Below are 133,702 nucleotides of genomic sequence, written 5' to 3'. Positions count from 1 at the left end.
ATAGATAAATAGATGGATGGATAGATAGATAGATATATAAGTGTGGGTTGGTACAACCTTAAGACCCAAAAGGGGGTGGGGTGCATTCTCTGTACACTAATGCTGTGACAGTGCGTTGTTTTACAGAGCATATAGAGTGTCTCACTTAACACAAGCAAATATCTTTAATAAACTAATAAAAACAGCAACAAAAAAAAAACTACAATAAAACTTCCTAAAAACATGTTTCCTGTCTTTATTGTTTCTGTGGATCAAAACACTTTCTGTTTGTGTCTGTATGTGTCAGTAGCAGTACAGCAGCCAGTTGCCAGAGACATTTTAAGCATTACACAGTCACTTTTCAAATAAAAAATTTCACCTAAACGTACCATTTCCTCCACTGTGTCTGTTCACTGTTGAGCAGTTCGTGTACAGAGCTGCTTTATTTCAACAGTCTCCACAATAAAATAAAATAAATAAATAAAAAAATAAAAACTCAACAATACATCTTTTAATGCGTTACTCTACTTCTCACATGTTAAAAGACAGTCATTAAACTGAAATATACAATATTAATAACACACATTAACAGCTCATCTTGCTGCGGACAGTTTAAAAGTTCATACACACATAAAAATCAGGAGTGAGCTGAAAACAGTGAAGCTCAGAAGTATAGAAACTAGCTGCAGTTGCTCCAATCAGCCACTGAGTGTCGCTGTCCGGCCACTCTGTTGGAGGCATTCAGGGACGCTGCTGAAGTGCCGGAGACCAGAGGTTCTTATTTCGTTTATTCATTTATTATTATATAAAGTAGAATATATAGACAAGGACACATACCAAAATAGAAATAACAGTAAAATAACCAACAAAATATGAATCATTCAATGATCAAATCAAAGCCAAAACACATTCAAATAAACAAGTCAAAAAGACACACTGTATCAAATCATTTAAAACAACCCTTGGATATTATTAATAGTTTTGAAGTAAAACCAGATCCTTAAACTTTAGTGTTTTTACTTTAGTGCCATAATTCCTTATGGCTCCACTTTTGTTTTTTTACAGGGTGAAGATGTTGGATCTGTGTTTGTTTTCTATGTGTTCCTCCACACTTCTACATAGTAGCTCACATATGGGACAATGAAGCAAAAGTAGTGTAGTGATGGTTGATTTGGAAGATCTTTGACTCAATTAATATGAAAAGATTACGAGAAATTAGAAATGAAAAGCATCCATCTACTGAAACAGCACACAGAACCCTTACATCTATCTATCTATTTATCTATCACCTCCACCATTTTAGAATCAATTAAAATCACAGCATTTTCTTTAAGCAATGCAAAATCACACTGAGCTCCATTACTACAGTAAACATGTCAACGATGTTCTCAGGTCAAAGGTCCTCTTTACTTTGAAAGGCACCTGGCAGACCTTCACACACACACACACACACACACACACACACACACACACACACACACACACAAAGACACACACAAACATAAATGTGTCTCTATCTATCTATCTATCTATCTATCTATCTATCTATGTATCAATCTATCTATCTATCTATCTATCTATCTATCTATCTATCTATCTATCTATCTATCTATCTATCTATCTGTCACAGTACTGTAGTGATGGTTGATTTGGAAGACCTTTGACTCAATTAATATGAAGAAATGACTATAAATTAGAAATGAAAAGCCTTACATATGTATATTATTATGTTCTCAGGTCAAAGGTCATTATGTGAGTGATGGCACCCAGGTTAATTTTATAAGACTAAATGATTACTAATTCTTAAATCTGTACTTTGAAAGTCACATGGCAGACCTTCAAACACACACAGACACAACACAAATGTGTGTCTACCTATCTATCTATCTATCTATCTATCTATCTATCTATCTTAATTTTATTAGACTAAATGATTATTAATTCTCAAATCTTTACTTTGAAAGGCACCTGGCAGACCTTCACACACACACACACACACACACACACACACACACACACACACACAAACATAAATGTGTGTCTATCTATCTATCTATCTATCTATCTATCTATGTATCTTCATTTCATTAGGCTAAATGATTATTAATTATCAAATCTTTACTTTGAAAGGCACCTGGCAGACCTTCACACACAAACACAGACACACACAAACATAAATGTGTGTCTATCTAGATAGATAGATCTATCTATCTATCTATCTATCTATCTATCACATTACTGTAGTGATGGTTGATTTAGAAGATCTTTGAGTCAATTAATATGAAAAAATGACTAGAAATTACTGTTGAACACATGTCTCCATTTCACTGAAACCTTTGTGCTCAATACACTGACGATTTCACATGTTCACATCACACCTGTGTTTATTGCATAATGGACCACCACTCAGTACTAACTAATTTGTGATATCACAAATCTGAAATTGAGATTTAAGGTGAGTACAGACAAACTTTCACCCTTCAGCAAATTAATGTGAAAACAGCCATCTAATTCATACATCATTCTGCACATGAAGTAGCTGGTAGCCATGTGGCTAACGTTATCAATAAGCATTATAAAATAGTAACACAGGAAGGAATAGTAATGCTAACGACTAGTGCTGTGTGTTATCACATTGTATGCCCGCATATTCTATAGCACAAAGGAAAAGAAGTGGGTATGAAAATATGTATGGCTTGCTTGTGTAATGTTAGTTGGCCAAACACAGTAATGCTGTCAGGACAGTACACATAATAGCTCCTGCTAGTGCTCCTGCTAACCATGCTTTATTCCTTGCTATTTCAGAAACTTTTGATTAAATGTATGATATTTAGCTATTGGACTGGTGAGGAAATACTCTGACTGTTACTTTGATACATTTTGGTCTTAGCAACTACTGGTGTTTTCTATAACTAAAGAAGTTTATTGTTATTGACAGTTTAGCAATTCTGAAATGTTTAATGTGTGAGTTATTGGTCATGTTGGGTTTGTTTAGATTAAAGATCTGAAATATTTTATACACAGGTTACATTTTTTGTCTTGCATTCCTCAGGTCATTATGCCCAATAATGCTGTTACTCCACCATGGCAGACTGGCAGATGCTGCGTGATGGAAGGAATAACAGCAGGAGCTACTCTTCAGACTCTTCATCACGTCCTCATCCGTGGCTTTGAGTACAGCAGGCCACAAAAGCAGACAAACCATACTGAATATTACACTTGGCATGCTGCCACTTTGTCACTACGGATCATATACCTTACATGGTGTCATTATTCTCATTGTTTCTGAATTTGATTTACTTTTGATCTATTGTTTGTTCTTAAACTGAAGGGGCAGTAACAGAACTGTAATACATTAATGTCAGTGGAGTTTTGTTTTCATTCCAACTGCCAAGTGTAGATTGTACAGATTAACAATTGATCTTTTTTGACAAGATGGTTAGAGCAAGAAGAGAAAGGGAATATAAGTGATTCAGTGATTAGTTGCATAACCTTGCTGAAAATAGACGAATTAAGCCATAAAAAGTTAGTTGTAATCCATTCTCTTAGCAGAACCCATATAAAGGTTGATTTCTGAACACAATTAGTTCAATGTGATGAATTCTGAAATATCTGGGTGTTTTAGTGTATGTCCAAAGAGAATATAAGTGATTCAGTGATTAGTTGCATGAACTTGCTGAGAATAGACGAATTAAGCCATAAAAAGTTAGTTGTAATCCATTATATTAGCACAACAAATAAAAAGGTTGATTTCTAAACACAATTAGTTCAATGTGATGAATTCTGAACTGTCTGCGTGTTTTAGTGTATGTCCAATGAGAATAAGTGATTCAGTGATTAGTTGCATGAACTTGCTGAGAATAGACGAATTAAGCCATAAAAAGTTAGTTTCAGTAGACGGATGCTTTTCATTTCTAATTTCTAATCATTTATTCATATTAATTGAGTCAAAGATCTGCTAAATCATCCATCACTACAGTACTGTGATAGATAGATAGATAGATAGATAGATAGATAGAGAGATAGATAGATAGATAGATAGATAGATAGATAGATAGATAGATAGATAGATAGATAGATAGATAGATAGATAGATAGACACACATTTATGTTTGTGTGTGTCTGTGTGTGTGTGTGTGTGTGAAGGTCTGCCAGGTGCCTTTCAAAGTAAAGATTTGAGAATTAATAATCATTTAGTCTTATAAACTTAATATAGATGGATGGATAGATAGATAGATAGATAGATAGATAGATAGATAGATAGATAGATAGATAGATATACACACATTTATGTTTGTGTGTGTCTGTGTGAAGGTCTGCCAGGTACCTTTCAAAGTAAAGAGGACCTTTGACCTGAGAACATCGTTGACATGCTCTTACTGTAGAAAAATGATGTGATTTTAAATGATTCTAAAATGGTGGAGGTGATAGATAAATAGATACATAGATGTAAGGGTTCTGTGTGTGCTGTTTCAGTAGACGGATGCTTTTCATTTCTAATTTCTCGTAATCTTTTCATATTAATTGAGTCAAAGATCTTCCAAATCAACCATCACTACAGTACTGTTGCTTCATTGTCCCATATGTGAGCTACTATGTAGAAGTGTGGAGGAACACAGAAAACAAACATAGATCTTCACCCTGTAAAAAAAAAGTGGAGCCATGAGAATTATGGCACTAAAGTAAAAGCACTAAAGTTTAAGGATCTGGTTTTACTTCAAAACTTTTAATAATATCCAAGGGTTGTTTTAAATGATTTGATACAGTGTGTCTTTTTGACTTGTTTATTTGAATGTGTTTTGGCTTTGATTTGATCATTGAATGATTCGTATTTTGTTGGTTATTTTACTGTTATTTCTATTTTGGTATGTGTCCTTGTCTATATATTCTACTTTATATAATAATAAATGAATAAACGAAATAAGAACCTCTGGTCTCCGGCGCTTCAGCAGCGTCCCTGAATGCCTCCAACAGAGTGGCCGGACAGCGACACTCAGTGGCTGATTGGAGCAAATGCAGCTAGTTTCTATACTTCTGAGCTTCACTGTTTTCAGCTCACTCCTGATTTTTAGGAACTTTTAAACTGTCCACAGTAAGATGAGCTGTTAATGTGTGTTATTAATATTGTATATTTCAGTTTAATGACTGTCTTTTAACATGTGAGAAGTAGAGTAACACATTAAAAGATGTATTGTTGAGTTTTTATTTGACATCTGTGGAGACTGTTGAAATAAAGCAGCTCTGTACACAAACTGCTCAACAGTGAACAGACACAATGGAGGAAATGGTAAGTTTAGGTGAATTTTTTTATTTGAAAAGTGACTGTGTAATGCTTGAAATGTCTCCAACTGGCTGCTGTACTGCTACTGACACATATATACACAAACAGAAAGTGTTTTATTTTATTTTTTTTGTTGCTGTTTTTATTAGTTTATTAAAGATATTTGCTTGTGTTAAGTGAGACACTCTATATGCTCTGTAAAGCAACGCTACCGCCACTGAGCTTCACTGTTTCCCCGGTTTGTAATTTGTAACCTCATACGTTTTTGTAAATAAGTGAGAAAAAAGTCAGAAAATGAGGAACGCTTCACGAATTTGCGTGTCATCCTTGCACCTCCATCGTGTACGTCTTCTCTGTCCCAATTCCTCACACTTTTGACCAATATCTATCTGCTGTCCGTGATCATGTCGAGCTCAGCCAATCAAGTTGCTGTATCTGCAAATCTGAAACTGAGATTTAAGGTGAGTACAGACAAACTTTCATCCTTCAGCAAATTAATGTGAAAACAGCCATCTAACTCATACATCATTCTGCACATGAAGTTCAAACAGTCATCATATGGAACAATGTGCAAGGAAATTGTAATCCTTTAGATTTCAGTCCTGGTTAATTTGGCAAGTGCAATTTAATAATACAGCAAACACTTATCAGGCAGCTAAAACAGGCAACTATTATCTATTAGTACTAGTATCTATTTGCAGAACAACCAACAAAACTGACTGCATTTTAAGGAAACCACCCCTGTACCTTTCCCTGAGATAATGTAACACCCATGGATTTTAGGGCTACAAAACCCATATATGTGATTTAAAGGATGTAATTACATGTTGTTCCATCAAGGGGGCTACGTGCTTTCTTCCTTTTTTCACTGCAGCAGCTCACCCAACACAAGCAGATGTGTGAGCACACACAGCACTAGTCGTAAGCATTACTTCCTGTGTTACTATTTTATAATGTTTATTGATACCGTTAGCCACATGGCTACCAGCTACTTCATGTGCAGAATGATGTATGAGTTAGATGGCTGTTTTCACATTAATTTGCTGAAGGGTGAAAGTTTGTCTGTACTCACCTTAAATCTCAGTTTCACATGTGTGATACCACAAATTAGTTAGTACTGAGTGGTGGTCCATTATGCAATAAACACAGGTGTGATGTGAAAATGTGAAGTCGTCAGTGCATTGAGCACAAAGTTTTCAGTGAAATGGGGACATGTGTTCAACAGTTAAACTTGTGAAATTAATAATACTTGCATATTTTTCGTTAAAATAATAATAATAATAATAATAATAATAATAATCCTAGTTTAACAGCATTGTCATGTTTCTTTTCAGATATGTGCAACATCTAGCAAAACAGCCTGACCACACTTCATGCAAATTAAATAAAGTGAGCTCATTTAAATCTTGAGTTGTGAAAACTGAATCAAAAAATTGGATCAGATTGAATCAGATTAAATGAATATCTGCGACATTACAGTTAAAGTAGTGATTCTTCTTGGGTTACATACAGAAAGGTCACAGTAAGGTCCAAAAGGCAGTGAGGAGGTATCTGGGTCATCATACAGCTTCAAGAAGTTGTTGTGACAATCTCCAGGGTCATCCTCACTGATTTGGGTAAACGACACCATAGTCATAATGGTTAAGGTGGAATAATCATTTTATCGACTTTGCTCTGAAAGAGAAATCTTTATCCTATCTTCTGCTGACATTCTGACCATGTATTTATCTAATGATTGCGCTCTTATTACTTCTTGATTTTATAGAATTGCAAATGAAATTGAGGTTAGTGTAAGTGAACAACAACACAAACAAACTTAAACCAAACTTAAATCAAAACTTGAAACTGCAAACTTAAATCCAAAACCATAAGCATGAAAAACTGTTCCATAATGGAAAACTAGACAGAGATTTTTTCAGGACTTTCATTCTGAAAAGGAACTGCTTTTTAGAATTGCTAATACTATCTCTTGAAGAATTGGCCTGTTAAATGTTGTGTAATTGGTTTTTATGATATGCTCTACTATTCGTACTTATCTATTGTTCTTTATTCTTTTTTGTAACACTGCAAATTTCCCCATTGTGGGACTGATAAAGAAATATCTTATCTTATTTTGACCCAGGAACATCTATGACATGCTCTTATTGAGTGAGTTTGCATTGCTGAATAAAACTGCTGTGGTTTTAAATTGATTCTAAAATGACTGATCGAACATGTTACTGTCAACAGAACTCGCGTGCACAATACAGACAGGAACATAGTCATAATCCTGCTTCATCAGGTGGCAGTCAATGATATGGATGGATGGATGGATGGATAGATGGATAGATAGAAATATAGATGTAAGGGTTCTGTCTTTTGTGGTCATGTGCGCGTGTGTGTGTGTGTGTGTGTGTGTGAAGGTCTGCCACACACAGACACACATCTATGTTTGTGTGTGACAGCACTGTGGAACGTACAGCGGATTTAGATTACACACAGCCTGTGAGACGGTGATCCAGGATTTCGGGGAAATTTATCCCTACTGGGCAATGCTGGGAAAGGTCACAATCCCTGCTTCCAGTGTGCCTGCAGAGCGTGGGTTCTCACTCCAGAACAGAATCAAAACCACTCTGGAAAGCTGCCTCACCGAAGTAAAGGTGACAAGGTTAATGCGTCTTGCAAGCTGTGCCAGGGGATTAGACAGAACTTCTATTCAGCAAAACCGTGCCACAAATTAATATATAATAAATAATAATTGATAAAATCTCCCTCGCCACTGTTCAGGTGTAAATGTTAATGAATGTTCTTATTCACATGCAACCAGTTCTGACACAGTCTGGCTTCATACAGTTCAGGTGCTTCTTCATTTAGCATACTTTCAGTTGGTATTATTTTATTATTATAATTATTCAATTTGACTGGTATAACATGTAAAGAGACATACATTTAATGTGATTAATTAACAACAGCAAGGCTATTTGTTTTGTATTTATAGCCATAGTCATCTGTTTTATTCATATAGCCTACTCAATGAAAAGTTTGTGAATTATTATTAGTATTATTATTTCTGCAACTTTTTTAAAAATATATTTGTTGAATCATAGCATTTGTGCCTGTGAGTTATATTGCTATGGAAATTTCGCATTTATATGTCTATTAAAACATATGTCCAGTAGTTGTTCTATGTGGCCAGAATTGTGGAATATTAACGGCCATATTAGCTGGCACAAAAGAAATCGAGCAGAAACTCTGCTCCCCACAACAACAACAAAAGAAAACAACAAAACAAACAAGCCCAATTTGGCCAAATATGAGTTCTTTTTAAAATCCATTTAATGTTATCATATCATTTTATGCATCTTGCACATGTAATGAGTTATATAGTGATGACAACATTTTTTGTCAATATAAATAATGTGATTAGGTGTGTCACCCAGTGATTCAACATAAATGAATGTAGCAATTAGAATAAATCAATATCAATATTTACAGTACAAGTGTACATTTTTAAAATTACTGATGTAGTGATTTTAAATGGATTTATTTCTCAACTGTGATTTTATTTCATATTTGAAAGTCTGTTTGTTGTATGCCAGAGGTCCATCGGGTTTTCAAGGTTTCACCTTCCTCAAGAGCAGCAAGCATCTAAGAAAAATTCATGCTATGGTTGTGTGTACATTTTGATTCATTTCCTTCCAGGTTTCCTAAGATATGTTTGTCCTAAATCCTTCTTTGCATTTAAATTTTGCCCTTTTCAGCTCCGCCTTTTCATTTTTACCCGCATTCTCCATTTCGTAATCCTCGCTTTGTTTTTCATGTGCTGCTGTGTTGTTGTTTCTCTCACTCTCTCTCTCTCTCATCATGACTGCTGGTCATTAAAGGTGAACGAGGAGGGGGGGATGTCTAGAACATGAGTGGGTGGGTTAGGTGTGTGTGTGTGTGTGTGTACTTCCACCAGCTGTGGAACGGCTCCGTCATGGTTGCGGAACGGCTTCGGCAGTCCGGAAGCCTCCGCATGACATGAGCTTCTATTCTTGCCGGATGCCGGACCACGGCACAGCAATTCAGCACAGAGCAGATTGTGCAGGACAGGAAGTCAAGCGCAAATACAAAATAAAAACGTCCAGTTTTCAAAATAAAATACACCGTGTTCACGGCGGATATTTTCCAGCACTATACCTTGAAAAAGACAAGGCAGATCAACAGGTTCCTGAGTATGAATTATCATATGCAGTATGTAATATGCAAGCACTGTAAAAGCTCCCCCACAGATAGACAGACAGACAGAAATAATACCAAAATTATATATAATCATAATAATCACAAATACTAAAAATGTATGTATGAGGAATAGAAACAATTCTAGTATATTCTAAATAAATAATCAAATTATCACAAACTATAACAAATTGCTAACATTATTTAAAAAAACAAATAAATAAGTAAATTGTACAACTCATATCACTTGACTTATTTTATTTTACTTTTTGCATCAGTAGGCTACCATGCAACATTAGGTGCACTAGATTCTCCTGCTTGTGAGGAGACCTGAGGTAAACCTGCCCCTACCCATCTCCTACTGCTGACTTTGATGTCTTCTCAGCAGGCAGTTCTCAAATCAGAACGAGGGCGCTCACTGCAACAAGGTTAACTGACTCACACAGTGACATTATAAAAAGAAAATGTGACTGCAAATGAGCGATAGACAATCAATCGTTTTTGGTGATGAGATCTTGTTTTTTGTTTTTTGGTATATGCATCCCCGGCAAGATGCCCATATCTAAATCTGCCACTGATGCTGGCTGCAGCTGGATACTACTCTGTGAGACAGCTTTTCACCTCAACGAGAAATATAACATTTTAACATTGCAAGATCTCATCACACCTCTAGTCACAATGCATCTGGCAGAATGTCTTTTGGACAGATGAGACAAAACTGGAGCCTTTTGGTAAATTGCATTAGCTGTATAATCACAGACAAAAAAATGGAGCTTTCAAAGAAAAGAACACAATGCATAGCGTGAAACATGGAGGAGGCTCAGTTAAGTTTTGGGGCTGCTTCTGTCAAGGGGTGCCTTGAATCAGTGCAGGTACAATGACATCCCAAGACTATCAAGGCATTTTGGAAAGAAATGAACTGCCCAGTGTAAGCAAGGTCCATTTTAGCCACAGATTATGGGTCCTCCAACAGGATAATGACGCAAAACACACAGCTAAAAGCACCCAAGAATGGCTAAGAAGAAAACATTGGACTATTCTGAAGTGGTCACCTATGAGCCCCGATCTCAATCCTATTGAACATCTATGGAAAGAGCTGAAACAAGCAGTCTGGAGAAGGCGCCCATTAAAATTTGAGATGGCCGGTCAAACTACCTACCAATTACTGTAGTCAGTGTCAAGTTTTTGAGAGAAAATTGTGGGTTCTGGGTTGTGGAAGGATATTTGTCCACATCTGTACGTCATTAACTTCCTCAGTGTTTTTCTGCTTTCTTGTCTCTCATCCTGTGGATTGGCGCTATGGACCCGCTAGTTCAGGGGTCTGCAACCTTTGCTATCAAAAGAGCCATTTTCTCATGAAATACAATTTGTCTGCAGCCACAATACATATTTGACCCTTACAAAGAGTGAGAAGTATATGACCTGCAGCAAAGGTCCCTGGCCGAATGAATTAAGGAACGCTGCGATTATGTGGCATGCACTCTGAGCACTCGACCTCCGGTGTGCTCCGTCAGCTTGACACTTTTAAGCAAATGCAATAACTGACACAAATCACAGAAGACACTGGCTCTGATGTGGGGCAAGGGGCACCGGGAAAAAGTTAGGACAATTCCAAAGGCCCATGACTGACAGGGGCCCCAAAAAATAGGTAAAAACTAATATAAATTTATTTAACCATCATCATTCAGTATATATATTTCAAATATAATAATAAAACTAATGATCCCTTTGTTTTTACTTGTTTTTGGCAGTAAAAGTGATTGACCAAAAAGTAAACTTCCATATTCACTGACCACCCCCCTGTATCTGCATGAAATGGTTTGGTCCTGCCTGAGCGCACTTATTCAACTACTAACATATCTAGTACGTAATTGTGGTGTGTTCGGGGAATGTCGGGAATTCAGAAACTCAGTCGAAACAGCGCAAAATGACTGTCGTATTCATGTTGTTATTCCCTCTACTACATAAACATTTACTACACAAACGCTTAAAGATAAATAGACATGTTGAATTACTTGAGATGATTATTGATGTGAGGACACATTATTCCACCATGGCAACAATGTAAAGTCTACTATTTGACAGAAGGCTGATTTAAAAAAATTCGATGAAAATGAAAACTGTTTTCAATAGACTAACGAACTTGCAAAACCTTTCCTCAAAAAGTTCCGCCATTGTTATTTCTTCTTTGTGTCTCACTAGAGCTACGTATTGAGTAGTGACAGCAAAACTGCCCCCATGGTTTCCGGTGGTACTGCTCCGTCCGTATCCGTATTTAATGTTGAGCATAAATGAAACAAATAAAACAAGGCCGTAACCATAGACTGTATATAAGAAATGGACGTAACATGACGTCAACCATTGGTTTGTGGACTGCTGCTTGGAACCCAATAGTTTCGGATCTAGGCAGCGCCATCTTGAAAATTTCAGGTGCATGCCGGGGAAAAAAAGAACACAGATTCTACTTATATGGGCATGAGGCGGAGTCATGGGCGGGACAATGGGCGGGACGGGGGAGGTTGCGAGCCTATGGTTGCGAGGGCTGGATCTCTATACAGTCTCTGATCTCGAGTATATTGTTCACTCAGCACGCTTGCCTACCCACCGCAACCCACACACCGGCAACCTGACAGAAAAAGGAGGGAAAACCCATAGACATAATATATGTATATAATAAGTATATAATATAATGTATATAAGAAGTACATCCAAAAGCCAAACAGGCCATTTTTAGGCAACTGAAATGTTCTCTGAACTCAGAAAAACTGTAGATGTGAGACAAGTTCAGAGCGATCTGATTTCCGTACAGTCTATGTCTATTGCCTATCTGTCTGCCCTCCTGAACCTGTCAATCAACCTGTCAATCACAACGTAGCCACGCCCCCAATGCATACCCTGCTTTATCGTCAAATATAAAATCAGGGAGGCCAAAATTTCACAAATGAACATCATACTGCATTGAAGAAGGCTTTAAACTAGAGACCACAAACACATTTTGAAAACGTTTACTGAGGTTAGAAATCAAGTGAGAAATTGGTGAATTCTCCATTGACTTGTATAGAGACGGAAGTCTTTTTGAACACAAAACGGTCCCCTCCCCTCGTGGCCTTTTGATAGAATGCACCCCTAAGTTACTTCCGCGTTGGCTTCATTTCAGAGGACCGGAACTCCCCGCCTGGCCGTAACACAGAATTGTGTGATCATTTTATACTTCATGCTTTATAAACAGTCCAACAAGACCCAGATAATAGGCTACAGAGACCCAGGAGTCCCACCCACTCATGTTCTAGACCCCCTCCCTCGTTCACCTTTAATGACAAGCAGTCATGATGAGAGAAACTGAGAGAAACAACAACACACCAGCACATGAAAAACAAGGCGAGGATTACAAAATGGAAAATGCGGGTAAAAATAAAAAGGCAGAGCTGAAAAACAGAGAAATGCTGCTAAAACAAAAAACTGTCAGAAATGTTTGCTGCGGGGGCCAGCGTGGCCAGACTTAGCAGCAGTGGTTCCTCTCAGCAGCAGGTGTGTCAGAGTGAGGCTCCCGCTGCCATGGTGGTGCAGCAGCAGGTTGAGGAAGACTCTCCACCATGTGGAAGTGGTGATACAGTCTTCAGCAGGTGTGATCCTGCCAGCATGGTGTGTATAAACACTCACATTAAATGTTCAGAACGGTTACTTAACTGTCTTTGAACTTTACTTGACATAATAAATAGCAAACTCTGCATAGTGTGGCGTGTTACAAGTAGGCCTAAATCTAGTTATCTAAAGTATTGGAAAACAATAACCATATTCATATACTATCCTGATGAATTGATTAGTTGCTTTTATTAACCACTTAACCACCATTTTCATCAAAGGATGCCACATAATTGCAAATCTGCAAGTTTACAACTCACATGTTGCAATGTGATGTGGTTTGAGCATATAGATCTGCTATTTTCACAATTTTTGATAATTTCTACCTATAATGACTTCCCCCAAATCAGGTCACCAGAGTTTAAGTGTTTTAAATGTCAACATTCACCTTTCTTCGTGCCCACAGTCCAATTTGTTCATGAAGGACATTGATCTAACAACATAACACATACAGTATGTAGCCATGCTTTACATATTTTTTTCAGTCAGAGTTTATGGTTTATGGCTCGTTCAACAGGTTCACGTTATACAGTTAAAACTAATTCAAGCCTATTCAAGTCTCCAGAATATAAGGGATATTGTTCAGTATACTACTGTTATTAAGGGCTTGTGTGTTTAAATGTACATCAATGCGAGTTGGCAAAGTATCTGCGCACGGATTGTAGTGGGCCGGTCTGGACCAAAAAGTCCAGGGCCGAAGTTTTGTCCCAGTCCAGGCCTGGTGGTGGTTAATGATATAGGTTGCTATAATTAAACAGATTACATGGCAAGTCTAATAGATTTGAACCAGACTATTGAGTTCACTATTCAACTGTTACTGGTTAACTGTTGTGAGAATAAAGATGGAGCCATTTCAGACATGTACTATTATTTAGTTAGTTAGTTAGACTCTCAGTGAGTTAAACTAAACTAACTTGTTACTTTAAATAAAGAACAGCAAGGGGCGATAATATTCCATCATGGAGATAAATCTTTGAAGAACAGCAACTTAGTCACTTCTAGGTCAATTATCTCAGTTAGACTATTTGACTGCACCTCATATGTTGAAGTTTCCTTGGGCAAGATCCTGAACCCCAAATTGCTCTCAAGGGCTCTGTTATTGGTTTGTGTGTGTCAATGATTAGCAGGTACCTTGCATGGCAGCCATTGCTATCAGTGTATGAAAGTGTGTTAATGGGTGAATGTGACTTGTAGTGTAAAATCGCTTTTAGTGTTCGTAAGACTGCACCGATGGTATCCAAATTTACCATAGCTTGAATTTGCAGATTGAATACATATTAATTAATATTAAGAAAACTTTGTATTACTTTGTATAACACAGTAAATTAGGTTAAAGTATAAAACCCCATAGAAGTCTTTAGAAAGATAACGCCAAAGAGTAAACTTACTTGCAATCATTCAATAATCTTACATAACTTACTAAGAGTGAACTAAGTCAATCTTAGTCAACAGGACTGAGTGATTACAGGCCCATCACCCTGATGTCTGTGGTCATGAAGTCCTTTGAGACACTAGTGTTGACCTATCTGAAAGACATCGCAAGCCCTCTGCTGGACCTACAATTTGTATACAAGGAAAACAGGTCAGTGGATGATACAACACCGGACTGCAACATCTCAACTCCCCAGAGTTGTATTCATGGACTTACATTTGTGGACGTTATTCCTTCATATCAAGTTAGGCTGGGGAAAAAGGTTTCTGGAATCTACAAGCTCCAAGGAACTGAAGTGGGTTTATTTGTACCCATTCAATATTTATTCCAGTACATTTGCACTATATGTACTGTGTTTACAATTTAACCTGTGTATATTTTGCATCCACTTCTTGTTTCTATCTATCTGTCTATCTGTCTGTTCAGCATGTTGTCCTTGTGTACATTTCTGCAGATTGTTTTTTTGTAAATATACTATAACTGAAGTCAAATTCTTTGAATACTTTTTTGTGTTTATTTAACAAAAATTGTGGAGACAGGAAATGTAGGGAAAGAGAAGAGTGTACGACTTGTGACACAGGTTCCCCGTCGAACCATTCAACGAACCATGTTGGTGGAATGTGTGATAAATTGTGTGATTGACTCTCATTTCTGAAACTTAGACTGGCAAAACAAAAATTCACTTCTCTCTCTTACCATGCTTTCTCATTGGCAAAGCAAAGAGCTCAAAGAGCTGTTGCAACCATTTTACCATGTAAACTGAGGAAAGCATTGGTAGTTATAGTTCCTAATAACTTATTCAACTACTGTCAAAGCTGCCACATGACCACGACAACAACAGAAATCCAACTGAGGGAAAAATAATAGGAGCTAATGTTAAAGGTATCTGAGAACTGAATTTATACACTTATAATTCAATGATCATGGATCAACATCAGCTTCAAAGTAAAGTCAGGAAACATAGCAATAAGCCACCACAAGCAGTAAAGAAGACTGGTTCCAAGTTAACATGAATATAAAATAAACAATGCTGGCATCAAACTTTTACCCGAATGTCTTTGCAAATGTTTTATGAGGAAATGCATTCAACATTTTTTTAGTCAGGGATACACAGTTCACAGTGAGTAGCACTGTGAATGACTAAATGTAAAGATAAATGTAACATTTTTCGAAAGCCTTGAACCTTTACACACAAAGAGGCATATAAACACACAAATCAAACAAATAAAACCATTAAGGTGAGAAAATTGCAGCTAGATTTATTACACAAGCGACCAGACAATGTGTGGTATAAATTATTCAACTGAGGTGACAGTGTTATGTACCAAAAAACATTTTCAACACAATAATGACAAAATTATTGCAATGACAGTTCAATATAATCAACTTAAAAAGATGAATGCTGATTCCAAAATGTAACAAAAAACAAAACATTGTCAAGCCGTATTGTTGATCTCAACTGACTTGATTTAAATCCGGTGTACTCTCTACACTTACACATATTATCCACAGGAGATTTTACTGTCCTGGCCAGGAGGCTCTGAGGTTGAGGAGAATCAACACGTCGCAGGGTGCCAAGCAGTAAACCCCCAACTCATTCAATGCATATTCTGGTGGAGGATCACCCCCTCCTGCCCAATCTCTCATCTCTTCTTCTGACTCTTTAAGGAAATTCCTTAGTAGAATCGCGGAGCCCACATTAAGACATAAGATGATACACGCCTCCTTAACACTGTGGAGAAAGAGAGAGCAGATGGTGGCAAATATAATCATAGTTTTGGTAGAAATATAGTTATCATGTTCACTTGGGCTACTAATATTTAATTATCAGTGTTATACTCTTCAATTTTAGGTATTTTGTTAGTAATTTCCACTTTGCTCTTTTTCATGATTACTATGATAATTTCTACCTAAACTGTCATGACAACAGCAAAAACTGTTACACGTGCAGAAGATGGTTCTCTTGACAAACACACTACAGCTGTAGCAGTGGTGCCACTGATCTAGTAACAGAGGTAACATTAGGGATTAAAGCAAAAAAAATCTTCTGACATGAAATTCTTTTTCCAACGAAGTCATAAGCTGTTCCCCTTGTCATAGAAACCCTTTTACGGTCACTTTCTAGGATTTAAGGTAAAACAAGGTGAGAAAATGGCAAATTTTTTCCTGCTGAACAATATTATATTTCACCCACTAACCATTGTTGCTCTTTTCTAAATGAAATGGAAAAATTTACAGGAAATATTAAGGCTGCAGTCTGTATAACCATAGTGGGAGTATAAATGTTCAGAAATCGTGAAATTGTGTTTTATTTTAGCACCTTATGGGCTTCAGAAAATAGTTATTAACATTATAAAAACTAAAACGGTCCATCAGACCGTTGCTGCGACAGGGAGATGATTTTTATTTTTTATTTATATTTATTGCACTCTTGCCTTGATGACGACATCCAGTCTCAGAATATGAGAAAACAAACATTTTTTTGTTGGTTTTCCAGTGATTTTATCTTTTATTATTCTAAATATGAAAAGAAAATCAAACCATTTTTAAATTTCTGCTCATCCCTATTTGACAAGGAATAAAACAAACAGCTTGTATTTCAATTTAACATTTTGTATTTTAAAACAAAAATAAAATATCCACTTTAAAAATTCAAAATTAAATTACTCTTCTTGTATTTTTACTCTGGTAGATTTTATTGCACTTACAGTAACATAAGTGTAATTGTCACCTCCAGTTTTCACCTGGTTGACTGTCTCTGTGTGAGCAACACACACTGAGGGCTCAGCTCCACCAGGAAGGTGGAGCTGAGAAAATATTCACTTTTATTTAAATTAAGCTTATAACCTGAAATAAGATGGTTAGTGAGGACAGAGGCCATGGGTGACACATATAAAAGCCTGATCCGCGAGATGAAATTCGGTCCAAAACCAAATCTCTCTAAAGCGAAGAAAAGGTAGTCCCATTCGACGCGGTCAAAAGCCTTTTCTGAGTCCCACGAAATGACGGCTTCAAAACTAGAATGCTTGTAAGGTGTGTGTAGGATGTTAAGTAGTCGTCGCACATGGTGAATGACTGTCTACCACGGATGAAGCCAGTTTGATCGTCAGAGATGATGGAAGGGAGGATCAATTCCAAACAAAGAACTAGCACTTTAGCGAGAATTTTTAAATCCTTTTGTGCTCAACCATTTGGTTGAGCGGGCAGTTAAAGGATTAAGAAGACTTATGGAAGAGCAGCACTGGGGATCTTTGTCCTTTTTCAACAGGAGTGAAATGGTGGCATGGTACAATGTTGGAGGAAGAGATTTTGTCTGAAAAGACTCAGTATACATTGCATGCAAAAGAGGAACAAACAGCCTTCCCACTCTGCAATGAGATAATAGTATCCTCAAGTGATTGAGGAACATTTAAATTATTAAAGAAATCAACAAATAGGTTTGGGTTTTTATACCAGGAATGGTACGAGAGGCCGCCTTTTGGCGAAGCTGATGAGCTAAAAGCCTGGTAGGCTTGTTGCCGTCCTTGTAAAGTTTCTGTTGAGATTTAAGAAGTTATTCCGGTGCACGCTGATTCGTTAAAAGATCAAAATCACTTTGTAAGGCAGTCCTATCCCTGAGGAACTCAGGAGTAGGATTTACTACATATTGTTGACAAGGATGCTCTTTCCTCAGCCAAGACCACATACTACTGATCCTTAATCAGGACAGCTGATGGGAACACTAGAGCCCTATTCTCAACTCTCAACAATATTCTGAAACCACCTGATGCTCTACCACCTCACTTATTAATAGTTACACAGTGTGATACCTTCATGACCTTCTTCAATGCCACAATTGAAACTATCCACCAGACACTGACTGCTACAAATAACTCTTCATCCTCTCTGCACTCTTGACCTACATCTTCCTTCAGCTCTCCACTCACCAGCTTCATACTGCCAAATGTCTCTGAAATAACTGGTCTCATTCATAAATCCAAGTCATCTATCTGCGAGTTAGACCCCCTGGTGTCGTTCCATCATCACTAAAGACTGCTGCAATAACACCAACACTCAAGAAACCTAGCGCTTCCGTCCCATCTCAAACTTGCCATTTCTCTCCAAAATACTAGAAAGAACTGTTGCAGCTCAAGTCCACACCCATCTGTCTGACAACAATCTCTATGAAACAGCCCTGGTGAAAATCACAAATAATCTCCTGATGGCATCTGATTCTGGACTTCTCTCCATTCTGTCCTCGACCTGAGCGCAGCTTTCAACACTGTTTCTCATGACATCCTCTTGGACAGATTAGCCTACATTGGAATCACTGACATCCCTCTGGCTTAGTTCAGATCATATCTCTCTGGCCGCACACAGTTCAACTCAAGAACCTGAGATCTGGCTCCTCTCCAGTCTCTAGTGTTCCCCAGGGCTCTGTCCTTGCCCCCCTCCTGTTCATTATTTATCTTCTGCCTCTTGGTCACATTCTCAGGAAATTTGACATACAATTCCACTGTTACGCTGATGATACCCAGCTCTATCTTTCCACTAAGCCTGGAAAGAATGTCTTCATCTGGCTTCAACCACCTGACTTCTTTATAATATAATAACATCATCTTGATTTTCAATGTCAATTTCTTCAACAAACAATGGTGTTTGACTGCAACTGCAACCCCCCGCCCCCCCTACTCTACTACACTGCCTGCCTGAACATGGTCAGGCAGTGTATCAGATTTTTATGAGAAAATACTGGTTGCAACCCAGTGCCCAGTTGATATAACCAGTATTTAAAACATTTTTTAAGAGATTTTCTGTTGGGACAGAGATTGGCTGAGGAGTTTTTTGAACTGTGAATCATGCAAAGCTACTCTAGTGGAATCCCTAAATAAAAATATAGAGCTGGAAATGAACATAAAAGATTCCCAATAAAAACTATACTTATATTTTTAGTTTAAAGATTTTAGTATTGATGCAAGATACCTTATATAACAGTGAAATGTATATTGTCAGTTTATGTGTGCTGGTTTTCCATATCATAATCATTAAGTTGCATATTAGACTAAAATTGGCCCCAGACTAGTTGTGATGCCACAAAATCCTGCACATACGGACTGTATGCCCTACACTCTAATTTAAGAAAATCATTCTGACACTTTCTCCATTTAGCAGATGAATGTGAAAACAGCACAAATCTCAAATCTCAGCACAAAGCAAATAAGTCATTGTAGCTCTAACCTCTGAGCTCAGTAAAATCAACAAAATGCAGTTCTGTAGGGGGACTTTAAACAAGCCTTTTGTAGAAGCAAGGAATACCACAATGGGGTAGTCCACACCATGGCGTCCTATTGATATGTGTGTGTGTGTGTGTGACTGTGAACAGGATACACAAACCAACAGTCGCTACGCAAGCCTATAATATTATACTGAGAAAGAAATCATGAACTGTTGTGTTTATGTATCAGTGTATTTTTAATGTTTAATGTAACTAGGCTGTTTTCCCAGTACAGCTATGGTGCTGTATTCAAAATCTTTGAAATAGAGATTTGATATTAATAAATAAACACCTTGTGCGGGAAACAGACCAACAAAGCGATGAGAAATATTCAGTCACATGGGCACATGCGTGCATTTTATGTTCAAAGAATGTGCATGTGTTACATTGATGAAAAAAGCTAGAGGCAGACAAGCACACATGCACGACCACACATGTACACATATGTGGTATTTCAATGACTTTTCTCATCCTCCATACAAACAAACATGAAAAACTTACTGTTTAAAGAAATTTTCAGGTCTTTTGCAGTAGTGACCAAACAGAGGAAATAGGTTTCTGGTCATGTCAAACTGAAGCTGAGTCGCCCCGCCATCACTAAAATGATTAGACAGGATCACCTGAAAGAGAGAGACATGAATATATTAAGCCTACTTCATTGTAACTGTGCTGCTGCAAACTAGTTTCTAGAAAACATGCTTAGCTGAACAATATTATTAAACAATTAACAATATTATTTCATAGCAGTTTCAAGATATAAATGCAAGTTTTGCATTCATTTTAAAGCTCATAATAAAGAAGAATAAGACATTGATGGAGAAACTACCAAATTTACAGTAAGATTCCTGAAACATACAATTATTTTTGACTAACAATGACAAATTTTGCACTTATCATCAACATCAATTGTTGCAGTTCTCACCAGTTGAAATTGCCAGCTTTTTTCTAATTCTGTTAGAAATAAAGGACTGGCAGTGTTCCAAAAATGAAGCGCCACTATTATAATTATACATATGCAGTGCTACAATGGAGAACTTGGCAGACACAACCCATAACTAGGGGATATGGCTTAGAAAATAGTTAGTTGCCCCACTCACTCACTAAATCAATATCTGTAAATAAAATATCATAAAATACTCCTCTTATAATACTGTATGTTCCAGATATTATCTAAATGTCAATGTTGTTATTCTTCATCCTTTAGTCTAGTTGTATCACCTGCCATAAGTTTGGATTGACTGTCAATAAATGGCATACTACAGAAGTGTTTGACCCTTTATTGCTACTTTTTTCGCCATTCATATAGCAAGGCACTCCCCAAAACTCGACCAGGATGATGTCTTTTTTACACCAGTTGCAATATTTCAGAATTCAAAATTTAGAGACAGAATCTAGATTGAAATGTGAATGTTGCCTTTCTGCTATAGTATATACTTATGTATGTCACTGTATAATTTTGAAGATATTTAACCTACATCTAAACAGGTGATAAACATGAAACAAAAACAGCGTAATTAATCAAGCAGATATTTATCTCTTACATCCTGGTAGAGAAAATTGTCAAGTCTCTCGGCAAAGGCCTGCCAAGCCTGCTGGAACAGAGAAAGACTTAGGATCTGATGAAGGTTCAACAATCTGTCCCTCACACAAAGCATCATGGGACATGCTGAACTAGACAAGGACATGGCAGTCTGGTCCTGTAGGGATGGTAGAGAAAACCACCTAAAAAAGAGAGCAAGCAAGAAAGAGAAGAAATCCATAATTAAAGCTGCAAGAAGTGATAAACGGGCCCTCACTCCCCACACGCCGTGCTGTGGCGCTGTCGATGGGCGCGCACATGTAGACGTCTTAATATGCATGCTATTATTGGATGTTGCATGAAATAACACTTCCTATGTGGAGCTACAAAACAGCCACAAAGTAACACACACACAGCCGCTAATCATAAGGGAATGCACACCAGTCATGAATATGATGTGATAAAGGTGTTTAGTTTAACAATGAGGAAGATGCAGGGTATTTATGCATGGATTTAGCTATTTCAAAGTGTGTTTTGAGCTCCGGTCCTCTGAAATGAGGCCAACATGGAAGTAACTTAGAACTGCATTCTAGCAAAAGGCCACCAGGGGGCGACAGCTTTGGTGTCAAAAGGACTTCCGCCTCAATACAAGTCAATGGAGAATTCACCAACTTCTAACTTGATTTCTAACCTCAGTAAACGTTTTCAAAATGTGTTTATGGTCTCAAACGCTAGTTTAAAGCCTTCTTCAATGTAGAATGATGTTCATTTGTGAAATTTTGGCCTCCCTGATTTAATATTTGACGATAAACGTCAAATATTAGCGTGGCTACGTCATGATTGACATATGTGATTAAGGGTCATGAGCTGCAGAATGTAGCATCACCAAGGTTTTATGTCTTAGATGTGTCAATCCTGTCACCATTAGGTGGTACTATGACTGTCACTAAATATGACCCTGTACATGTCTTTAGTGTTTTTTATTAGAGTACATTGAAATACAGTTACACTTGTACAGCATACACACATCAGTGCGCGTAGAGTACAGGTCATAGTGCACTTGTTTTTTTTAATAAATGAAAAACAGCAGATATAAAATGTGAAATGCAAAATACAAAGAAAGAAAAATAAATTAATAATAATAATAATAATAATAATAATAATAATAATAATAATAATAATAATAATAATAATAATAATAATAATAAAATAAATTAAAATAAACAAAAAAAATCAAATCAAATAAATAAATAAAAATAAAGATACACAGACAGCCATAGCCATCCCCCCCACCCTACCCAGTCTTACTCTTCCGTCTGTTTACTACTTTGTTGATGTGAAGGGGAAATATTAATTTCTGATAGGAGGTGTGAGATAATGTGTGAGAGGAGACCACATTTTTATGTATGTATGTAGTATGTGAGTTTATCCATGAGAGTATATCTTATTCTTTCTAAGTGGAGTGTGTTAGCAAGGTCACTGAGCCACATCTTTGTGGTGGGTAACTTTTTTGCAATAATAAGACTATAGGAGAGGAAACATTTTTGGAAGTTGCTTAACTTTATAACATCATCATGTCCCTAAAATAATAATGAATGGTTCAGTCTCTAGCTGTATGTGAAGTATTTTGGATATTAACCGGAAGATATTAAACCAGTAAGTCTTAACCTTGGGACATAGAACAAAGCTGTGAAGCAACGTGTTGTCTGCTGATAGGCATCTGACACATATCAGAGAAATGTCAGGGTATATTCTATGTAACCTCTCCTTAGAATAATGAAGAAGGTGAATGATAAACTGGATTAGACAGTGCCTAGTGTTATTAGAGCACTTATGGATGTGTTCTAAACTCTCTTCCCATAGAGTATCTGGGATCTCAGTGCCCATTTCTTCCTCCCATTTAGTTAGAGTGGAATTCACTCTCCTATTTTATGGATGCCTGCCTTTTTCCAGACATTAAAAGTATTATCCAGATTGGATGGTGGAAGGTAGGGGTTCCCAGTGACCGGTAGTGCATAAAATATGGATTTCAACTTAAAGTGTATCTTAATTTGTTTTCAAATGCGCACGGTACTGTGAATCATCACATTGGAATTGTATAAAGATTTTTCAATAGTGTAAGGTGCCAAAAGAATGGCGCCTATAGAATAGGGCTGGCATGCCTCCTGCTCCAATTCAAGCCAATTTGGTGGAGTTACCATGTCATCCAGGCATATGCCATAATCCTAATTTGTGAAGCCCAATAATATGACAAAAAGTTTGGGAGTGCCAAGTCCCCCTCCATCTTAGATTTGCAAAGGTGTTTCTTGCCAATTCTATGCTTTTTGTATTCCCACAAGAAAGGGAGTACAATCGAGTCTATTTTTTTAAAGAAGGATTTGGCCAAAAACACTGGGATATTCTGAAATAAATATAATAACTGGGGCAAAAAAAAGCATTTTAATGGCATTGACTCTGCCAAGTAATGATATTGGCAAGGTCTTCCAAAACTGTATATTCGACTGTAATTTAGACAATAGTGGTGGGAAGTTGTCCTTAAATAGAGAGGAGTGACCTTGTAATTTGAATTCCTAAATATGTACATTTCTCTGGAGATATGCTAAAAGGCAGGGTCTGTAACCAAGCACTATTTTGTACATGTATAGGTATCAAGACCATCAGGGCCTGGGGTTTTATTGCTTTTGAATAAAGAGACAGCCTTTTTAACTTCTTCAACAGAAATTTCAGAGTTCAGCTGAGCTGAATCATTTTCATCTAATTGGGGGAGTTTGCATTTATTAAGAATGCCTGCATAGCAATATAATCTGTGTCGTTTTTGGAAGTGTACAAGTTTTTATAGAATTGGAGAAATCGATCATTAATATCTTTGGGTTTTAACCCTAACCCAAAACCTCACCTTTATCAGATTTAATTTTATGTATTGTGCGATCATTTTCCTGTTTTCTGAGGTGCCATGCTAAAAGTCTGTGTGGTTTGTCATTAAATTCAAAATATTTCTGTTTAGTATATAAAAATGCCTTGCTAATCCTTGCTGAGAGTATCTTGTTATATTCATATTTTAGGGCTGATATTTTTTTATGTAGTTCAATGGAAGGAGTCTGGGCATTCTCTCTGTCCAGAAGTTTAATTTGTTTGTCTAATTCAAATAATCTGGCCTTGCTCTTTTTTCTTCTAGCCTCAAATTAAATGATGGTGCCTCTAAGAAATGCTTTGAATGCCTCCCAAAGTATAGAAGTATAGAAGGAGTGGTCTCTGAATTATCATTAGTATCAAAATAGAGGGATATCTGAGCTTTTAAATAATCACAGAACTCTTTTTCGGCTAATAACAGCAAATTTAGCCTCCAGTTCATCTGTGGTTTCACCATGTTCTGAATATTCAGGGTGCATGTGAGAGGGCTGTGATCGGAGATTAATGAGATATTTTGCATTTACGGCATATGGCATCAGTTTAGCATCAATAAGAAAGTAATCTATCCTACTGTATGTGTTGTGTGTTGCCAGTAAAATGAGTACCCTAAACCAGTATGCATACCTGTAAACGCGGCTCACCTGTTTAACTTCAACACATTAAATATATAATGTCAGTCAGAGAAGTGGGTTACAGTTTTTTGGAGGATAAACAAGAGAGGGGCTGACCAGTCCGAGTCCCCTCATTGTCTTTCATGCTGAGATGTGGGAGTGAGCGTGTAGCTCCTTATCCACCCAGCTGGTCAGCCCAGTATGTCCGTGTCGCTGTTATTGTCTATTATCACTGTCCCAAGTGTTTTTCAGCATCATCCTGAGCTTCCTTTGGGTCAGTGAATGACATTTTCATACCTCGTGCGTCACCATCAGCCTGGCCGAATAAATCAGTCCATATCTGACGTCTGGTTTTCCTCGTAGCATTTCTCTTACTTTAGTGAATGCTGCTCTCTGTTTAACCACAGAAGGGGGAGAGTCTGGAAATATGTGTATTTTTTGCCCAAGGTATTCCAAGTTATTCTTTTCCATGGCCTTCCATAGTATTTCCTCACAAACATGATAGTAGTGCAATCTCAAAATGAAAGGTCACGGACGGTCCTCTAGTTTGGGTCTCTGGCGATTTACTCTGTGTGCCCGGTCTATCAGAGGTTTCTACGGCAGAGATAGCGCTTCGTTTAGGAGTTGGGAGATGAAATCTCTGGGCAGCAGCCCTTCTTTTCCCTCCGGTATTCATATAATCCTAATGTTATTTCTTCTTGAGCGAGCCTTGAGATCTTCACATTTCTCATCCAGTTGTTTAACTTTTGTTGTCAGGTGGTCCACAGGGTTTTTGTTTTGGGGTTCTGGGGTGGTAGATCCTACAGATTTGCTTTTAATTCTATTTTTGTCTATGTGTTTTTAACACTACGTCCTTCTACAAGGCAGTGTTTTTTCCTACCATATACTTACAAGTTTGATTATGGCTAATACTATAAAAAAAGGGGTATCTTGTCTGAGATTTGTCTCTTGGAATGTTAAAGGGATCAGTAAAAAGGGGTAGAGTATTTTCCCACTTAAAACATCTTAAAACAGAAATTGCTTTCTTACAGGAGACGCATTTGATCGCTAAGGATCACCATAGGTTAAAGGCTTCATGGGTTGGCCAAAGTTTCCACTCCAATTTTAGTAGCAAAGCAAGAGTTACAGCGATTTTGATACATAAAAAAATACAGTTTTGCCCAACAAACGTTATAGCTGACCACCAAGGCCGATTAGTTATAGTCTCAGGCTCCCTTATTAATGTACCTGTTGTTCTTGTTAATCTCTATGCACCCAATTGGGATGATGAGGCATTTATTAGGAAAGTAACCTCACTTTTACCAGACTTAACTTCCCACCACTTAATCTTAGGGGGCGACCTTAATTGTACAATAAACCCTTTGTTAGACAAATCCTGCCCACGGCAGGTCTTTCCTTCTAAAATTGTCAAAGCAATTTCATTGTTTATGGATCAAATAGGAGGTGTGGATCCATGGCGCTTTCTCTATCCTGATAAAAAACAATTTTCTTTTTACTCTCAGGTCCATAAAACATTATCAAGAATTGATTACTTTTACATTGATAATTGTTTTCTCTCTGCTGTCGATAACAGAATATTCAACGATAGTGGTATCTGACCATCCTCCTTTGCTACTCGACCTTTCGCTTACACTTTTACAAAAGGATGATGACTTTTGCCAAACAATCTCCAAAGTAATTGACGATTTTCTTATTACCAACAAGTCTAATCTCATATCCCCATCTCTACTGTAGGAGACATTAAAGGTGGTAGTCCGAGGAGAGATTATATCTTATTCTGTGGGACTAAATAAACTCAAAAAACAAAAACAGGAACAACTCACGGAAAGCATAACAGAACTGGACAGAAAATTATCAACATCTCCATCCCCTGAATTGGACAGGGAGAGACAAAACCTTCAAATGGACTATAACTTGCTGTCAACACAAGAAACTGAAAAATTACTCTTACGATCACGTGGATTTCTTTATGTCACACCAAATTAAAAGCCAATCAGTATCCCAGCAAATTAAACTGATTAGAACCCCTTCAGGTGAACTTACAGTAATGCCATCTGTCATAAATGAAACCTTTCAAACATTTTACTCTGAACGATATACAGTTGTGTTCAAAATAATAGCAGTCCCAAATCACTAGCAAGATAAATCACTGTTTTTGTTAGAATTTCAACTTCTACACCGCAAGTAAGTTTCTAGAAGGTTTAGTAAAGGTATAGAAAACCAACAGACCCAACAGGCATGACGTGCATGCTGCGGATTCTGTGAAACTGAATCATTTACTGAAAGGGGTGTGTTCAAAAAAATAGCAGTGCTGAGTTCAATTAGTGAGGTCATTGATTATGTGAAAAAAAAGGTGGCCCTTATTTAAGGATCAAGGCAACTGACGCTGCATATGCTGGCTGTGCATTTGTCCTTGAAAAATAGAGTAAAATGGGTCGTTCAAGACACTGTTCAGAAGAAGAGTGTTCTTTGATTAAGAAATTAATAAAAGAGGAGAAAACCTATAAAAAAGTGCAGAAAATGATAGACTGTTCAGCTAAAATGATATCAAACGCTTTAAAATGGCAGCCAAAACCAGAAAGGCTAGGAAGAACAAGAAAAACGACTATTCGAATGGATCGGAGAATAACCAAAATGGCAAAGGCTCAGCCAATGATCAGCTCCAGGAGGATCAAATAAGATCTAAGATTGCCTGTGAGTACTATAACAATCAGACGACGTCTATGTGAAGCCTAGCTACCAGCAAGAAGCCCCCGCAAAGTCCCATTGTTAAAATAAAGACGTGCTGAAGCGATTACAATTTGCCAAAGAACACAATGACTGGCCTAAAAAGTGGACTGATGAGAGTAAGATTGTTCTTTTTGGGTCTAAGGGCCACAGACAGTTTGTCAGACGTCCTGCAAACACTGAATTCAAGCCACAGTACACAGTGAAGACAGTGAAGCATGATGGTGCAAGCATCATGATATGGGGATGTTTCTCGTACTATGGTGTTAGTCCTATTTATCGCATACCAGGGATCATGGATCAGTTTGAGTACATCAGAATACTGGAAGAAGTCATGTTGCCATATGCTGAAGAGGAAATGCCCTTGAAATGGGTGTTTCAACAAGACAATGACCCCAAACACACCAGCAAGCGAGCAAAATCATGGTTCCAGACAAACAGAATTCAAGTAATGGAGTGGCCAGCACAATCCCCGGACCTTAATCCCATTGAAAACTTGTGGGCTGACATAAAAAATGCTGTTCATGAGGCAAAACCAAGAAATGCAGAGGAATTGTGGAACGTAGTACAATTGTCCTGGGCTGCAATACCTGTTGACCGGTGCCAGAAGTTAGTCGACTCCATGTGCCACAGATGTGAAGCAGTTATCAGAAAACGTGGTTATGCAACTAAATATTAGTTTATGATTCTCAGGAAAGTTGAATCTTCAAGCCTTTCTTAGTTTATACAGTACATTTTTGAGTTTTGTAAAGAAAGATGTCAACACTGCTATTTTTTTGTTTTATATTTCTTGACTTTCTGTAAAATATTATCAAATTTAATTACTTTTTTTCAATTTTCTGGCTTTGAAATAGAATGTGCAGTGTCCCCAATGCATTTGTGTTTATTAAAATACAATTTATTTGAAGAATTTTGAGGTTTACTCACCTTTTTAAACACACTGCTATTATTATGAACATAACTGTCCTTCACAATCCCCAACCGACAAAACAAACATGATGAGTTTCCTGGATAACCTAAATTTCCCGCCCATATCTTCTACTCAGAAGAGCAAAATGGATCGACCCTTAGAATTTTGTGAAATAGCAAACTCAATTAAACTAATGCAAAGTGGCAGGGCCCCTAGCCCAGACGGTTACCCTATATAGTTTTAAAAAAAATTAGCTGATAAATGAATCCCTCTCCTTTTAGACATGTTCAATGACTCTCTGGACCGGGGAGCCCTGCCTCAAACTCTTACCGAGGCATCTTATTACTAAAGCCGGGTAAAGAAGATTCTGAGTGTAGTTCTTACTGTCCCATCTCCCTTTTAAATGCTGATTACAAGATTTTAGCTAGAGCACTGGCATTACGACTTGAATTGATTATGCCAAGCATAATTTCACCTGACCAAACCGGGTTCATGAAAAACCGACACTCTTTCTCCAACGTCCGCCGTCTTCTTGACATACTTTTTTCTCCAGCATCCAGGGAGACACCAGAAGTGGTTTTTGATAGGGTGGAGTGGAGTTACCTGTTAGAGGTCTTAAAAAGGTTGTGCATTTGGGTCTAAGTATATATATCTTGGATCTCATTTTTATATTCTTCCCCTAAAGCGTCTGTAAGCACTAATGGGATGAAATCCCAATATTTCACACTTAACAGAGGAACCCGCCAAGGGTGCCCTCTGAGCCCACTGTTGTTTGCTGTGGCAATCAAACCTTTATCTATCGCACTTAAATTGGCCAGTTTAATAAAGGAATCCACAGATATGGTCCGGAACATACACTTTCCTTGAATGCGGATGATTTATTATTGTTTATTTCTGATCCAGTAACCAACATCCCTAAGATAATTGAATTAATAAACAGCTTTGGAGTATTTTCCGGTTATAAATTGAACTTCTCAAAGAGCGAATGCTTTCCTGTAAATAACCTAGCCCTTGGGATCCCCATTTAAAGTGTCTAAACACAGCTTTAAATATTTAGGTGTGCATATCTGCCGTAAGATATCAGATCTCTACAAGAACAACTTTCCACCCCTAATCGACAAGCGTTGTAATTTGCATATAACTATAGCAGGCAGGGTAAATTGCATCAAAATGAACGAGCTTCCACGTTTTCTGTACCTTTTCCAATGCTTGCCGATCTTTTTACCCAATTCCCTTTTCTATAAATAAGCTAATTTCATCTTTTATATGGAAAGGCAAGACCGCCAGGATAAGGAGAGAGTTTTTACAAAGGCATAAGTCCGTTGGTGGTTTGTCACTCCCTGACTTAAGACTCTACTATTGGGCAGCTAACATAAACAAAATGACTCTCTGGATTCGCGAACCTGAACTAAACTGGTGTAAACTGGAAGCTAAATCCTGTTCTACTTCACTCTTAGCTCTACTTACATCAAAATTGCCCTTTCAATCATTCCAATATACATGTAACCCAATTGTCGTCTCCACCCTTAAAATTTGGTTCCAATTTAGATGTACTTTTGGACTCAAAGGATTGTCTAATCACAGCCCCATACATAACAATCATCTCTTCCTCCCTCCCAGCATTGATAATGCCTTTTCTCTATTGCAGAGCCCAGGCCTTGTCAGATTAAGTGATCTCTATACTAATAATGTCTTCACTAGCTTCAGCGACTTATGTGAAAAATTTAACCTTCCAAAGTCTAACCTATTCCGATACTTTCAGGTCCGTAACTTTGTTAAATCAAATAACACCTGTTTCCCCAATATCCCACCTAACTCAATAATTGACTCAATTTTGGATATTCCCACAAATCAGAAAGGCCTCATCTCAAAAATTTACACCTTAAATAAAAGTACATCTTGCTCCAGGCTTAATCTGATTCAATTTAAGGTTGTCCATCATATCCATTTTACCAATTCCAAACTTTCCAAAATGTATTCCAATATCGCAGTCACATGCAATAGGTGTCACATGTCACCAGCAAACATGACCCACATGTTTTGGTCTTGTCCCCGTCTGCAAGTTTACTGGACGGCTGTTTTTAAACATCTTGAAGAAACACTAAATACGAAATTGATGCCTTGTGCAGAATTTTTTCATTTTTTTATTTTTTTATCAGACCGTCAAATAATTAGGAAAAAGGTTAAGGGTAGTGTTGCCTTTGCTTCTTTATTAGCACGTAGAAGAATTTTGTTGGAAAGGAAGTCACCAGTTGCCCCCAAAGCTTCTCTGTGGCTTAAGGACCTCATGATGTACTTAGACCTGGAGAAAATTAAAAACAATCTGAGGGGGACACCTGGAAAATTTGATTTGGTTTGGGGCTGCATGATTAGTTAGCTAAATTAAAGACACTACAGGACAAATGAAATGTTCACCTCTGACAATTGACTTTTGACTATATTTCTTTTTCATCCCTGCCTCATCTCAATCCATTGAAAATACTACTTTTCTGTTTTGTTTTGTTGTGTCCAATTTTTTCTTTTTTTTTCTTTATTTATTTATTTATGTTTAAAAAGGACTGCATACAAGAGAAAAGATGGTTGAGTCTTTAGCAGACATGAAAGGAAGGGGCCAAAAGTTGTTTACCTATACTTTTAATCATTTTATTTTCCCTTATAACTTGCGTGCCTTAAAATTTCTTGTGTATTACCATCAATGCTTCACAACAGACATTATTAGGCTACACTTTTGTTATCATGACCATTCCAATCACCAGGCAACCATTTAATATGGTATTGGTATTCTATAACATTCTCTCACCTGTCTTGGCGATATGGTTTGGCTTTTTCTGTGACTTCTCTCATAATCCCATCCAGAAGTCTTCCAATCATGTCTCCTTTCAGTCGCTCCAGTAACGCCAAAAGACCTTCAAATAGCGAACCCTCCAGAGAAGCTAGACGGCCCACCTCCGTCACACCCAGGCCTCCTAGTACCACTTCCTCACCAAGTGAAACTGCTGCCTGCTGCAGTTGTAAGAAAAACTGAAGAATATAAAGAATAAAGGGTTAATAGGGATGAATGAAGGGACAGATAAACACAGGTTTTAGGTTCTACATGAAGGTTTTAGGTTTTCTGGCACAGAAGCTTCACTAAAACACTCTTGCCTCTGACAGCGTAGTAATATGTGTTAAATACAGTGGGGAGAATAAGTATTTGATACACCGCCAATTTTGCAGGTTTTCCCACTTACAAAGCATGTAGAGGTCTGTTTTATCATAGGTACTCTTCAACTGTGAGAGACGGAATCTAAAACAAAAATCCAGAAAATCACATTGTATGATTTTTAAATAATTAATTTGCATTTTATTGCACAACATAAGTGTTTGATTACCTACCAACCAATAAGAATTCCGGCTCTCACAGACCTGTTAGTTTTTCTTTAAGAAGCCCTCCTGTTCTCCACTCATTGCCTGTATTAACTGAACATGTTACCTTACACTTGTCCACACACTCAATCAAACAGACTTCAACCTCTCCACAATGGCCAAGACCAGAGAGCTGTGTAAAGACATAAGGGATAAAATGGTAGACCTGCACAAGGCTGGGATGGGCTACAGGACAATAGGCAAGCAGCTTGGTGAGAAGGCAACAACTGTAATTATTAGAAAATGGAAGAAGTTCAAGATGACGGTCAATCTCCCTCGGTCTGGGTCTCCATGCAAGATCTCACCTCGTGGGGCATCAATGATCACGAGGAAGGTGAGGGATCAGCCCAGAACTACACGGAAGGACCTGGTCAATGACCTGAAGAGAGCTGGGACAACAGTCTCAAAAGAAACCATTAGTAACACACTACGCCGTCATGGATTAAAATCCTGCAGCGCATGCCCAGGCCCGTCTGAAGTTTGCCAATGACCATCTGGATGATCCAGAGGAGGAATGGAAGAAGGTCATGTGGTCTGATGAGACAAAAATAGAGCTTTTTGGTCTAAACTCCACTCGCCGTGTTTGAAGGAAGAAGAAGGATGAGTACAACCCCAAGAACACCATCCCAACCATGAAGCATGGAGGTGGAAACATCATTCTTTGGGGATGCTTTTCTACAAAGGGGACAGGACGACTGCACCGTATTGAGGGGAGGATGGTTGGGGCCATGTATCGCGAGATCTTGGCCAACAACCTCCTTCCCTCAGTAAGAGCATTGAAGATGGGTCGTGGCTGGGTATTCCAGCATGACAACGACCTGAAACACACAGCCAGGGCAACTAAGGAGTGACGCCGTAAGAAGCATCTCAAAGTCCTGGAGTGGCCGAGCCAGTCTCCAGACCTGAACCCAATAGAAAATCTTTGGAGGGAGCTGATAGTCCTTATTGCCCAGCGACAGCCCCGAAGCCTGAAGGATCTTGAGAAGATCTGTATGGAGGAGTGGGCCAAAATCCCTGCTGCAGTGTGTGCAAAACTGGTCAAGAACTACAGGAAACGTCTGATCTAATAATTGCAATTAAAGGTTTCTGTACCAAATATTAAGTTCTGTTTTTCTGAAGTATCAAATACTTATGTCATACAATAAAATGCAAATTAACTACTTAAAAATCATGCAATGTGATTTTCTGGACTTTTGTTTTAGATTACGTCACTCACAGTTGAAGAGTACCTATGATAAAAACTACAGACTTCTACATGCTTTGTAAGAGTAAAACCTGCAAAATCAGCAGTGTATCAAATACTAGTTCTCCCCATTGTGTGTATATATATATATATATATATATATATATATATATATATATATTTTTTTTTTTTAATTATTATTATTATTAACGTGTCATGCACCAGAAGTGCCAGCCCAAGTGGGCTTACAAGACGCCAAACAAAAAAAGGAACAAATAAATAATAAATGAAAACCAGATAACAGGCAATTAAACATATAAACCATACTGACGCTTTTTCCAGGCTTCAGATACATATTTAACAAACTTAAAGACATTAAAGTTAAACGACCAGTCCATTCTATCATCATCAGAGCACCTCTCCTCTAGACGAGGGTTTGGGAATATTGCGATAAACTGGAAGCTAATGGAGTAGCCAGTTTCAGCTAGACAGAGTTCAAAAATAAATCACAGGTGTTAGATTTAGGTTGGTTTGTATCTTTTAAAATGGAGGTATTTGTAGAAAAATTTCAGCTGTCTCACCTACTTTCCTTGTGACCAAAAGATTTTCTTTTTTAAAGAAATTCATTTTCATTTGAAAACAAGGACCCAAATGAAAACTCCACCCATGGCCATATCCAGCTGGTGTAGTGGTAAAAATGCCAAAACTATCAAACAAATAAATTTATCCACACACCACATTGTCTCCCCAGTCTCCCAGGATGGTGGAAATGTAGTTGACAGCATTAAGGATGGCACAATAACGAGCACCAAGTGGGCAACGAGACTCCTCTTTCATCACCTGAAAAAAAAAAAAAAAACATAAATAAATCATACAATCATACAAGTTTTATTTCATGCATGATGTGTTTATCCTGCCACCCTGGGCCAATATGCAACACAGAGAGAGAGAGCTTGTGCACAAGCTGGTGCACAAGCTACTTCTTTTTTATGCATAACCCCTCATATTGACAGGATCTGGTTGTGCTGTATTCTGGCTCACCCTGGTCTCCCCATTGCTGTCTCAATGCCGGCTGGAAATGTTTGCTAGAAAAGCTTGTTTAGGTGGTAACAATGCCTTATGGCTGAATATGATAACCCTTTGTTCCTCCAATTGTTCCTGTGATCGCCGGTCTCTTAGCTTCTCTTGTTTTTTCCTCTCTGTCAAACTTAGCTGTAAAGCCAATATGTATCAGCAAAAAAGTCAGCAACTAGACAAATGAAATGCATAGCTGTCATTTAATACAGGCATTTATAATCAATTACAAGTGATTTTAATGTCTCAGAGATGATCAGGATAATGAACGCTAATCAGATAGCTGTCTGTGAAACACTTTTATTATGTGATATATAGTTATTATATAGCCAACAAATTTGAGATTTTTCCTGAAAGTATGCACTTTTGCAATTTAATATTGATATCACATATATTAAGATTTTTTATATCCATAATTTTATCCTTTATATTATTGGTTTAACACAAAAAATGCTGTTAATGTTGAGAACCAGTGCTCAGTGAAAAAGGAGAGGAGCAACCTTTTTACAAACAGATCTGCCTGGTCCCTGTCATGGACCAGCAGGAAATTTTAGATTTTAGATGACTACTACAACATAGTACACTCCAGTCCCATCTGAAGCATTGAGCAACACTCCAAAAAGAGATGTCAAAAAACAAACACTATGAAACAGGACAGAAACAAAGACAACAAATGACGAGTGAGCCACGATCCAATGGAATGTGGATCTGTGGTTAAAGCATGACAGTGCCCTTTCACATCAAGTTCACAAAATGTTAGTTTAGATGGAGCGAACAACAAAGGATGACTGACCTCCTGCAGGAATGCGACAACTCCTGCCTATTACATGCTTACTCTTTATTGGACCTTTCTATGTCTGGACTATTCCCCAATAAATATGGACTACAGTAGTAGCCACTTCAAAGTTCCCATTCAAGCTGAAAACCAGCTGAATGGCAGCCGACTCCCAGCTGAGTTCTAGCTGAGTTCCAGGAGCTGGAGCCTCCTTCTCCTGGGCGTGTCTATCTTTTCCTGTAAACCCGCCTATTCATTGTAATACAGGGTATGACCAGGAGATGGTGCTTCTGTCACAAAATAGCCCACATTCTGATGGTCTATGAGTTTTTAATGACCGGTCATCTGAAATTCATCGAATCAAATCAAAAACTGACTGATTATGTTATTTGTTTTGAATCTAACACAAAAAATGAAAAAGGCTTTTCATACTTCAATTTTAGGCTCAGATCAATAATATGAAATGGAAAAAATGGGCCACAGGACTGTATTTGATTTTAGGCAAGGCAAGGCAAGGCAGCTTCATCTATACAGTGCATTTCATACCCAGGGGTAACTCAATGTGCTTTACATGAAAATAAACATTTGACAAAAAATGTAAAATGTAAAAACATAGAATTTAAAGGGTAATTAACCTTTCATTTGATGCTGGTTTGAATATTCTCACATAAATTATGCCAGAGTGCTAAAGCTGAGAATGAGGGGTGGGTAGTTCAGTGGACTTTGGTATGGAAGACTGTATGTTGCTTTGGATAAAAGTGTCTGCTAAATTGGTAATTGTAGAATTGTTAAAAAGTGTGCCAGCCAACCCCGGTCCATTCAGTGCATGCTTTAAGCCAGGGAAGCCCATCCACCATATTAGCAGTCTCATTGCTCAAGTTTTTTTTTGGGCTTAATGGGATATTTGGTTCTATTGTTACACAAATCACGCGTTTCAGAATCAGAATAGTGCTCATGGACTTCCAAACTATTTTCTGAGCAGGGGGTGCGGGATTTTTGTTGGGAGGGGCGGGGGAAGAATGCACACTTGATGATTAAGGATTTGATTGAAGTTATTTTATAATAGCATGCAGTTATAAGAGAACTAGCATGGATGAACACGGCATCTTTATTGTTCAGAAAATGAAACTTTGATAACTAAATCAAGCCATTTAAGGAACATAACAGCATTATTTGTAACATAAGCGTAAGTCCTCTCAGACTGTGATCGGATTGCTGATCGTCACATGACGACTACAGCAGGTAAACTAGTACAAAGGTTGCTCAGTTATGTCCCATTGTTACATGCCATGGATATTGGTGCAGTGTCTCTCACGGTGAGTAGTGGTGTCTGAGTGTCATCAGCCTGCGGTGGCATGGAGCATGCCTTCCCCAGTCAAGTCAGGTGAGTGCCCAGCTGGGCTGAGTAATCGGCCTTTCCAACGGGCGTTCTTTTGTTGTTTTGTCTTTTTTATTTTCGAGGTTAACTCCAGGCAGGGATTTTTACTCTCCAACAGGGGACTGGCTTGTCAGGGTTTCGGCTGCTGATGTTTATGCCTGTAAGACGCCTCGAGCCCGGCACGCACCAGAAGATAGATAGGTAAGTTTGTGTTAGGTAGGTTTGTTTCGTCTATGGCACCATTGCTATTTGGTCTCTGACATCACATTTGCCGTGTTTGTCTCTGGTGGTGGGTTTTTTCTTGCTTAAGTGGCAGCCGTGTTGCTGTGTGGGTTTCTGTGTGTGTGTTGCTCTTCCCAAGGTGTGGGGGGGGGGGCATGGCAACGTTTGACATTGGTGTGTTTGCATCCAACCCATCTCTGACTGTGTTGGACTTTGCCTAGAACTAAGGCTGGTAATCAGTTCTTGCTTACGATAATGTGCGTCTCCACCTGTTTTCCAGAGGCTAGCCCTTTGCGAAAAATCACAGCACCAGCGGTCGCTAGGGCTTTACTGAAGTTTTTTGCCACTTTAGGTCTTCCAAAAGTTGTGCAAACTGGCCTGGGTACCTCTTTCCTCTCCAGGGTCTTTAACCAGACCTTACAGTCATTAAACATTTCCCATTCAGTGGCCAGTGCTTATCACCCAGAATCCTAGGGAGCTCTTAAACGTTGGCATCAGACTCTGAAGTCTATGTTGAGCAAGTATTGCCATGATAGTGGTCAGGATTGGGATGAGGGTGTGCCATTTGTGGTGCTTGCCATACGGGACGCTAAACAATAGTCTTTGGGTTTCAGCCCGGCAGAACTTGTGTTTGGCTACAATGCGCGTGGCCCCTTATCATCTCTGAAGGAACAATTGGTGTGTAGCTCTCCACCTAAACGGAACATTTTGGATTTTGTTTCCCAGTGTAGGGAGCGTCTGCACAGTGCCTCCCTGCTGTTGAAGGAGGCCCTCTCCGCTTCACAGGAGAGCATGAAACTGAGGTTTGACAGGAGGGCGGTTGAGCGGCAGGCGATCAAGTGTTTTATTACCTACGCCCGGTTCTGCTCTCACTGCCGATTTCTCAGGTCCCTACGCAGTGGCAAGTAAGATTCTGACACAGATTATGTCATCTGTACCCCTGATCGCAGAAGAAAGACCCGTTTGTGCCATATAAACATGCTCGAGAGGTTAAACAGGAACCAGTTGAGAGCCCCCCAGAGAAGGTTGTCAGGATTACCCCTTGACTTGTGTGTGTACAATCTGAGGCAGACGATGTGATGTTACCCTTTGATGGGCAGCAGTGTGGCAGGCTTTCTAATTTTTGAGTTTTTGTCTAGTGCTGAACACCATCTGTCTTACCTCTGCCTGGCTCATAGACAGGATGTGCTTAACCTGCTTGAGGCTTTTCCCACCTTGTTTGGTAATGTGTTGTCCCGCACAAATGTATTAGAGCAGGGGTCGTCAACGTTTTCCAGGCCAAGGACCCCCAAACTGATGGAGAGATGGAGTGGGGACCCCATACTTATATATATTGTATAAAATTGTGTTTTATATTAAACTGGTCCTGTAGTGCCATGTATAAATGTACCTTGTTATTGTGCATTCAATACTAAGATATTCAAATAATACCAGACATTCCAACCTGCAAAAAGTCATTTCAGGGAGGTCCGTTCCGGGGGTGTGGGGTGGGGTTCCTGTTACACTTGGGGTCGGTCCGGGTTGGGGGGGGGTTGTGATTGGTGCTGGTCCGGGTGGGGTGGGGGTGGGGGTGCGATCGGTCTAATAAGCAGCAACACAGAGCTATAAGGACGCTTTGCTCTCACAGGCGCTGCATTTATAGTCACACAAACACATGTGCTGCATTTATAGTCACACAAAGACATATGTGTGCAGTCACTCTTTAGTTGGCGCTCTTGCTCGCTCCAGATTCCAGGAGATTGGATCTCATTTGCGGGTGTCAGGGAGCTGCTATCAATATGCAGGAGACTCCCGGAACTTCCAGGAGATTTGGGATGTCTGTAAAACACAAGTTCATATATTCATGTTTTTATTTTAAACATGTGCAAGGTATGGCCTCATGATTGGCACAGCATCGCTGCTAAGGGCGGATGCTCCTCGTTGGCGGGACAGGTGTTGTGAATGAACCAATGCCCAGCTTGAAAGAGCTCCTGTGTGTCGCTGAATGTGTGCATTGCTGACCGAAAGACGTCTTCTGCCTCCCTTTATCTGTTCACTACAGTGTGTTGGATTCATGTTCATGTGTATTCAAAGACATTTCAATTTGTGGAAAAATGTCTAATCAACCAAAACTTTTGGGACCCCCCTGCAGTACCTCTGCGGACCCCCTGTTGAAGACCTCTATATTAGAGCATGATATTGATGTGGGTGGTGCTATTCCTATCAAGCAGCATGCCTACTGCTGTCCTTTAGAAAAGAGGGAGGTGATGAAAAAGGGAGGTTGCTTATCTAGTTGAACATGGTCTTGCCCAGCCTAGCTGCCTACAATGGGGGAAATAAGTATTGGACACGTCAACTTTTTTCTCATTATATTTATTTCCAAAGATGCCATTCATGTGACATTTCTTCCAGACACTGGTATTAACTCAAATAATCCACACATGAAAAGAAATCACAAGATTCAAGTCCATAAATAATGATTATGTGGAATTAAGTGCAATAACACAGGAAAAAAATATTGAACACTCTATCTGAGACTCGTTTAATACTTTGTGGAGAAGCCTTTGTTTGCAATGACTGCTTCCAGACGCTTCTTGTATGTATGAACTAATCGCCCACACTGCTCAGGTGTGATTTTTGCCCATTCCTCCGCACAGATTGTCTTCAAATCTGGAATATTCTTTGGTGCCCTCTGGTGAACCCTTATCTTTAGTTCTTTCCACAAATGTTCAATCGGATTTAAGTCAGGTGATTGACTGGGCCATTCTAACACATTGATTTTCTTTTTTTTAAACCACCATCGTTGTCCGGATCGTTGTCCTGTTGAAAGGTCCAGCCACGTCTCATCTTCATCATCCTGGTGGATGGCAGCAGGTTCATCTCAAGAATTTGCCGATAGATGTTTCCATTCATTGCTCCTTCAATTATATGAAGTCTGCCAGTACCATGAGATGAGAAACAACCCCATGCCATGATGTTTCCACCACCAAACTTCACTGTTGGCATAGTGTTATTTGGGTGATGTGCAGTGCCATTTCTCCTCCAAACATGGTGTGTAGTATGACAGCCAAAAAGTTCAATTTTGGTCTCATCTGACCAGACAACATTCTCCCAGTACTCCACAGGCTTATCCAGATGCTGTTTAGCAAACTTTAAACGAGCTTCAACATGCCTTTTTTTGAGGAATGGAGTCTTGCGGGCTGTGCGTCCATAGAGGCCATGGTGGTGGAGTGCATTGCCTATCGTTTTCTCTGTAACACTTGTACCTGCTGCCTCCATGTCTTTCTGGAGCGCTTTCCGGGTGGTCCTTGGCTCTTTGAGAACTCTTCTGACCATCTTTCTGACTCCCTGGTCAGAAATCTTGCAAGGAGCTCCTGTGCGCGGCCTGTTGATGATAAGGTGATGCTTCTTCCACTTGCGGATAATGGCCCCAACGGTGCTCACTGGAATACTCAGATTCTTTGAGATGAGTCTATAACCAGTTCCATTCTGATGCTGAGCAACAATCAGGCTGCGAAGGTCTTGAGAGAGCTCCTTGCTTTTACCCATCATGAGATGTGTCTTGTTTGACTACTTGGTGAAAAAACAACCTGTTTATAGGGCCATCAATTAGCACTAACCCAGCTGATGTTGGTTTGCACTTATAGGAAGTACAAAGACTAATTACTTTCAGGTTTGAGATGGTATGGTGCCTTTCCTTGCCAAACTATACAGCTTTCCCATGGTGTGTTCAATACTTTTTTCCTGTGTTATTGCACTTAATTCCACATAATCACTATTTATGGATTTGAATGTTGTGATTTCTTTTCATGTGTGGATTATTTGAGTTAATACCAGTGTCTGGAAGAAATGTCACATGAATTGCATCTTTGGAAATAAATGTAATGACAAAACAGTTAATGCGTTCAATACTTATTTCCCCCATTGTAAGTCTGATGGAACCCCTCAGTTCTGTACAGATTTTCGTAAGGTGAACGTTGTTACAGTACCTGACTTGTTCCCTTTGCCCCCTCATGGATGACTGTATTGACAGTGTTGGCCCGGCTGCCTGCATCACCAAACTGGATCTGCTTAAGGGATACTGGCAGGTTTCCTTAACTCCACAAGCATCAGATATCTCTGCATTCGTCACCCCTGATGCTTTCATGCAGTACATTAGAACGGCCTTTGGTATGAGAAATGCCACTGCCACTTTCCAGCGCCTGATGCAGCGTGTGCAAAACTGTTGTGTGTACTTGGACGATGTTGTAATCTGTTCAGATGAGTGGGGGAGTCACATTTCCAGCCTAAGGGATGTGTTTCAGCAGCTTGCTGATGCGTGGCTACAGTGGCGGTTTTTGCTATGGGCAATGTGGGCAACCGCCCAGGGCGCAATCTACTTGGGGGCGCACGAGCGCTCTCAAAAAAAAAAGGCATTTCTTAGGAATTGCAGGATGCTATCGGTGTTTCTGTAGGAACCTCTCTGTGGTGATGGTGCCCCTGAGTAAGCTTTGTAATCCTGCTGTTCCCTTTGTCTGGAATGATGATTGTTACAATACCTTTGCTGCTGCCAAGTCTCTTCTCTGCAGTGCTCCAGTGCTGGCTGTGCCCAACTACTCCATGCCTTTCAAACTGAAAGTGGATGCTAGTACCCTTGGTGCTGGAGCGGTTCTACCTCAAGATGGTGACGATACTGTGTGTCATCCTGTGTGCTATTTCTCTGTGAAGTTCAAGAAACATCAGCTGAACTACTCAATCATTGAGAAAGAAACACTAGCCATGCTTCTCGCTCTGCAGCACTTTGAGGTCTATGTTGGCTTGACCTCTATTCCTGTAACAGTCTATACTGGACTTTTTAGGGACCAGCTAAGGAGCCATCAAGGAAACAGGGGAACTTTGAAGTGGCTTCATCTGTATTTCAATGCCATACATCCCTAGAGTCCCTGTCAAATCACATATGATCCAAAAGGACCAGTATTAGGGCTAGGCGATAAACCGAAAATTTATCGATACCGAAATTTACAACGATAACCGACGTCATTTTGCCCATGTCGGTATATTTGGTTTTTAACCTATTAACGCACGCCGTTCCGTCTACGGGACGGGACGGATGTTAGGAGGTAGCCACACGTTCTTCTGAATGTTTTAAACACCAACCCTTAAACATATATATTCATGCCGTACATTGTTGGAAAGCTTAGATTGCCCTGATTCATTCAAGACCACTCACGACTTATATGGTTGCTCACAGCCGTAATAGTATTAGCGATTAGCTCGGCTAGCCACTCAGCTAAGTGAGAGAAGTTATGATGCCTACATACCTTCAAAGTCTTCCCTTTATCCACAACGATCATCTCATGACACAGGACTTTCTGTACAGCTCGCCAAGTATCCATTCTTGTGAAATATGAAATCCATTTCCATAAAACCGAAATACTTTCCTCAATATGTCCATGTATTTAGTCCAACACGTAACGTAATAACACAAATAACAAACCATATAAGTTCTGTTTACGTCATTTCCTGACCTGCACATCCATCTCAGAGTACACGTGACTAGATGTTTACGACCGTGAGCCTCTCCTGCTTGGACACCACACACAAGCCAATCAGTGCTTAGGATTAGGCAGTACATGTCTCCAAAGCCAATGAGGACATGTGACCGACAACAACGTGGGTTTGATTGACAGCTGTTCCAGCCAATGGAAGTATTTGGTGAAATGAAGTTGATAACCTTTTAGCCAATAGTCTGAGGTTTCCAACGGTGTATGACACTAAGCTATCAAGTTTGGCTGTCCATAAACAAACTCCAAGTGTAACCGGCGTGCGCCCAGTGCGTAAAAGAGTTGAACCATATCATTACGCACTCAGCATTTGGTACACGGTTGGTTCTTCTTCGACTTGACATATGGCTTATAGCAAAATAAACAGATAGATAGATGGATAGATGGATAGATGCCGGTGGTGGAGGTACACCTGGTGGAGGAGGAGGAGGAAGAGCAGTAGCTTGTTCCCAAAAAAAAATGCTTTTAGGCCATATTGCCCAGCCCTAACCAGTATATAGTTTTTTTACTGTACTAACCCATGAAATGACCATGCTTATCAGAGATTAAGGAAACAGTTGAAATACTGGCTTCTTCAACTATAATACTACAGCCAGTGTGTTCTTTGAAATTTCCATTCCGGTGTGGAATGTGTTTTTGTTTTGGTCTGTGTGATTCTGTTCAGTGCCCATGCAATGTGATTGTGGTGCTGGCATTTTAACACATCACATGCCACCAAAATGTAATGCAGTGTAAAGAGATTGTAGTTATTTCTGTGAGATCAGTTTGACATTCATTTTGACACCCTGGGTTGCCAGATATGGGGCTCTGGGAAGGAGGGGATGGGGGGAGGCAAGTCTCTTCAATATTTTGTATTTGGGCAGCAGTACCAATTTTAAACTCTGCCAGTGTTACATATTTCTCATTGAAAAAGTTGTGTGAATGTTAGTTTCCCTCTGATGAGCAGGTTGTTCCCCTATTTGTTTTTCAAGGACTGAGTTTGAGTTTTCTCCACATACTCAAACACAGAACCCTTTGGATTCTTATCTCTCATTGGCTGAGGGACATCCAATGACACAAATTCCATGTTGCCCCTGAACGCATCATTTAAACAGATCCAAGAGGCTGAGATCACAGACACAGCTTTAAAATTGCCTGCAGAAGGGAAAGATACGTTTCAAAACCAAGTAACAAAATCTCTCCACTTCGTGGACTGCTGGATAACTTCTAAGCTCTAGCCATCCACCTTTTCGTCGAATCTTTCTGCCATATAGAGAAATCAGCACCGCTTCAGCCGAAGATCAGGGCAGCGCTAACTTGAGGACCCCATCAGACCTTTTCCGTAACGGCTTTGAACGCCACACAGCTCGCATCAAAACTACAGGGCCACCCCCATCCACTGGGGATATATGGTTCTTTGAATCCTGGATGACCGCCAAAGCATTCTGTCACTCCAGAATCCTTGTGGTTTCGCGAGAAGATTCTGCAGGAACAGATCCTCTGATGTCACTGGAAGTTATAGATTAGCCAGTGTCATCAGGGGTCACAGGTGACTTTGTTGGTATAAACACTCGACCTGCGCATGCGCAATATGGAGACATTCAGTGCTGAAGCACTGCCTGGCAGTCATCCAGGATTCATAGAACCACAGTTACATGCTGCAATTTTAAGTGAGGAATGTTAAGTCAATGGAGTGGTGCATTTAAACTTAAGCACTGACTTGGGCAGCAATTTTCTTCGATGCTGCTTCTCTCTCCTTAGTGTCTGCAGCGGTGTTACTTTTTGCAAAATATATGGTCAGGCCTGCAGGTGGACCTCCGGTTCTGGTGGGGTGACGTTACTCAATCTGTTTTTCTCAGGAGTTGCCATGGTGAATAGAATAGAATAGAATATATGTTTATTGTCATTGTACAACGGAATTGAGATGCAACCCCTTATTAGTGCAAATTATAAAAGTGCAAAGATACAAATACTAATACTAGGACAAAAATAAATAAATAAAAAACATGAATACCAAGCACACACCTCACATACAACATGTCATTCAAGTTATTGCATAGTCAACCAGATTATTGCACATTCAGACACATTTTTTTCAAGCCTTCACTACATTCAGCGACACTATTGCTCTCAGGGAAAAACTGTTCTTGAACCTGTTTGTTAGCTCTTAAAATAAATGTTAACTGAATGAATATTATTGTTCAATTAAAAGCATGAATTAAATGTCCACTGGACAATCAATTGCAAATTCCAGCCTATCCTCTGTCTCTCCTTTCACCTCATTACCTCTATTTTGCTCTTCATCTCTGGCCTTTCTTTCCTTCTTTAGAGACAATTTAGCTTCTTCAGTGACCCTAAAAAAGGTGTATGTCTTGCCTTCATTACCTGTGTGTTGTTCTCTCTTCATTAATACATGTGTTTTTGTCATCATTACCTGGGTGAGTCGTATACGGAAGTCATCCACCAGTTCTCTCTGTAGCTCCAGAAATTTCAGTTGTGCAGAAGGGCAGGGCAAGGCCCGGTAGCGCTCTGAGAAAAACAGGATGATAAAAAAATACAGAACTTTTTCAAAAATGTTTTAAATGATGTATAGCACAATGCTATCATGAACAGTGATTCTTGAAAGTTTATTAACCCCTTTAGAATGTGCTACATTTCTGCATAAATATGACCTTAAATGCATTCAGATTTTCAGTTCTAAAACTAGATAAACATTGAACATTAATTAAATAAAAACCTTACATTTTTTCACTTATTTATTGAGGAAAATTGTTACAGGAGTAACGGAATACATATAATGGCGTTATGTAATTAGGATACAAAAGGGTAACTGTATTCTGTTATAGTTACAAGCACATTTAACAAAGATGGGGATTGTTTAGCAGGATTACAGTTTTAAAACACATTTTAGAAAAAAGCATGATATACTACCATGCACTGTAAAAGTCCCCAACTAAACAGAGAGAAAAACAAGAGGGCTAATTAATTTGCTGATCCACGATGGTGCGAGTAGAGGATGATACCGCATTATGCGTACAGGTGTCCACAGCAGCCGCACATACACACATTTCAGACTGACATTGAACTTAAAAGTTGTCATGGATGTTTGTTTCGCAATGTGGCAGGCCCAAAGACTACACAAATTAGTTAAAAGATTGAGTTTATGACAGCTTGTCACGCAAATTACTGCTCTCGCCTGACATGACTGTGCGTGCGTAACGTGTTCAGAGTGGACAGGGTCAACATGTTCAATACTGAATAAGTCAGAAAAGACTCTGACCTATTCAGTTCACACAACCAGCAGGCCAGGTAGTGTTTCATCAGAGGCTTTCCCTGAGAATGTTATACCAATGTGGATTGGGCAGTATTTGCACCATTGCAATGTGCTCCCTCGTTTTATGGGCCTGAACACAAAAGATTTTTCCCTAATCTGCAGCTGAGAGCAACATACAGCTGGCTGTATGGCACAGCTGGCTGCAGCATCACAAGGCTGAAACAATGGATGTGTCTCCAAACTGAGAAAAGGGCTATGCGCATTTACACACATGGTACAGCAGTGTTAACTTCCACCACAGGATCTGACAGTAATTAATGTTCTGTGTTCTGCTACACATCTACATACACACAATACATTTTTAAGGTAACCCTCCCACCTGCTCACTAGGCAGGAAACGGTAACAAAACCACCAGAGCCCAAAACTCGTTAAACACATAAAATAAAGGAAATGCTTTCACAGGCAGTTCAAACTCAGTTTGTCTCAAATGCTCCAAGACCTTGGCAATTGTAAACTGCCATGACAGACAAAGCACAAATATTTGGTGCAAATATAGTGTAAGCGGCACCTTTAGCACATCAGCAGCAGCCGTGTGTCACTGACTCACTGTGCCGATGCAGGAAGTGTTCAGGTAGAGAAGAGAATAAGCAAATACTTCCATGGCCAATTCAAAACTCGCCCCAAACAGACATGTTTTGAACAGGCACTGCCCTTTCTTTTTCCAATCTTTTGGCTTTTGGAGAAGCTCTGTGCTAGTACAGTAACAGAGTCAATAAAGCAACTGTTGAAGGCCTCAACTTATTTATATGGGTCCAGATCAGCTTCACATTGCCTCTTACCTCAACAATAATAGTCATGGAGAAGTTATGTTAAGTTAAGTCATGGCCATTTTCAATTCTGTAATTATATTGTTTCTATCTCTATTGTATTTTACATGTAAGTGTCTTTTTTAATGCATGACAATGTTGCTTCTAATACCCATACACCTGAGTTCAACCAGGGTAGGATATTCTTTGTCTTTTCTTCATCTTGGCTTTTCTAGTAAATTCATCTATTGTGTTCTTAATTATGCTAAATGACATACTGCTGTCTGTCTCTGCACCTACACCAGCCAGAAGTTTATTCCAGTCTGTTTACTTGCAATTTCAAAATTCTTCAGTTGCCTTCCTGGAATTCTGAACCGAGATGAAAAATCATACTGTTTCTTTCGTTGTTTTCTTGTGTTAAGTGTCAAGTTGTGATAAGGCAGTAACAAATCAGTTATATTAAAGGGTCCAACTGATTATTTGAGGTTTATTGCTGCATTAGTTGAATCTTTAACTACCTAGGTTAAGTGTAGGCTAGATGAGATCTGCTTTTAAAATTTTCCTATAGAGCCAAGACACTGCTATGACGTGAAACTTAAAGAAAAAGCTTTGAAAGTTTGAAACTCTGTGTTTGAAAGTGTACAAAAGATTTGAAACTTTGGAACTAAGTTTTGAAGGTGTATATAGTGTTTTGATAGGCTGAAAAAAAAATTAAAATCTCTGAAAACATTATTTTGTATTTGAATTTTCATTTCAAATCTCGGCAACCTTTTTCTCAACTACAGCACTGTTTTTACAGTGTTTGTTATCCAGTTTTGAAACCTTGTAAATGGTGATCTAAAAAAACCTCCGAAAAAAAGATGAGAAACTCTGAAAGAAGTTTTGAAACTGAAAAAAATATCTGAAACTCAAAAAAAAAAAGATTTGAAACTGAAAAACAGATCTGAAACTCTGAAACTAAGTTTTGAAATTCCGTAAAAAAAGATTTGAAATTCTGAAAAGTGGAGGCGGGATTTGGTGTCAACCTTTTCAGCCTATTGGTTGCTGAAGTAAGCTTAGAGTCCAATGACATGTCTGACCACACAAGATTGATTCAAAATACAATATTTTCTCATGGGCGTCTCTCTCTCAAGGCCTGATGCTTTCATACTAATTCCTGAAAATGGAATTACTCACTGACTCAGTATCAAACATTATGCATGTATCATTTTAGAGAAATTAAGCTTTTCAGTTTTTTACATAGAAAAAAGGTTCATGCTCATTTTCTGTAAAATCCCTTTTATCCATAATTTCTGAGAAAGGTTGATACAGTTTTCCTTGGGACCAACTTTACAGTTCACTCACACAGTATCGAGCATAAATTTACTGTATGGTTTTTGAGAAATTCAACTTCAAAGTTCCTTTTTTGCATTGAAAAAATGCATTATGCGCAACATTTACTCTACTGTAAAATCCCTTTGATCCATAATTTCTGGCAAAGGTTCATACACTTGCCCTCAGGACCATCCTGACTCTTCACTCACTCAGTATCAAGCAAATTTACTCTATCATGTCATCCATTGTCAGAAATTAGTATGAAAGCATCAGACCTTTTCATGAGAAAATATTAGCATTTTAGTTCAATAGCTTCTAGACCAGTGTTTTTCAACCTTGGGGTCACGACCCCACGTGGGGTCGCCTGAAATGTCGAGAGGCACCTGGCTGCAGGCCTCCACTGTGAGGTCGCTTCCGGTGCAGGCTCCACTGTCAGAACACCTCCACTGTCAGGACGGGAAGTACGGACTTTTTTGGGGGGCGGGGGAGTGAGGACGTATAAATGTCCATTTCATCTGCCTTTTAACTCGAGGGAGACCAGCGAGTCAGTATATGTCCAGATTAGCGGTGAGTTGCTCATTTTGCTTATCCACAGAAAGTAAATGCATGGTTTCTTGTGTTCTTCATCAATATAGGTGCCGTAAAATAGTAACGTTATAGAAGTCATTAATGATGCAAATTACCGAATGTTACATGTCGGTTTGTGTTGTCATTTTGAAGTTAGATAATGCCAAAGTTAACTTTATCCAATGGCGGTTAGCATCAACACCTTAAGTTCTCAGGGATTGTTAACTTTTTTGTGTATAACGTATAGTAACTGTTTGCATGTGTTTGTATGAAACGTCATGAAACATTTTTGTAAACTTCTTGCATTAGCTGGGCATCGTCACAAAGTTGAAAACGTGTCTTTCTGAACTCACAAACATGATATGTGAGACAGCCAAGCTACCAACACGATGCAACACACCATGATGTTTTGCAGAGGTTGACTAGCTCTTGTTTAAGTGCGCAAGTGAAATCAAAATGTGGCAGGACTACTTGGCACATTTTTATTTGTCCACCTCTAACACAACAACTAGTAACTGAAATGACTGAGAAATAGCATGCTTTTGTACCATCAGTACTTTTGTTTTTGATACTTGAGTATATTTTGCTTCTAACATAACATACTAAATTACTTAAGTGTCTTGTTATAGCCACTGTCACTTAAGTACATTTTTGAATGCTGAACATTAACCCCGCAGTGCAGCATTTTCGTAGTCATTATTAATTCTTCTACAGAAGTAAGGTCTCATTTACACTACCTGGTGCAAGTGGCCATTTTACCTGTAAAATAAAGACAATCTAAGTTTGCAGGCTGTATACATTAATTTGAATTGAAGTTCATGTGACTTGTTTGTCATTGTCTAATATAAACATTTTCTGGACTTACTCTTAGATAAGAAGATCTGCTGCCAACTGATCATTTTGCTTATCTATATATTTTCAGGATGAAGAGCAGCAGGCTGAGATCTCAGTCAGACCTGCCAACGTGGACACACCAGTGGAAGGGGTAAGCTTTTTCACAGTATCTATTGGTCAGATACTGTTGGTGCAGCAGCTATGGTACAGACATCTTTCTGTCTTTTCCATAGGACTCGGTTGAAGATCGCATTCTTCGTGATTGCAGACATGCAGCAGAGTGGGTTGAGGCCAACAAACAACTGTTCTCTGCCAAAGTGGACCTTTGTGATGTTCTGTACATGGGGGAAGGAGCACCAGGCTGAGGCTGCTCTGCATTATGGGAGGGTGTGGAAAGATCAACTGGATGACCATGAGAAGGAATCAAGAGAAGTGTTCGAGAATAAAGGGCTACAGAACATTTGATCATGTTGTGACTTGGTGTGTTTTTATGTTTTTCTCTTTGATCACTTAATAATTCACTTGGATTATACTGTAGATATCAAGAGTTAGGGTTGTATCTAGTGGTACTTAGGTGTTCCAGCAGCACAAGAACATAATTAGCATAGACATAGAACCAAACATGAAATTTTTGGTGGTTAAGAATAAAAATACAGAATAATACAACAGAAAAAAAAGTAAAACAGCAGTGCAATAAAGTCAAAGTTAAATGATAATGAAAAGCCAGGGAAGTACTGTATATACTGTATAGTACACAATAAAATGTATAGGCTTATGAGATGTTGGCTTATGAATATGAGTAATAACTTAAAATGTGTGCACTGACCAATGTTATTCCTGCCCTACACTGTTTTCATTGATCAACTATTTGACCTCTTTTCAAGATCCTAAGCTTTATAGTAGGCCACAAAGACAATTGAGCCCCGAGTCATATCACCCACTGTTTGTTTTTCATAATGACTAAGTTGTACAGTTAAGCACTGCGGTGTATATTAGTCTACATGTATGGCAATCATTAATGAGAAGTGTTTTGAAAAAGACAAAGGCTAATGCTTCAATTGTCCAAATAAAAAGCTTTATTTTATATATACTATAGCAATTGATAGATTTTACGTCATATTTTTACTAATTCATGTTTTTGTGAGGAAAGCAATTCAACCAGAAGTGCGTTCGCGATTTTATTTTGAAACGTATCCCGTGCATTTCCTGTCCTGATAGTGGCGGCAGCTTGAGAGTGGAGCCTGCGGTGGTAGTGGCCATAGACATAATAAAGTATTATTTATTTAAGTAATAAATAAATCTTTATTATGTCTATGGTAGCGGCCTCACAGTGGAGGCGGCTTGAGAGTGGAGCCTGCACCGGAAGCGACCTCACAGTGGAGGCCTGCAGCCAGGACCTCTTGGAAATGTCTAGTAGTTGAAAAAAAAAATAATATATAGCCTATATATAATATATAAAAATATTTTTTTTAACTAATTATTATTCTTTTTAAAATTAAACCGCCACACACAATGTTAAACAACTGTATTCTATACTTTCACGTTCTTGAATATAAATCTAGTTCAAATAAAATGCAGCATATAAAAATATCTGAGCTGGCGCATCTTGATTGACGGCCACGATCACGTGACTGCACAGTTACCTCTACTTGAGTTCACTTCTACCTGTATAAACACAAACTTGTAGTCAGTAGGGAAAAAACAAACAAAATAGAAAGATTTCTTCACCCGCCTGGCCCCGTAAAGACAGTTCAAAAAGGAACAGAGACACAGACACCAAAAAGACAGAGAAAATACGACGGAAGTCTCCTTCAGTATGGATTTACCAGTGTCATTGGAAGCAATGAGGAGAAGCCGAAATGTCTGCTGTGTGGTAACGTCCTGTCTGCGGAGAGTATGAAACCCAGCAAGCTCAAAAGACACTTTGAGACAACACACAAAGAACATGTCGGCAAACCAAGATCTTTTTTCAAAAAGAAATATGCCGAGCTGAATAAGCAGCGAGTGTACTTCAAAAAGGCTGTGACAGTTAGTGAGCGGGCACTGAAAGCATCTTTGGAGGTGAGCTATCTCATTGCTAGGTCTATGAAGCCCCATACCATTGCTGAGACATTAATATTGCCAGCTGCCATCGAAATGGTAAAAACGATGTGCGGGGAGGAAGAAGCTCAAAAACTCAAGACGATACCACTGTCTGACAACACAGTGAAAAGAAGGATTGATGCAATCGCTGATGACCAAGAGAGCACACTGACAGAAAAACTTCGCAATTCCCCAGCTTACGCTCTTCAAATGGATGTTAGCACAGAAGGGAAAAATGCCCATGCTTTGACATTTGTTTGTTACATGCAAGAGAATGAAATTCACAAGGATATTTTATACTGCCTCCCTCTTCCTGAACATGAGACTGCCTAAGCAATGTACAATGTCCTTTACGATTATATGGAGAAATACAGAATTCTCTGGGAGCATATGGTGGGATTTTGCACAGACGGAGCTCCATCTATGGCGGGACGGCGGAGTGGTTTGCGGACACTTATCACCCAGCGGGCCCCATCTGCAATATGGAATCATTGCATGATTCACCGTGAACAACTGGCATCTAAAGAAATGAATGCGCCCATCACAGACATACTGCAGCAGGTCATAACTATGGTGAATTACATCAAACCACATCCTCTGCACGCACATCTGTTTGCAAAACTGTGCGCCGTTTTTTCAAGCTGAGAAACGAACTCTTGACGTTTTCCATGCATGTGAGAAAAAAACGATTTTGCCGACTTTCTGTCGACAGAAGCATTGTAATACGTTCATTCTTTCAAATCTTCACTGTGGCCAGTTTAAGATGCTGAAGAAGCTCTTTTTTCATAATTCATTATATGAGAGATTGTTTGTTCAGTATCAATTTTCAGCCTTGTAAATACAAGCTTGCCTAACTCTACATGTAGGCCTATATCCTGATCAGGGAAAATAAAATTGTCACTTTGTGCACTAATTCTAGCTACTCTGTATTTGCAACACAGTATATCAAACATGATCCAAAACTAATTATAAAAAAAAAATGTCTCTGGGGTCGCTAGAAATTTGTGATGTCAAAATGGGGTCACGACCCAAAAAAGGTTGGGAACCACTGTTCTAGACTATGTGGCCTAATCAGCTTCGGATCACATTGGCATGTCGGTTTTTACTACCTTGGAATAACCAACGTTTTATTTTGAAAACCGGAAGTTTGCTTACTCCGTATCAGTGGACTACGTGCATTTGCCATATATTCTGTAACAGGGGCGCACTTGAAATTTTGGTGCGGCTGGTTTGACCATGAAAAGAAGAATGACGGCTCACTTGACCGCAGTCATGGTAGGATGCTATTCTTCTCATCCGACTTGTGTTTGTTCTTGTCTCCTTCTTCTGTTGCTTTACTGGCATGATCTCCTACTCTTGCTTTGTCACACCATTAATGGAGTAGTCTGTCAATCTTGTGTGGAGTGTTTTTTCAGATCTGTTTTTTCAGTTTCAAAACTTCTTTCAGAGTTTCTCATCTTTTTTCAGATCGCCATTTACAAGGTTTCAAAACTGGATAACAAAATTATACTGTGGGAGAACAGTGCCAAATTTGAAACTCTGACAATGTGTGGTTGAAACACTGTAAAAACAGTACTGTAGTTGTGAAGAAGGAAAAGAAAAAAACAAAGAAAAGTTGCAGAGATTTGAAATTAAAATTTAAATACAAAATAATGTTTTCAGAGATTTCAATTTTTTTCAGCCTATCAAAACAATATATACACCTTCAAAACTTAGTTCCAAAGTTTCAAATCTTTTGTACACTTTCAAACACAGAGTTTCAAACTTTCAAAGTTTTTTCTTTAAGTTTCGCATCATGGTAGTGTCCATATTTTCCTGTTTGGAGTTAAGTAGAGTCTACCAAACCATGCACTCCTCATGCTGCCATCTTGACCAACGATCAAATATTGCCTATCCCTCACTCCAATGTACCGTAAAAACTAGTGTACAAGTCGCATCAGTGTATAAAACACAGTCTATTTGAAGGGTGTCATGCTTTACATTTATTTGAAACACTATCAAAACACACATATTCACACACTTACAAAGCATGTAGAAGTCTGTAATGTTTATCATAGGTACACTTCAACTGTGAGTGACGGAATCTAAAACAAAAATCCAGAAAAATCACATTGTATGATTTTTAAGTAATTCATTTGCATTTTATTGCATAACATAAGTATTTGATACTTCAGAAAAACAGAACTTAATATTTGGTACAGAAAACTTTGTTTGCAATTACAGAGATCAGACGTTTCCTGTAGTTCTTGACCAGGTTTGCACACACTGCAGCAGGGATCTTGGCCCACTCCTCCATATAGATCTTCTCCAGATCCTTCAGGTTTCGGGGCTGTCGCTGGGCAATACGGACTTTCAGCTCCCTCCAAAGATTTTCTATTGGGTTCAGGTCTGGAGACTGGCTAGGCCACTCCAGGACTTTGAGATGCTTCTTACGGAGCCACTCCTTAGTTGCCCTGGCTGTGTGTTTCGGGTCGTTGTCATGCTGAAAGACCCAGCCACGACTCATCTTCAATGCTCTTACTGAGGGAAGGAGGTTGTTGGCCAAGATCTCGCGATACATGGCCCCAACCATCCTCCCCTCAATACGGTGCAGTCGTCCTGTCCCCTTTGCAGAAAAGCATCCCCAAAGAATGATGTTTCCACCTCCATGTTTGGATGGTGTTCTTGGGGTTGTACTCATCCTTCTTCTTCCTCCAAACACGGCGAGTGGAGTTTAGACCAAAAAGCTCTATTTTGTCTCATCAGACCACATGACCATCTTGCATTCTTCCTCTGGATCATCTAGATGGTCATTGGCAAACTTCAGACAGCAGGGGGACCTTGCGTGCGCTACAGGATTTTAATCCATGGCGGCGTAGTATGTTACTAATGGGTTTTTTTGAGACTGTGGTCCCAGCTCTCTTCAGGTCATTGACCAGGTCCTTCCGTGTAGTTCTGGGCTGATCCCTCACCTTCCTCATGATCATTGATGCCCCACGAGGTGAGATCTTGCATGGAGGCCCAGACCGAGGGAGATTGACCGTCATCTTGAACTTCTTCCATTTTCTAATAATTGCGCCAACAGTTGTTGCCTTCTCACCAAGCTGCTTGCCTATTGTCCTGTAGCCCATCCCAGCCTTGTGCAGGTCTACAATTTTATCCCTGATGTCCTTACACAGCTCTCTGGTCTTGGCCATTGCGGAGAGGTTGGAGTCTGTTTGAATGAGTGTGTGGACAGGTATCTTTTATACAGGTAATGATTCCAAACAGGTGCAGTTAATACAGGTAATGAGTGGAGAACAGGAGGGCTTCTTAAAGAAAAACTCTGTGAGAGCCGGAATTCTTACTGGTTGGTAGGTGATCAAATACTTATGTCATGCAATAAAATGCAAATTAATTACTTAAAAATCATACAATGTGGGTTGAGCATAGCTCAGCGGGTAGAGCACCCTCCCCATGTGTTGAGGCTATAGCCCTCGTTGCAGGTGACCCCGGTTCGAATCCCGAGCCGAGCGGTCTTATCCTGCGTGTCATTCCCCCTCTCTCTGCCTCCTGTTTCCTGTCTATCTCCACTGTCCTGTACATTAAAGGCAAAAAAGCCTGAAAAAATAAACTTAAAAAAAATATATATATATATCATACAATGTGATTTTCTGTCATTGTTTTTAGGTTCCGTCTGTCACAGTTGAAGTGTTCCTATTGGCGCTTTTCCAGTACACAGTCCCAGCACGACTCGACTCGTTTTTTTTTTTGCATTTCCACTAGGGATAATACCTGGTACCTGGTACTTTTTAGTACCTGCTCTGCTGAGGTTCCAAGCGAGCCGAGCCGATACTAAATGTGACGTCAACAGACTGCAGGCCACTGATTGGTCAGAAGAGTTGTCACTGGAAGAGTCATGAGCCGTCCCACACAAGAATCAAACCCAGCATTTTTAAATACCAGCAACAGCGTAACAGCCATACGGCTCAATTTTGTTGCTTTGTGTGTGACAGAAAGCCACATACTGCAGCAAGTACACCACAGCCTCCATGTCCTCCATTGTTTATGTTGCGTATAATACGAAGTCAGGGCAGTTTGGCGGAGCCATGCTGTGACGATCCCACCCATGTTGAGTAGGCACTTCTTTGTAATGGAAAAGGTCGTTCCTGGAACCGAGCCGAAGCGAGCCGAGGTCCGACCACGTCTGTCATAAGACAGACCAATCATCTCGAGATGCACGGGCCAGTACGCCCCCCTTATAGGCGCCCCGTGCCCAGCACCCGTCATTCTCGCTTTCTTCCACCGTGAAGATCACCAAGCTCCTCAGCTGTCCTGATTCGGTTTATTCATTCAACTGCTCTTCCGACGCGCCATCAAGGTAGTTACCGAGTGTGGATATCTAGATTCAGGATTTGTTCACTGCTTTTCATTATCACTGCTTTCATTACGAAAACCATGTGTATCACTGCTACATTAGCCGTCAAGGTTTTAGCGTGTGGTGTTTCTACGACTGACCGTCGAGGTTAGTTATGGCTACCGCTTCCTCTAAGGGGAAAACGGCTAGCAGCAAGGTGAAGGACGTCAAGTCCCACCCTTGCCCGGCCTCTTGCGGTTTTAGCATTTGCCAGCTAGGATCCTGGAGCGGCGCCTCAGAGTTTCAGCCGCTTCTAAAGCCGACCCCTGCCTCTCCGACAGTGCGGCCAAGCCGAAGCCGGCTAAAGCTAGCACGAGCTGGGATAACCCCCGGGTGGAGGATTTCCCACCGCTGTTCAACCAGCTCCTCGACTCGGAGGACGAGTACGGAAGGGGAGATATGGAGGAGGATGATAATCTGGACCTTCTCAACAAGGAGAATGAGGATGATGACGAGGACGCCATCCTCCCCCGGCTCAGACATCCTGACTCGGCAGCTCCGTCAGCGGAGAAACCCAACCCTCCTCTACACCTTCGGAGGTCGACCTACATGAGGTGTGTAAGCGGGCAGCATCCTGGCTGGGTATCGACTGGCGTCACCGGATGACAAGGGTAAGGAAAGGGACCTTTATGATGGTAAAATTTTGCCTTCTCTCCATACACCGACAAGACAGGTTATGCCCGCCAGGAGATGGGTCTCCTCCTGGATAAGGGCTCCCCCTTATCCAGGAAATATGCGTTGTCATGGATCTCACTCTCCGTGTGTCCAGAGGTGCGGTCCAAGGCTGCGCCTGTGTTATGGGGCTTGCAGTGGCAGGAGAGAGAGTGCTCTGACTAAACCTCTCCAGCCTGCTGGATCAGGACAAACAGGTCATCATTGACGCTCCCTTCGACCCGTCCAGGGCTAAGGGCTTATTTGGTGAGGCTGTTATGGCCATGCAACAAACCAGTGACCTCAGGAAGAAGCCTTCGACCTCTACCTTCCTTGCCCCACACTGCCCCACACTGCCCCCCGCCAGGCGTTTGCGGCTGCGGCGAGGGGGCGCAGCAGTGGTTATAAGGAGCCCAGGCCGCGGGCATCTGAGCAGCCAGCGTCTCACCAGTGCAGAGCTCAGCCCCAGAAACACTGGCCTAAAAAGTCTTTCGCCGCTGTAGCCGCCGCTCCAGGCACTGATCCGAACAGCCCGTCCCGCCCCCCGGACAGGAAGAAAAAACGGTCGGCCTAGGTGTTGTGGTTCGCAGGGACAGAGGCTCGGCAGTCAGCACTCATGGAGGTCTCTGCTCTGGGCCCCCCCGGAACAAACCGATTATTTCCCTCTCCTCCCAAGAAACAGAGGATGGATGTGTTCGACCTATGTTCCGGTCAGCACTTTGTAATGGCCCTGTTTGGTCATCCCCTTCACAGACCGAAAGAAGCACTCGTTCCCCCAGTGCAGAGTTTATATGCCCCCCCCCCCCCCCAACACCCCATGGAGACAGTTCAGAGGGTAGTGGGAAAATGTGCAATGTTCACACCAAGCACTTCACATGGTTTTTCAATAAACACGCTGTTGCAACCAGGCTCATTCATAAAGCCGAGGGCAAGGCAAACACAAAACAAATTAAAGCTGCAAGCAGCGATGAACGGGCCCTCGCCCCCCCATGCACCGCCCCGTACGTGCATGTCAGTGCATGCTGCAGTCACAGGGCAGACACAGCGGGCACGTAGACTTCTTGGAACCCGGGATTTTATTGAACATTGTGTGATGGGGCTAAGTCACATTGCCTATGTCCACTATGTGGCGCTAGAGATCACCCACCAATTATATGTCATGTTGCAGTGTATGATGTGGAGAACACATCCTGTAAATTTCATATAAATCAGATGTTTGTCATATGAAGCTGACTTCCTGTGTCCAGTAGGTGGCGCTGTGTATTTGACACAGTATTGATGCATAGATGTGTTCAGGGTGGGACCCTCTACATGTGTGATGAATTTGGTGTAGATGGGACAATGTCTGTCGGAGTTATAAGGACTTCCTGCTTTATGGCGAAGCATCGAAATTGTCCGCACAGCCACGCCCAACTTCCTGTTGCCAGTAGGTGGCGCTATGACTGTCACTAAATATGAGTACATGTGTTCAGATCAGGAAGCTGAACAAGCATATGAATTTTGGAAAAGCTCAGACCATGTGGAGTCAAGTTATGAGGGTTTGAAATTTCATGGCGAGACATCACCACGGCAACCAGGAATGACGGGCAAAAAGCTTTTGATGGATCTGCGTTGCCTCAATTTACACCTCCGAAAGTACAAATTCAAAATGATCACACACAATGTTCTTCACCGCGTGTGGGAGAGGTTCGGCTGAGTGTCCGTAGATCTCTTTGCATCGCACGAAAACGCACAGTGTCCTCTGTTCTTCTTGTTAAGAGACCGGAACGCACCACTGGGTGCGGACGCACTGGCTCACCTGTGGCCAAACATGCTGCTGTATGCGTTTCCCCCACTCGGCCTCATCACTCCAACTCTGATCAGAGTGAGGGAGCAGCAGCTATCAATAATCCTGATAGCTCCTTATTGGCCCAGCAGACCGTGGATGGCAGAGCTGATGCAGCTTATCCACAGCCAGCCATGGCCGTTATGCACGGACTTGGTGTCAACAAGCGCGCGGGCAGATTTTTCATCCACACCCTGAACTACTGGCTCTCTGGGCTTGGTACGTGAGAGGGTGAATTTACACGAGTCCTCCAATTCCGTCATGGGATTTACCCACGGTTCTGGAGGAGCTCTCAGGGTTGCCCTTCGAGCCGTTAGAATTGGCTGATTTAAAAGTGCTCTCCCTTAAGACTATCCTGCTGCTGGCTTTGACTTCAGCTAGACGGATAAGTGAGTTACATGCTTTGTCTGTGTACACCTCATGTCTGCAGTTCTCCGCGGACTATGGGAAGGTGATACTGCGTCCTAACCCGGCATTTGTGCCTAAGGTTAGTGATTCTGCCTACAGCTGTTCCACGCTTGAGCTGCTTGCTTTTCACCCACCGCCGTTTGCTGGGGAGGGTGAGAAACGGCTCAATTCACTTTGTCCTGTGACAGCTTTACGCATCTATATGGACAGGACTAAGGGATTTAGGAAGAGCAATCAGCTCTTCGTATCTTGGGCTCCTTCTCACAAGGGGAGGTCCCTGACGCGCCAGCACCTGTCACACTGGGTGGTGGAGGCTATAATCTTGGCGTACGAGAGTCGTGGGTTGCAGCCCCCGGAGAGGCTTCGGGCCCACTACACCAGGGGTATGGCCACCTCATGGGCCCTGTTCAAGGGCGTATCAGTGAGGGATATTTGTGCCGCTGCCAGTTGGGCATCCCCACACACGTTCATTCGGTTTTACAGGCTGGATGTGACCAAGACATCTCTGGTTCATTCAGTCCTGCGTGTGGGTTCATGTTAACTGCATGCTAGCCCTTGGGGAGGGTTTAGGGTGTCGACCCATCGCGGGTCACAGCTTTGTGGGCTTCGGAGCATGCAAATCCGGGAGTGGGCTATATCTCCCATAGTGAGATACCGAGGGAGGTTTGAAAGAGAACGTTAGGTTACTCACGTAACCCCGGTTCCCTGATAACCGAGTGAGGTATCTCACAACACTGCCCTACTTGCATAGGTGGGGTGGAAGAAATACGCTTGAGAATGACGGGTGCAGTGTACGGGGCGCTTATAAGGGGGGCGGGCTGACCCGTGAATCTCGAGATGATTGGTCTGTGTTATGACAGACGTGGTGTCATTGGAGCTTCCATGATCGGTCACGCCAGAGGGCGCTTCCCATAGTGAGATACCTCACTCGGTTATCAGAGAACTGGGGTTATGTGAGTAACGTTTTTTCTTGCCACTGTCACCAAGTGCTTGCTCATGTGGGAATGTTGAGTCTCTCTGCGCATGAAGCTTTGGTAACTGCACCTCCTCAGTGTGCAAACTGGCAACACTTTAAAGGCTGCCTGAAATGACTGAAGAGCCTTCATGTGCATGCAGCATGCATGGCAGGTTCCTCTGTGGGGAGGGGCTTAGAAGGCAGGGCTGCAGCACAGCAGAGAGGAAGGAGGACCTAGAGGTTGTTCTTCCCCGAAGTCCACTATTTTCTCATAAGTACAGACTTCAGCTTTAATGGAGCACTACTCGGCTTGACTTGGTACAGTACCAGGAACGACTTTTTCCATTAGTATAGTACCTCCTCAACATGGGCGGGGATCATCATAGCACAGCTGCGCAAAACTGCAGTTACTTTGTTTTATACGCGACACAAACACATAAACAATGGAGGGCATGGAGGCAATGTGTACTTGCTGCTGTATATGGCCATTTGTCACACTCAAAGCAAAAAAACAGGCCATATGGCTGTAACAATGTTGCCGGTATTTAAAAATGCCGGCTTTGATTCTTGTGTCGGACATCTCATGACTCTTCCAGTGAAGACTCTCTGACCAATCAAGGCCGGCAGTCTGTTGACATCACATTTAGTATCGTCTCGGCTCGCACCAGAGCAGACTAAAAAAGTACCAGGTACCAGGTACTAACCCTGATGGAAACACAAAAACTGAACTACAGTCACCTGCAACTTCATTAGGAACACATTTGCGATATAATTCAATCTAATACAACAGCTCTGCTATATATACAGCTCTGCTTTTTTTTAAGTTTTTGTTTTTGTTGACATTGTCAAAAAAGTGAATATTCTACTTTGTTTATTACTGAGGCTGTAGCCTACTACTACTACTTGGCACTAGGCCGCAGTTCGATGATTGACTTTGTAGTCGTGTCGTCGGACTTGCGGCCGCATGTCTTGGACACTCGGGTGAAGAGAGGGGCAGAGCTGTCAACTGATCACCACCTGGTGGTGAGTTGGCTCCGATGGTGGGGGAGGATGCCGGTCAGACCTGGCAGGCCCAAATCCATTGTGAGGGTCTGCTGGGAACGTCTGGCAGAGTCTCCTGTCAGAGAGAGTTTCAACTCCCACCTCCGGGAGAGCTTCGACCACGTACCGGGGGAGGCGGGGGACATCGAGTCCGAGTGGGCCATGTTCCGTGCCTCCATTATTAAGGCGGCTGACCAGAGCTGTGGCCGCAAGGTGGTCGGTGCCTGTCGGGGCGGCAATCCCCGAACCCGCTGGTGGACACTCGAGTCTGGAGGCAGCAGACAGGTACCGGCAGACCAAGCGGAGCACAGCTAGGGCGGTCGCTGAGGAAAAACCCGGACATGGGAGGAGTTCGGTGAGGCCATGCAAAAAGACTTCCGGACGGCTTCGAAGAGATTCTGGACCACCATCCGGCGTCTCAGGAGGGGGAAGCAGTGCGCTGACCTCGACTCGGGACGTTGTGGATCGGTGGAAGGAATACTTCGAAGACCACCTCAATCCCACCAACACGCCTTCCGGTAAGGAAGCAGGGCCGGGGGACTCGGGTGTGGGCTCTCCTATCTCTGGGGTGGAGATCGCCGAGGTGGTTAAAAAGCTCCTCGGTGGGACGGCCCCGGGGGTGGATGAGATCCGCCCCGAGTTCCTCAAGGCCCTGGATGTTGTGGGGCTGTCATGGTTGACACGACTCTGCACCATCGCGTGGACATCGGGGGCAGTGCCTCTGGATTGGCAGACTGGGGTGGTGGTCCCTCTTTTTAAGAAGGGGGACCGGAGGGTGTGTTCCAATTATAGGGGAATCACACTCCTCAGCCTCCTTGGTAAGGTCTATTCGGGGGTGCTGAAGAGGAGGATCCATCGGATAGTCGAACCTCGGATTCAGGTGGACCAGCTCTATACCCTCTGCAGGATCCTTGAGGGTGCATGGGAGTTTGCCCAACCAGTCCACATGTGTTTTGTGGACTTGGAGAAGGCATTCGACCGTGTCCCTCGGGGAATCCTGTGGGGGGTTCTCCGGGAATACGGGGTATCGGACCCCCTGATAAGGGCCATCCGTTCCCTGTATGACTGGTGTCGGAGCTTGGTCCGCATTGCCGGCAATAAGTCGGACTTGTTTCCAGTGAGGGTTGGACTCCGCCAGGGCTGCCCTTTGTCACCGATCCTGTTCATAATTTTTATGGACAGGATTTCTAGTCGCAGCCAGGGTGTGGAGGGGGTCCGGTTTGGTGATCTCAGGATTGGGTCACTGCTTTTTGCAGATGATGTGGTCCTGTTGGCTTCATCAGACCGTGACCTCCAGCTCTCACTGGATCGGTTCGCAGCTGAGTGTGAAGCGGCCGGGATGAGAAATGACACTTATAGCCTTTACTTTCTGTTTTGAATAATACTTAGTTCAAGTTTACTACTTGAACTAAGTATTCTGAGCTGGAACATCTCCCTCTCCCTCTCCCTTTCCCCCTCCCCCGGTGCAAAAGCTGTTTTTTTTGGTGTTTTTTATGTTGTAAAATGTGCTTATATGTGCTCATGTTGCTGGGGGTTTTTCCCCGCTCCCACACTGTACTCCCGAGAGCACAGTCTGGGTGCTGCTTTTTTTAATCCCCCTCTCTCCTCATTTTCTTTCCCCTTTTCTCCCCTCTTTATTGTGCTCAGTCATCCGGTTCTGTCTTGTTATGTATTGTATGTTGTATATGTACGGACGGGTGATTGCTGAAATTTCGCTGTACTTGTACTTGTACTTGTTATAGTGACAAATAAAGCTCTATTCTACTGGAGCAGTAGCATTTTGTACACCTCATTAACATACATGAGAGGAGCAAAATATAAGGGACAGTTTTCAATATAATGTAGCTAATTATCTGCTGTAATATACAGATGAAGCCATTTCAAAGTTCCTGTGTTTCTTTGATGGCTCCTTGACTGGTCCTTGGCTGGCCGATAATGGAAGCAGGGGGATAATGCGATCCCCCCAGCGATGACGTGGTCAATGAGGCCCCGACTGGAAACGCCCCTAAGTTTCCTGAGTGAAAACAAGCTGCAATGCCTCATTTGTCCACGGGGAGGAGCAGTGTGTTTAGACCGGTTTAGACCCACTGCTCATAGAAAAGACTAGGCTGTCCAACGATTAAAAAAATTAACTGGATTCATCACGTTACAACCCTGTGATTGAACCTGATTAAAATACGAGGCTAAATATTATATACACTTATATTACTTGTTTTACTTCTATTCTTCTGTATAAAGTCGCCTGATGAAGGGTACAATATAGTTAATCCATTAGAAAGTACGGATGCAATTGAAGCTGCCGTACATCTGACAGGAAACCGTCTGTCACAGGAAACACTCGCGGACACTTAATAATTCCTCTGACTGATCACTGATCACTGATCACTGTCAAACCAAGAAATAGCCCATGAGACAAACCCAGTCTAGTGATTTAAAACAGGACACACTATTTAATAGCTACGTAGTGTTAATATTATTTGGGTTCCCAATCCGACCATTTTTTTGTGTATTATTTTATCATTAAGGCAAAATAACTCAATTTATGTCCATCGACATTATAATGAATAGGCTATAGGCTTAATATTAGTTTGCATACAGCGTGCTGCGTGGACTTCATTACATCTGCTGCACCGCTGCTACCACAATTATCAAATGCTACATTTCTACAGTCTGTGACTGTAACCCTCATAAAAGTAATATTTTACAAATCTGCATTATATAAAACGAAATTAGTTAAAGCAAGTCATTTGGTGACTTCTAAGTCATTCAGTTAAACTAAGTCTGTTCAGCTGCTGCTGGAGAGGCTGCAAGCGTGAATGAAATCAGTGCGTCTTTTTTACACAAGTATCTGTAATAGGCTACTGCATGACTCAGGCATGATTCAGAAGAACATGCTTGTACTTTTTAATCATAGTGCGTTGTGTTAATTGATCGGCTGTGTTGTGTGTTACCGGCGCAGCACGCGTTATGTTTTCGCTCAACGTATGTGTCGGAGGCAACCGTGCTTGAGTACACTTGGGTTTTGAGGTAATGTGAGTGCGGGCCAGAAGGGGACGGGGGCATTCGCTTTGAAAGACAAGCACTGTAACCATCCCCCTCAACCCATCACCTTCGAGCTGGACACCTCCCCCACCGAAAATCAAGATCAAGACACTGTTTGTGCCCCCACTATATCCAGCACATATGCTCCTGTATGTGTGGTTGAGTTTTCAGTTTTACATCTTTTCTAAGTGAGTGAGGTTTGTAGTTGTAGATGTGTGTAGTGCTCTGTCCAGCACGTATGTGTGGTTGAGTTTTCAGTTTTACACCAATAGTTAATTAACTAGTTAGTTACTGTAGTAATAATAATTTTGAATTGAACAGTGAATTTGTCTGACTTATTATCTTTTTCATATAATTAATGCTCATTAAACTCTGTCTGGCCCATATCTGTCGCGGCATCTGAGCGCTCTTTCTCAGCCTTGCGCAGGTTGAAACCCTGGCTGCGCAGCACCATGACGCAGGAGAGATTTGACTATTATGAAAGCTAACAGTGACCCCTCTCAGAAAATAGTTCTGACGTCCAGGGACACTATTCTGATTCTGAATCTCTGTGCGTGATTTCTGTGACAATGGAACCAAATGGCCCATTAAGCCCAAACAAAAGGTTGAGCAATGATAATGCTAATAAGGTGGATGAGTTTACCTGGCTTAAAGTATGCACTGAATAGACCGGGGTTGGCTGGCACAAATGTGCTGTATAATTGCACATAATCAAATACAGTCCTGTGGTCCGTTTTTGTCATTTCGTATTATTTATCTGAGCCTAAAAGTAAAATACGAAAAGGCTTTTTTTTTCTTTCGTTTTTTGTGTTAGATTCAAAACAAATAACAAAATAATCAGTAGTCAGTAGGATATTTAATTTTTTGATTTGATTCGATGAATTTCAGATGACCACTGATCTGTCAGTAAAAAATCATAAAACATCAGAATGTGGGCTAGTTTGTGACAGACGCGCCATCTCCTGGTCAAACCCTGTATTACAATGAATAGGTGGGTTTACAGGAAAAGATAGACACGCCCAGGAGAAGGAGGGGGTCTCTCCAGCTGCTGGAACTCAGCTGGAACTTGGCTGGGAGTCAGCTGCCATTCAGCTGGCATTCAGCTTGGAGGGGAACTTTGAAGTGGCTACTACTGTATGTATATAATGCTTTTTAAATTAAAGTCAGTGTTGATACTGAGTGTAATATGAAAAGATTTTTTTTTTAGCCTTACCAGTGATGACCTGCAGCAGAGTCATGAAAGTCTCAGCACAATCTGGAGCCTTCAGCTCATCCATATCACTGATATCTTTGTATTGCGAGCTCCATGCCCCCTCCGATGACAGCATGGAATCCACCTTCTCCACTGCCACTGTATTTAAAGAGGAATACACAGTTATTATGAACAAGCATACAGAGAGCATGAAGATCATATATTGTGCGATCTCAATAAAATTCAATTATTGTGCCACTGCTGACATGCTGATCTTTATCTTTGATACATTTTGAGTGTTGGGGCAATGAACTTGTACACTGTTGCTGGCCGAAGATTAGTTCTCACTACCTAGCAGAATACATAATTAATGCTGTGAGAAGGTATATTTATGTATATACTATAAATATTATACTGTAGCAATTTTGGATATTTAATCAATAAACTCTTGTTAATAAAGGGGCACTACTTACCAGATTTGGTAAGAATATAATTAATTGGTTAATTAATTAAGTTTAATAAATCAATACATTTTGATAAATCAGTCAAACAGTTCAATAGATACCCTGTATCACTTCAAAGAATAGACACACACAATTGAGTGGATTTTATTAACTACACACTACTAATAAATGATGAAAATATAAATGTAATGATGAACTTGCAATACAATATGAATTCAACAGATTGTTACTCGATATAGTGGCACGAATGAAAGATGATGGTGAATGACAAATTTAAAATGAAAGATATGTTATTTTGTGGAGGCTAAGTTTTACTGAGTTATACTTTTCAAGAAAATTTGAATTACTCGATCTGACATCAACCCTTGATTGATCCAATATTTGGATCCTACTTTCACCAGTGGAGGGCCTCAGCTGTCCATCCTTCAGAACCATGCGTAGCACGCCAAATGGAAGATCTCAAAGAGCGTCACCGGTTGCTGTGAGGATGGTCCCGGTCCACTGGCCTGTCAGACTCAGAGTCTTTCCTACCTTGACTGTTGTATCTATTTTTCACTACCAGTCAAAATTCCAATCAACCAATTCCATGAATAGGACAAGCAAATTTCATGTTTTATTTGGAAGGGGAAAAATCAAGGATTAGATACGTTAATCACCAGTAAGGAAAAAGGTGGTATGTCTCTCCCTAATCTTAGGGATTATTACCATTCTGCCAAATTAGAAAACGTAACCCTCTACTGTGATAGTAAATATGAGGCAAAATGGAAGGACATGGAAAGGGAATGCAAAGGTATCCCAATACAAGCAATGATTGGAGATCACAAATTAATGATAACTTTTCGTGAACACCTGAACCCTTTCATCTCATTTACATTACACACTTGGTTTGATGTCTTGAAAAAATTAAATTTGTGGACTCAATTAAAAAAAATTAGATGGCCTGAACATGATACTGATTTTAAGCCAAATGGTATGGATTCTAGATTTAAATACTGGACAAATAATAAATTTGTAATTTGATATATGAGCTACAAAGTAAGCAATACTGTGTTGAAACCCCTGTCCAAAATTCATACATATTGTGAAGATGTAGAGGATGTCAAGTTGCTAGGGGTTCATTTTAATACAAACATAAGGAGTTGTCGACCAAACAAGAATAACTAAAATATCCAGAAACACTGAGAGGGACATCTCAGTTAAGTATCCTTGTATATCCCAACTTACTCTTCTTTTCCACAGAGAGCCACTTCTGAAGGGTTGTTTCCTCAAGCAGGAGATTAAGCAATCCAGGTAGCACAGCTGGGTATGACTGGTTACTTCGCAGCTCCTTCTCAAACTGCAGTACTTCCTCAACCAAGTGACAGAAAAGTGCATCATCATACAGCAGCTTAGAGGCATCCCTGGCCACCTTCTCCTGGACAAGAGACAATAGACCTCGACATAGCTCCACCTACAAGCACATAAACACAATATATTTACCAGTTTTATCTGTTGATTCTTGACATCACAGGGTGTCATATACATATTTTATTAAAAACTATTTTTAAGAGTGCAGAGATTTGGAATTAGTCCATCTTTTTTTTTTCAGGATGAAAAACCAAGAGCATTGTATCCTGTATCTGAAATAAGTCAAGTAACCTTGTTTGGACTATATTTAACAACAGGCAAATCACTCAAGAAGCGCTTTTGTAGAAGAGTAGGAGTTGAGCATTATATAACAGCTTACCCTGGCACGAATGGTGACCCCAGCTTGATCCAGGATGGGTTGTATCTTCTCCTCCATAAAGGTTGAGTTGTTCCCCATCCACATCAGAACCTGTGTGAGGTACCACTCCGGCTGAGCACACAAGACAGGTGGATTACAATTATGATTGTTAATACTTTTTATTATGATTTTGTGAGGGAATAGGTCTTTTAAAGGTAAATGACTGAGATGCAAGCAGGTTCTGTATGTAGGAATAAGACTTTGCTTCTCAATAGTAACACCTGTGCAACATGACATTAAGCCTTTATGTTTGTGTGCGTGCTCATAGTGCGAAATGATTTCAGGTGAGGCCTCTCCTCTCTCCACTGTTGCTGTATGCTCACAAACAAACACACGCGTGCTTATTACTACCTTTGGACTACCAACGGAAAAAACAAAGGGGGTAAGTTATGCTTTTGCTCTAGAGCCTGTTTTTCGCTGCTTGGTTGTGGAAATAATGTTTTAGCTGTGTGCACTCCGGTGGGGGCGACTGCCCATTGCAGCCATTTTTTGTTGTGAAAGGTGTTGTGATTGATGCTGGCACCCAGCCATCTCATTAGCTGGAGAACTAGTATCTGCACTGCAGGGTGTTACTAGTCGGATAGTACCGTTTTTGCTGTGCTGTGTCGTTATGCTGGTTGTTTGTTAACATTAGTGGGAGAGAGTCAAGGTACCTGAGAGCATGCAAAAACATCAGATCCTTTGCATTTCTATTAAATTTCTGTCCTGGGATGCTCTGATAAATTAGCCTATAGGCTGATATACACAACCAACAGCCCTTGGGTGATATCTCATGTTTTAAGTTATGTTAATACCCATTCACTCTTTGCAATAGAAAAAATCATAAATAAATGTGAATACCTTCTAAATAGTTATATATAGAACCTTTAAGCAAGATGATGAAGGTTTTGTAGGAATACTTGAAGGAGTCTGGATCTTGTATACTGTTATCCCGAAGTTCTTTCTATGCAAACAGTTTGAGTAAATACCACTTTTAAAAAGTAGTTTTATTGCATTACTTAAACAGTATGAGTATATGAAGAGTGTAGGAGACAGTTATTGAGTGTACTAATTTTTGAAAGTTTAACAAACTTAAACTATCAAGTTTTACCTCAGGCCACAGTGTTGCCCTGTTTTGATTGGCTCAAAACTCAAAACAAGTCTGTGCTTGTCCGTTGGAAGTTACAGAGAAAGTTGCGTCTTTTTCAAATTTTCACAAAGCAATTTAAGGTCTTTGTACTTTGAATGCTCCTTGGACAAATTTTCTGCCTGCATTTTTCAGTTTTTTGCAAGTTTGGACACTTTTAAAGGACATTTGCCTGCTGTAAAGAGGATACCATTTTCTGCCTGAATTTTAAGAAAACTAGGATTTCAAGTCTATTTAACTTATATACTACTTTTAAGTAGACTTCACAATTATTTTTGATTGTTGATTCAAACCATTTAAGTGTATATAACTTAAAAATGTTAAATTCTGACTATTGTACATTTAAATTGCCTATACATGAACAAATTAATTTTCTCTAGTCAATTACTTAAACCATTTGAGGCAATCACTTGACGCTATAGATTATTAAAATAGGGCCCTATGTCTGCCCCGGACATCCGCCATGTCACTCATGATTTTCACATCTGTTGTCTGTGTTAGCCAGCTATAGTTTGTCAGTACAGTCAGTAATGTAGCAGATTGAAAGGTTAGCATCAGAGCATCTTTCTGCAGCTCAGCAGACGATGTGGTAGTGGATTGAGTCTGCTGATTGTTGATTCAGTGTTCAACAGTGTCAAAGGCTCTTTTAAAATCCAGGAAAACTGCTCCCGCAAAGCTGTTCCTATCCAGGAGACACTTGGTTTTTTCAACAAACATACTTATGGCCGACTCTGTGGAATGGTGAGTCCGGAAACCAAACTGCATCGGATGTAATGCTGTATAATCGTTATTGAGATGTTCTACTAACTGTTTAGCCAAACATTTTTCTATTATTTTGGAGATGACAGGAAGAATACTGATTGGTCTATAGTTGTTGACTTCAGTATTACTTCCGGATTTGAAGATTGGATTCACCGTGCTCACCTTCCAGTTAGTCAGGACAACATAACACCTGATAGACAGCTGCATAATGGGGCAAACCAGAGACTCCATGTGAAGTTTTAAAAAATGTGTGTCGAAACCATAGTTATCCTTGGCATTAGATTTGTTAAGAGAGCAAATAATTTCCATTACCTCTCTGTCAGAGATTTCAGTTATGTTAAAAACAGGCTGTTCGCAATTGACAGGATGATAAACACAGTCAGGTGCAGTGAACAGGCTTGATATTTCTTGAACAGAATTTATAAAAAAAGAATTAAATTCTGCAGCAAAGGTGACAGGATTTTTCACTAATTTATTCCACATAACTGCTTTCATTAGTGAATGTGTACACTCCCAACTGGGATGATGCTGACTTTGCTAACAGAATTCTTGCCTCCCTTCTGAACTTAAATACACGCCAACTGATATTGGCAGGAGACATGAATTGTATAATGGATCCTAGCCAGAACCGTTCAAATCCTAAAATTATTCCTCCCTGAAAAATTATGTTTTCGATGTTTATGAAAGAAAATGGATATGTTGACCCTTGGAGGCTTTAAAATCCTCTGAAGTGTTTTCTCTTTTCTGACATGTTCAACTCTCCTCGTGGATTGATTACTTCTTTGTTGACTCAGGTTCTATACCATCTATTAAGTCTGTCGTATATTTAGCCATTATTTTTTTGGACCACACCCCCTTACAATTAGACATCTCCGTACCGTACCGTCTTCTACCGGGTTTATTCGGGGTCGGGTGGCGGGGCAGCAGCCTAAGTAGAGAAGCCCAGACTTCCCTCTCCCCAGCCACTTCGTCTAGCTCTTCCCGGGGGATCCCGAGGCGTTCCCAGGCCAGCCGAGAGACATAGTCTCTCCAGTGTGTCCTGGGTCTTCCCCGGGGTCTCCTACCGGTGGGACGTGCCCTGAACACCTCACCAGGGAGGCGTCCAGGAGGCATCCTGACTAGTTGCCCGAGCCACCTCATCTGGCTCCTCTCGATGCAGAGGAGTAGCGGGTCTACTCCGAGCTCCCTCTGGATAACTGAGCTTCTCACCCTATCTCTAAGGGAGAGCCTAGCCACCCTACTGAGGAAGCTCATTTCGGCCGCTTGTACCCCCGATCTTGTTCTTTCGGTCACTACCCAAAGCTCATGACCATAGGTGAGGGTAGGAACGAAGATCGACTGGTAAATCGAGAGCCTTTTGGCTCAGCTCTCGCTTCACCACGACGGATCTATGCAGGGTCCGCATTATTGCAGACGCCGCACCGATCCGCCTGTCGATCTCCCGCTCCATCCTTCCCTCACTCGTGAACAAGACCTCGAGGTACTTGAACTCATCCACTTGGGGTAGGATCTCATCCCGGACCCGGAGAGTGCATTCCACCCTTTTCCGGCTGAGAACCATGTACTCGGATTTGGAGGTGCTGATTCTCATCCCGGCCGCTTCACACTCGGCGGCGAACCGATCCAGTGAGAGTTGGAGGTCATGGTCTGATGAGGCCAACAGGACCACATCATCTGCAAAAAGCAGTGACCCAATCCTGAGGTCACCAAACCAGACCCCCTCAACGCCTTGACTGCGCCTAGAAATCCTGTCCATAAAGATTATGAACAGGATCGTTGACAAAGGCGGAGTCCAACCCTCACTGGAAACAAGTCCGACTTATTGTTGGCAATGGGGTCAAAGCTCTGGCACCGGTCATACAGGGAACGGATGGCCCGTATCAGGGGGTCCGATAACCCCCCACAGGACTCCCCGAGGGACACGGTCGAATGCCTTCTCCAAGTCCACAAAACACATGTGCACTGGTTAGGCAAACTCCCATGCACCCTCAAGGATCCTATAGAGGGTGTAGAGCTGGTCCACAGTTCCACGACCTGGACGAAAACCACACTGCTCCTCCTGAATCCGAGATTCGACTATCCGATGGACCCTCCTCTCCAGCACCCCTGAATAGACCTTACCAGAGAGGCTGAGGAGTGTGATCCCCTATAGTTGGAACACACCCTCCGGTCCCCCTTCTTAAAAAGAGGGACCACCACCCCAGTCTGCCAATCCAGAGGCACTGCCCCCGATGTCCACGCAATGCTGCAGAGTCGTGTCAACCATGACAGCTCCACAACATCCAGGGCTTTGAGGAACTCGAGTCGGATCTCATCCACCCCCGGGACCCTGCCACCGAGGAGCTTTTTGACCACCTTGGCGACCTCCGCCACAGAGATAGGGGAGCCCACACCCGAGGCCCTGCTTCCTTACCGGAAGGCGTGTTGGTGGGATTGAGGAGGTCTTCGAAGTACTCCTTCCACCGATCCACAACATCCCGAGTCGAGGTCAGCAGCGCACCGTCCCCACCATATACAGTGTTGACGATGCACTGCTTCACCCTCCTGAGACGCCGGATAGTGGTCCAGAATCTCTTCAAAGCCGTCCGGAAGTCGTTTTCCATGGCCTCACCGAACTCCTCCCATGTCCGGGTTTTTGCCTCAGTGACCACCGCAGCTGCACTCCGCTTGGCCTGCCAGTACCTGCCTGCTGCCTCCGGAGTCCCACAGGCCAATAATGTCCTATAGGGCTCCTTTTTCAGCTTGACAGCATCCCTCACCGTCGGTGTCCACTAGCGTGTTCGGGGATTACAAAATGGAGAAGCAGTAACTACAACATTAAACTGAATCAATTCATAACCTTGGTAAGAAATGTGACCCCCAACCCCTCACATGACCTCAAGGGAGAACTTGAAATTGGAGTTTAATTTATTATCTCAGGATACAAATTAAACTTTCAAAAAAGTGAACTATTCCCAATATATGATTTGGCATGTCAAATCCAACAGACTTCAGTACCCTTTCATTTAGCCAGTTCAGGTTTCAACTACCTTGGTGTCAATATAACTCTGTGGGCCTTATTTACTAAGGGTTTGTGTGTGTAAAAACATGTGCAAACATGACAAAAAATGTGCAAGCTGATCTACTAACACGCACTGAGACTTTCAAATGTGTAAAATAATACACACAGTCCATTTAATACATTTGTCATAATGAATATGTAATATGAGGCGTTTTAACCCCAGTGTGTAAAATGTGAGAAAATGCAAATATGTTATTTATCACACACATTGTGATTTACCAAACTCAAAGGTAATTTTACTGACGGTAACTGTGTCTATAAATAAAACCTTTGAAGGACAGGTATTAACCTGCTCACACTGCACACAGATGACTGCTGTTACTGTAGAGAGGAGGAGACGGAGACACAATGACAGAAAACACACAGGACCCATTTTTTACACCCGTGTTAATATTTTTGGTTTTACTAACAACATTGACTTTGTCACAAGTAGTAGTAGTATTTTTTTGTTTTAACTCAATATATTTGTTAGACTCTTCCACTAGAACCTTTAATTCCATGGGATCAAATTTCATTTCATGTTTGGACGAGCAAAAGTTTATGCAGTTATTCTTAGTAGATCATCCGCTAAACGCACACTAACTAAACGTGCAACCTATTGCACTGCACACGCAATGTAGTACCCTTTATTTGGGATCTTAGTAAATAAAGTAGTCTTGCCTCATTGCAGCAGCCCAATCAAATCCGAACGAGTGTCTTTAGGCTATTGTAATAGCAACAAAATTAAATGGCCCAAGTTAACTTGCTCAAATTTTGTTGATTTGGTTATTTTTGTTGATTTTTGTGTTTATACCATGTGTCAGTAGGCTACGTAGATAAATCTGTCTGTTTTATCTGTGTTTATTGCAGAAATACAATCTGGAGGCTGCACGGATTGTTTTATTTTGAAAGTTTTAAGATGTCAATTCTGTGTCTGACTTCTTGTCTGGTGCAATCTGCTCTGTTGAGCTTGACGGGATTTAGAAACGGCTCTGTCAAAAATAAAAATGCTGCGGATTGATAGCGCTGCGGTGCAGAGAGCTGATGCTGTGACAGCAGCTGAGACATGCAGCGGCGCTCCGGGTGGGGTCACTCTTATTGATTAGAATGGCAGCGATCAGCTCCGGTGACTCCGCGCCGCCGCCGGACCCGGTGGAAATTGTCCATAGAAAACATATGACTTACTGCCATCATGTGTTTGCTATAGAGCTCCAATGGTAATTCAATTTTGATTATCATTATAATGTATGTATAATACATACGTAGGTCTATTGTTTACCCTATCAAGGATGACACAAATACAGTAACCTGCGGTTGGCTCACTTGTTTCCAGTGATGTGTGTTTGCAGGTGTGTTTGCAGGTGTGTGTGTGTGAGAGACCTTGCTGAGGGAGTTGGTCTGTCGATTCCCATAGAAGTGGTATCGGAACCTCCTGCCAAGTGGCAGCAGCATAATCTGGATGGGCAGGCAGAGTGGAGGAGCTTGGGACAAACGTGTCCCTGAAGAAACAGGCTGGGTAGATGGTCCACTTTGACTGCAGGCCAACACTCTCTGAGATATGAGGTCATCACTTGCAAGAGAGATTAAAGAAACCAAATTCTGGCATATCTGGAGTGGTCAGAACATCCTCAGTTTCATGGACCTGTTTCATGTCATTGCCCTGTCATTCTACTGTCCTCCATTTTTTTATAATATGAATTGATAACATATACTTTTAAGTGTGTCAAATTATTATTAAAAAACATCAGGGTAAAGTTGTGTCATCTTTTCATAAATGATTTATTCAGACAAACTGTAAAAACTGTTCTTGGAACAAGGAAAAAACTGCAGCATTGATTTGATTTGTGTATTTGAAGGTTCACATGCTCTTCTGTGAGAGGCATTCATTCAACAGCTGAATGAAATCCCATGAAACTATTAAACCCACATAATACAGAGATCCCTATTGTTGTGAAGGCATAACTCTGACTGGCACCTAACACTGAAATTGTCTTTACCTGTCTGTGTGGTATTTTGATGACAAGTGCAGATTGTACACTGCACAGATGGGAGAAGAAGCTCATTTAAATGTGAGTGCACAGCAGATATTTTGTGGAAAGAGTAGAAGTCTCAGAAGTAAGGTTGCATATTTCTTGCTATTTCCTTAATCAACAAGTTGTTGCAGCACGATACATTCTGAATCTGGACCTTCTCCATCTCCTGTATATGTTATCTGTTCTTTTTCTAGTGTTTCATAGTGGAGAGAAAATCCTCTCAGTTCCTCCATCTGTTTAAAGGTTTCAAAATGCTCCATGTATTATTAGATGCATCGCGATTCGAACGTGGACAAATCTGAAATGATTCACACACGTCCATATTTCGATTATTTAAATCTGTTAAAAAAAGTAATACAGACGGTTCTAAAATATGGAACATCTCCGGGACACTATGGGGAGCGCACCAGGAACGGACACGGCGCACAGAGAAAACAAACAAGGCTGACCTCAGCTACCCATCCCACCGTGAGATCAGACCAGCTCCTTCAATTTAAAAGCAGACGTGTGGAAAAACTTCAGCTTCTAAAACGTTGACGGTGGAAGCGAACTGGACAAGAGCCACGTTCTATGTAAGCTGTGTCGTACTAAAATAAAATACTGTAGTGACCCTGCAGTAATGTATTTTTATAATGTTAAATGTTCTGAGTTAATTAAATGTCTGGGGTGTGATGGGGACGAGGCCTGTGTGAGTGCGCGTGCTTGTGTGTGTATGAGCAAGCTGGAGGAGAGAGCAGCAGTACACAGTTGGAATTGCAGCTAAGTCCTTGTTTGTTGGTTGTTGGTTTCCAGTTTGCATGCATTTCCATTAGTTTAATAAAATATAATGAAAAGGAACTATTTTTTTCTTATTACAAATGCACTGTTTTTAAAACTTGCAAGTGATGAATGCTTATTCAGTGAGACAAAAATAAATGTGAAAAATTGCATCAATATACATAAATCAAAGATGCATCAATAATCGTCTTGTAATGGAATCATAGCCCCTGAATTGTAATCAGGAGGTGCCCAGAGGATTGCCACCCCTATACATTATATACTATACTTTTTTCACTTTTTCTATTCTTGAAAGTACATTTTTTTGGGGCTTTTTTGCCTTTAATGGACAGGTTAGTAGAGATAGACAGAGAGAGGGGGAATGACATGCAGGATAAGACTGCTCGGTGCTGGATTCGAACCGGGGTCGCCTGCAGCGAGGATTGTAGCCTCTACACATGGGGCGGGTGCAATATTGACTACATGTCCATTTGTCCACACCCTCTTCTGTTGTTCTTCCTGACATTCTCTGTTAGTTCTTTTTGGGTGAGATTTCCTTTCTAAAGTTGAAGGTTTTAACGATAAAAACTTAGTCCTTGAGAACCCCTTCATGCCAATTTGTGATTTTGAAACGAACTTGACTTGAGACTTGTTGTATGTTTGGAGACAGGGTTTAAAATTAGCAACCGCCACATGACAAATGCATGTAAAATAATCGGCGAAATAAAATAATCGGTGAAATTAAATAATCGGCGAAATAAAATAATGGCGGATAAAATAATTCTGTCAATCGCCATTGGTGGGCTGCTGAAATATGCCTGCTTCACTATATAACTTTCATCATTATTGACATAGACAGTAAAACACACATAGACTACAGCTATAGTAGGTCTACTGATCTTGTTTCGAATTTCAAGTTGTCCCTAGCTGTTCATCGTCATTCAACATTTGAAAATGTATCAAGTTATCTGCAATAACGAAATAGACAGGGTCAGTTTTCACAAAATCAGAACCCCGAAGGCATTTTGTGAATATTTATAATATACAACATTTCTAGGGGTATTAAGGGGGTGCCGAAGCCGGCTATCCGGGACCAACCGAAGATCCGTGGCGCTATGGTATCATTACGTCTGATATTGGGGATGACCAAGGTTCCATTACAGCACATTTGACCTCAAAATTAAATACAAAGTAAAAGAAGCCTGATAATAAAAAAATATATTAATAATGAAATGAATAGCTGAGTAGTTATTCACTAAACAACTATTTTTGCAATATCTAAGCAGTTTCTTCACACTACATCTCAAATCTGAATATGCCATCGGATTGCTCATATAGGAAAACCTACAAAAGCACATTTAATTCATGTTTTTACCTTGTTTAGTCAAAAAGATACACTGAAAAATTTATTTCAGCCTTGTGTTGTGAGCAGTTCAGTGGCCGGTAAAAACATATTTTGGCCGGTAAAATTTCACACCTTCAAAAAGTTAATTTTATATCCTGTTTGGAGATAATGCAAGTCATTATGAAACAAACGACTGATGTACACAGAACACAGATCGGAATGAACCAAAACTGAAGGATACGAGGACTGCAGGGCCAGCAGCTGTATGACTAGCAGTTCCAGCTGGCTGGTGATCTCATGAGAATTGACAGTGGGTGTCAGTGACTGGGTAGGAGGGGAGATGATCGGCCAATGCAGTTGAGTCAACACTTTCTCAAATTCACTATGAAAGAATTGAAAAGTATTAAACACATATTGGTGAATATAGCAAAATGACACAGTAATAGTGTGTGTAAAGTATCTTTGCATTGCTGAACATAAACAAACATTGTGTACAGGTGGAAGTATACCTGGCCAGTCTGTCTTTGATGATCTTGTGCCAGAAATGAAGGGTTTCTTGGAGGAATTCCTGGAGGTGAGAACATCCAGACTGGTTTAGTCCAGTGTCCAGCATAGCCATGCTGTCTACTGCCCTTATGGCCTCCCAGACACTGCTGGTCATTAGACACTGCTGGACTGCAGCGCTGAAAGCACACAACACACACACTTTAATACTATATATAGATTACTGCTTTGTCATGTTAAATCTCAGCATATCCATTTATATATTGGCAGTGAGAACATTTTTTCACATGTAGGAAAATGATAACAAGAATGTTGAAATGAAGAAATAATGAATCTCCATTGTTTAGATACTTAACTTTGTTGTGAGCAAGGGTAGCTGATTTTACATGTATTCCTATTTTTTTACTAAGCCCATTTTTAATCAATAAAGACATTTGTTATTTTTAAAACCATTATTTGCCTCATGTCAAATGTCTATATCAGCACACAGTCAGCATGTCTACTGTAACATGATTTCAACATTTAGTGTAATTGTAGATTGGACTATCTCAGCCCAGCCAAATCTGGAACCCATAGTATTACCATTGTTACAGTTAATGTGTAGCATCAATAATAATTCAGCTTGTGCTTCTACTTCTGTTTACATCTATGTTTCCTCTTTGTCTGGTCACACATTTCTATAATGTCATTCTCATTTGTCTTTGATTCAGCGACTTCATCCATTCTTAATTTTGTTTATACTACCTGAGTTCCTCTATATGTTGTAGGCACTGCAGGTATTTCATATGTTTCTCTATAGTGTTGACTTGGTTAAGTGTCTGGCCAAGATTATCCATCCAAGCATGGGCCCCCTGTAGGTGCTGGAAGACAAAATAATTAAAGACATAATTACTTACATGTACCTACAATGGCATAAGTCAGGGGGCTGCCTCTGTTAGACATGAAACCTGTAATATTACTTCTGTTGTGACTTTTGTTAAACTGGTATGGAGTTGCAATGCTTACAACTTGTCAGAGGGAGCTCTAAAGGCTTTTTATAGGGACAGTGGCAACAGTACTGGGGAACAGCGTTATGTACAATACATCATAATGGTGAATTTTAAAACTAATTTTGCAGTAGAATGTGGCTTTATTGACAACAGACGCCAGTGGATGGAGGCTTACATAGACACCAATACATTTTCACATGAACTTCAATAATTGCAAATGACAGAATGCACGTTAGCAAACACAGGAATTAAATGACAACTTAATTTCAATTTTTTTTAATGTGCAGCACAAAAAGCATATATGGAAACTGACTCGCGATAATGTGATTGTTTTCTTTTCTTTTGTAGAGAAAAACACTTAAAAATAAGCGAAGCTTCTATTCCCTCAGACACCACACACCTGGGCATCGATAAGAGGAATTGGTAAACTCAGAGGCATACGATTCTGGTGGTTCAGACAATTTGGAACTGGTTCTAAACTGGAGCCGGTTCTCGATTCCCATCTGTCCCTTTCCATCCCAGCAAGGCCACAAGGCAGACTGGTATCCTTGATCCATCAATACAGATGTTATGTTCAAAACATATACATTCTGTGTACAGCAGTCATATAAACAGCTGTGCAGAATAGGCTTTATTTAACGCAACAGAGGACAACAAAGAAGCGATACAGTGGGGGTCTATGTGAGAGAAGTGAGTGACTGACATCAAAAACATAAAAAAACCTACATTATTAGAGAGTAACCACACAGTGCTTCTTTGTTCATTCAAACAAATATCTATTCTGCAGTTCGGCTGGTGTCTCTACCTGATGCAGCATGTTGGAGATATGTTGCTCTCTCTGCAGCAGGTCATCCAAAGAACATCTAGCCTCTTCAGCAGTGGACAGAGCTGCAGAAACTTTAGGAGGCACAGAACTCGATTCAGTCAGAACCTGAATGACACAAATAATAGAATTACTGTTTATATTTAACACAGTCATGAGAAAAAACTACATATCTTGTTGTCCATTGGTAGCTAGCGTAGTATATATTCTAGGCTTTCCTTGTACCAGACCATACCAGACCTGCAGAAGGTGGTAAATCCAATTATCTTATCCTTCCTGGAAGGCTAATCTTAAATGAACAGTCTCTGCACCTGGTTGTAACTAGCTCTTCAAGATTCCTGCTTGTATTAATGCATCAATGCATGTCCATCACCTCACCATTTCATCTTTGCAACCTCCCACCTTTGCACAACAGTCCACATATTGCACTAAAATAATTTGACGTTGACCATTTCTTGATAATTCTGACTGAATGTCATGGCTTGTTTAGCACAAATAATACAACAAATCTGGTATCATGTATGAAAATTGTTCCCTCTGTTAAATATATCGCTGAATCCAGATGCTCTGTGATAACAGCATTTTGAATGCAGCACACCCCAACATAGTTAATCATCACTCCGTGCAGCTATTTTTACTAGTGACTAGAGTATCAAGTAGTGTGAAGACCCTTCGTATCTGAAGGAATTCTTCTTCTTCGTCATGAATCACATTTTCAGGGGCTAAAGGTTCTCTCAAAAAAGTTTACAGCAAAAGCAGTAGACACTATGTTTATTTATGTTATTTACATAACTTATGAGCACTTTCACTTCAGCTTGGTGTGAGTCTCTCTACTGGGTTTTGTTGTCATTTATGATTGTGATGAGTTTTGCTTCTCTCCTCTGCCCCTCAACAAACACACAGAGCTCATGGAGGTGTAATGGAATGTTATTGTTACTCAGTTGTTGGTTAACTTAGCCTACTTTTTAGCCAATTTGTTTGATACTATCACTGTGTTTCTCCATCTTTCAGGCCCCTGGCTCCTGGAAATATTTCTAAATTGTTTATTTTTGTGCAACTTGTATAAATATGTGTATATTGAGGATGTTCTAGGTCAAACGTGACCTGCATTTATTCAAAGGGCAGTTTTTTGTTCTTGACATTTGCAAACTAGTTTGTTGTTTTGTTTCATGACTAATACACTTTGGTTTGCATGGGTGTTTATTGATGGTTTTAATGGTCATAATGAAACCTACCACTCAAAAAGGTTTCATCCTTCACTCCACAAAAACATCCTAATAATTATGGAGATTTTATTCTCTTGTTTTAGATAACATGAAATTATAATATAATGTAATTGTGAATGTTTTCTCTAAACTATTGGTGTCAAATCTATAGAAACTCTCCTTGTTCTGAAACATTAATGAAAGATTAATCACCCATTTATTAATTACTGACCCAGTATAAATGGACACTAAATACATTTGGGGTTTAAAAATTGGTATAACTACTCATTACTCAATACGTGAGCCAGATAACAAATTACCCAATCCATACAAGTCAGGATATTAACAGTATGTAAGGATTCATTGTCCATCTGCCACCTGGGATTTACTACCATCTAATTAAGAAAGCATGCATTCCTTGTTCTTGAACAATCAATTGTAGGGGTTATTGGGAAGAAGGAGTGTTATTTATTGCTATTATTTTAGTTAAACGGCCATGTACCGTCGCCATGTAGACGTCATTAGACGGTAAATTGTTCAGTGTGTGGTAATTGTGAGCTCTTATCTTTTGGACAGATGGCAATGTGTGCAAATATAAACTCCAGGGCATCAATAGATGCAAAAGAGCTGTTAACACCTGGTAGCTGAGCGTCAATGCCACCTAATCACAAACTGACGTCGCGTCCGATGACGTTATAGAATAATGGTAACTTCGGCCATGTAAACACGTAGCCGGGCATTTAGAAAAACGGATATTTAACCCCCCTCCGTTTTCAATGATAACATCGTCCACACTAGATCGTTTTCAGAAAAGTTTTCATCTACATTAACCTGCATAAATACTCTGCATAAAGCCTAAACAAAGGTTGCACAACTGGCGTGGATGCATTTTCTGTCTACGGTGACGTTTGGGAACCTGAAACTTTGTTTTCTCCTGTACACACACAGGCACGAAAACGGTTTTCCTAAATCTACACTTTGGCCGGAGTTTTCAGAAATAACCGTTTTCAGTGACCTAAAACGGAGTTTTCGTGTGCATAAAAGGCAAAAACGCAAATATATCCGTTTTTATAAATACACGGCTACGTGTGTACATGGCCTACAACTGCCTGTCTTCGTCTCCTCTTCCCTCACATCTCTCCCTCTCTCATTCAAATTCAAAGAGTTTTTGAGATGCATTATTGTGTAATAAACAACAGTCAGGTTCTGTAACCTGAAAGTGTCAATGTTGTTAATGTACCTGTTTCTCTAGTACGTTGTTTTCCTCTCTTAATTTTCCCAACAGGTCGCCAACAGTCTTCAATGATTTCAGGTCGCTTCCAACCTCTTTCTCTAGGAAATCTACGACATACTCCTGTAGTTCCACGGAATCTAGCAGATCCACCGAAACTGATTCGCTATGTTTGGTGGTTGTATAACCGGGATTTAATTCATAATCTATCGGTTTGTCCATATTTGTTTCTACTGCTGTGGTCGCCGCCATCTCCTTTTTCCAATGATGTCAACAATCTTCTTATATATGGTGTGGTGTGGGGATAGCGCCCTATGCTATGTCCATGGTAGTGCCACGGATAGCACAAGAAACGTATCTTGTGTTCGTGAACCGCGAGCAGCCACACTGCCTTAGTGATGACGTGGCACTGCATGTCAAGTTTGATAGACTCGTCATCTGTGTGACCTCACATGCAGGGAAGCTGATACTTGCGTCTTGCGATTCTATATGGTACATTTCACTGTGTCACTGTTTTTTTTACACTGAAACTTAGAAACACCAACAAAGTAATAAAACGGTCTAACTGTGTGGTTAGTTTGTTTTTATAATCATCGTTGTTTCTAGTTCAAATAAAGTTCGAAATAAAGTTTTTGGGGAAAAAAAGTCTCGCTAATGGAACTGAAACGTCTTTTTTTTAAATAAACTTTATTGAAAAATTCAAGTGCAATATATAAACAAGGCAACAGTGCCATCAAGTGATGACATTGATTCATTTATTTTGGTCTTGCCCCTTCTCTATCAAATTATGGGAAGATATTTGCAACTTGATTTCTTCTTGTATTGAACCCATAGAGTTAGTAGGAGTTAAGTTAGTTGGATTAAATTGAGCTTCCGGTGTTTTTTTCTAGGTAAAAGAAATAGAATTCTGTTTTCCTGCTTCGATCGACTTTTTCCTTGATCTTACAAATGCACCTTTAGCCTTATGTAGATTTCATTTAGTTTAATTCGTTCTGAGATCAAGTCTGATCGTTTCCTTTCTGACATATCAGCAGGGTTCTTCTGTGATAATGAAATTATTTTAGAAACTACTTTCTCCTCTTCCATACTTTGATTTTTGGCGAAGGTGCTGTCATATTCCTTAAATATTGGGCAGCTTTAAATTTCAAAAGTTCCCAGTTGCTACCAAAAACATCTTCAGAACTTGCTTTATTCCAGAATTCCGCTATTATCCTCTTTATGCCAGATTTAAATGTCTCATGTTTTAAAAGAAAGCTATTTAGCTTCCAGTAAGCATTTCTATATGCCTTAGTGGAGGCAGAATGCAAAGGGATGAATATGGAGACTGCATTATGATCGGTTAATGGTGTTGTAATAATATTAGCTGATATTTTATCAACGTTCAGATTATTAGAAACTAACAAAAAGTCTAGTCGTGATTTCCTGCAGGCATTTCTGTTACTCCATGTAAAGGCATTGGTGCTATGATGATGGTATATCCACACATCAATTAAATTAAATTTTTGCATAAAGAGTTTCAAGTTTTCATTAACTGCAGTCCAGTTTGTGATCAAGTATCATGTTAAAATCAACCCCTACTACAATACCTCAGATAAAGTTATTAGAAGCATTTTGAATATGCTTTTCTATTGTTTCCAGCAGTATATCGTTATCACTGTGCGAGTTATAGCCATATATATTAACAATTACCAGTATGAAATTTTCAATGTTTACCACTTGGAGGATAAAATGTAGTAGTTAATAACAAGGTCCGTGAAAAATTAAGCTTTAGAGTGGTGACCCCAGCAGAATGCTGAGATCCATGAGCCTGCCACAACTCATTACCCCATTGGGATCTCCAAAATTTTCCATCATCAGGCACTGAGTGTGACTCTTGGATAAAACAAAAATCAGTTTTGTGCTTCTTGGCAAAGAAAAATAGCGCCTTACACTTAATATTATTTCTTAACCCCCTGGCATTGAAGGTAACAATGGATAATGACATATTAATAACAATGAATAGAACAGTATATGCAACAAAGATATAATAAACTTAGAGAGTATTATCCTCCTTATCAGGAGCTGACCCATCTTACATTCTGTATAAATTGTGCAGCGAAACATATTAAAACTGTAAAAATGAAGAGGCACCTAGGTTATCACTTGGCAATTCAGGACTCATTATGCCACATAAAGAGCAAGTCCTCAAGGCATCATATATAAATTGACCTGGTGTAGTCAACAACAACAACAAAAATAAAATAAAATAAAATAAAAAAATAAATTCCTGAGTAAAATTGTCTGTGCTTATCAACCCTTCAGCATAACAGGGTGTAACTTAGAACAGTTAACTTGCACAATAATGATCCATGAGCACTAGGTCTCAGCCTTTCTCAGTTAACAGTGTAAACCAATCAGTTCAGATCTTTCAGCAAAAGCTCTTCCTCCGATGAAGTACGCCGTTTTTCCTTGTTCCCATGCCTTGGCCACTAATGGCCACAGCTGCCTCCGTTTCTCCCTGGTGGCCGGTGACAGATCCTCAGCGAAGTGCAGGTTCTTGTAGTAGACTTTTTTGCAGCTTTCCAGACTTTGTCGCGGTAGAAGCAGGTGGCAAACTGCATGATGATTCCTCGAGGCTTGGAGACATCTTTCCTTGGTTGACCGAGTCGATGCACTGTATCAATTACGTCGGGGAGTTTAGCTTTGTACTCTGGCAGGATCGCTTGGCAGATATGTATCACCTCAGTGTGGACGTCTTGTTCCTTGTTTTCAGGGACTCCATACAGGCGCAGGTTCCAGCGTCGTGAATAGTTTTCCAGATGGGTGAGTCGTTGGTCTGTTATGTTGAAGAAAGTGCGGACGACTTCTCTGTGCTCACTGTAATTTATTTTACATGTGCGACTACCATGTTACCTGTTGTTACATTGAATACTTTACGGCAGTGACGTCAACCTGCCGTGACTTCAGGTACTGTGGCTTAAAGTCATATGCCACATTCACCCCCCCCTTTCTAAAGTGCTGAACATACTCAAACAAGTGTGACATAACATCCTTAGGCCTGAACATAGCCAACCTGACTGGATAAACTCAAACAAGTTAGTGCAACATAACTGGGTAAACAGGGTAGACTGCCAGTTTACCCGCATAGCCTTGTGGATTATTCTGCCACGTGACAGGCCCTGCACTAATCTAAAACATAGTCTCTGAGGTAAGAGGGCCTCTGGTGAGCCCGGACAGGACGGGGCCCAGGCTCCCGGGCGCCATCCGGTGCGTCAGGTTCTGGTGGGTTTTCGGGCTGCAGAGAAGAAAAGTCCCAGTCCCCGTCAGTGTGACGTGGATCAGCTGCAGCGGCCTGGTCCTGGGCGGATGGTGGCATGACCCGTCTAAGACGGCTAGCATGCCAACGGGAGCCGTCAGCCAGACAGAAAGTAGCCGGGCCCAACTGTGCTGTGATCTGCTGTGGTGAGGACCAGAAGGAAAGCAGCTTATGGGACCGATTGGGCCGGCGGATACGGACCCAGTCGGACACTGTGAGTGTGGGACCTCTCGCCCGACGCACCCTGTCGTAGCGCTGCTTCATCCGGCGTTGCCTCCCTGCTACAGTGTCGCTGGTAGGGGACTTCACTGGCAGAGTGTCTTCTCTGGGAGGCCGAAGTCGATCTAGGGGAAGCTGGAGTTCACGTCCCAGCATCAGGAGGGCTGGAGAGCTGCCTGTTGTGGCGTGTGGTGTAGCCCTGTAGTGTAGCAAGGTGTTCTGTAGCGCAGCAACAAACGGGAAGCCCTCAGCCAGGTGTGCTTTCAACCCATTCTTGAGGGTCTGGTTAAACCTTTCCAACCCCCGTTGGCCTGCGGGTGGTACAGGGCAGTTCTGATGTGTTTGATTCCTTTCCCCTCCATGAAGGAGGCGAAGTCGCCTGAGATGAACTGGGGGCCGTTATCGGTGGTAATGGCGTCTGGCACACCCCAGCGGGCAAACAGGGAGGAGAGAAAGTCAGTGACTGCCTTGGTGGTTACCGACCCCACCGGGAGGACTTCAGGCCATTTGGAGTGGAGGTCGTAGGCTACCAGGAGGAAGCGCTGGTGATGAGGGGTGCCGTGAAGCTCCCCACAGATGTCCACCTGGATGTGGGTCCATGGTGTCGCTGGCCATGGTAGGGGCTGCAAAGGGGGTGTCGGTGGTGGGCCCGTCTTACCACTGGTGAGTCAAGCTGTACAGTCCTTTACCATTGTCTCAATGTCTCTGTCAATGCCTGGCCACCAAACCAGACCCCTGCAGCGTTGTTTAACCCTCACAATGCCTAGGTGACCCTCGTGAACCATGGCCAGGATGCGTGGTCTCAAGGCACTGGGGATCACAGCACACAGCCCTCTTGCGACGCAGTCATCATTCCAGCAAGAGAGATCGCCTTTGACACGGTGGAAAGACGCTAGCTCCTCCGGCACCTTGGTGGGCCAACCCTCCTGGATAAAAGTGCGGAGCTGAGTCAACAGGGGGTCCTGTGCGGACGCTGCTTGGAGCTCCTGCAGGGAGACAGCTGTCTGGAGGGGCTCATGCAACATGAGAATTAGCTCCGGCTCAGAGCAATCCTGGGTGGTGTCCGGTGCGGAGGTGAGCGTGGCCCTGGAGAGCAGGTCGGCCACAACATTGTCCCTGCCAGGTGTAAACATTGTGGTGAAGTTATAGGCCTGCAACCTCTCTGACCACCGGTACAGGCGTAGTGGCTTGTGTCCCGATCCAGTCGTGGCCAGGAGGGCTGTGAGTGCCTGGTGGTCGGTCCGGAGTGTGAAGTGCCGCCCGTATAGATACATGTGCCACCGCTCGCATGCCCAGACGCAGGCCAGAGCTTCCCTCTCCCCCACAGAGTACTTCTGTTCAGTAGGGGTAAGAGACCTCGAGGCAAACGCCACAGGACGTTCAGTCTCCCCGTGGAGCTGGGACAGGACAGCACCCACTGCGGTGTTGGACGCATCACAGGTCACTAACGTGGGGCTCTGCAGGTCAAAGTGGGCGAGCACAGGACGAGAGGTGAGCTGAGCTTTTAGCTGACTGACTGCGGCAGAGCATGCAGGTGTCCAGGACCAGGGCACATCCTGTTTAAGGAGGGCACGTAGCGGTGCGGTGGTCTCCGAGTAGTGGGGAAGGAAACGTAGGTAAAACGCAGTCATACCCAGGAATGAGGACAGCTGCGCCGGGCAGGAGGGCTCGGGCAGCCGCAGGATAGCTTCAACGTTTGAGTGGAGTGGGCTGAGGCCGTCAGCAGTCAGACGGAACCCCACAAACTCAACGACTGGCACAGAAAAGATGCATTTCTCCCCGTTCAGCGTGAGGTTGTGGTGGGCGAGCACATCAAGCACCTTGGAGAGGCGGTCGTCGTGCAAGGCTGATGTCGCTCCATGCACCACTATGTCATCCAGGTATACGACCACACCCGGGATACCAGCGAAGATAGTGGACATGATCTTCTGGAAGCAGCTGGGGGCGGAGCTAAGTCCAAAAGGCATGCGGGTGTACCTGAAGACCCCCATGTGTGTCACAAAGGCAGTGAGGTTGCGGCTCTCTGGGTGCAGGGGAACCTGCAGGTAGCCCTGGCGGAGGTCGAGCTTGGAGAAGACCGTCGAGCCGTGAAATTTGGCCGAGAGCTCCTCTGTTGTGGGCAACGGGTACTTATCGGGAATCACCACCTTGTTCACCTGCCTGAGGTCGATGCAGGGTCGCAGGCCGCCTGTCTTTTTCTGTGCCACCACCAGGTTGGAGATCCACTGTGATGCGTCCACCCGCTCAATGATGCCAGCGTCCAAGAGTTTCTGTAGCTCAGCTGTGACATCGTCACGTAGAGCAAGGGGCAGGCGGCGGAGGGGTTGGATGACCGGGGCCACAGCTGGGTTTAAGAGCGGTTGGTGGTTAAAGGAAGTGAGGCAACCCAGCCCAGCGAACAGCGAAGGCCAGCGGTGCAGCCAGGGTGTGGCCACCGTGAGTATAGTGGCACCCACGTTGTCTGTGATGGAGAAGCCCAGAGCACAGAACAGGTCAAATCCGAGGAGGTTCGCGCCATGGCGGGACACCTGAAAGGTGAATGCTGGGAGAGTCCTTGAGCCATAGCGTACGGCAAAGGTCGCAGTACCAACCATGCCAATTCTAACGTGTCCATAGCCGTACAGATCATCCGCACCAGGCTTAATCATCAGCCGGGGAAAGAGCCGACGGACCGTTGCTTCGTTTAGCAGGGATCTGGAGGCTGCAGTGTCCAGCAGCAGCGACAGGGACACGCCATCCAGCTCCACAGTGCACCACTTAAATGGTTTAGTGCTGGAGTCCACAGAGTGGATGGTGGTCGGGTTTGAAGCAATGGATGAGTGAGACCTGGGGTTCACAGGTGCGGGCGCAGAGCGGCACACTTTGGAGAAGTGGTTCAGCTTACCGCAGCGTTGGCACCTCTGTCCCATGGCTGGACAGGCGGGCGCGCGTGTGGAGTGTGATGAAGAGCCGCAATTCCCACAGCTTTGACGTGCCGTGGCGCCCCGGCGTCCCGCGACGTTAACCTCGAGCTCGTCGGGGAGAGAGGTGTGCTCGGAGAGCGGGGCAGTGAGAGCTACCGTCTGAGCCAGTGGAGCGAGGCGAGAGGGGGCTGGGTCCGAGGCAGCTAGTTGGGATGCTAACAGAGCAGCCGACTCGAGTTGGAAGGCTATCTCCACTGCTTTTGATAGCGTCATGTCGTCCGGTGCCATAAACAATTTCTCTCGCAGCTTAGGGTCCGTTGTGTGTTCCGCTAGCTGGTCCCTGATCATCTCCTCCTCCAAAGCGCCAAATTTGCAGAGGCTGGCCAAACACCGGAGGTCGGCGGTATAATGGTGGACCGACTCACCGGGTCTCTGTCGGCGCTGCCTGAAGACGATACGCCGTACCATGACGCTCTGTGGGGCAGTGAAATGTCCGGAGAGCAAGGCGACACAGTCGGTGTACGTCGTGGCTGGTCCAAGAGTCCAGAAGATCCGTTGTCCCTCGCTGCCCAGGCTGTGGATTAGCAACGCCCTTAGCCGCGCGTCGCTAGCATCGGCTAACCCGATGGCCTCAATAAATGTCCGAAAAGACTCGTACCAGCGGGGCCATGGGACTGGCGGCTCCCCGGGTAGAGCGAGGAATGGAGGAAGAGGTGAGAATGGAAGATCCATCTTCGTCGCCAATGTTATGTTGAAGAAAGTGCGGACGACTTCTCTGTGCTCACTGTAATTTATTTTACATGTGCGACTACCGTGTTACCTGTTGTTACATTGAATACTTTACGGCAGTGACGTCAACCTGCCGTGACTTCAGGTACTGTGGCTTAAAGTCATATGCCACATGGTCCACAATAGACATTTTTTTCTCCGTCTCACAAGCTCGAGCATCGACTTGTGTCAGCTTTCCCTTTACCTCCTGAATCTCAGCGCAGGTGAAGTCAATTGTTTTTTTTAGCCCCTCAATCTTCAGTGTATTGTCAGAAATCAGTTTCTCCATGTTTTTTTCCAGACTATCCAGTCTGGTGTTTAAACGTTGGATATTTTTTGCACTATGTCCCCGTCATTCATATCCAGGGAGCGGTTTGACTTCATTTTCTTTGGTGCAGGAGGTTTGGATGGCGAAGATGTTAGAGTAATGGGAAGAGGAGGAAACTCGGAATCCACAAGGGAAATCACAGGTTTATCTGCCATGCAGTAGTTGTGCAGGTTGTGCACAAGCGGGTTGTCCTTTGCTGCCTCCATGCGTTATAGTGGTGCACTAGCTTACTGGTTCACTTAGCAAAGGTTTTTTTTCTTGACGTATGCCTTTATATGGTAAGAGTTCTCCACAAAATAAGGTTGTTGCCAGTTCAACACGGTGTAGGCTACTCACCACTGCTCTAAGTTACCTCGAGTAATGTACAAAAGGAATATGTTTCACTAAATTTTACATTTGCGCTAGGGATGGGCGATACCACACTTTTAGGATTCGATACAATACTGATACTTTTTCTTGCAATTTCATCGATATCGATATCGATACCGATACTGATCATTTCTTTTTGGCAATTTTTTTCCAGTCAAAATATTGTCAAATAACTGTCAAATAATCCAAATTGCAATATGGCTGAATCTGAATCACAAGAAGCTGCAGTTATTTTTTTTTAAGTTTGTGATAAACAGTATTATAATTAATCAAATATGAAAATCATGTTACAGATTAAAACCAATATCACAACATCACAATTTTAATGTTTTTTTTCCAATGGAAAAATAAAACTGTCATGCAAAGATGAAAAATCCCCAAAAATTGTATCTCATATTTTCTTATCTTTTTTACTCTGAGCCAGAAGTGTTCAACTTCGGTAAATGTATTTTTATGGTGTGGAAATCAAGATGACTTAATTCCTCTCTGTAGAAGCTTTTGCCTCTTACTTATTCACACAATAAAATAAGGATTTTATACCTGGCTTAATCAAGTGTTCAGACTTCTGAAAATAAATGTATATTCACACATATACATTTTGCATAATTACTTCGGCAAAATATCAGTAAACATTACTAAAACCAATGTCTGTTTTAAGTAATCAACAACTCGACTATACTGGATATAAATATCCTCTTCACCTGAAGTATGTTGTGTTAAAATTAGATCGTGATCATAAAGATTCAGAAACAGACACAAAACAAGCGTTGTCTTTATCACTACACTGGCAAAGGTAACAGTGCTGTCTGTACCTGGATACACTTGGCCTTTTTGAAAACTCTCCAGCAAGGTCTTTTGGTGGACAGTGGGTGGTGCAGGAGACTGAACTTTTTCAGCAGCTTGTCTTTTTTCAAGCTCACTGTGGCTCTCGGGATGTGTGGTCTTCAGGTGTTTGGTTAAATTGGTTGTGTTGCTGCTGTGTGCAACTTTTTTGTCACACAACTGGCACCTTCCTGTAACTTTATCAACTGGTGAAAAATAACTTGCATTCGTGTTGGCTGTGCGGTGTGCACTGTCGGCTGAGTGGCTCATGTCTCAAATTTCTTTGTCACGTGACACGGGCCACTGGGGCCAGCACAATATGCTGCCAGGTACGGGGGTGTCTCGACACATAGTAATTGAAGTAAGCTATCTAAAACAGTTGAAAGTGATGCATGCACCCCCAATTCTTATTTGTTAGTAAATATCGATATTTGTTTAAGGAAATCTATGCCAAATGAGTAGCGTGTGAGTATCGTTATAGCGATACCACAGGATCGATACGCCCATCCCTAATTTGCGGTCAGCTCCCGAATACGCATGCACTCACGCCGCCATCTTGGCTCGCACTCCCCCCATAGACTGTATATAAGAAATGGACGTAACATCCGTGACGTCACCCATTGGTTTGTGGACTGTTGCTTGGAAGCCAATAGTATCGAATCTAGGCAGCGCCATCTTGAAAATTTCAGGTGCATGCCAGGAAAAAAAACTAGTGACAGCAACGGATGTTGCTGTCACTAGTCAGTATATATATCTATGTATTTCCGGCAAGATGGCGTACTGGGTAGGGTGACCATTTCCACAACACCAAAAAGGAGGACATTATGCAACATATCAATAAATTACTACGGTGTACATAGGACTCTGGTATACTCAACCAGCCACCAAAATGAGAGACCAGACTACTGACGAAGGCACAAGGGTCGTCCTGGAGGCGATAAAACAGCTCACTGATAAAGTGGATAGTCTCGGCACCCAAAATGCAAAAGAACTCGGTTATGCTAGCTAGCATGGCTTAAGCAATTGAGTTTAATGTGGCGGCGATCAAAGACCGCAAAACTCAGCTACAAACCACGGAGCGGGAGGTGTCGGTGTTAAAAAAAAGCCAACGCTGAGTTAGTGGAAAGAGTCCTAGAGCTTGAAAGGTACAAGCGTCGCTGGAATCTCAGAATCCGGGGGATAAAGGAGAAAGAGGGTGAAAATACAAGAGAAGTTGTGGCTAACCTGCTGATAAACCCCCCCCCCCCCCCCCCCCATGAATGTTGATTTTTCTTGTATTTCCTTGAATGCTAGGGGTTTAAGAGATATTCCATTCCATTCTGTTCTGTAACTCGCCTGGTAAATTGGTGACCTCTAAACCCAGTAACAATGGTCACTGGCTAATCTGTGTCTTGAATATTGATGATGAGTTCTTGCTAATATCTATGGCTTCAACAACCCAGCTCAAAACAAACTATTACTTGCAGAGCTTTCTGATAATATTGAAAATCTTAAACTTACCTATCCACATGCAAAAATAATTGTGAGAGGAGATTACATTTATGACGAAAATCTGGACAGGTACCCTTCCAAAAGTCAACACATCTCTCATAACCCTGTTTTATCTCATTTCTGTGGCAATCATAACTTAGTAGATCCTTGGCGCCTTAAATACCCTGACACCAAACAATACTCCTAGTTCAAACAAAATAATGCATCAAAATCCAGAATTGACTTCTGGTTAATTTCTGCTTCAATTATACACTCTGTTTCAGACTGCTATATGTCAGCTGCTCCTCTAACAGACCACTCTGTTATTAAGTTGAGTTTTAAACCCCCTGGTGGTAGCTGTAGAAACAAGGGCTTCTGGAAATTTAATTCAACCTTATTAAATTGTCAAGCATATTGTGATGGTATAGAATCTCTAATTGCTGAAGTGATGGCTGAGGATGATATAATATCCTATGTTTCAAAGTGGGAGTTTTTCAAATTTAATTTTCCATTCAGACTTCAACTACTTCAACAGAAGTAGCCAAATAGCAGAGCTTAATTCAATTAAAGAAATGAATACATATTGTAATAAGGCATCGCCAACTGACAGTGATGCTAACCCTGCAAACCAAACTTGATGAGATCTATCTAAAAAAAGCAGAAGGGGCCTACATAAGATCCAGGGCTAAATGGATAGAAGATGGTGAAAGAAGCACAGCATATTTCTGTCGATTAGAAAAAAGAAGGCAAGAGAGAAATTCAGTTAAAACCATAGACTGTAAAAAGAATGGACTTAATTGCATTTTGCAGATAAAACTTAATGTTAACACTTTCACAAAAGTGAGGTTTTGAATGCAGGTCTTTGTAGTGGAGTATTTTCACAGTGTGGTATTAGTAGGCTACTTTTACTGAAGTAAGGCATTTCAATACTTTGTACACCACTGGTTACAAGATGTTTGTCTTTCTTTATATTTAGAAAATGGAAAAGAAAGCCGCCCAGGCCCCAGACCAGGCCCCAGACCAGGCCCCGGCTGGCCGGCCAGGCGCCCAGGCCCCGTCCAGCCTCTGCCGGTTGCCCAGACCAGGCCTCTGCTGGTCGCCCAGCCCAGGCCCTGGCCAGCTTCCACGCCCGGACCGCCCGCAGCAAGGACTACAGCCTCACATGGGGTGGGCGCTCCACCAACCGAGCCAAACACCGCCCCTATTTTTTATTTTATTTTAAAAGTTTATTATTATTTATTATATATACTGATTGTTTTGTTTGTTCATTGTCTGTTCATTTAAGTTCCTCATGTTCAAATAAATTATTTTCATAATTGCACTCCTTTTGTCTTCTACACTTATTGAAAATGTTAAAAATGTCGTAGTCAGTTAAAAAGAAAATCAACTTAAACACAAATGTTAAGCATTAAAGCTCAAGTTTTCAGTCAAGTTTTACTAAAAATTGTAAAAATTCTCACAACAGTGTTTCTGTTTCCTGATCTTTCCAGGGTGCCCATGGAACCTTAGAAAGTCTTTACCAGTAAATTTGTTTTTTCAAATGTGCTAAATCATATGTCTATGTCCTACCTTTACTAACAGTAGAACTCTAATATGTAGATAATTGTCTACTCGCACACACCGCAACAGCAGCTAACATTAGCTGCTCTGGTCATCTGTCTGTATCAGCAGAGACCATGAGTCGGCAATAAAGTCATTATACAGTGCCAAAATCCAGGTAAAATATATTTTATACAGTCTATGGGTAAAATAGTACTACGGTATACTCACAGAAAAAACTGCAACACAGAATACTTTTACGGTTAGTACAATCAACAGCACAACACGCCATATTGCCAGCAAAAAACTACCTGAAAATAGGCAAACAAACACGGACGCCACAGCGCCTGTCAACTGCTGGATGTAGCCACGGACCTCTGGGTGTAGCCTAGCCTAGCCCAGCCGATGCTTTAGCATAGAGCTAACTGCTGGCAACTGTCTGTGAACCTGTCACTCAACGTAACCACGCCCTAATTTATGCCAGAATTTTAAGCCTAAATGACACTTAAACGTTTGTCGTACAAAAAAATAACATGCTTGTCATAATGTTGAGAAAATACATTCAGTGTTATTTAGATGTTATTATCTAGTATAATGTTGTACAACTTTAAAGAGAAAATATAACTGATTGCATTGCATTAAGAAATAAGATAAGTAGAATATAAACTAAACCTGTGTTGTAAATGCAGGTCAGGTTTTTGGGTTGAGTGAGAAATCCTATGGAGGAGTCGTCCAACGGTTCCAGTAGATGGCGAGCCACCCAGTTGATACCAGGAACTCAGATCTACGATTCCACTGAAACAGTGGATCTACCTTCTCCTTGTGGTAGGATTGTGTCAGTCACCGTGACTGATACAGCTCGAACTCACAGCAGACTTGGAGTGCTCTCTGACTAAACAGACTCTGATAAATCAGGCCTCAGACCTATGATTTGGACTTAAACTTGACTTTGAGCGAACAACCTTGACTTTGATCAGACATTGACCAGAAATTGAAGAGTGATTAAGTCACACATAAGGACAATTTATTTTATGTTTAAGGGCCATTTTGTTATTTTTCATATTGGTGTAAATTGTGTTGTTCTGCATTCTGAAGGAAAACTAAAGCTGCAGTTAACTAAACTCATGCCTCGTGTGTTTATGTTGATTGTGCTCTACTACTTAGCTCCTCCTGAATCTAGAGTATAGCGCACCCAAGAGTGGGTTACAGGGTCCAACTTGGCGAGCCAGCCAGGAGCTTTGTGCAGAGTACGTTACCATATCACATGTCTTATATGTTTTACACTGTTTTCTGTGCCTTAATCTTGAATTTGGTATTGAAACTAGTCATTTTGAGTGAACTAAAAGAAAATCGAGATGGATATCATTGAATCAGAAAATATCAAGGTTCCTAATGACCTTATTATTACAGGTTTGTCTCATACAACTGTAGATGAGGAAATTTTTGACTTTTTTGAAGCAATATGGGTCTATTGCCAGGATAATCAACATTCCAGAGCCCAGTTCTGACATCCATAAACAGGTTATTGTGGAGTTTTCATCTGGCACAGCTGTTAAAGCACTTGAGGGGTTGTTGCCTTTAAGCAAGCCTAGTGATGCAAACGCTGAAATTATCCACCATGTTGAAGCTCTTTCCAGTGTGTTTTCTTGTTAAAAGGGGACAGGTATTACACACACATTTTTGTCTGAACTTGAAGGTGTAGCAAAACTTAGCGGCAAGTCATTTGAGGATGTTTTGCGAGATGAGTTAGCCAGAATCACTGAGGTTGTGGGAGAGCATATTCAAGAGCAGGATGTCACAGTAACTCAGGAATCAGTTCCAGTTCAGCGACAGAGTAACACTGCTGTGATTTCCCCTACCATAGCCAAAACCAGTAAAGACCCACCACTAATTGCGTTTGATCTTCTCTCAGATGAGCCTAGTTCTGCTCCCAAGGCAGTTGCAGCATCAGGTTCAGGTGAATCAATACACAGCTTCAAGTTGTCATCAGATCACCTTAATCCACCAGAGGAACGGGTGTGTTGTTGTAGAGCATATTGTCAAGAGTACAGATCTCCCCTCACAATTGCACTCATCAGCAAAGACCTTTTTCAGGTCGAGTACCTTCTCCAAACTTTGAGGTCGATTATGACACCTGGAGAAGCAGTGTAGAGTTCTACATAGCTGATACCACCATACACAGCACTCAGCTGGTGAGAAAAATCGTTGACAGTGTATTGCCCCCAGCTGCCAGTCGTTCACAATCTACCCCAAGAGCTTATTTAGACTTACTAGACTCAGCTTATGCTACAGTCGAGGATGCAAAGTTCCTTAGTATTAACCAGAACTCAGGTGAGAAGCCATCTAGCTATCTCCACAGGCTACAGACAGACTTGAGCAAGGCTGTCAAGATGAAAGCCATCTCAGTGAACGATGCAGATAAGCAGCTCCTGAGACAGTTTTGTAGAGGAGGTTGGAACAAAAGCTTGATCACTACACTACAGCTGGAGCAAAAGAAAGACAATCCACCTACCTTCTCAGAGTTCTATTTCATATCTGGTCAACACGCCACCGTATGGGTCACTCTCTCCGAGGGTGAGCTGTTTCAGGAGACAATGTAGCAAATTAACACCTCCGCCCACTGGGCGCAATCAGAGCCTATTAATACAGCTGTGCGATCACCTGCTCACTCTCTTTTTCTCCTCCTGGAATGCGTGAGTATTTGTTCAGACTGAGACATTTTATGTGGCTTATCAATATACATACTTATCTGCCTTCTTCCTACAGGAACAGCTTGTTGCTCGCAGTAAGGAAGAGTGTGCGGATCTTTGTTGAGTTTTTGTCTGGAATAGTGTGGCGCTGCGGGGAGCCTCTTTTCCCGTGAGGGAGAACGCTACCTCACGTGGCTGGGTTACTGTTGTGGTCTTCGGCCAGGTGAGTACTGCCTGTACTGACTGAGTACTGATTGTTTTCGAGCTGAGAGGAGCCGCTGCGGCCGGGAGGTTGTACGCTACCTGAGGCTTTTCTCCACACCTGTCGCCTGTGTCTTTCCGCTGAGTCCGAGTGGCAGTCTTGGCTTGCCAGACCATGTCACAGGACGGCGATTGCGAGGTTTTTCCCTCTCCAGCCATTGCCCTGGGCCAAGCTGGTCTGCGGGCGGAGAATGAGCTGGACACAGAGGCGCGTGATCGGCCGCTCGCCGGTAAGCGGCGCACGCAGAAGAGGAAGCGTTCGGAGGCGGAGATTGAACAGCTGCAGCTGCAGGTGGAGGCTATGCGAAATACCCTGCAGGGGCTTGTTCATGCTCAGCGTCCTGCAGGGCTGCCTGGCATGGGCAGGCCACCTCCTGATGTCTGGGATAAAGATCCAGATGTGCTTTCTATCGCAGCCTCTGACAGTTTGGAGGGTCTGCACGACCCCCAGTTCGAGGAGGATGTCCAGTCGCTCTCAGATTTGGGGGATGGCTCTTCACAGGCTTCAGAGCCTGAGCCGATGGACCCTTCTGATAGGGCTGTGATTACAAGGGCGGCAGCACGTGCACAGCTGGTCTGCCAAGCTCCGCCTCCAGCTGCTTCAGTGTTTGACAGGGGCTCACGGCGACGCAGGTCAGTCGGGCTCCCTGTCCTTCCTGATTTTATGTCTGAGCTGCAGTCCTCTTGGGGGGCTCCTAGTTCTGCAGCCCTTCCGAGGACCCAGCTGGCTAACATTGCAGGGGCTGAAACACATGGGGTGGCCACGGCCCCCCGAGTTGGGGCCACCTTTGCTATGTTGGCAGGAGCTGTGGCAAGGGCTGGCAGGGATGCCAATCACCCTAACAGGCGCTGCAGGGCCACTGATAACCAGCTCCGTAGGGCTTATCATGCCTCAGCATTGGCGGCCAGGCTGGCGTGCACCAATTCTTTGTTGCTGCTTTATTTGGAGGGTCTGCTGCAGGATTTGGCTTCAGCAGCCCCAAGTGATGAGATGACGGAGATGCTCCGTGTGGCGGACATGTTGCTGCGGGGCACCAGTGCGCATGCCCAAGCCCTTGGCCAATCAATGGCCTCCATGGTCCAGGCACGCCGCCAAGTCTGGCTGTCACAATCCAATCTGTCCGACCAGGATTGCATTGCTGTGCTGGCAGCTCCAGTGGTGCCAGGAGAGGTCTTTGGTCCACCCTGTGAGGCAGCCTTGGAGCAGTCTCGTAGGGCGAGGGAGCTGACGCGCTCTGTGAGGGATGTGCCGGCCTCACGCTTGCGTTGGGGTCGTGGATCCTTTCAAGTCAGCTCTACAGCCTCCAGGGCGCAGCAGCCTGCTGCCCAGGGGTTCCCAGTCCGGGGCGGCTCGGCTCTCCAGCGTTCCTTTCGCTATGACCGCAGTGGAAACTCTGGTCGTGGGGGTGCCAGACCGGGGTCAGTTGGTGGCCGGCGCTGACGGTTGTCAGCCTCCGGCTTCACGCTTCACTCCTCAGCACCTTGCTCACTGGCGCCAGTGTACTCGGTGCCCTTGGGTACTAAATACACTGGAGTCAGGATACAGACTCCAGTTCAGAACCAGACCACCGCCGTTTCCCGGCATTTTTCCTACCCTCCTCAGCGACAGGGCAGATTGTCAGTCCCTTGTGACAGAGGTTTCGGCCCTTCTGAAGAAGGGGGCAATAACACCCGTCCCCAGTGGCGAGCTGCACGAAGGGTTTTATTCAACCTACTTCTTGGTTCCGAAAAAGGACGGTGGCCTCCGTCCTATCTTGAACCTGAAGGGGTTCCTGAAGGACCTCTTTGCCTCACGAGAGACCACCCATTGCCCACTATGGTACTCCATAGCAGGTCCAACAGGAACATTGGGGGTAGACGCTCTTGCGGGCCAGTGGCCCCAGGACCTGCTGTATGCATTTCCTCCCTTTCCCCTCATACCAGCTGTTCTGACCAGGGTGGGGATGATGGAGGCCAGGGTTCTGCTTGTGGCCCCAGATTGGCCACATCAACCATGGATGGCAACTTTGCAGAGGCTGCTGGCAGGGACCCCATTGTGCCTCCCAGTCAGGCCGGACATGCTGTCACAGGCTCAAGGACAGCTCTGGCACCAGAATCCGGGGATTTACAGGCTGCATGTCTCGCCTCTAGATGGGAGCCACTCAGCAGTTTGAGTCCTGCTGTTATGGCTACCCTGCAGGCAGCCAGAGCTCCCTCTACCAGGGTGCTTTATGCTGGCAGATGGAAACGGTTTTGCCAGTGGTGTGCAGAGAAGGGCTGGGACCCGGTCTCTTGTGGGACACCGGCAGTCCTCTTATTTCTGCAGTCCCTGTTAGAGAAAGGATTGACAGACTCCACCTTATGGGGCTATGTGGCGTCTGTATCTGACCGTCACACCCCTATTGAGGGTAGGACAATGGGCTCGCAGACCCTTATTAGCCAGTTTTTGAGGGGGGCTAGGCGTATCCGGCCACCGCGGTCCAACATGGTCCCATCATGGGATTTACAGGTGGTGTTGCAGGCTCTGTCGGAGCCTCCTTTTGAGCCTTTGACCAGTTTGGGGCTGGAGCTTCTTTCCCTCAAGACGGGTTTTCTTCTTGCCCTGGCCTCAGCGAAATGGGTCTCTGAACTACATGCCCTGTCTGTGCATCCGTCTTGTTTGAGGTTGGGAGAGGAGGGCTCTGCCGTCTCTCTCCTGCCAAATCCAGCCTTCTTACCTAAGGTGCTCCCTCGGTCTTTTGTTTTAAGGCCCTTCCATCCTCCACCCCAGGCATCTATGGAGGAGGCCCGGTTACACATGGTCTGTCCAGTCCGGTCCCTGAGGGTGTACATCGCCCGTACGAGCCCCGTCAGACAGACTGATCAGCTCTTTGTCTGTTATGGGGGTGCTAAGGTGGGCCAAGCTGTATCCAAGCAGCGTTTGGCTCGCTGGGTTGTCCAGGCCATAGCTCTAGCCTATGATAGTGCTGGGGTCCCTCCACCTAGGGGGGTGGTGGCCCACTCCACCAGAGGGATGGCTACCTCTTGGGCACTCTTCAAGGGGGCTCCCTTGGAGGACATTTGTGTAGCGGCTGGTTGGGCCTCTTCTGGGACCTTTGCAAGGTTCTACAGGCTAAATGTTGCTTCATCCATGGCCTCTGCTGTTCTGCAAGCAGGCCTGTGAGATTTGTGGTCCCTACCATGCTGGACCATGGCTTCAGGGTTGATATTCACCCGGTGGTTGTGTTCATTTATTAAGGATGTTCTGTTATGGGGACCTTTTTCCTTTTCAATGGAAAGTGTTTTCATTCACAGCAGGTGGCCTTCGTCGGCCTTTGGCTATTGTGCCACGAACCTGGAACCACAAACCTGGAGATTAATTATTCTCATTAAAATGTGTTCTGATCTGTGAACTGGTTGTCCTGAGTGTTTTTTGCCTCACTACACCTCCTGCCTGACCCCACCCATACGGTGGCGTGTTGACCAGATATGAAATAGAACGGATGGTTACAGAAGTAACTGTGGTTCTATGAATAAAGGTCAACACGCCAGCTTGCTCTGTCATTCAGAAGGCTAGTTCGGCCTCAGTCGAGAAAAAGAGAGTGAGCAGGTGATCGCACAGCTGTATTAATAGGCTCTGATTGCGCCCAGTGGGCGGAGGTGTTAATTTGCCACATTGTCTCCTGAAACAGCTCACCCTCGGAGAGAGTGACCCATACGGTGGCGTGTTGACCTTTATTCATAGAACCACGGTTACTTCTGTAACCATCCGTTATTGCTCCTGTTGCGCACTGAAGAAGATGAACAGACAGCTAAAGCCAATAGGATGAAGCAACATTTAGGATTTACTAAACCCAGAGCTCAGTCTCAAGCACACGTTTGCTTTCCTGAAGGTGATGAGTATGACTTACCTGCTCCAGTCAGCACTAAACCTTCAGCGATACAGCAGCTCCAAAAGCAAATTGTTGATCTTCAAGCCCAGATTGCAGCTCTTTCACACCTTAAAGAGGGGAAATCTGACAAAAACAAAGCAGCAAAGAAAAAAACAAAACCAAAGGAAGAATTGGTTAGTACGAGACAACTGCAAGTATGCAACTAAAAAACCCAAACCTTGGTATTGTTTTCGATGCGGTGAGGATGGGCACATCGCTCGTAGTTGCAGCGATCCTCCAAACCCTATGTGGCAGTATAGCTGAGCCTATGCATTGTACGATCTTGAACGCACCCCGATGGCCTGTTAGCCTATCCCAGAGCAGAGGCCCGTATTTAGGACGGCTCTCTCTTGCTCTCTAGCTGCCACATCACTTCCGGGTAGGAGGTCGGTCTTCCTCTCCGCTACAGCAGGTGTGCTGCTGCACGTTGCTGCTGTGCGGCCTACTAGGGCGGCGTTTTGACTGCGGCCTTCTCTCCACGGGCAATTAAGCTGCTGGCTCTCCATTAAAAGACTCTTGCTGCCACAGCAGCTTTGCATGGCATAGCCACGCATGCTGAGGCTAAGTGACTCCCTGTTCTTATTTTGCTCAGTTGTATGAGTGTGAGGTGTGGGTTGTATGAATTAATTTGGGTTATTTGCATAGGTTTATTTATTTCCTTTTGATTGATTTTCTGGTTTTTTGTGTTTAATTATATTGTAAATTGTGTACTTTCTTTGAATTAAGTGTTTGCTTTAATTAAGGGTTTAGTTATATTTGTTTTCTGTTTCTAAATTATTTTTATTTTATTTAGTGTGTTGTTTGAGTTGCAAACCCCCCATTAATTATTTTATCTTTGTTCCAGTGTCGGAGGCCGGTGGTGGTGGCGGTGACTGGTGGTGGTGTCTCCCCTTCGTTGGTGTGCTGTGCTCTTTGGTGGTGGATACTTCAGTGTGTGTGTGTGGGTGACTTTTATTTTATTTTTCTATTGGGTGAACTACTCCCGTCTACTACTTATCCACCCGGTAAGCCTCTGACCTGACTTAGTTTCCCTTCTTTGGTGTGAGTGAGTTTGATGAAATTATTTTAAACAATTGTAATTAAAAAAAAGTATTTTTATACCTTGAACCACGTCTCAAAGCCTATTGAATAGAGCGAACCTGTGTCTACTCCCTGGGTGAAATTCCCAGGGTGGTGTTGTCGTGCAACCTTTTAAATTCCTGGAAGATTTGATACCTGATAGAAATTTACCCTACCCCCGCCACACCTACATTAGTCGAAGCCAAGAGACAAGAGCTAAAAGGAAAAACAGCAAGCTTGGGAAAAAGACAACCCAATAGACAATAGTTCCACTTTAAACTAGGAACTATTTCTATTGAGGGACAAATAGAAACGGATGGAAGTAAAAGTCCCAATTCTGAGTATCAACCAAAACTCAAAGTATCACTAAAAGGACACAGACCTGTACAAACCCGAAGACTACCTAAAGGTCTTGTGGGAAGCAAGAGTACTGCAAATGTGAAAGTTAATGGAGTCGACTGCAACTCATTGCTCAACACAGGGTCGCAGGTTACTATAGTCTCTAAATCCTTTTATGACCTGCACCTGTCTGATCACACCATCTATCCAGTGACTGACATACTGGAAGTTGAAGGAGCAAATGGTCAGTCAGTTCCGTACAGCGGCTACATACATTTGAATGTGAGGTTTCCAAAAGAGTTCATCACTTCTGAACCTGAAGTTCAAACTCTTGCCTTAGTGGTGTCAGATGTTCGTTCAAACAGTAGCATACCAGTACTCATTGGAACCAACACTCTTGACCCACTCTATGAGCAGTTTTGTGATGATAACTCCTTTCGGGCTAACCCATACTGTGGCTATCAACAAGTTCTTAGAACTCTGCAGCTCAGGCACAAACAAAACGCAGACGGTCGATTTGGCTTCATCAAACTGCGAGGCCGTGAGCCAGACATCATCCCTGCTGGTCAGAAAGTTGTGCTGGAAGGTTTTGTCAGTGGGGTGAACAATGAGAAATGGGCATTGCTTGAAAAACCTGCCATATCATCCTTACCAGGTGGAATCTTCACTGACAGCTGTCTCATTACTCTCCCAACATGCGCTCCATACAAGATTCCTGTTGTTTTAAGAAATGAGAGCAGCCATGATGTTGTCTTACCAACTAACCGTGTTATTGCAGAGCTCAGTGTTCCCCAAGAGATCATTCAAACCCAGAACACAGCTCATTGTCAGCAACAAGAGGCTAGTCAGTCATGTCCACCACAAACAGCTACCTGCTCAAGTCAACAGCAGTGTGACAGGAGTGCAAATCTCAAGTTTAACTTGGGTGATTCCCCACTTCCTGAAGAGTGGAAAGCTCGGATAACCAAAAAACTGACTTCCTACTCTGACGTCTTTTCGCATGATGACCTTGACTTTGGTCATGCAACAAAGGTCAAACATTCCATCAAACTCAAAGACCCAACACCTTTCAAGCATTGACCACGACCCATCCATCCACAAGATTATGATGCTGTAAGACGTCACCTGCAAACTCTTCTGGAGGCTGGAATCATCCGCGAATCAGAGTCGCCATTTTCATCACCTATCGTGGTTGTGAAAAAGAAGAATGGTGATGTTCGATTGTGTGTGGATTACAGGAAGCTGGACATGCAAACAATCAAGGATGCGTATGCACTTCCAAATCTCGAGGAATCATTTTCTGCACTTACGGGATCTCAGTGGTTTTCAGTGATGGATCTGAAGTCAGGTTATTATCAGATCGAGATGGAAGAGAGTGACAAGGCAAAAACGGCTTTTGTGTGCCCGTTGGGGTTTTGGGAATGGAATCGTATGCCGCAAGGGATAACAAATGCACCAAGCACTTTCCAGAGGTTGATGGAAAAATGTATGGGAGACATACATCTTCGAGAGGTACTTGTTTTCCTTGACGACCTGATCGTCTTTTCCAAAACCTTAGAGGAACACGAAGCTCGACTGACAAATGTTCTGAACCGCTTGAGAGAAAATGGTCTGAAACTATCACCAGAAAAGTGCAGTTTCTTTCAGACCTCAGTGCGTTATCTCGGACACATTGTGTCTCGAAGTGGAGTAGAAACCTAAAAAGATTGAAGCACTCAAGACCTGGCCGAGACCCCAGACTCTAAAGGAGCTAAAATCCTTTCTCGGGTTACTACAGGAGATTTGTACAAGGTTACTCAAAAATTGTTAAGCCTTTATTGTTAAAGGCTGCAGGCTACCCACCAACCCGGAAAATGACTAAAGTAACTAAAGTAGATGGCAAGTACTTCAACCCCAAGGAGCCATTTGGAGAAAGATGGACGCCAACTTGTCAAAAAGCTTTTGAGGAAGTAATTGGGAAACTAACATCATCCCCAGTCCTAGGGTATGCAGACCCAAGTTACCCTATACTCTCCATACAGATGCTGATGTAACCCATGTTAAAATATGGCATTAATAAGATTAAAAGTACATAAGTACAGAAAATTTGTCGCTGCCCCTTTAAGGGGTTAGTGACGTTAGACGCAGCACCTGAGGGACGCTGCAGCAGAGCCCTGAGAGAGAGAGACGAGGAGAGACCGGAGAAAAAACAAGCTGAGATAAATGAGCGGAAAAAAGTGAAAAAAAATCATTTTGGAGTTTAAAAACATAATTAACCTGGTCGGGACTGACGGGGATTTTTGTGAGATTTAAGCCGCACTGGTTTTGGTGAGTTTTGTGTTTATTTTCTTGCATTTTTGCCATGGTGTATTTTTTTTTCTAGCGGAGAGCTAATGCTAACACCGTAGTAACTCAGAGACTGTGAGACATTTATTTGTGCAATTTAAATTTTACAAAAGGATTTATTGTGTTTATGACCTGTTACACAGGTCAGGTTTTTTGCTTGGTTTGAAGCTCTGTCGGAGCAAGGATTGGTTTGCCATGTGCGGGCGCGCACATGCATAGACGGGATACAAGATGGCGAGCCAGACCCAGACATTGACCTCATCTTCTCCATCGCATTGGTGAGGAGGTTTTCTGTGTGTGGTGACTCGCTGCCACAGTGCTGAGGACTGATTAAATTGTTATTTTGGACTGAAAAGAAACTGGAACTTTTCATTGGACTGAGCATTTGAGCTTGCATTTGGGTTTGTATTTGAATTGAAGGTGTCATACTTTTATTTCCTTATTGAGTTCAAATGTGATTTGAAATTATTGTGATTGTTTTTGTAACTGAGGGTATTTTTCTTACCTGTAAGAGAAAGAGAAAAAATAGTTAATTTAGGGAGAAAAATAGGAATTCCAAAAATAGGTGCAATCTAGGGAAAAAAAGAAACTGGTCTAATTTAACTTAGATTAGCTTTAGATTATAAACTAGGTGAACTTAAGAAAAAAGAAAGAGTGAAATACCTTTTCAAGTATTGTAATATAAATGGGTTTTACCTTTGGCAACGAATGCCAGGAATGTCAGAACCTTGAACAAACACACCGTGGAGAGAGTGGCGTACAAAAAGGACAATCTTTATTAACAGCAAGAGTAATTCATAAAAAGGAGTGAAGAGTTACGGCAAGGTCAGGATGACAGTCGAGGGGAAACACATAGGCTCCCTTTAAGTTGGATCTCAGCACACAATTGAAGAACCACTACACACAGGGCTAGTCACTGCTTTAAGGCACACCGGGGAACACGGCACGCTAAGTTGAAGAATCACTACACACGGCTAAACTTTTAGCATAAGGCAAAAGGCATGCTACACCCTCTTAAGGCACTGCAAACACACACCAAGGAGAACCATAAAATGTCCCGCCCACGGCTTGCCACTACCCCCCAAGAACTTCTCCCTCACACTATTAAAATCATACAATAATAAGACAACACATTACACAATATAAAATGAACATGTGTGGTGTAAGTGTAATGTTACTTAACTCGCCCTCTAGGCGAGACCCTCCCCCGGGGTCTGAGTTTATGTCGCCGTCCAACTCCCCGGGGCAACGGCTTCGCTGGACGGCGAAGGCAGGAACTGGATGCAGTGTTGCAGCAAGCACAGCGAGCAGCAGAGTCAGTGCTGCAGCAGAAGCAGCAGCAAGCAGCAGAGTCAGTGCTGCAGCAGAATCAGCAAGCAGCAGCAAGCACAGCAGGCAGCACAGTCAGTGTTACACAGGGAGCTGTGGCAGCCCAGCACTCTCTAATGTGGACCCTAAGTCTGGCTACAGGAGGCACTAAGCCTCCCCTCCTAGTCTATGGGGTTAACTCCCCTGGCTACCTGTCTTCATCGCCGGCAGCTCTAAATCACTGCGAACGACACCCTCCCGGCCCAGACCCTCCTAACAGAGTGCCATGCTGCCGTGACTGTTGCTCCAAAAACCCCCACCTGCTGCATCTGTGAGTCTCTTCACTGCTCCTCTCTCTGTCCCCTCCCCGCCACACCTGCATGAGATCAGTAATTAAGGAGTCCTTGCTCCGCCTCCCACCAAGTCTCACCACACCCCCCCCCCCCTTGACGTAAAAGACTCGTCCTCGAGTCCCTATGATGACATCCGATAATCTCGAGACCAAACTGGTGGTCTCCGCTGGCGTGCTGGACGTCCCTCCTCAATTAATGATGAGCCTCCCAGAGGTCCTCGCTCCTGTTGACCCGGACAGGGTGCAGTCACGCTGGAGGATGGCGCTGGTCCAGAGGCCGATGAGCCCCCTTATGGCCCCTCCTGTGTGCCTCCAGCATCCCTCAAAGCGCGGCTCCCATCCGCCTGTCCTCCTGACGGTCCCACTGCTGTCCGGCCGTCCTGGCTTGGATGGCGATGGTGGACCCAACTGGCACCAAGCTGCACCTCTGGGCGCCATTGCCTCTGGAGTCTGGCTGGCTGGGGGATGGATCGGTCAGCCCTCTGGGACACTGGATCACCTGTTACTAAAGGAGAAGTATAGGGCTTAAGTCTGTTGAAATGCACCACACACTCTGGGCCTCCCTCCACCAGCATTAGCCTATAGAGCACATCTGTCACTCTCTCTATCACCCTAAAAGGGCCTTTATACCTCCTCTGTAATTTGGGGCAAAGTCCTCGCTTTCTAGCCTTGTTATGTACCCAGACTAACTCTCCCTCAGAGTAGTACTGAAAACTGACCCTGAAATCATAAGACTTTTTCTGTCTCTCTGAGGCCCTGGCCTGATGTCTTTTTACTGCAGCTACAACCGTAGATAATGTCTCACTGAGCCTGGTAACATAATCATGAACAGAAGAAAATGGTCCCTCAGACTCCAGGTTCAGCATGATGTCAATAGGAAGCACAATCTCCCGCCCAAACAAAACTTTGTAAGGGGTAAACTCAGTGCTAGCATGAACACTACTCCGGTATGCCAGCATCACATAAGGTAGCAAGGTGTCCCAGTTTAACTGATTATCCTCTACAAATAATGAAAGCCCCCTCCCTGAGCTACTACCTTACCGTGGTGGAGGGGTTTGAGTGTCCCAATGACCCCAGGAGCTCAGTTGTCGGGGGCTTTATGCCCCTGGTAGGGTCTCCCATGGCAAACAGGTCCGGGGGGAGGGACCAGACAAAAGTTAGCTCAGAAAACCCCGATGATGAATAAGACTATTGGTTTATCGTGTCCCTTGCCCGGACGCGGGTCACCGGGGCCCCCCCCTGGAGCCAGGCCTGGGGGCGGGGCTCGGAGGCGAGCGCCTGGTGGCCGGGCCTTCCCCCATGGGGCCCGGCCGGGCATAGCCCGAAGAAGGGACATGGGACCCCTCTCCCACAGACCCACCACCAGTGAGAGGGGCCAAAGGGGTCGGGTGCGCTGTGAGCTGGGCAGCGGCCGAAGGCGGGGACCTTGGCGGTCCGATCCTCGGCTGCAGAAGCTAGCTCTAGGGACGTGGAACGTCACCTCTCTGGTGGGGAAGGAGCCTGAGCTGGTGCGTGAGGTTGAGAAGTTCCGGCTAGATATAGTCGGCCTCACCTCGACGCACAGCAAGGGCTCTGGAACCAGTCTCCTCGAGAGGGGTTGGACTCTCGTCCACTCTGGAGTTGCGACTGGTGTCAGGCGCCGGGCAGGGGTGGCAATACTTATTGCCCCCCGGCTTGGTGCCTGTATGTTGGAGTTTACCCCGGTAGACGAGAGGGTGGCCTCCCTCCGCCTTCGGGTGGGGGGACGGATCCTGACTGTTGTTTGTGCCTATGGTCCAAACAGCAGTTCAGAGTATCCAGCCTTTTTGGACTCCTTGGAGGGGGTGCTGGAAAACACTCCCCCTGGGGATTCCCTCGTTCTGCTGGGGGACTTCAACGCCCATGTTGGTAGCGACAGTGAGACCTGGAAGGGTGTGATTGGGAGGAACGGCCCCCCTGATCTGAACCCGAGCGGTGTTCTGTTGTTGGACTTCTGTGCTCGTCACGGATTGTCCATAACGAACACCATGTTCAAGCATAAGGGTGTCTATATGTGCACTTGGCACCAGGACACCCTAGGCCGCAGTTCGATGATTGACTTTGTAGTCGTGTCGTCGGACTTGCGGCCGCATGTCTTGGACACTCGGGTGAAGAGAGGGGCAGAGCTGTCAACTGATCACCACCTGGTGGTGAGTTGGCTCCGATGGTGGGGGAGGATGCCGGGCAGACCTGGCAGGCACAAACGCATTGTGAGGGTCTGCTGGGAACGTCTGGCAGAGTCTCCTGTCAGAGAGAGTTTCAACTCACACCTCCGGGAGAGCTTCGACCATGTGCCGGGGGAGGCGGGGGACATTGAGTCCGAGTGGGCCATGTTCCGTGCCTCCATTGTTAAGGCGGCCGACCGGAGCTGTGGCCGCAAGGTGGTCGGTGCCTGTCGGGGCGGCAATCCCCGAACCCGCTGGTGGACACCGGCGGTGAGGGATGCCGTCAAGCTGAAGAAGGAGTCCTATAGGGCCTTTTTGGCCTGTAGGACTCCGGAGGCAGCAGACGGGTACCGGCAGGCCAAGCGGAATGCAGCTAGGGCGGTCGCTGAGGCAAAAACCCGGACATGGGAGGAGTTCGGTGAGGCCATGGAAAAAGACTTCCAGACGGCTTCGAAGAGATTCTGGACCACCATCCGGCGTCTCAGGAGGGGGAAGCAGTGCACCGTAAACACTGTGTATGGTGGGGACGGTGTGCTGCTGACCTCGACTCGGGACGTTGTGGATCGGTGGAAGGAATACTTCGAAGACCTCCTCAATCCCACCAACACACCTTCTGGTAAGGAAGCAGGGCCTGGGGGCTCGGGTGTGGGCTCTCCTATCTCTGGGGTGGAGGTCGCCGAGGTGGTTAAAAAGCTCCTCGTTGGCAGGGCCCCGGGGGTGGATGAGATCCGCCCCGAGTTCCTCAAGGCCCTGGATGCTGTGGGGCTGTCATGGTTGACACGACTCTGCAGCATCGCGTGGACATCGGGGGCAGTGCCTCTGGATTGGCAGACCGGGGTGGTGGTCCCTCTTTTTAAGAAGGGGGACCGGAGGGTGTGTTCCAATTACAGGGGAATCACACTCCTCAGCCTCCCTGGTAAGGTCTATTCGGGGGTGCTGGAGAGGAGGGTCCGTCGGATAGTCGAATCTCGGATTCAGGAGGAGCAGTGTGGTTTTCGTCCGGGCCGTGGAACAGTGGACCAGCTCTACACCCTCTGCAGGATCCTTGAGGGTGCATGGGAGTTTGCCCAACCAGTCCACATGTGTTTTGTGGACTTGGAGAAGGCATTCGACCGTGTCCCTCGGGGGATTCTGTGGGGGGTTCTCCGGGAATACGGGGTATCGGACTCCCTGATAAGGGCCGTCCGTTCCCTGTATGACCGGTGTCAGAGCCTGGTCCGCATTTCCGGCAATAAGTCGGACTTGTTTCCAGTGAGGGTTGGACTCCGCCAGGGCTGCCCTTTGTCACCGATCCTGTTCATAATTTTTATGGACAGGATTTCTAGGCGCAGCCAGGGTGTAGAGGGGGTCCGGTTTGGTGACCTCAGGATTGGGTCACTGCTTTTTGCAGATGATGTGGTCCTGTTGGCTTCATCAGACCGTGACCTCCAACTCTCACTGGATCGGTTCGCAGCCGAGTGTGAAGCGGCCGGGATGAGAATCAGCACCTCCAAATCCGAGGCCATGGTCCTCAACCGGAAAAGGGTGGAGTGCACTCTTCGGGTCGGGGATGAGATTCTGCCTCAAGTGGAGGAGTTCAAGTACCTCGGGGTCTTGTTCACGAGTGAGGGAAGGATGGAACGGGAGATCGACAGGCGGATCGGTGCGGCATCTGCAGTAATGCGGACTCTGCACAGATCCGTCGTGGTGAAGAGAGAGCTGAGCCGAAAGGCGAAGCTCTCAATTTACCAGTCGATCTTCGTTCCTACCCTCACCTATGGTCATGAGCTTTGGGTAGTGACCGAAAGAACAAGATCGCGGGTACAAGCGGCCGAAATGAGCTTCCTCCGTAGGGTGGCTGGGCTCTCCCTTAGAGATAGGGTGAGAAGCTCAGTTATCCGGAGGGAGCTCGGAGTAGACCCGCTGCTCCTCCACGTCGAGAGGAGCCAGATGAGGTGGTTCGGGCATCTAATCAGGATGCCTCCCGGACGCCTCCCTGGTGAGGTGTTCAGGGCACGTCCCACCGGTAGGAGACCTCGGGGAAGACCCAGGACACGCTGGAGAGACTATGTCTCTCGGCTGGCCTGGGAACGCCTCGGGGTCCCCCGGGAAGAGCTGGACGAAGTGGCTGGGGAGAGGGAAGTCTGGGCTTCCCTGCTTAGGCTGCTGCCCCCGCGACCCGACTCCGGATAAGCGGAAGAAGATGGATGGATGGATGGAAATAATGAAAGCATGGACAACAGTGTGCGGTTAAAGCGCTCTATGAGACCATCAGACTGGGCATGGTAAGGGGATGTACGCGTCTTGTGAATTTTCAAAAGCCTGCACAATTCCCTAAATAAGGTGGATTCAAAATTACGACCTTGATCTGAATGAATGCTGCGGGGAACTCCAAAACGGCACACCCACTCCTCTGTTAGCACTTTAGCAATGCTGCTAGCTTCCTGGTTAGGGAGGGGAAAGGCTTCAGTCCATTTTGAGTAATAGTCTCCTACCACCAGGATATACTTATGCTTACTGGGGGTTTCTGGGAGGGGGCCCAATATATCCAATGCCACCCGTTCAAAGGGTCTGGATGTAACAGAAGGTTGCAAAGGGGCACAGGGGGGTTTACCATGGGTCTTACGAGAGGAGCAATCTACACAGTCTTTCACCCACTGCTTTACATCTCCAAACCACCCTGGCCAGTAAAAACGGTCTTTAATTTTCCCCTGTAACTTCTGCACTCCTAAATGACCTCCTGTAGTGTCACCGTGTAGCTGTGTCAAAACTTTTGATACCAGGGGGTAAGGGAGAACTACCTGTACCTGAGACGCAGCGTCAGAATGTGCTGGGGGAACCCTCACTAACCTAGAGCCCCTCACATGTAGCTGATCCCAAACAGGGGCGTACTTCTGTAAGTTGGGGTCATCTGGTACGTGACAGTGCTCTCCCTGTGTTTTACAGTCAATTATTTGTCGCAAATCACTGTCATCCATTTGTGCTTGGGCTAGCTCATCTATTTAAATGCTTTCACCGGGGGAACATGGGGGATTTCCTGCACAGCACACACTCTTGAAATACCCTTTAACACTGCGTTATCTAGGGTCTCGGGACCCAGCCCCTCCCCATTACTTAAAATTGGCAACCTCAAAAGAGCATCAGCATTTTTATGAAGCTTTCCTGGCCGATGCACAATTTTGTATTGAAAATTAGCGAGCTGTTCAATCCAGCGAGCCAACTGCCCTTCGAGCCTCTGAAAATTGTGGAGCCACCGTAAGGAGTTGTGGTCGGTGCGTAGAACAAATTCCTTACCTAGCAGATAATGTTTGAAATGTTTAGTGAATGCGACCATGCTCAAAAGTTCCTTCTTTGTGGTAGCATATTTACGCTCCTGTTTGGTAAGTGCCCTGCTGGCATATGCAACCACTCGTTCGTAACCCCCCTCTTCCTGCGACAGGACCGCCCCAATCCCCACGTCACTGGCGTCAGTATCTAAAATGAATGTTTTGCTGGGGTCTGGATATGACAACACAGGGGCAGTAATAAGACTGGTTTTAAGTTGTTCAAATGCCCACTGACAATCTTCAGTCCACTGAAAGCGCTTCCCCTTTTCCCCGAACTGGTGTAAAGGTCGGGCAATATCTGCAAAACCCTTCACAAAACGCCTGTAATAGGAGGCCAACCCTACAAAACTCTGAACTTCAGTTTGGTTCCTTGGGACAGGCCACTCCCTTACTGCAGCAACCTTGGCAGGATCTGCCATCACCCCCTCAGCAGAAATGACGTGTCCCAAGTAGTGAACCTGAGTGGAAAACAGATTGCATTTAGAAGGTTTAATTTTCAGATTAGCCTGTTTAAGTTTCACCAGCACCTCATCCAAACGAGCTAGATGTTCCTGAAATGTGCGCCCAAACACAATAATGTCGTCCAAATACACCAAACATGTCGTCCACTGTAGGTCTGCTAAGATTAAATCCATAAGCCTTTGAAATGTGCTGGGTGCATTGCAGAGGCCGAAACTCAAAACATTAAACTCAAACAGCCCCTGCCGTGTTATGAAGGCGGTTTTGTGACGATCCTTGGGGTCAACCTCTACCTGCCAGTATCCACTAGCTAAATCGAGGGTGGAGAACCAGCAGGCATGGCTTAAACTGTCTAGGGCATCATCTATTCTTGGGAGGGGATATGCATCCTTACAAGTAACATCATTAAGCTTCCTATAGTCGACACAAAATCGGAGCCCACCCCCCTTCTTTCGCACCAAGACTACAGGTGCTGCCCAAGGGCTGCATGAAGGTCTAATGATGCCACTGTCAAGCATTTGTTTCAGGTTATCAGTTACCTCTTGTTGCAAATGGAGAGGGATTCTTCGTGGGGGTAATTTAAGGGGCCTAGCATCACCTGTCTCAATTTCATGCATTGTCAAATGGGTCCTGCCCAGGTCGGTCTCACCCTGGCTAAAGACAGGAAGATGCCTGTGCAACAACTGTTTTGCTGCCTGGGTTTGTTCGGGTGAGAGACCCTTACTTTCCACCCCAAACTGACTCATGAGACTATCCACTGTCCATGGCTGCACAATGTCTTCCCCCTCCCCCATACACCCTCCCACACCATCTATTTCGTGTCAGTGAAAAGCGTACCCACTTTCATGCCCTTTTTTAATGTCAAAGCATCATTAGTCACATTAATAACCCGGATCGGTAATGTTCCCTTCTCTATTTTACAGACCACCCGGGCTACAAGTAAATCACAGTGTTTCGACAGAGCTGACGAGGGCTCCAACATCCCCTCTGCGTAATCCCCCCAAGCACTTCGAACCATACCTGAAATTATAACTTCACTGCATGGTGGTACGACTGTATCTGAATGGACAACAACAGTCTGGGGTTCTGATGTTGGATTGGGATCTACAAGGGAAAATGTTTTTCCCATTATCCGGCAAGTCTTATTACCAAGATCAACCACCGCACCATACCTGGACAAGAAATCAAAACCTAGCAGAATTTCTTCTGATGGTATGTCTGACACCAAAAATTCAGTAACCAAGGCCAAAGAATCGAATTGACACACTGCCTGCCAACTCCCAAGGATCTGCATTGCCCCCCCATTTGCTGCTCTTGCATCCCCAGCATACTCCTGTAAATCAGACCCTCCCTTTGTGAAAGACAGCCATGTTTGTTTAGGTATAATAGAGCGTGTGGCTCCGGTGTCAACCAACACATGGCAACTTGACCCACCTATCTTGGCTGTAAGGTAGCCAGAGCCGGTCTTAGCCTTCTCGGGGGCCCAGGTGGACATTGACGAAAGGGGGGCGGGCATTGGGCCCTCTGTGCGCGCCCCCTCTAGTTTCCCTGTAGGTATGGGCAGTTGCGTCGTATGTGCCGGTTACAGCCACACACAGTCTCAATGGTTCATCCCAGTTATTTACATCAGCAGCCATTTCAAATTGCTCAGCCCAATCTTCCCAATCCCGCCCAATGCCAGTAAACGTCTTTTTGCATTTTGGTTCCTGACTAGTTCAGGGTGGGCTGCGTCATTCTCAGGCTCTGACATTTTTATATCCCACCGCTGCCACCAGTGTAATATAAATGGGTTTTACCTTTGGCAACGAATGCCAGGAATGTCAGAACCTTGAACAAAACACACCGTGGAGAGAGTGGCGTACAAAATGGACAATCTTTATTAACAGCAAGAGTAATTCATAAAAAGGAGTGAAGAGTTACGGCAAGGTCAGGATGACAGTCGAGGGGAAACACATAGGCTCCCTTTAAGTTGGATCTCAGCACACAATTGAAGAACCACTACACACAGGGCTAGTCACTGCTTTAAGGCACACCGGGGAACACGGCACGCTAAGTTGAAGAATCACTACACACGGCTAAACTTTTAGCATAAGGCAAAAGGCATGCTACACCCTCTTAAGGCACTGCAAACACACACCAAGGAGAACCATAAAATGTCCCGCCCACGGCTTGCCACTACCCCCCAAGAACTTCTCCCTCACACTATTAAAATCATACAATAATAAGACAACACATTACACAATATAAAATGAACATGTGTGGTGTAAGTGTAATGTTACTTAACTCGCCCTCTAGGCGAGACCCTCCCCCGGGGTCTGAGTTTATGTCGCCGTCCAACTCCCCGGGGCAACGGCTTCGCTGGACGGCGAAGGCAGGAACTGGATGCAGTGTTGCAGCAAGCACAGCGAGCAGCAGAGTCAGTGCTGCAGCAGAAGCAGCAAGCAGCAGCAAGCAGCAGAGTCAGTGCTGCAGCAGAAGCAGCAAGCAGCAGCAAGCACAGCAGGCAGCACAGTCAGTGTTACACAGGGAGCTGTGGCAGCCCAGCACTCTCTAATGTGGACCCTAAGTCTGGCTACAGGAGGCACTAAACCTCCCCTCCTAGTCTATGGGGTTAACTCCCCTGGCTACCTGTCTTCATCGCCGGCAGCTCTAAATCACTGCGAACGACACCCTCCCGGCCCAGACCCTCCTGACAGAGTGCCGTGCTGCCGTGACTGTTGCTCCAAAAACCCCCACCTGCTGCATCTGTGAGTCTCTTCACTGCTCCTCTCTCTGTCCCCTCCCCGCCACACCTGCATGAGATCAGTAATTAAGGAGTCCTTGCTCCGCCTCCCACCAAGTCTCACCACAGTATTATACTTACCTCGACCTTAGGAACCTGCAGGGTATTTTTGTTTCATGTACTGTATTTTATATGTGTGTTTGCATTTAGTAAATTGCCGGCCTTCTGAATTTAAAGCAACGGTCTCTGGTGTAATTAATTTTGCTCCCCACTCCTTAGAACCTAGAACTGGTCCAGTGGCGCAGTAAGTGGTGTGACACCAGTGCTACAAATTTGGCGAGCCAGCCAGGAGTGGCTTAAAGCATTTAAAACTAGAAACCAGAGACCGCATAACATTATCATCAGTGTTTCAATATGGATGTCATTCAAACGAGTAGTGTGAAAATCCCTAATTCAGTGATAGTTAGTGGTGTAGCTGGTACACAAACTGATGAAGAACTATTTGAGTTCCTGGCACAGTATGGTTCCATTCAAAGGATAATTCCAGTAGATCTCGCTGAGCAAGAGTCAGAAAAAAAGGTTATTGTAGAGTATGTGTATGGTACAGCTATACAGTCTCTCTTACCTTTATTACCACACAAACTTAACAGTAAGACTAATACTGATGTCACCTACCACATCAGAGCTTTAGCCAGTGTTTACACACCTGTAGCTAGTAAAACAGCTACACAGACTTACCTTTCGGAGTTAAAGGACATTGCGACACAGACTGGCAAAGACTTTGCAGCTGTCCTCAGAGAGGAGCTCTCCGTCATCAGTGAGACTGTCGATCTAGATCACTCAGAGACCCAAAATGAAGATACAGCGCAGAACTCACCTGATACCCCAGAGCAACAGGACCCTGAAACATGCTGCACAGGTAAGCCCCCTGCCCAGTACGGCCCTGAAGCAGCATGTTCAACATCATTGGTCTCCACCACCGACACTATCTAAAGAAAAGACACAGCCTGCTCTGAAATTTTCTGACGTCAATCCACCTGACATACAAAAAGTAATAGTCGAGCACATCGTGAGAAATGAAGATTCTGCTCTGCAGGTGCACACTTCCTTGAGACTCAGACCCTTCTCTGGGCGTGTCCCACGTCCCAACAATGAAGTGGATTATGAGACATGGCGTTCCAATGTGGAGCTTCTTCTTAAAGACACAACACAGTCTGATCTTTACAAGTCACGAAAGCTTCTTGAAAGTCTCTTATCACCTGCTATTGATATTGTGAAGCACCTGACACCTGAATCTCCTCTTAGTGTGTACTTAGAGATCTTGGACTCCGCTTTCGGCACTGTTGAGGATGGAGATGACCTTTTCGCAAAGTATCTCAACACAATGCAAGATAATGGTGAGAAACCCTCAGCTTATCTACAACGGCTGCAGGTGATGCTGAATACCACCTTCAGGAGGGGAGGTGTAACTGCAAGTGACCTTGACCGGCACCTTCTCAGACAGTTTGTCAGAGGCTGCTGGGATAACATCTTGATAGCCGAACTCCAGCTAGTACAAAAGAAACAGAACCCACCTACCTTTGCTGGACTCCTCCTATTACTCCGCACAGCAGAAGATAAGCGCTCTTCAAAAGCATCCCGCATGAAACAGCATTTCAATGTTTCAAAACCAAGAGTGTCTTCTCATTATCAAGGTGCTTATGTGCAGAGTGAAGAAGACTGCAACTCATCTCAGCCAGCTCTTGATCACAGGTCTGAAATCCAAGACCTAAAGAAACAAATAGCTGATTTACAGTCCCAGCTCACACGTATCCCACAGAAAGACAGTAGAAAGGCCAGACCAGTAGCTACCCAAAGAGCTAGCACACATTCCCCAGCTACAACTCAAGCACCTCAAAGGCTGCAGCCCCACAGCCGAGATGTAAACAACAACACAAGCAATAGACCAAGGCCCTGGTATTGCTTTAGATGTGGGGAGGACGGACACATCAAGCCTCACTGTGAAAGTGAGCCAAACCCATCCCTTGTAGCTGAGAAGAGGAAGCAGCTAAGAGAAATGCAGGTAACATGGGACATGGAAAATGGTGCTTCAAAGCCTGATCCTTTAAACTAGACTCAGTTCCGGTTGTGGGACAAACGGGGACTGGAACACAGACAAAATGTCCCAGAAAGAAACTGCATAGGGCCCGTGTGTACTCTCACACACAAAAACGGTTTGTGACCCTGCCAAAAGGTCTGATTGGAGCCAAGTGCACTGCACGAGTGACCATAGGTGACAAAGACTGCAGTTGCTTGTTGGATTCAGGCTCTCAAGTAACAACGATCCCCAACTCTTTCTATCTAGAGAACCTGTCTCACTTACCTATCAATTCTCTGTATGACCTGCTTGGAGTAGAAGGAGCCAACGGTCAAAACGTCCCTTACCTTGGCTATGTTAAGGTCACCATCAGATTCCCCAAGAGCATGCTTGGAGTAGACATTGAGGTGCCCACATTGGCTTTGGTGGTGCCCGATATGCGCTCCACATTGTCATCAGTGCTCATAGGCACAAATACTTTGGATGTTCTTTATGACACGTATACAGACATCGCACCTCTGAACTATAAGTCTCTTCCTTATGGCTACAAAGTCGTCTTAAAGACCCTTGAAATCAGGAAAAGACAGTCTATTGATTCCAGTCTGGGAGAGGTGAGGCTCCATAGTAGAGACTCTGAGACCATTGCAGCTGGACAGACCAGAGTCCTTGAAGGATCAGTGAGCTGCAGGACACCCGATGTTGGAAAGTGGGTGATGGTAGAGTCACCAAAGTCATCTTCACTGCCAGGTGGCATCCTGGTGACAGATAGCCTGGTAAGCCTACCACCAAAGCTGCCACGCTGCATACCAGTCATGCTCAAGAACGAGTCACACCATGACATTACCCTGTCTCCAAAGGCTGTGATAGCAGAGATACACGCTGTCAAAAGTGTTGAACCCGTCAAGACCCCTGATTCAGACTCCCCCTTAAAACCTGACCAAAAACCAAATCTCGACTTTGACTTCACTGACTCTCCTGTACCCAATGAGTGGAAAGAGAGGATAACAGAGAAATTGAGTTCCATGCCGGAGGTGTTTGCACTGCACGAGCTTGATTTTGGTCGCACTGACAGAATAAAACACCACATAACCCTCAGTGATGAGACGCCATTCAAACATAGGCCGAGATCTATACACCCTCAGGACATAGAGGCTGTGCGTACTCACCTCCAGCAGCTCCTTGATGCGGAAGTCATCCGTGAATCAGAGTCACCTTTCTCTTCGCCGATAGTCATCGTCAGGAAAAAGAATGGCGACGTCAGACTCTGCATAGACTACAGAAAATTGAACACTCAAACAGTAAAGGATTCATATGCCTTACCCAATCTGGAAGAATCCTTCTCTGCGTTGACCGGGTCCAGGTGGTTCTCAGTGCTCGATCTCAAATCAGGCTTCTATCAAATAGAGATGGAGGAAGCAGACAAACATAAAACTGCATTCGTCTGCCCACTAGGATTCTTCGAGTTCAACAGGATGCCTCAGGGGATAACTAACGCCCCTAGTACGTTCCAGAGGCTTATGGAGAGTTGTATGGGAGAGTTGAACTTGAAGCAAGCCCTAGTTTTTCTTGATGATCTCATTGTCTTCTCCTCGACACTGGAGGAACACGAGGAAAGGTTGATGCGTGTGCTCAACCAATTGAAAGAGTTTGGTTTGAAACTGTCGCCAGGGAAGTGCAAGTTCCTCCAAACTTCTGTAAAGTACCTCGGCCACATCGTGTCTGAAAAGGGCATCGAAACCGATCCTGAAAAAGTAGCAGCATTAAAAACCTGGCCAAAACCAAACAATTTGAAAGAACTAAGAACCTTCCTGGGTTTCTGCGGTTATTACCGCAGGTTCGTAAAAGACTACTCAAAGATTGTGAAGCCACTCAATGAGCTCACTGCTGGCTATCCACCGCTGAGAAAGCACACTAAAACCACAGTGAATCCTGAGAAGTACTTCAACCCAAAGGACATATTTGGTGATCGATGGACGCTTGCTTGCCAGGCAAGCAAGCGGGCCTCGGTGCTGCCTTCTACCAGGAGCAACAGGGACAGAAGCGAGTCGTTGCTTATGCAAGTCGAGGTCTGTCGAAATGTGAATCCAGGTATCCTGCACACAAGCTAGAATTCCTTGCCCTTAAGTGGGCAGTAACGGAGAAATTTCAGGATTACCTGTACGGGAACACATTCCTGGCTGTCACAGATAGCAAACCATTAACATACATTCTTACCTCTGCTAAGCTCGATGCCACAAGCTACAGATGGTTAGCTGCTCTGTCAACGTTCGATTTCCAGCTACAGTACAGAGCTGGGAAGCAAAACCAAGATGCGGACGGGCTGTCCAGGCGTCCTCACAGCAGATTACCTGATGACACATCATCACAAAAAGAGTTGGAGAGGATACAACAATTCACAAAAAGACACCTGTCAGAGGCTGATTATGCACACTTGAATGAAAACGCCATCAAAGCCATCTGTGAAAAGCACTTGGTCCACCAAGTGATTAACAATCACTCCGGGGAAATATCACCCAGCACCACCTTGGTTGTGTCTCTTGCCCATCATCCAAGAGCTCTCCCACAAAGCTTTGAAAGAGAGGATCAACTTGGTGGCTTACCTGTCGTTCCCTCGTTAGCACCAGCTGAAATAAGAGACAAGCAAAATGCTGATCCTTGCATCCGTGAGGTACTCAGGCAAGTGGAGTCGGGAGAGAAACCCCCACCATCCTTGAGGAAGGAACTCCCTGAGCTTGGTCTCTTATTGAGAGAGTGGAACAAACTTGAGGTCTTAAATGGCGTCTTGTATCGCAGGCGGCAAGAGGGTGCTCAGACTCACTACCAGCTTGTGCTCCCTGAAGACCTGAGATCCCTAGTCCTCAAGAGCCTCCACAACGACATGGGCCATATGGGCACAGAGCGCACCCTAGACCTCGTCCGGAAGCGTTTCTATTGGCCCAAAATGTCAGCCGAGGTAGAAACTAAGGTCAAAACCTGCAACCGCTGCATACGGCAGACCATGCCAGAGAAAGCTGCACCGCTCGTCAACATTGTTGCTACAAGACCACTCGAACTCGTGTGCATGGATTTTCTCACTGTGGAGCCGGACTCCAGTAACACCAAAGACATTCTGGTCATTACCGACCATTTTACAAAATATGCAGTAGCAGTCCCCACCCCGAATCAGAAAGCCAGGACAGTGGCCAAGAGCCTGTGGGACCACTTTTTCGTCCATTATGGCATCCCTGAAAAACTCCACAGTGACCAAGGTCCCGACTTTGAGTCCAGAACAATAAAAGAACTGTGTGAGCTCATTGGTACTCAAAAGATAAGAACCACTCCTTACCATCCAAGAGGGAATCCTGTTGAACGGTTCAACAGGACCTTGCTCAACATGTTGGGAACCCTCGAGAATCAGAAAAAGAGTCACTGGCGGGAGTACGTCAAACCATTAGTACACGCTTATAATTGTACTAAGAACGAGACAACCGGCTTTACCCCCTACGAGTTAATGTTCGGGCGTCAGCCAAGATTGCCAGTTGACCTAGCCTTCGGCCTACCAGTCAATCATCAGCCAGGCTCTCACTCGCAATATGTCCGCAATCTGAAATCCCAACTCGAAGACAGTTACAGAGTAGCGACTGAGAATGCTAAAAAGACAGCCAATCGCAACAAAGCAAGGTTCGACAAGCATGTTGTTGACTCCACCTTGAAAGAAGGCGACAGAGTGTTGGTTCAAAACGTCCGTCTTAGAGGCAAGCACAAGTTAGCTGACAGGTGGGAGTCCGACGTGTATGTTGTCCTGAGACAGTCTGGAGACGTCCCAGTGTATGTTGTGAGACCTGAGACGAGAGACGGTCCACAAAGAACTCTTCATCGTGACCTCCTGCTGCCATGCGGTTTCCTTCCTGTGACTCCAATTGAAAGTGAAACTAACCCACCAAAGGCAGTAAGGCGACCAAGAACTCGACAACACCCTAAAAATGACAATTTGGATGGAGCTGATGGGGATGAATCCCAATCTGACTCTGAGGAATATCACTATGATGGCCACAGAAACCTAAGAGTGGAAACACTAGGCTTCGACCTGACCCCTGAACCCACAGAACACTTACCTGAAAGGATTGAACCGGGACCTCCCAAAGAGTTGACTTCTGTTGAGCAAGATCCTTCAGACGTAGCCAAAGCTTTCCCTGAGGATCCTCCAGTAGAGACTTGTGAACTGAACTTACCTGATCTTGCAGACTATGACTTACCTGATCCTGAAAAGGAAGACTCACCTGATCCTGCAGACTATGACTTACCCGATCCTGAAAAGGAAGACTCACCTGATCCTGCAGACTATGATTTACCCGATCCTGAAAAGGAAGACTCACCTGATCCTGCAGACTATGACTTACCCGATCCTGAAGAGAAAGACATACTTGACCCTGAAAAGAAAGACTTACCTGACCCTGAAAAGAAAGACTTACCTGACCCTGAAGAGAGAAACTCAACCACTGGACAGGAAACTGGAAACCTACCTGAGGAAAACCTGGATAATGTCCATCCTTCTACTCAACCTGCTCAGGGGAGCAAAGAAAACACAAGTGATATGGACCAAACTGACATCTTGACAGAAAGCGACTGCTCAAGACCCATCAGAGACAGAAAAGTGACTAAAAGACTGACTTATCCTGAGCTAGGAAACCCGTTGGTTACAATAGTTCAGTCTTTTATTTCAAACCTTGAGTGATGTGTTTACAGACTCCCTTGAAGAACCTAGCTTTCCAAAAAACCCTAGAGCAGTGGTTCTTAACCTGGGTTCGATCGAACCCTAGGGGTTCGGTGAGTCGGTCTCAGGGGTTCGGCAGAGCCTCATTTTTTTTTGAAAATGACATGAGAGTGGCACTTGCCAAGGTGAAGCCACGCATATCTGAACTGGTCTCTCAAAGGCAACAGCAGAAGTCACACTGATTTGCAGGTATGTAATTTGTTGTGAGTTTATGCATTGTGTTGGTTTTGTTCTTTGAACAAGGTGATGTTCATGCACGGCTCATTTTGTGCACCAGTAAAAAAACATATCTATGTCTTGAATTTGAAAAAAATCATATTTTATTTTTCACTAAAGAGGGGTTCGGTGAATGCGCATATGAAACTGGTGGGGTTCGGTACCTCCAACAAGGTTAAGAACCACTGCCCTAGAGTTATGACGGTATAGCTTCAAAATTCACAGGGACGTGCATTAGGTAAAGAGGGTAGGATGTAACCCATGTTAAAATATGGCATTAATAAGATTAAAAGTACATAAGTACAGAAAATTTGTCGCTGCCCCTTTAAGGGGTTAGTGACGTTAGACGCAGCACCTGAGGGACGCTGCAGCAGAGCCCTGAGAGAGAGAGACGAGGAGAGACTGGAGAAAAAACAAGCCGAGATAAATGAGCGGAAAAAAAGTGAAAAAAAATCATTTTGGAGTTTAAAAACATAATTTACCTGGTCGGGACTGACGGGGATTTTTGTGAGATTTAAGCCGCACTGGTTTTGGTGAGTTTTGTGTTTATTTTCTTGCATTTTTGCCATGGTGTATTTGTTTTTCTAGCGGAGAGCTAATGCTAACACCCTAGTAACTCAGAGACTGTGAAACATTTATTTGTGCAATTTAAATTTTACAAAAGGATTTATTGTGTTTATGACCTGTTACACAGGTCAGGTTTTTTGCTTGGTTTGAAGCTCTGTCGGAGCAAGGATTGGTTTGCCATGTGCGGGCACGCACATGCATAGACGGGATTCAAGATGGCGAGCCAGACCCAGACCTTGACCTCATCTTCTCCATCGCATCGGTGAGGAGGTTTTCTGTGTGTGGTGAGGTGACTCGCTGCCACAGTGCTGAGGACTGATTAAATTGTTATTTTGGACTGAAAAGAAACTGGAACTTTTCATTGGACTGAGCATTTGAGCTTGCATTTGGGTTTGTATTTGAATTGAAGGTGTCATACTTTTATTTCCTTATTGAGTTCAAATGTGATTTGAAATTATTGTGATTGTTTTTGTAACTGAAGGTATTTTTCTTACCTGTAAGAGAAAGAGAAAAAATAGTTAATTTAGGGAGAAAAATAGGAATTCCAAAAATAGGTGCAACCTAGGGAAAAAAAGAAACTGGTCTAATTTAACCCTTTATAGGACACTCGTTGAAAGGAAGGAAGGGAGGAAGGAAGGAAGGAAGGGAAGGAAGGAGGGAGGAAGGAAAGGAAGGAAGGATGGAGGAAAAGAAGGAAAGAAGGAAGGTAGTGGGGAGGAAAGAAAGAGAGAAGGAGGGAGGGAGGAAGGGAAGAAAGAAGGAAGGATGGAAGAAGAAAGGGGGATGGAAGAAGGAGAGAAGGAGGGAGGGAGGAAGAACAGATGGAAGTAAGGAAAGGAAGGAAGGAAAGAAGGAAGGAAGGAGGGAGGGAGGAAGGACAGATGGAAGGAAGGAAAGGAAGGAAGGACGGAGGAAATAAGGAACGAGGGAAGGAGAAAGGAAAAGAGGAAGGGAAGAAAGAAGGCAGGTAGGAAGGAAAGGAAGGAAGGAAGGAAGGAAAGGAGGAAGGAAGGAAGGAAGGAAGGAAGGAAGGAAATAAGGAAGGAAGGAAGGAAGGATATTTTGGGATATTTACAGAAGTTACCAAATATAATTATTTGCCCAATAAAGGGTTAATTTAGATTAGCTTTAGATTATAAACTAGGTGAATTTAAGAAAAAAGAAAGAGTGAAATACCTTTTCAAGTATTATACTTACCTCGACCTTAGGAACCTGCAGGGTATTTTTGTTTCATGTACTGTATTTTATATGTGTGTTTGCATTCAGTAAATTGCCGGCCTTCTGAATTTAAAGCAACGGTCTCTGGTGTAATTAATTTTGCTCCCAACTCCTTAGAACCTAGAACTGGTCCAGTGGCGCAGTAAGTGGTGTGACACCAGTGCTACACTAGCACGACTGGACTTGGTGCAGCATTGTACCAAGAACAGGATGGACAGAGTCGTGTTATTGTTTATGCAAGTAGTGGTCTATCACGGTGTGAGGCTCGATATCCAGCCCACAAGTTGGAATTTCTAGCGTTAAAATGGGCTATAACTGTAAAGGAAAAATCGGAAACTCATATTACTGTGGAGAGCCTAACCTCTTTACTTTTCATGCTACTAGAAGTACTAAAATACTGTCAAGCAGTAATATTGATTTAAAAAAGTAATATGTTATAAAATTGATTTCATGTTAGAATAAAGAACTTTATTAAAAACTTGTTTTACCTACATGGTGAGATAGACAGAAAGGAAAATAAAGGGAAAATACACATTTAAGGTAATGTTGTTAAATGTTACTGTGTAATGTGTTGTATTATTATTTAAATATTGGTTAAGCTGAAACAGGTTAATTCACATTTTCATGTTTAATATTTGTAATTTGTTAATATAATGATTGTATTCTGTTAGAACAAAATAATTCTAATGTCATTGGGATTGAATTGAGATGTTGAGCTAGAAAATAACATGCTTGTCATAATGTTGAGAAAATACATTCAGTGTTATTTAGATGTTATTATCTAGTATAATGTTGTACAACTTTAAAGAGAAAATATAACTGATTGCATTGCATTAAGAAATAAGATAAGTAGAATATAAACTAAACCTGTGTTGTAAATGCACGTCAGGTTTTTGGGTTGAGTGAGAAATCCTATGGAGTCATCCAACGGTTCCAGTAGATGGCGAGCCACCCAGTTGATACCAGGAACTCAGATCTAGGATTCCACTGAAACAGTGGATCTACCTTCTCCTTGTGGTAGGATTGTGTCAGTCACCGTGACTGACACAGCTCGAACTCACAGCAGACTTGGAGTGCTCTCTGACTAAACAGACTCTGATAAATCAGGCCTCAGTCTGATTTGGACTTAAACTTGACTTTGAGCGAACAACCTTGACTTTGATCATCAGACATTGCAGTGTTTCCTCTAGGATTTTTTTCAGCAGTGGGGGCAGGCTCTCTGGGGAGCCGTGGCGGTGTAAACAAATGACATTTGACTGCAGGTTTTACTTTTACAACACATTTATTCAGTGGTCCACTGTCCAATGAAAAATAAATGAATAAAATAAATAAAACAATAGAAGTGACATAAATAAAAGTAAAAACAATAATAATTTTGCTTTGGGGCCTTGGAATCAGTGGCACACTTTGCACCCTGCCTCAGAACACTGAATCTTCCTTTTTTTTAAAGAAGAGCTCTAAGGCTCTGTTGTAAGGATATTCTGAGAGAGGTGGCCCGCTGATGCACAGCATCAGACATGCTGCAAAGGTGGTCGGCTTGCAGCCTGTTTCTTAAGTCAGTCTTCACCTACAAATAGAAACAAAAATGAGATTGTTTCTCTCAATTTACTACACCCTTTTAAAATTGTTTCTAGTTTTTTCCTTTGATATATTATTAAATGTCTTACCCTGTTCATCGTTGAAAAATCCCTCTCACAGTTCACACTTGAGATGGGAACCATGAGGGCAATGGCTGCCAGTTGGCTGATGGAGGGATACAGCTGTGCCCACTTGTCGTTCTGGGACGACAGCTTTTCCATTGTTGTTGCTTGGTCCATATCCTGAAACACATTAAACACAGTAGGATGACATGTCATTAAATAGTTTCCTCCATACTTTTGCTGAACTCCCCATTAATTTGGACCTAAAATTTTACCTTAAAAGCTCCTGTGAGTAAATGCTGCTTGTAGGATGACCATTCCTGCAGCAGAGCAGTTTCAGGCTGCTGCTGCAGGAATTTTTTGGACAGGATCTTAAGGTCTTCAGTCACGACAGCATCATCCTCTTGAAGTGCCTTGGGTCCCAGCACATGGAAAGCTCCAATTATCCCCAGGTTTTGAAATCTCCTGTCCAGACTGTCCAGGAGACCATCCAGATATGGCCCCATTACCTAAACATGGTACAAAACAGAAAATGAGTACTGAGTTTGATTAATGGGCTTTATGCACAGCTCCACTACTTCCTGAACTTAATGCTGCTCCTTTGTTTCCTGTCTTACATTATTGGACAAACTTAATCCAGGTGTGTCTGAGTAGTTGTTTTTTAAACACTGAAAGTGTCTGAAATCTGCCATGACAGGTGGTGGGCCAAGGTGTAGGTGGATTATTAATGAAAAACATAACATTTGGTTTGCAAGTAGATTTGTGCCCATAAATTTTCTAAAATTTTCAACTGTGCTCTGAGTAAAATAAGTTAGTCTGGAGCCCTGAACATACATTGGTGAAAGGTGACAAGTAGGACAGACAAGAAAAAAAGAAAATACAATTACTCAAAATATTTCAAGGTAGCTTTTCTACACTGAACTACTCCACTCACTCAGTTATACATTTAATCCTGAACCGGGACCAGAGCATGTCTCTGGTGTACTCCACCTGGCCTCTGCCTCTCCTTCCCCTCTCCTCTTCATGGCAGATGTCAAAGGCCCCTAATCCTGCAGGGTCATCCAAGTCGTTGTGGAGCCAAGAATGACCCAAGCGGCTGTGCATTACCAGCATCCCTGATGGCTCTCAGGCATGTCATTGTCACTGGGACCTAAAAGGCAGTCACAAAAATTATTTTTCTTGAATGTAAAATGTTTTACTCTCATATTATGAGGGAAACATGTTAAAGTAATAGATCAATGGACCTGCTCTTTGATTGCCAAGAAATTGACATTTTCCTTCTGGAAAACTTTGGACAGGCGAGCAAGATGTGGCAACACATCAGCCTGGAGATAGACGGCAGCAACAAAGCGGTAGGTAGAGCAGGATCCATAGAGACCCTTGGCTACTGGACACTTGTTGGTTTCTGTCTCCTCCGCCAAGACACAGAGTACTGCACTGAGGTTTCTTTGCAGAGTGCTGACAGCCAGGTGCTGCGACAGCCAGCGTGTGTCCTTCACTTGCTAAAAAATATTTCAGTCATTAAGATAAAAGATTCCGGCAGAAAATATGTCTATGCACAATAATGCCCAATGTTAAAAGTATGTGTTTCGCGTGACGCCATGCTGGAGACAGCAGCTTAAAACAGAGCTCCGTTGGTTAACTGTTAATTCCCTAATAAAAATACTTAAAACTTGGCAAACCTATACAAATTCGACATGGCAAGTTCTGTGAGAGGCAAAGGCTCGAGACAGGAGCACACGTATGACAAAAACGAAAACTTGAGGCAGCTAACTTTGAGGCAGACCCCGAGTGGCGCAGCAAGTGCTAGCAACCATGAGTCCAAAATATTAGCTGAACTGGAGAAGTTAAGGGCAGAAAATCGAGATGGACACACGCGGACCAGAATGTCGCTGACAAAACTTGAATCTTCCATGCAAGAACTCAAAGGCGAAATGACTAATCTTGAAAAAAGAACTACGGAGGCGGATAGACGGATTAGCGCTTCAGAGGATACCGGGATGAGACACCAGAGGGCAATACGCTACCTGCTGCACAGAGAGATGGACCTGACGGCCAGGTGCGAAGACCTACAGAACAGGTCAAGACGTAATAACTTACGAATCTACCGAGTGCCTGAAGGGAGAGAAGGAAACGATGAAAATACTTTTGTGAAGGAGCTAATTCAATCAGTTCTTCAACCAATGCCTGATGTGAATATACAAATTGAGAGAGCCCACCAATCCCTAACAGCCAAGCCAAAGAACCCCACTGCCACCCCGAGATCACTGATTGTCAAATTTCTGGATTATTCCGTGAAGGACACTATCCTAAAACAAGCCTGGAGCCAAAGACAGATCATATACAAAACAGAGCCGATAAGCCGAAAAGACCTACTCGACGCTAACACATGCTCTCCCGGCGCTACGGGAGCTCGGGATCCAGGCTTGTGTGGATGGAGAGCAAATTGTCCCACTACAGGTGGAGCACCGTGGGAGAGAGGCGAGGGAAAAACCCGGCGGCGCTACCAGCTGCGGATGTCAGAGCTTTCCTCAGTGGAGATGAATGATGCCGAGTCTCACTATGAAGTTCAAAACAATCAACGTTAGGAAGAATACCAAGTTTTACTACAATGGACGGAGCTCAGTAAACCGCGAGTATTACCCGCATACCGAGCAGCAACGACCGCTTCACCAGCCGGACAACAGCAGCTCCGACACTGTGTGTGTGTTCCCCACAGAGGAGCAGTCACCCTCCTCAGCCCAGGTTTCATGTTCAGGTTTGAAGTAGCTGAACAACAAGGGTTGAACACTGAAAAACCCAGTTGGGTATATGGAAGCTCACTAGCTCGAAAAGTCACCAAAATGTGCAATCATGTTCGGCCCGGCGAAAAATTTCATATTTCATAGTTTGCATAAATGGGCGTGGCAAAATGGCTCTGTAGCGCCCCCTACAAAATTAAAAAAAGCGAGCCCCACCCCTGAGATTGTCCTAGACAAACGAAATTCAGTACACATATGTATCGTGTAAAGACGCACAAAAATGTCTCTTGTAACCATACCCTTACTCCTACAGGAAGTCGGCCATTTTGTATCGAATATGGTGTTTTTGGCAAAAATCACGCATCGCATTTGAGCGAACTCCTCCTAGAGATTTAATCCGACCGACTTCAAATTCACTCAGAGACATCTTGAGACATTGGAGATGAAAAGTTATCAAAAACTTTCTGATTAGGGATCCGGTTTGGCCGTGGCGGCGCCGACAATTTCCTTCACCATTCGATCCTTCGCCATGAAATTTCAAACCCTCATAACTTGACTCCACATGGTCTGAGCTTTTCCAAATTTAATATGCTTGTTTAGTGTCCCGGTCTGAACACATGTACAGTCTCATATTTAGTGACAGTCATAGCGCCACCTACTGGCAACAGGAAGTCACTTGCTTCAGTCTTTCACTGATTACTCCCATAATCTTAAGTATTTATACATGACATTAACTCAGCTGAGACATAAGACCTTGGTGATGCTACATTCTGCAACTCATGACCCATCATCAAATACCGTTGCCATGACAACACATTCAACGCCATGATAATACGATTACAGTTTTTAGGGGCAAAGGATGCGTCCACGGTAATGAAACTCAACACACACGTTTGGAGTGGGTTCATTCAACATCCTATATACTTCAATGGGATGGGCGTGACTAAACGGCTCAATAGCGCCCCCTTGAATATTTCAAAATTGAACCTCAGCCTTCCCGATTGACATAGAAGAATGAAATTCGGTAGGTTTATGTATCATCTCCAGACGCACAAAAACGCCATTTGGACCCATACCCTAAGTCCAACAGGAAGTCGGCCATCTTGGGAAAAATGCTATATTTCGCTGAATTTTTGTCATTTCCAGGCCTCATATTTGAACAAACTAGTCCTAGAGATTCCATCCCATCCGCTTCAAATTCACACAGAGTCATCTTGAGACATTGGAGATGACAAGTTATCAAAATCTTTTTTATGACTTCTTCCTGTTAAGCGTGGCTGTGCAAACAATTTCGATGCTTCGCCATAAAGCAGGAAGTCGTTATAACTCCTACAGACATTGTCTCATCTACACCAAATTCATCATGCATGTAGAGGGTCCCGCCCTGAACACATCTATGCATCAATACTGCTTCATATACACAGCGCCACCTATTGGACACAGGAAGTCAGCCTCATATGACAAACATTATCCGATTTACATGAAATTTACAGGATGTGGTCTCCACATCACACACTGCAACATGACGTGTAATTGGTGGGTGATCTCTAGCCCCACCTAGTGGACACATGCAATGTGACTTAGCCCCATCACACAACGTTCATTACGAGCCCGGGTGCCAAGACGTCTACGTGCCCGCTGTGTCTGCCGTGTGACTGCAGCACGCACCGACATGCGCGTACGGGGCGGTGCGTGGGGGGGCTTGGGCCCGATCATCGCTGCTTGCAGCTTTAATTTGCCTTGAGATTGAACATGGGTCACTGTCATTATGCATAATTTCAGTTTTTCCTGATTTAAGGTGTATTTGTAAAATGCTGAAAGGAGAGTATACTAAAAAGCATAAATTAATAATTCATGGATAGTTTAAACTGTATCAGCTATAATGTAAAGGGTATACATAGTCCAATTAAGAGGAAAAAAATATTCAACCAACTTAAAAAACCACACTGTTCTGTAGCAATGGTACAAGAGAATCATTTTACAGAAAAAGAGCACTTAAAATTAAGGAGAGAGTGGGTGGATCAGATATATAGCTCCTCCTTTAAAATGGGAGGAAAAGAGGAGTTGCTATCTTGCTAAATAAATCAGTTTATTTTAGCCATGAAAAAACAATTGAGGATAAAGAGGGTAGATATGTGATGGTAATAGGCACTATTGGAGATACTAAAGTTACACAGGTTAATTTATACGCCCCGAACGAGGACTGTCCAAATTTCTTTAAGATGATAGCATCTCCATTAGCAGACAAAGCAGAGGGAATTATTTTGATAGGTGGAGACTTCAACTGCGTTTTGAGGCAGACTGTAGATAGGCTTCCAGCAGGAGTAGGCCCTATGACCAAGAAATCAGTAACTCTTCATGCAATGATGGATGAATTAGGCCTGGTAGATGTCTGGCGCCACCTACATCCTAGAGAAAAGGACTATACCTTCATGTCACATGTACATGGCAGCCACTCTAGACTGGACATGTTTTTGATATCAGAATCAGATATCTACAGAACTAGTGAATGTAACATAGAACCAATAACTATATCAGACCATGCTCCTGTAATGGTAAAGATACAGATAGGGCCGAACAAACAGTTTAAATACTGGAGACTCAATGTATCATTATTAACCACTTAACGCACGCTGTTCCGTCTACGGGACGGAACGGATGTTAGGAGGTAGCCACAAGTTCTTCTGAATGTTTTAAACACCAACCCTTAAACACATATATTCATGCCATACATCGTTGGAAAGCTTAGATTGTCCTGATTCATTCAAGACCACTCACGACTTATATGGTTGCTCACAGCCGTAATAGTATTAGCGATTAGCTCGGCTAGCCCCTGAGCTAAGTAAGAAAAGCTATAATGCCTACATACCTTCAAAGTCTTCCCTTTATCCACAACGATCATCTTATGACTCAGCACTTTCTGTACAGCTCGCCAAATATCCATTCTTGTGAAATATGAAATCCGTTTCCATAAAACCGAAATACTTTCCTCAATATGTCCATGTATTTAGTCCAACACGTAACGTAATAACACAAATAACAAACCATATACGGTCCGTATACGTCATTTCCTGACCTGCACGTCCTTCTCAGAGTACACGTGACTAGATGTTTACGACCGTGAGCCTATTCTGCTTCTGACGACACCACACACAAGCCAATCGGTGTTTAGGATTAGGCAGTACATGTCTCCAAAGCCAATGAGGACATGTGACCGACAACAATGACGACATGGCTTTGATTGACTGCTGTTCTAGCCTATGGAAATATTCGGTGAAATTAAGTTGATAACCTTTTAGCCAATAGTCAGAGGTTTCCAACGGTGTATGACACTAAGCTATTAAGTTTGGCTGTCCATAAACAAACTCCAAGCGTAACCGGCGTGCGCCCTGTGCGTAAAAGAGTTGAACCATATATCATTACGCACTCGGCATTTTGGTACACGGTTGGTTCTTCTTCGACTTAACATATGACTTATACCAAAATAAACAGATAGATAGATAGATAGATAGATATGGCCAAACAAAAAAATATGGTTATATGTAATAATAATAATAATAATAATATGGCGTCAGCTTTCATTAGAGACCAAGATTTTGATTGTAGGCAAAGGGGATGTGAAGTTATAGGTGTTTGATTGTGGTTATACAGCTTTGGTAACCAAGTGTCCATTTGGAGTCTCCAAAAAGGACCTGAGGAAAACGCATGGACATACCTGTTGAAAAATAATTCTGAAAAATTCATCTTTTGGTCTTTTGACTCCAAATTTGGACTGCATGAAGCCAAGACCTGTAGTTGTGGCCTCATTGTGTCTATATCCTGCTGAGAGGTCCCTGAATGTCTGTACACATGTCATTGTAAAGGCAAACCTATGGGAGAGTAAACAACCCCATCATTGTAACCTCTGCCACTCTTTGTCAGTAAGTCAGAGAATTACACAGACACTTTTACAAGAATCCTGATAGTGTTTCCTTTCCAATGATACCAGACACATCTCTGAGTCTCAAACTATGTGGGATCTGTGCTGCTCACAACTTGGGCATGTCGTTTAGGCTAACAGCATAAAAAACAGGGGCGTGTGTTAAGTGGTTAAACGATGAAGCAATTCAACAAGAAATCCGTGAAAGATTAACAGACTATTTGAAATCGAATGATAATGATGCAGTCTCCACCTCTACTCTCTGGGAAGCAGCCAAAGCGGTGATGAGGGGCAACATGATTGCTATTTCATCCAGATTAAAAAAACAAGGGAAATTAAAACTGCAAGCAGTGATGAACGGGCCCTCGCGCCCCCACGCACCGCCTTGTACGCGCATGTCGGTGCATGCTGCAGTCACATGGCAGACACAGCGGGCACGTAGACGTCTTGGCACCGGGGCTTGTAATGAACACTGTGTGATGGGGCTAAGTCACATTGCATGTGTCCACTAGGTGGCGCTAGAGATCACCCACCAATTACATGTCATGTTGCAGTGTGTGATGTGGAGAACACATCCTGTAAATTTCATATAAATCGGATAATGTTTGTCATATGAGGCTGACTTCCTGTGTCCAGTAGGTGGCGCTGTGTATTTAACACAGTATTGATGCATAGATGTGTTCAGGGCGGGACCCTCTACATGCATGAGCAATTTGGTGTAGGTGGGACAATGTCTGTAGGAGTTATAAGGACTTCCTGCTTCATGGCGAAGCATCAAAATTGTTTGCACAGCCACGCCCAACAGGAAGAAGTCATAAAAAATCTTTTGATAACTTGTCATCTCCAATGTCTCAAGCTGACTCTCTGTGAATTTGAAGTGGATGGGATGAAATCTCTAGGACTAGTGCGTTCAAATATGAGGCCTGGAAATGACCACAAAACTCACCAAAATTGAGCATTTTTCCCAAAATGGCCGACTTCCTGTTGGATTTAGGGTATGGGTCCAAATGGCGTTTTTGTGCATCTGGAGATGATACATAAACCTACCGAATTTCATTCTTCTATGTCAATCGGGAAGTCTGAGGTTCAATTATGAAATATTCAAGGGGGCGCTATTGAGCCATTTAGTCACGGCCATCCCATTGAAGTATATAGGATGTGAAATGACCCCACTCCAGACGTGTGTGTTGAGTTTCGTTACCGTGGAGGCATCCTTTGCCTATGAAAACTGTAATCGTATTTCATGGCGTTGAATGCGTTGTCATGGCAACAGTATTTGATGATGGGTCACGAGTTGCAGAATGTAGCATCACCAAAGTCTTATGTCTCAGCTGAGTCAATTTCAGGTGTAAATACTTAAGATTATGGGAGTAATTAGTGAAAGAATGAAGCAAGTGACTTCCTGTTGCCAGTAGGGGGCGCTATGACTGTCACTAAATATGAGACTGTACATGTGTTCAGACGGGGACACTGTACAAGCATATTAAATTTGGAAAAGCTCAGACCATGTGGAGTCAAGTTATGAGGGTTTGAATTTTCATGGCGAAGGATCGAAATTCGCCACGTCACCACGGCAACCAGGAAAGACGAGGGAAAAAGCTTTTGATAACTTTTCATCTCCAATGTCTCAAGATGATCCTGTGTGAATTTGAAGTGGATGGGATGAAGATTATGGGAGTAATTAGTGAAAGAATGAAGCAAGTGACTTCCTGTTGCCAGTAGGGGGCGCTATGACTGTCACTAAATACGAGACTGTACATGTGTTCAGAACAGGACCCTGAACAAGCATCTGAAATTTGGAAAAGCTCAGACAATGTGGAGTCAAGTTATGAGGGTTTGAAATTTCATGGCGAAGCATCGAAATTCGCCGCATCACCACGGCAACCAGGAATGACGGGGGGAAAAACCTTTTGATAACTTTTCATCTCCAATGTCTCAAGATGATTCTGTGTGAATTTGAAGTGGATGGGAAGAAAACTCTAGGAGTAGTGCATTCAAATATGATGCCACAATTTGCATTAAAATCAATATTTTGATTCAAAATGGCCGACTTCCTGTTGGTGTTAGGGTATGTGTCCAAGAGACTTTTTGGTGCGTCTTGACATGTTGAACATGTGTACCAAGTTTCGTTTCTCTATGTCAATCTGTCACGAGGGGCTCGCTTTTATTGATTTTGTAGGTGGCGCTAGAGAGCCATTTTGTCACGCCCATTTGTGCAAACCATGAAATATCGAAATTTTCGCCGGGTCTGGCTTGCGTGCAAACTTTGGTGAGTTTCAGGGCACGTTCAGGGGGGCAAAAAGGCCGTCGTCGTGCAAGAAAAAGAAAAATAATAATAATTAAAACTGCAAGCAGTGATGAACGGGCCCTCGCGCCCCCATGTACCGCCCCGTACTCGCATGTCGGTGCGTGCTGCAGTCACACGGCAGACACAGCGGGCACGTAGACGTCTTGGCACCCGGGCTCGTAATGAATGTTGTGTGATGGGGCTAAGTCACATTGCATGTGTCCACTAGGTGGCGCTAGAGATCGCCCAGCAATTATATGTCATGTTGCAGTGTATGATGTGGAGAACACATCCTGTAAATTTCATATAAATCGGATAATGTTTGTCATATGAGGCTTACTTCCTGTGTCCAGTAGGTGGCGCTGTGTATTTGACACAGTATTGATGCATAGATGTGTTCAGGGCGGGACCCTCTCCATGCATGATGAATTTGGTGTAGACAGGACAATGTCTGTAGGAGTTATAAGGACTTCCTGCCTCATGGCGAAGCATCAAAATTGTCCGCACAGCCACGCCCAACAGGAAGAAGTCATAAAAAAGACTTTGATGACTGGCGTTATGTCTTAGCTGAGTCAATTTCAGGTGTAAATACTTAAGATTATGGGAGTAATTAGTGAAAGAATGAAGCAAGTGACTTCCTGTTGCCAGTAGGTGGCGCTATGACTGTCACTAAATATGAGACTCTACATGTGTTCAGACCAAGACCCTGAACAAGCATATTAAATTTGGAAAGGCTCAGACCATGTGGAGTCAAGTTATGAGGGTTTGAAATTTCATGGCGAAGCATCGAAATTCGCTGCGTCACCATGGCAACCAGGAATGACAGACGAAAAAGCTTTTGATAACTTGTCATCTCCAATGTCTCAAGATGATTCTGTGTGAATTTGAAGGGGATGGGATGAAATTCCTAGGACTAGTTAGTTCAAATATGATGCGTGGAAATGACCAAAAAATGCACCAAAATTGAGAATTTTTCCCAAGATGGCCGACTTCCTGTTGGACTTAGGGTATAGGTCCAAATGGCATTTTTGTGCGTCTTGAGATGATACATAAACCTACCGAATTTCATTCTTCTATGTCAATCGAGAAGGCTGAGGTTCAATTTTGAAATATTCAAGGGGGCGCTATTGAGCCGTTTAGTCACGCCCATCCCATTGAAGTATATATGATGTTAAATGACCCCACTCCAGACGTGTGTGTTGAGTTTCGTTACCGTGAAGGCATCCTTTGCCTCTGAAAACTGTAATCGTATTTTCATGGCGTTG

The 133,702-nt window shown here is 43.1% G+C and overlaps 1 protein-coding gene across 2 annotated transcripts; it reads right to left on the bottom strand.

Moving 5' to 3' along the window:
* Positions 1-15,400: 15,400 nt before the first annotated feature.
* Positions 15,401-80,798, bottom strand: rint1 (RAD50 interactor 1). 2 transcript variants are annotated; one of them, XM_053313888.1, is made up of 15 exons: positions 80,423-80,798; positions 77,960-78,085; positions 76,910-77,025; positions 76,171-76,344; positions 75,903-76,043; positions 72,908-73,097; positions 66,561-66,671; positions 66,059-66,284; positions 64,392-64,529; positions 44,438-44,532; positions 33,789-33,893; positions 31,266-31,486; positions 21,330-21,510; positions 20,290-20,408; positions 15,401-16,266 (listed from the first exon to the last, which is right to left on the bottom strand). In XM_053313888.1, the coding sequence occupies exons 1-15, from the start codon at positions 80,663-80,665 to the stop codon at positions 16,053-16,055; spliced, it is 2,400 nt and encodes a 799-aa protein (XP_053169863.1). In that variant the 5' UTR covers positions 80,666-80,798; the 3' UTR covers positions 15,401-16,052. The 2 variants fall into 2 exon arrangements, with proteins under 2 accessions (XP_053169863.1, XP_053169864.1); XM_053313889.1 differs by lacking the exons at positions 15,401-16,266; positions 20,290-20,408; positions 21,330-21,510 and adding an exon at positions 30,603-30,767.
* Positions 80,799-133,702: the final 52,904 nt, after the last annotated feature.

The sequence above is a fragment of the Scomber japonicus genome, chromosome 23 (genome assembly GCF_027409825.1).
Source record: "Scomber japonicus isolate fScoJap1 chromosome 23, fScoJap1.pri, whole genome shotgun sequence".
Classification (NCBI taxonomy): domain Eukaryota; kingdom Metazoa; phylum Chordata; class Actinopteri; order Scombriformes; family Scombridae; genus Scomber; species Scomber japonicus.
The sequence above is the reverse complement of the archived record's forward strand: the minus strand, read 5'-3'. Positions and strand labels throughout refer to the sequence as shown.

Excerpts from the sequence above, each read along its gene's own strand:
- rint1 (XM_053313888.1), bottom strand. The coding sequence starts at position 80,665 with ATGGCGGCGACCACAGCAGTAGAAACAAATATGGACAAACCGATAGAT. Across the intron at positions 78,086-80,422 it reads ACAACGTACTAGAGAAACAG|GTTCTGACTGAATCGAGTTC; the intron begins GTACATTAACAA and ends TGTGTCATTCAG. Across the intron at positions 66,285-66,560 it reads GGGTCACCATTCGTGCCAGG|GTGGAGCTATGTCGAGGTCT; the intron begins GTAAGCTGTTAT and ends ATGTGCTTGTAG.